General features: G+C 37.5%; 7 protein-coding genes across 8 annotated transcripts in view; 4 read left to right on the top strand and 3 right to left on the bottom strand.

The window, feature by feature from the left end:
* LOC131987965 (G-protein coupled receptor 135) overlaps positions 1-4,355 on the bottom strand; it is an 8,832-nt gene extending 4,477 nt beyond the window's left edge. Inside the window, exons 1-2 of the mRNA XM_059352917.1 lie at positions 3,737-4,355; positions 2,139-2,387 (exon numbers count right to left, since the gene is read on the bottom strand). Of these exons, the coding sequence (XP_059208900.1) occupies positions 2,139-2,254 (116 nt within the window). The 5' untranslated portion in view covers positions 2,255-2,387; positions 3,737-4,355. The remainder of the gene's footprint in view (positions 1-2,138; positions 2,388-3,736) is intronic.
* A 3,766-nt stretch (positions 4,356-8,121) lies between these two features.
* Positions 8,122-16,919, top strand: jkamp (jnk1/mapk8 associated membrane protein). Its single transcript, XM_059352927.1, has 7 exons — positions 8,122-8,220; positions 9,863-9,942; positions 12,020-12,174; positions 13,064-13,270; positions 14,897-15,078; positions 15,213-15,289; positions 16,277-16,919. The coding sequence occupies exons 1-7, from the start codon at positions 8,217-8,219 to the stop codon at positions 16,493-16,495; spliced, it is 924 nt and encodes a 307-aa protein (XP_059208910.1). The 5' UTR covers positions 8,122-8,216; the 3' UTR covers positions 16,496-16,919.
* A 7,102-nt stretch (positions 16,920-24,021) lies between these two features.
* Positions 24,022-35,542, bottom strand: fam241a (family with sequence similarity 241 member A). The gene is made up of 2 exons (XM_059352933.1): positions 35,205-35,542; positions 24,022-28,191 (listed from the first exon to the last, which is right to left on the bottom strand). Exons 1-2 carry the CDS (start codon positions 35,352-35,354, stop codon positions 27,898-27,900), a joined length of 444 nt encoding a protein of 147 aa, XP_059208916.1. The 5' UTR covers positions 35,355-35,542; the 3' UTR covers positions 24,022-27,897.
* A 20,400-nt stretch (positions 35,543-55,942) lies between these two features.
* Positions 55,943-87,955, top strand: enpep (glutamyl aminopeptidase). Its single transcript, XM_059352911.1, has 20 exons — positions 55,943-56,665; positions 60,804-60,945; positions 62,396-62,530; positions 62,651-62,771; positions 64,916-65,070; positions 67,956-68,069; positions 68,161-68,295; positions 69,782-69,847; positions 69,942-70,007; positions 70,730-70,890; positions 73,688-73,770; positions 73,950-74,086; positions 75,313-75,368; positions 75,457-75,604; positions 76,805-76,878; positions 77,234-77,338; positions 78,499-78,672; positions 81,356-81,496; positions 83,661-83,742; positions 86,052-87,955. Exons 1-20 carry the CDS (start codon positions 56,025-56,027, stop codon positions 86,202-86,204), a joined length of 2,889 nt encoding a protein of 962 aa, XP_059208894.1. The 5' UTR covers positions 55,943-56,024; the 3' UTR covers positions 86,205-87,955.
* A 2,342-nt stretch (positions 87,956-90,297) lies between these two features.
* rrh (retinal pigment epithelium-derived rhodopsin homolog) lies at positions 90,298-105,921 on the bottom strand. The gene is made up of 7 exons (XM_059352936.1): positions 105,662-105,921; positions 103,787-103,977; positions 98,277-98,376; positions 96,678-96,831; positions 94,909-95,077; positions 91,492-91,670; positions 90,298-90,593 (listed from the first exon to the last, which is right to left on the bottom strand). Exons 1-7 carry the CDS (start codon positions 105,771-105,773, stop codon positions 90,488-90,490), a joined length of 1,011 nt encoding a protein of 336 aa, XP_059208919.1. The 5' UTR covers positions 105,774-105,921; the 3' UTR covers positions 90,298-90,487.
* Positions 105,922-110,827: 4,906 nt separating this feature from the next.
* On the top strand, positions 110,828-114,873 carry LOC131987979 (cytochrome c oxidase subunit 8A, mitochondrial-like). Its single transcript, XM_059352935.1, has 2 exons — positions 110,828-111,007; positions 114,547-114,873. The coding sequence occupies exons 1-2, from the start codon at positions 110,891-110,893 to the stop codon at positions 114,640-114,642; spliced, it is 213 nt and encodes a 70-aa protein (XP_059208918.1). The 5' UTR covers positions 110,828-110,890; the 3' UTR covers positions 114,643-114,873.
* A 1,438-nt stretch (positions 114,874-116,311) lies between these two features.
* Positions 116,312-130,293, top strand: LOC131987974 (glucosamine-6-phosphate isomerase 2). Of its 2 annotated transcripts, none has more exons than XM_059352929.1 (7): positions 116,312-116,401; positions 116,819-116,951; positions 117,786-117,887; positions 120,464-120,646; positions 122,156-122,340; positions 125,285-125,459; positions 128,066-130,293. In XM_059352929.1, exons 2-7 carry the CDS (start codon positions 116,828-116,830, stop codon positions 128,122-128,124), a joined length of 828 nt encoding a protein of 275 aa, XP_059208912.1. In that variant the 5' UTR covers positions 116,312-116,401; positions 116,819-116,827; the 3' UTR covers positions 128,125-130,293. The 2 variants fall into 2 exon arrangements, with proteins under 2 accessions (XP_059208912.1, XP_059208911.1); XM_059352928.1 differs by lacking the exon at positions 116,312-116,401 and adding an exon at positions 116,466-116,629.
* Positions 130,294-144,179: the final 13,886 nt, after the last annotated feature.

The raw sequence follows: 144,179 nt of genomic DNA, 5'->3' as shown, positions 1-144,179 counted from the left end.
TTCATGTTGTGAAGTTCAGGGGTGTACCAGGTGGCAAAGTCTTTAAAGGAGACTGTTTTGGATTTGATGGAGGCCAGTTGGTCAAGACAGGAGGAAAGAGTGTCATTATAGTAATTGACAAGGTCAGCAGGTTATTGGACAGTGGGGGAGGGGAGGCAGACAGTTTATGGCTGAGAGTGTTAAGGGGGAGATGGATTTAAGATTTCTGAAGCTTCTATCCAAAGCGCTTTACACTACAGACTGCGCTCATTCACCTGTTCACAAACACATACTGGTGGCTGAGGCCACCAGGTCACACTGCTGCCACCTGCCACCATTGGGAATTCATTCATACACTGATGCAGCGTCGGAAGCCATTTGGGGTTCAGTATCTTGCCCAAGGATACTTCGACATGTAGGCTGCCACAGCCAGGGGATTGAACCTCTAACCTTCCGGTCAGTGGGCAATTGATCTACCAACTGAGCCACAGACGAAAGATATAGTGCTTTGTGTTTTGGGGTAGGAGTGGGGATGTCGATGTCCATAGTTATAGCCAGGTGATCTGAGATATGTAGGTTGAGGCTGGATAGGTCGTGGATGGTGAGACCAGTCGAGATGATTCTATTCTATTGTCTCCTAAGTACATGTATAAATTTATTAATGAAATGAATTAGTTCCTTAGGTCCAGTGTGTGACCACGGCTGTGTGTGGGGAAGTTGATGTGTTGTGTGAAGTTGAAACATTGCAATAGCTCCAGAAAGTCAGTGGCAGATTTGCAGTGGTTGTTGTCGATGTGGATGTTGAAATCACCCAGGAGGAGAACGGCTGGTGATATGGCACATATTTGGGTTAAAAATACAGATATGTCTGAGAGAAATGAGGGGTTTGAGGACCAGAAAGTTTGAAGGCAAGGTGTTCAAATGAGTTTGCCGTGGGGATTGAAATTGTGGTTGCTTTGATGTCCTGTAAACAGCAGCAACCCCGTGGTTTGTTTTTTGCCAAGAAAGACAGAGTAAAAACAGTTTATTGTCCAATATAAACTCGTTCAGAATGAAGCTTTTATTTTTTAGGGAGCGGTAGTTGAGAAGAGCCAGTTTCATTTGATGGTGCTGTGTAGAATGAGGAAGTGGACGGAGATTGGACAGATTTGTGTGCTGTTTGTTGTGATAACGTAGTGATGAAGTGTGACAGGACCAGATGGACGGGATGGAGTTAGGAAACAAGGAGTGATGGAAAAACTTACAGCCGGAGCCTCTGTGTGTCAGATTCACTGGCACCTCCCTCACCTGGCTCAACTCATATCTGTCTGGTTTGTTCAACTCAAAACATTCAGATCACAGCTCTCCCTAGTCACTACCTGCATTCCTCAGGGCTCTGTCTTGGGTCCTCACCTTTTCATTATCTACCTCCTACCGCTCGGTCACATCTTCAAGACATTTGGTATTCACTTGCACTGCTACGCAGATGACACCCAGCTCTATCTCTCCTCCTTCCACCCTCATCCCTCTCCGACTGTCTCCTTGAAGTTAAATCCTGGTTCTCTCATAACTCTCTCAACCTCAATATGAAATTGAAGTTCTCCTCATTGGCTCCCAATCTACTCTGGCCATGTCTGAAAACGTTTCAATAAAATTTGAAAGCCAGCAGCCAGAGCCAGAACATGCTGAAGAAAAACGCTGCAGAAGCAGAATTTAGCATTTTCGTCTCAAAGTAGAGATGGGCTAGTCAGGCTGTGTAAACATCAATTTCTGTCGCTCTACATACGTCATCTGGTATAACTGATACGATTGGCTAAGAGCTACCTACAGACGCTTTTGATAGACATTCGTTGCGCCTAATATATGGCTCTGGAGGGTCGTAAACCACGCCTCCTCTACGGAGAAATGAATGGCTGGTTTCCAGACTAATCTCATTTGTGATTAGTCTGGTGTTAGCCAAGCTAGTTGACTGTGTTGTTTTTTTTTTAATTTATAAATGTGAAATCAATTTGTCTTGCTAATTGTATTTCTGATCACATCAACTAGTTTCTCTGTTTTGACACTTAGCAATATGTTTGTGTCAGCTATGAGTCAATGTAGCTTCAGTAAAGGATGTATGAACAGGGCTGATGCCCCATTCTGCCTGTTAGCTTGAGTGGAATGTGGACAGAGTGAATTACCTTGGTACCACAGGTGAGGTAGTGCCCAGCTGGCTGGTGAAGCTTGGACCTGAGGTGTCAGCTGTGTAGTTGCTGCCACTGCTGCCCCGGAGGGCTGTGCTAAAAGGTGAATCCATTGACGAAGCACCAAAAAGTCATCCCTTGTCTCAGACACGTCTATTGAGATGACAGTCAGCATGTGTTGGTTTCATGGGTTCATTTGTTGCAGCTGATAACTCCTCCTCATCCATTTGCACTTTCCTATTTTTACTTTATCGAAATTCATCAACAGGAGAAAAGACAGGCGAGTCAAAAAACTGTCACGGTGCAGTATCTAGGTCTTGTGTAAGTTTATAATGGCATTAAGTCAAAAGTGTTTAGGATCATAAAATAAAGCGTAATGCCTGAAATTTTTTTGTTTACATGGTGGATTTATACATAGCTGTGAGAAATTACATAAATGATCGTTATTGTAACAACTACTGGCCATGCATTTATCCCATGAAGCTCACCAGGAACCTTCTTGTACTGAAGCCCATTCTCAAGATTAATATTGGATCCACAGGGGCCCAATCATAAAAAAAAAATAAAGTGTCAAGAGTGATTATTTAACTATCTCAACTTTAAAACTCTGGTAAGATTTAGGTTTTATTTCAGTTCAGTTTTATTTTTATTTTAATTCTCTGGATGGAAATATAATTGTAATGCCATATCATATACACTTTCCAAAAATTATGATGTAACAGTTTTGTTTAGAGCTGCAACAATTTATTCGATTAATCGAACAATAATCGATTATTAAATTAATCGTCAGCTATTTTGATAATCAAATAATTGGTTTGAGCAGTTTTTTAAAGACAATAAGTCCAAATTCGTGATTTCAGCTTCTTCAATGTGAATATTTCTGGTTTCTTTGTTCCTTTATGACAATAAACTGAATATCTCTTTGGTTTGTGGACAAAACAAGAGATTTGAGGATGTCATCTTGTGGTTTGGGAAACATTGATTTGTATTTTTCACTATTTTATTGACCAAATCACTAATTGATTAATCGTTTAAATAATTGACAGATTAATCGATAATGAAAATAATCGTTAGTTGCAGCCCTAGTTTTGTTTACAAATAACATTAATTGTAATATGTTGCCATATTACATTATGTTCCGGAATGCGCTTCATGTAGGAGCAGCATTGCTTTGGTAGCTCTCTGATTTTGCACAAATTTGATTTGATTGATTCACCTGTATTTAGGATACTACCTGGTGTTATGGTCGAGTTATTTGAAAATGACACAGCTTCTACTATAGTCTGACATCTTGAAATGAAAACAGCATACACTGCAAAAAAAGGTGTGTCTAAAATCAAGATAAAAACAGTAAATCTGAGGGAAATGATCTTGCTGCATGGACAGATAATTTCACTTGACAAGATTTCTTAAATTAAGATGATTAAATCTAGAAATAAGCATGTTGAACGCTTAAAATAAGAAAATAAGTCTAATTATCTAACACTTCTAAATCTAAATTATTATTTTTTTTAGAAACAAATAATTTGCAGTGTACTTCTTCTGCTATATAAAACTAATTGGCAGTCGCAGCACAACAAGCCCCAAAAACTCACTTTGTCTTTGAAAGATCAGTTCAATAACTCAGCCGGAAGTTATTTGTTTACATTCCGTGGGAAAAAAAAGGTCAGGTTATAAAATTTTTGTTAAAGCTCGTTTGCTAATCTTGCATAAAAGGTGTGAAACGTGGTTCATTTCTCCCCTCTTCCTCTTTGTTGTGACCTCCACAGCACCGAGCTGCTCCTCTCCATCAGCCGCTTCTTGTCCTCTTGTCTCGGCTGCTTCCTCCGTCTGAGCCGGAGCACACAGCAGGCTCTGGCTGGTCCAGTCCCTCTGCTGTAGGCTGCATGTGTTGTTCAGATGTTGGCCTTTAAAATCCTTTCACAGGGAGAGGAGGAGAAAGTCCACTGTGTCCATCAGCTGCTTCTCCGCCACTGGAAGAGGAAAGAAAAGACCGTCGGAGACAGAGACAGAGAGCAGGGCCACCCTGTTGATTTGAGAGGAACAATAACAGCAAACATCTCCATTAACAGCACACAGCACCAGCGTCACAAATCCCAGGTGAGAGCGCGATTCTGCACGAGCTCATCAACTCACATCTCTCTCTCTCTCTCTCTCTCTCTCTCTCTCTCTCTCTCTCTCTCTCTCTGCCTACAATCCCTTGCTCTTGCTCCCTCTTTGAAACCACGCCTTCCATATGAACGTGCTCATAGCTTCATGTGACGTTTAATACAGTTGCCATGGTAACTGGTGATAGATTTTGCATCTGTGTCCATATAAAATGACATTATGAGGTGTTGTGGTGCGAGTGATCCAGTGATGAGGCTCCAGGTTTGTTCCAGTCTTTGTGCTGACCCTGACTGGACTCATGTAGTAGACTAGAGACCACTAGAGACCAGATAACGTGCTGAACTGGTCAGCAGCCATTATGGTCACACCATTAGCTGCATAAACTGCTCATTCTGACATTAACCCATAACAACCCAGTCCCAGTTATCCTTAACTCTATGGAGTCTTGGACCATTTTGTCCATTTTTGAATCCTGTTCATGTCTTTTTGTGTCTTTTTTGTGTCTCTTTTGTGTCTCTTTTTTTTGTACATTTTGTGTCTGTTGTTGTGTCTTTTTTTTATTTATTTTTTTATTTTTTGGTCATTTTGTGTCTTTTTTGGTCATTTTGTGTCTGTTGTTGTGTCTTTTTTTATTTATTTAGTGTCTTTTTTGGTCATTTTGTGTCTTTTTTGTTTGTTTGTTTTTTTGGTCATTTTGCGTCTGTTGTGTCTCTTTTTAGTTATTTTGTGTCTTTTTTTGTCATTTTGTGTCTTTTTTTGTGTGTCTTTTTTGATCATTTTGTGTCTGTTGTTGTATCTCTTTTTGGTCATTTTGTGTCTGTTGTGTCTTTTTTTAGTTATTTTGTGTCTTTTTTTGTCATTTTGTGTCTTTTTTGGTCATTTTGTGCCTGTTGTGTGTTTTTTGGTCATTTTGCGTCTGTTGTTGTGTCTCTTTTTATTTATTTAGTGTCTTTTTTGGTCATTTTGTGTCTTTTTTGTTTGTTTGTTTTTTTGGTCATTTTGCGTCTGTTGTGTCTCTTTTTAGTTATTTTGTGTCTTTTTTTGTCATTTTGTGTCTTTTTTTGTGTGTCTTTTTTGATCATTTTGTGTCTGTTGTTGTATCTCTTTTTGGTCATTTTGTGTCTGTTGTGTCTTTTTTTAGTTATTTTGTGTCTTTTTTTGTCATTTTGTGTCTTTTTTGGTCATTTTGTGCCTGTTGTGTGTTTTTTGGTCATTTTGCGTCTGTTGTTGTGTCTCTTTTTAGTTATTTTGTGTCTTTTTCAGTCATTTTGTCTTTTTTGTGTGTCTTTTATGTATATATATATATATATATATATATATATATATATATATATATATATATGTATATGTATAAATATATATATATATATGTATATATATATATATTATCATGCTCTATTTCTTAATTATTTATTTATTGTTTTATCTTTTTCATCTAGCTTTTAAAATGTTTTATTGTTAGCATTGTTATTTACTTTTATTTTTTATTTTATCTTACCTTACTATATTTTTATTTATTTATTTTATCTAATTAATTTATAAGCTGCCTCCAGTGTTTCCTCTCTGCTCCATGTTGAGATGGAGCTTCCTCAGTTTCAGCTTTGTTTTTAATGGGATGGTGGATGGAGGGTCAGGGTGGAGGGTGTTTGCTTGCTTCTATGTTTTGTTATTATTATTATTATTATTATTATTATTAATAATAATAATAATGATAATTATAATAATAAATATTATTATTATTATTATTACTTTCTCCTTTTTTATGATAAGCACTTTGTGTTGCATCTCTCTTGTATGAAAAGTGCTATACAAATAAAGTCTGATTGATTGATTGATTGATTGATTGATTGATTGATTGATTGATTGATTGATTGATTGATTGATTGATTTTTCTTCAATTCTTGACCCTGGGATTATTGCAGCTGAAGTGACAATTAGCTGTCGTTGTTGCTGTCACATTATTACAAAACTACAGCAACTCCAGCAACTGTGGTCCTATCACCATTAGTGCAGTTTAACATGTGGCTGTAGCATTTGTCTGATCTGTCTGACCCTTATCCACAGCTCTGTGTCAGTGCAGAAGAAAGTGTAAGGAATGTATTCTATAGAGGGTGGAGGGCTAACTTTAGGAACACATACTGCATGTGTGATAAAATATTTAAAACTCAAGATGAATTTACTGTCATTTTCCTGGGATTTTGACTGTATTTCAGTTTTCTTCAGGGAATAGAGAGGGGGAGATTTTAATCATAATTCAGGTTAAAGGGGCCTTTACTCCTTGATGTCCAAAGTGCCCTTTTATCGAGGCTTATTTATTTAATCATTGTTTGTTTTTGTGAAAGACTGGCTGTGGCTCTTATCAAGAACATTTAAAGGCAAAGGACATAAAAGGAAACATTTATAGTGACCTTATTGAATCTCACCCCCAACAAATACCCCATTAAAAAACTAAACTAAAACTAAGCATTTTCCAAAAAATAAATATGAATTAAAACTAGCAAACTCACTCTAAAAACGAAAACAAAAATTCACAACAAAATTTAAACTAAAACTAATGGAAAATTCTAACTATTATAACTTTGAACTGGGTGCACCTCATTAAAAAATACAAAAGAATGAATGAATAAATATTCTTCTGTGAGGACACAGAGGATGTTGTTTCCTCAAACGATGTTGACCACACGGTGGCACTAAAATGCACAAAACTCTTTTTGGTTTAATGTTAAATTTTTTGTTTATTTGTTTGTTTTGTTTCATCATCTTCAGACATCTTTTTTGAAGATTTACAAGATATTTCCTTTTAACCCTCTGGAGTCCAGGAAAGCACCAGAGCAATACTTCTTCATGACGTCACAACGTAGAAACAAAGCAGCATGGAGCCCTGCTGTCAGCTCAACTCTAAAGTTTTGGCTTTTCCACAAGTTTCCATGTCCAATTTAATGCATCAACTCTTTTTCAGCAAAAGTTAAAACCACCATGACCAAGTGCAACATGATTTTACTGAAGTTTGCTGAGGTTTTTCACATTTTACAGTGTACATTCAGCATTTTAATGCAAATGTTTTTTATGATTTTTATGTATTTTTTAACATTTTTTTATGTGTAATTCTAATATAATATATATAAAAATATTTTTTTGTGTGTTTTGGGTTAAAAAATATTTGTGTGTTTTTTTGTGTTCAAAATGTTGATCCAGTAAGTCAAAATGAAAAAAATAATGATCAGGTCATATAGGTGAGGTTGTGCTGAAAACACTGAAAACAACATGGCATGGTGAACATTTTTTATGTGATAAATACAGGCAGAATGAAAAAGAGTCAAAAACCAACAAAATAGCCACAGACTCCAAACGGTTAATTACAATTACAATATCTAGATATATACTTAAACCTAAACATTATTACTATTGACATAAAATGTTACAGCAGATGAAATAACGAGGCTAAAAGTAGCGCTGCACTCCCAGGCTTACATGTTACAGACTCAGCTAGCACAGGTCCACACTCTGTGACTGCAAAGAGAAAAATGTGGTTGTGAAAAAGCAGCTTCCATAGTAGAAATATAAATTTAACAAATATAAATACAAAAATGTTTTTTTTTTTTTTTTTTTAAAAGTCCACCTAGAATTACTAAAATGAGTCACTCGTCCTGCAAGGAACATGTGGCTGAGAAGGTAGATGGCTCTAGGACCATTATTTTTTAAAATTTTATTTTAGTATTATCAGTTTGATTATTTTCTTTCCTTATTGTCCTGTCAATATACTGCTCCACACTACAGTCAGTAGGTGGCGGCAATGCACCTGTATATTGGTCTGGCAACCGCCAATAAAACTCAAAAGAAGAAGAAGAAGAACCGTTTCCTGTTTGTGTTACCTCAATTTGGTCCGCATCCGGTTGGAGCCCCAGCTACTAAATGAAAACACGGTAGCACTGAGAAAGCTCGTCTTTAATCTTCATTGGGTACACAATGGGTAAGTTAAAGTTGGATTCAGTGTTCACTTCGCATCGGATGATAATTAGCTTAATATAGCTCATAACTAGAACATCGTAACGTTGCATCCTAGTGTGGTTTTGCTAACGCTAACTGGAACTAGCTGTGGACCAGCTAACAACAGCCCACTGTTTAATAACAGCCCACATCATTCACTTGGTAATATTAGTGATTGATTAGTTATTGACTCACTAGGTAAAACATTCACCATTACTATAATGCGTATTTATATACTATTTATTATACTTTTTGGAGATAGGGTTTGTTTGGATCAGTATGAAATCCACCATTAAACACAATATGCAAGGAGTTTATACAGTACAGGAGTTTGAAAATAAGGGCTGCGGTTTTATAGTCCAACAAATTGCTTAACCAAGTCATAAGATGTATATGATGTAGGACAGATGTGAAGCAGGACTTTAGGAAAGACAACCATGATACAATAGAATCAACTGTTGGAAACAGGCACCAGCTGATCGATGACGTGTTGAAACTACAATGTTCAGAAGAGGGACATCTTTTCTCATGGCGTTGTTTTATACAGCTATATGAACAGCTCGTTGAGTGACAGGCTGCTTCACCTGCGCTGTTTTTAAGGAGAGATGCCACAGCTCCTCATTCATCCTACTGCTGTCACACTTCAAATCAGCACTGCGCCCACCACTGACAAACCATTCAGATCAAATCAAAATTACTTTATTTATCCCAGAGGGTAAATTCAGTTAGTCTGGTAGAATCTCTGTTAGAATGAGACAGCCTGATGGCTGTAGGAGAGAAGGATCTTTTGTATCTCTCCGTCCTGCAACGGAGAGAGAAGAGCCGTCCACTGCTGTTGTTTTGGTCCATAAAGGTTTTGTGGCTGCTCCTCTCTGTCTCTCTCTATCCTCCCTCTCTCTCCCCCTTCAACCTCTATCTACTCTATTCTACTCTGTTGATCCTGTACAACGACATCTATTGCACGTCTGTCCGTCCTGTGAGATGGATCCTCCTCTGTCTCTCTCCCTGAGGTTTCTTCTTCTTTTTTCCCTGTTAAAAGGGTTTTTTGAGGAGTTTTTCCCTGGCCGCTGTGAGGGTAGTGATTTTGCGGATGATCTGATATTTCAGGATGGCCTCCAACATGTTGACAGGTCATCTCTCCACCACCTCCTCCAGTGTGTCCAACCTGGCTCCAACCACAGAACCAGCTCTTTAGACCAGTCTGATCATCTCTGTGTGTGATGCTGCCTCCCCAGCAGACTGCAGCATAAAACAACACACTACCAACAGACTGATAAAACATCTGCAGCATCGCACTACACATGGGGTTCAGTATCTTGCTCAAGGATACTTTGACATGTAGGCTGCAATGGTCAGGGATTGAACCACCAACCCTCCGATCGGCGGATAACCCGCTCTACCAACTGAGCCACAGCTGCCCAAATCCGATAATAATTTTTAGGATTGATTAGTATCTGACTATCGATTTTGTTCGACAACCTATCTTACCCTAACCTTTTCCAGTCTCGCTCCTCATGTCGTGACTTTCTTAACCAACCCAGACGAAAAACACTGCACACCACGTTTTAGATATTGAGTGCTGTGTTGAGTTAACTGTTTTATTGAGTGTTTTCATGTCGTTGCAGCTGTGGCCATGAGCTCAACCTGTCCTGGCATGTACTGTGGCAGGATGATGGTCAATGGATCAGTGGAGGGAGAGTGTGGTGTAAGTATTCAGTGTCAGATTTGTGTCTGATGGCTGGTGGCTAACGTCATGTGTAGGCCTGTGTGGCATTACCTGTCATCCATCTGACATTATGCTGGAAAAGGGAGCTAGGATTGTTCTAATTTGGTTCAGCATAGGGCTGGGCGATATGGACCAAAAGTCATATCCCAATATATTTAGGCTGAATATAGATATACGATATATATCCTGATATTTTTATCTCAAAGTGAGAGCAAATGTTCAGTCAAAGTCAAATATGACATGTCACAAGTAGTTTTATTGAAACCGTTTGTTTAAGTGAACATAAATACTGTATAACAACAGAAGAACCTTTTTTTTTTTTTTTTTTTTTTTTTTTTTTTTTAATCAAAGCTCAATAAAGTGCACAAATAAAAAATATCTTAAATAAAAATAAATTTGGCTCTGGTTTCACTTAAACACACTCATAAAACAAAGTGCTTTCCAAAATCAAGCTTTAGAAATATTCTACATTAATATTATTTATCGTTATATAGTTTACTTTTTTTTAATCAACACCAGTCCTTACATAACTACCAAATATTATGGTTTGATTTTCTGAATTTTAATCCTGTAAGTGATTTTATGCATTGTTATTTTTGTATAATTTATAAATGATGACTCTACTGTATGTACATTTACTCATCTGTCATTCTTGTTGTTGTTCTTAGTATTTACGCTATTTTTTAATGCTACTTCATATTTCTACTGCCTGGAGCAAGGATCACCACGCAAATTTGAACTATATCGATATATGCGAAAAAGTCTAATTCCATATCACATTTAAAGATATATCGATATATTTTTTATATCGATATATTGCCCAGCCCTAGTTCAGCTTTCAGGTTGTTCCCCAGTCTATTGCAGAAGCGCTTCAGTTGCTGGGAAATTATGTTGCTCAATGTAGACAGTGGAAAATATCTATAAACGCTGTAAGAGCAATGTTTTTGCAGTTACAGAAGAAATGTTAGAAATATTGTTACAGACTTAATTAGGTGCACCTGTAAAATGTAATTCAGCAACTCTGCCATAAATTCTACATATACAAAGCATATGCATCTTCAGTTTTTGTCACTGTCAAAAAGTAGATAATTCTCCTTTTTATGTATTCTATAGTTTGTAGTTAGTCGTGGTGTTCATCTAGAGTGCATTATATTTAAAGGTGTTTCGAATATTTCCCCCCCTTGTGTATGTAAATGAAATGACAAAATATAGACAGAAGTTATTCATTAAATGTAGATGTGATTGTGCAGTATAATAGTCATATTATTAAGTACTGCATTATCTAAAATGCATAGTTCTATTTTTGCTGACACAACATATCAATTTACTTTATTAGTGTAGTATACTGCCCTACAAAGCCTAACTGCAATAACTACATTTTGGTCAAAATTGAGTTATAACTAAAAATGAACTCCTTGATAATAATGACATAAAAAACACAAAATTCTAACTCAAAACCAAGCAGTAATTTCACTTACCACGGTCTGCTTTGGATATATATACTAATTTAAACATAAAAATAATAGAAATTATAATTTTAGTTGAACGGGAAATTATTATCTAGATAGTGATGAAGTAAAAAAGTGAGATAAAAATATATTAAGACTAAAATATAACATTACTTTATAAGTCTAATAAGTCTAAAATAGTATAAAAGACTGCTACATGGCTTCAATTCATGCAATGTGATGGTACTACATGTTTGTTTATTTCCTGTACTGGAGCATGGATGTGATGTAAACGTGTACGTGACGTGTGCAGATCAGATCAGAGTTTTGTGTCTTGTCAGTGTAGACGACACGCTACGGAGGAGAGGATCTAAGTTTTACACTCTGGTGGGTGGTTTCAGATTTTTGCGTTTTTAAGCCCCAAAAACGGCGTCACCGTCTAAACGAAAGGCACTTCCGATAAAATATTTTGTCGTTTTTACCCGCAAAGCGTCCTGGTGTAAACGGGGCCTTAGATTAGGGAGAGAAAACCAGTGTATGAGGGAAAAGAGAAAATAAAATGCAGCGTGACTTTTGGGCTTGCACTGATTTTGTGTGTGTCCTGCCAGGTTTGTCCTCGTGGACAGCGGGCCAACCTCCAGAATGTGTGTGAACTGTGCACTGGATCCCCAGAGCTCTATGACTGGCTCTATCTGGGCTTCATGGCCATGTTACCACTAGTGCTGCACTGGTTCTTCATCGAGTGGTACTCTGGAAAGAAGAGGTGAGGTCACACACACACACACACACACACACACACACACTATTGTACTTCTATCTTTGTGAGGGCCCTCATTGTAATAGGGAATTCCCTTGCAAGGTTATAATAGTTTTCGATTTTTCATTAGTTTTAGTTTTAATTTTGTTGTGAATTTTTGTTTTCAAATTCAGTTAGTTTTAGAGTTTTTAGAGCTGACTGGACATCCCACAGAGTTCAGTTAAACCATCATTAAGAAATGGAAGCAGTATGACTCTTGTTTAAATCTGCTTAGAGCTGGCCGTCCTCGCAATCTGAGCACAATCAGCCATTGAAGTCCCCTTCAGTAAATCAGGAAACATTGATTCATTAACCGTCTGGAGTCGCAGATCACGCCCGTGTTTTTTTTCAAATCACACGACTTCTTCATGACGTCAAAATGTAAAAACAGAGCTGCGTCGAGCCCTGCCGCCAGCTTCCTTCTGAAGTTCTGGCTTGTATATATGTGTGTTGACATTTGCAACATTTAAATTCTTTATTTAGCATGACTGCGTTTTCAAAAGTAAAAAAAAAAAACAAAATCAATCAAAATCAATCAATCATTGCTTTTTCAAAATGTTGATCAGTAAAACAAAGTGAAAACAATATTCTCAAGTCACATAGGTGAGGTTGTGATGAAAGAAAGATACCAACATGGCATGGTAAACATTTTCTAAGTGGCAGAATGAAAAGTAGTCAAAAACGGAAAAAACAGCCCAAGACTCCAAAGGGAGGTTTAAGCTGAGTACCTGATGAAATGAAAGAGAAATAATAGATTTGATGCCTGCAGCCTCAGCGAATGTGGCATTTTTTAATCATTTGTTTTATTAAACTGTAACAAAATAAAATGTAAAGACCTGATGCTCTGTCTGTTCAGTTCCAGTGCCCTGTTGCAGCACATCACAGCCATGTTGGAGTGCAGCGTGTCAGCTGTGGTCACCCTGCTGGTCACAGAGCCGGTGGGAAACCTCACTATCCACTCCTGTCGGGTCCAGATGCTGTCAGACTGGTACACCATGTTGTACAACCCCAGTCCAGACTACATCAACACGTTACACTGCACCCAGGAGGCTGTCTACCCGCTGTGAGTAATGACAAAATCTTACCAGAGTTTATTCAAAAATTGAAGACAAATAATGGGGGGAAAAAAAGATTCGTGGCAGCGCCGAGAAGTTTTAGAAACAGCTTTTAGATCTGGAAAATACAATCTCTGTTAGAGTGAGACAGCCTGATGACTGGAGGAGAGAAGGATCTTTTGTAGAGGAGCCGTCCACTGCTGTTGTTTTGGTCCATAAAGGTTTTGTGTATCAGATGATCTGGTATTTCAGGGTGGACTCCAACATGTTGACAGGTCATCTCTCCACCACCTCCTCCAGTGGCTCCAACCTGGCTCCAACCACAGAACCAGCTCTTCTCAAGTCAAGTCAAGTCAAGTCAAGTATAGGTTATTTGTCCCAACTTGGGCAATTTGGTTGCAGTCTAGGTGTATAAAAGACAATACATTCCAACACTCATACATACAACAGACCATGGCCTCAGTATATCTAAAAACAAAACAAAACCAAACAAAAAACAATAGTGCAACAGAAGGCAATTCCAGGTGAAGTGTCAACCACATATAGGTCACCAGTAACAACATCAACAACACCATCGTCGTCAATATCAAACTCATCGTCATCATCATCATCATCATCATCATCATCATCATCAACATCAACATCAACATCAACATCATTGTTCAACCAGGTTTAGTTCCCTAATGGAAGTGGCGATAAATTAATATCTGTACCTGTTCTTTTTCACCCTAGGGACACATTAGCGCACACAAGATGGTACTAGACAGACTCGGAGCTGAGAGGATGGTACCATCTGAACAGATACTCCTAGCTTTCCTCACTACTTGCCTTTTCAATAAGCAATTCAAATCAACAAACTAGTCTGTTTGACCAGTCTGTCCAACCGCCTTCATCTCTGTGTGTGATGCTGCCTCCCCAGCAGACTGCAGCATAAAACAACACACTACCACCCCACACTGATAAAACATCTGCAGCATCTTACTACACATGTCCAGAGATCTGAGCTTCAAGAAGAAAAAGAGGAGGCTCCGCCCCTTTTTGTAGAGAGCGTCTGTGTTTAGGGACCAGTCCAACTTATTATCCAGGTATACACCTAGATACTTAGAACTTGGCACCACCTCCATGTCCACCCCACAGGTATTCACTGGCTGAAGGGTCAGATCTTCCAATTGGGGGCAAGGCAATTTCCCCAATCTTCTATTGTCCAATTTCGGAGAGCCTGTGCCAGTTAAAGCTTCAGTGAGCTGACAGGTGTGGTATTCAACTGCTGCTGTAGCACTGATTTAAGGTTCATGTGTTAAAAAAAGAGAAGAAAAAGGTTGACTGTGTATAAAGTTACCAAAACTAATGATGACATTTCTAAATTGGCATCACAGCATGATTGTAGGTTGTTTTTTCATCGACCAGAGTGGTATGGTAAAATATGTGATGCACTGACATTTTTTAGCACCGTCTCCATGTCTCCATGTCTTCACTGGGGTGGACATCTAGAAACTATCTTTGTCAACCTCAAATATGCTCATGCTTTCTGATATTTCCGAGTCCATCATGTCTCCTCTGGTTTAGTGTTAATAGTATTATTTGAATATTATCCCTCATAGTCTGTGACTGACTCTTGTTTTCCTCTTCCTCAGCTATACCATCGTGTTGATCTACTATGCTTTCTGCTTGGTGCTGATGATGCTGCTGCGTCCTCTGTTGGTAAAGAAAATAGCATGTGGTCTGGGCAAATCTGACCGCTTCAAGAGCATCTACGCTGCTCTGTACTTCTTCCCCATCCTCACGGTGCTGCAGGCTGTGGGAGGAGGACTGCTCTGTGAGTAAATGAGCTGCAGACCTTTGATAGTTGTTCAGGACTTTTGTCTGACTGACTAAAATACAGATGAACTAACTATAATTAACTGTGCAGGCTGAGCTGTGCAGCTGTGACTGACAGTTTTTATGTTTCAGACTATGCGTTTCCCTACATCATACTGGTCCTGTCTCTCGTCACACTGGCTGTTTACATGTCTGCGTCTGAGATACAGGTAAGAATACTCAGTAAAAGAACAAGAACAAACATTTGCATTTTTACCTTGAAAGTCTGTGAGAAGTTCTCAAATTTGGTGTTGGAATGTGCCTATAGACTAAGTCAGTGTTTAATCAGGATACATATAAATAAATAACATTAATAAATGTAAAAAAAAAAACATCTATTCTATTCTAATTGTGCATTAAGTAGACTGGAAAAAGCATTTACTAGATAGATACACCGACCATTTCATTGTATTTTTGCTCTTATAATATTTCCAGTTTCATGATATTTCAAGAGACAAACACAGACCAAGGTTATAATCAAGGCAGGAAATTCACGCCTCGCAATTTGGCCTCGTGCCCTTAAAAAACACATCTGCCCTGAGGCCACGGTGGCCTTGATGCCCCTCCCACTGCCCCAGTTGGTTTTGCCGTTTCCTAGTCTGCCTCTTTCCTGTCAACACAGCTTTGACACCTGCGACTTTTGAGAAAAAAAGGCGCCTTTCGATGACATTCATCATCAGTGGTGGGTTTGATTCGAGACTGGCATGGACCGCTCTGACGGGCTATAATGACAGTTTGACACAAACCTATCATCGGCCAAGCAAGGAGACTTCATCAGACATCTCTAATCTGTCCCGCTATAGTCCCATTTGCTGCGCTAATAGTCTAGTCGTAATTTCTTGAACCCAGAAATGTTGAGTACCCTAAAGTTTTATTGCAGAAATGTCATCTATAGGCGTAATGGATGGAATTTAACTTGGTTGCTAAAAGTTGCACTTTGGGCAATTTCCATAATTAGCATAATAAGCCAATAAAGTCAAGTCGGGCCCCCCCTGTTGGGAATCACTGCAATAGATAATTGTGTGTTTGAGTATGTTTGTTCTTGGTGTTGGAGGTATTAAATGGCCTGAGCTGGTGCTCCTGCTGTAATGGTTGTGTCTGTTTCTCGTGTATGATTGATGCTTACATTTTTTCCGTGTCCCCCTCCATCACTGCAGTCTTTTAAGAACCTGGTGGCTAAGAAGAAGCGTCTGGTGGTCCTGTTCAGCCACTGGCTGCTCCACGCCTACGGCATCATCTCCATCTCCCGATTGGACAAGCTGGAGCAGGACCTGCCGCTGTTGGCCCTGGTGCCCGGCCCTGCCCTCTTCTACATCGCCACCGCCAAGTTCACAGAGCCCAGTCGCATCTTGTCTGAGGGCGGCAACGGACACTGACACATCCCACAGAGATCAAGTTTCCAAGAGCTTCAGTCCCATGACTGACTGATCCAGAGGTGTGAACGGCTCAGTTTCTGTTTTAATGTCATCAAACGTGCTCAATGAATCAATGGCCAGATAGTGATGACATCATGAAGTGTTGCATAGCAACCTTGATGATCAAGATCAAATCCAAATGGTGAGCAAGTATAATAACAGTCACATAGTTACTACTCTGTCTTTTTAACCCTTCGATGCACAACATGGGTCAAAATGATCTGCATTCATTTCTCATGTTATTTAATGCTGCTGTGTGTATCTTTTGAAATCAATTTATATTATGATTGATTAGTCCTAGTATTCTTTGAATATTGTTTTTCATTCCAACCGATCATTATATCCATTTTTCCTTTCATACTTTATGAAGAAAAATAGTTTTTGTATTCTTTTTTGTATTCTAATTTTACACACATGGGTCAAAAATGACTCATTCATCCAAATTTGATTTAGAATTAAAGACCTAACACTATAATAATAGTCATTTGTTTCAAATACTTTAGCAGTAAGACACTCATATATTTAATATATTCAACATGTTTATGTATCATTTGTCACACATACAGTGGATCTGGAAGGTTTTCACAGCGCTTCACTCATTAATTTTTCCTTAAAATTATACTCACAATACCCCATAATGACATTTTTGACCCATGTTGTGCATTAGAAGCAGTAGTAGTGATACCAAAAGGGTTTTTATTCAAAAAGTAAGAATTGAAAACAAAGTTGTCAAAAACAAGTTGATGAGGAAAACCTGCAATATATATATTTTTTTAACTTTGTTTATTACGTTTTTTTCACAATAAAACACAGACATACAGGAACATTCAGAACAGAATCCCCACCCCAAAATGTCAAAATAAATAAATATATAGATAGATAAATAATAATAATAATAATGATCAATAGATGGATTAATCTAAAACAATATAAATTAAGTATGTTGTAAAAGAGGAAAACCTGCAATACTGAATGATGATTAATTTATTAAATTAATCAATATAATAAGGAAATTATACCATTATCAACATCATTGTCATTTTCCGTAAAGCTTATCGGTCTAACTTTTTAAAATCAATTCCCTTATTGATTCCTGATCCTGTTTTCTGTGAGTAAGTACAGACAGCTAGACACCAGTTGGCCGTCAGAAAAAACTAAATGCTTGTCGTTGAGATTGAGAGCTCCCAGCGGAGAAGCTGTTCAACATTTTCACTTGATAATGAGCTAAACAATTTTGTTTCTACATTTTACATATTTCATCCTGCCCAGTTCAAATCCTGTTTATTTAAAATGAATGAAGTGTGTTGAAATTTATGATTATTATTTTTTTAATGTTGCCCATCCTGTATATGCTCTTGTAAATACAGTAAATGTTGTGAATGATTATTAATGTTGTCCCGGTTGCTCAGACCAGCCCAGATTGTGGCCTCGTGTATTCTGCCCTACAAAGTCTAACTGCAGTAACTACAGTTTGGTCGACAAAAAATGAACTCCTTGATGTCTGTTTTATCTTGTGACAAAGTTTTAGATTTCAATTTTATTTTATTTCAGAGAAAGAATAATGTAAATATTGCAGTAACTAAAAATCCAACTCAAAACCAAGCAGTAATTGCAGTTACCACGGTCTGCTTTGGATATATATACTAATTTAAACATGAAAATAATAGAAATTATAAGTTTATTTGAAAGGTAAATTATTATCTAGATAGTGATGAAGTAAGACAGAGAAGACAACAACATTGCAGTTACTGCACTCTGATTTTGCATTACTATTGGGACTTTTTTAGCAATGCAGTAACTACGTTTTTGGGGTCAAAGGTCAAATAAATCATGATTTTTGAGCGTAAAAATGACATCAGTACATGTAGAAATAAGTGTCATATCACTTATCTACATATAACCCATTTGGCTGGCCAGTTCAAAAACGCTAAAAAAAATGTAAAACTGTTTTTGTCAGTTTAACCTTTTGTGTAGTTCCTGCAGTTAGACTTTGTAGGACAGAATACAGCAACGTGCAATAGAAGAGAGCAGCCAGGTGCCACTCATGTTTTATTTCTGCAGTGAGTCCCAGAGCCAAGCATCTGTTTTTTGGAAATAGAAATATCTGGCAATCTTACAGTAATCCACTTCTGAAGGCTCTTCAAGACAACTGGGTTGCCAGATATTTATCCTTCCCGCTAACACATAATGAAAACACATGAGAGGCACAAACTGAGGTTAGGTGAGGAGACACAAATAAAGATACATAACTCTACTCTGCCCTACAAAGTCTAACTGCAGTAACTACATTTTTGGTCAAAATTTAGTTTTAACTAAAAAATTAACTCCTTGATGTCTGTTTTATCATGTGAAAAAGTTTTAGATTTCAAGATAATTATATAAAAACCACAAAATCCAACTCAAAACCAAGCAGTAATTGCACTTACCACAGTCTGCTTTGGATATATATACTAATTTAAACATAAAAATAATAGAAATTATAAGTTTATTTGAAAGGGAAATTATTATCTAGATAGTGATGAAGTAAAGTGAGATAAAATGATATTTAGACTAAAATATAACATTACTTTATAATATTAAGTCTAAAATAGGCACATATCTGAATAGAGTTGTTAAACACTTTTAAATACACTGATAACAAAATCAATTTGAAAACGTTTATTCACTGAAAACAAAATATAAAAATTGAAAGAAGACAACAACATTATAGTTACTGCACTCATGTTACACACACATTTTTGGGGTCAAAGGTCAAATAAATCAAGATTTTCGAGCATAAAAATGACATCAATACATGTAGAAATAAGTGTCATATCACCTATAACCCATTTAGCTGGCCAGTTAAAACACGTTAAACTTTAAAGCAGTTTTTCTCAGTTTTACCTGTTGCATAGTTCCTGCAGTTAGACTTTGTAGGGCCGTGTTGCATTTGTACAAAAGATGAAACAGTGAAATACACATGAAGAACGTGGCTCTGAAGCTCTGTGATGCTGATAGTTTTGTCCTGAACCCAGCTGTAACCCTTCAGTGGAAGCTGATAATGTACTTTATATGTATTATTGTAAATATATTTATGCTTGTAAATATCGGTGTTCAGTTGGATTTGCTAAATGCAGACAAGCTCAAATTACAAATCGATGTTTCACAACATTGAGTAAAAAATCTGTGTATCATTCGTTCTTTCCATTTTCAACTGGCAATCAAAAATCAAATAATGAAAAATTCACTGGTTATTTTGTTATTTGTTTTTATTATAACACAAAATAATTCAATATTAGGCTCAGATCAAAAATGCAAAACGGAAAATCAGGCACCAGGAAATTTGATTTTTATATTTAATTGGTCGGGTTTATGTGACCTGGAAATTAGACGGCGACACACCACGTGAAATAATCAAATTGCGTTCCAAAAATATATTTGCTGTGTCGACGTGCGGTTTTTCAGTTTTCAGAATTAAGTGTTACACAACCAGGCCCAAAGACCAGATAGATATGGAAATAAGATTATCATGATATTCACAGAACAGTTCACTGTGGATTTAAAAAATAAAATAAAACGCCTTTGGATATAGACTGTATGGTAAAATATTACATTATATTAAAAGTAATAATAAAATGCACTTGAATATAATTAAAAAAATATATTTCACATGGTGTGTTCATGTAAAGTGAATATTTCATCTCCTCTCTGCTGGTAAGAGTTTTATACTGAAAAAAGTGATAAAGAATGACAGTAAAGTGTTTATCTTTCATGATACTTGGATTGAGTAAGCATTGTTTTTACCAGTGTCAGTTATGACTCATTGTTATGAATGTCTTACAGCTTTTTTCCAACTGCTATGACCCGTTGTTCAATACTTTTACCGCTTTTTCAAAACTCTTCACACATTTACCACAACATCAGCCTGTGTGGGCGATACAATTAACACAATTCTTCTTCTTTTGACAGAAAATACACACATTTTACACGTTTAAAATTAGTTTTAACTCCTTTTACACACAAGCTCAATCAAAACCAAAACAGTAGATGTTAACTGGTGAGTTTTCAAAATGCTTTCACACAGTTTGTCAAAACAGAAAACCTCATGTTCAAAACTAATGGATTGAAGATTACATTGATCAGCTTCTGCTCCTTTCTCTTTTGGTCTATTTGACAATACAGTAATGAATGACAGCTAAATGCTGATTTTTTCCTGTTTACTGTAAGTCATTTTCATTTGCAATACAGTAAAGTGTTTACTGCAAATCCCCATTTACTGTCTTTTTCTTGATAAACATTCTGCAAAGCTGCTCTGACATGGCTCGCTCACTTTCTGTACTGAGTGTTGTACAAAAAAGGGACAAAATTCATGCCCAACAAATGAAAAATGAAGAACATCATCACAAACATTATCTCTATGGAGTCTTGGGCTATTTTGTCCATTTTTTAAATCATTTTCATGTCTTTCCGTGTCTTTGTAAGTCATTTTGTGTCTTTTTCGGTCATTTTGTGTCTTCTTTAACCCTTTAGTCCGACATAAAATGTGATTTTGAATCTGTTTTTTTACTTTCAAAACACTATCATGCTCAATAAAGAATTTTAAATGTTGTAAATATGAACAAAGGTGTCAAATCTAACATATAAGAGGGTTCCATCCAGTTCTATCATTTTATACTAAATATATTTGAGCTTGTCTCCAGTTTTACTTGGTATATCATCATCAAACTGAAACTGGCCTCATGGAGTTTCAGCCAGAACTTTAGAGGTAAATTTACAGTAGGGCTCCATGCTGCTTTGTTTTCTAATCTGGATGATGAAGAAGTCTGGAATTGGAGCTTTTGGAGACTCCAGAGGGTTAATTTACATGTATGATCAATACAATAATCTGTTGATTGTAAAAGAAAAAGGAAAAAAGTAGATTTGACACATGCAAAGTGATTTTGAGCATGAAGTTAACTGTTTGGGGAATTGTGTGTTTCAGGTGTGATGTGCATTTACAGTTTTGAAAACGTTTTTATGATTCTGACAAACGGGTCATATCGGTTGTAAAAAACTGTAATTTACATGTATGATCAATACAATAATCTGTTGATTAAAAGGAAAAAAGTCGATTTGACACATGCAAAGTGATTGAGTTTGTGTTCTTCCATCAGTTGTCAGTGTTTCTGTGACTGACTAAATGTTTCTGTTGAAGACAACGTGTGTCAGAGCTTTGGTAGATCTGGTGGACTGTCTTAGTGTATTATTGTATTTTGGAAGTGTGTGTCTGTGTTTAGTTACACAGTTAGATTTCAAGCATGACAAAAACTTTTTCAAAACCGTTTAACGCACATCACACCTGAAACACACAATTCCCCAAACAGTTAATAAGGTTCTGAGAAACGGGTCATAGCGGTTGTAAAATAGGTTGTAAAAAACTGTAAACAGAAAGCTGCTGTCAAAGCCAGTGTGCTCTCCCAATACACTAATTGCCTGCAGTATTTGAGGTAAAGGTCTTGTGGTTTCACTGCATGCAAATTTATAGCAGCTCCATGCAGCACAGTATGCAGAGCATGTATTACCACAGTGTGAGCATGTTCTCATGTGGATCACCAGCTGAGTGAAACCTGAACATCTCTTCCAGTCGGGGCTGATGCAGCAGAGACTCAGTGGATCTGCTTCTTGAAACACTGGATGCTTTTCCTTGTGTGAATTCAATCATCTTGTTTGTTTTCAGCACTTTTTCTCTTCGTAAATAAATGTCAAATGTGAACAAACCGGTTCTCTGTTGCTTCTTCAAAGTGGAGCAACCTTTTCAGTTTGCTATACTGCCCTACAAAGTCTAACTGCAGTAACTACGTAAAAGGTAAAACTGAGAAAAACTGCTTTAAAGTTTTTTAACTGGCCAGCCAAATGGATTACATGTCGATAAAGGATATGACACTTATTTCTACATGTATTGATGATGTAATTTTTATGCTCAAAAATCATGATGATTTATTTGACCTTTGACACCAAAAACGTAGTTACTGCATTGCTGTAAAAGGTTCTAATAGTAATGATAAACAGAGTGCAGTAACTATAATGTCGTCGTCTTCTTTCAGCTTTTATATTTTGTTTTCAGTGAATAAATATTTTCAAATTTGTTGTATTTAAAAGTGTTAAACAACTCTATTCAACGATTTGTGTATTTTAGACTTAATATCATAAAGAAATGTTATATTTTACTCTTAAGTAAAACTCGTAGGGCAGTACAGCCTGACCCTATTTCTTTTCTGTGTAACGTATACTGTAAGACATTTAACATGCTGATTATCAGGCTGTTTTTCAGATGATTTTCCTTCTGAACCTGCCTCCCTATAATTTCCCAACTCTTTTTGGTTTTCTGCCTTTTGTAACCAAAGACAATAAAAAAGGAGTGCCAGAAATGGGCTATGAAACCATGCCATACCAGATCTAAATTGAAGAGTTTTTTTTCTTGCAATAACATACAAAATGGTTTTTAACACATTTTAGATTGTGTATGTGTTCTACATGAAGTGGAAATGACATCAGAAACTATGTTTTTCACAGTTTTCACAGTTCGCTCAGCTAGTCCTTGTTTTGACTCCTTAGTCATGTTTGGATTAAACCTATGCAGTCTATGGTAAACCACACAAAAAAAACAGGGCTCTATTATTGATTACACACACCTGGTAAGTCCCAGAGTCTACCAATCCAATTTCTAAATGGAGAACATTTATGGGCTGAAATATGTGCCACCAGAAACTGAATTAGAATTATTTATATTTGAATTGCTTAACTTGAATAATTGCATTAAAAAAAAGTGAATTTGAATCACATAATTTGAATTTGTATTGTTCAGTTTGAATCATTGCATTGAAAAACTGAATCTGAATTGTAATTTGAAATTGAATATTAGTTTGGAACTAAACATTCAGTTCTCACAATTCAAATTCAGTTCACAAAATTAAATTTCAAATTTCTGTGACGAAGATACACAGAAAGTCTCTTCGGCCAATCAGCTCCTCCGTTTCTTGTAACATTTGTTGCCACCCGGTTGCCAGTCACCATGAAATGGAGGAAGAAGTTAGACTGGCTTGACGATGGATGAGGCTGGAACGGATCGGAAGTGCTGATTGGCTGAAGAGGCGCCATGGCAACCGGGTGGCAACAAATGTTACCAAAAAAAAAACAGAGGTGCTGATTGGCCGAAGAGGCACTTCTCGATCTTTGTTGCAGAAAATTGAAATTTAATATTGCGAATGAATTTGAATTGTGAGAACTGAATGTTCAGTTCCAAACTAACAAATTCAATTTCAATTTACAATTCAGATTTTCAATGCAATGATTCAAATTGAACAATACAAACTTAAATCAGTGATTCAAATTCAGTTTTTTAATGCAATTATTCAAGTTAAACAATTCAAAATAAAATATAAATAATTCAAAATCAGTTTCTGGTGGCACATATTTCAGCCCATAATCAATGGCTACCTGGAAGATGAAGAAACTGCCAAAGAACACGATAGGAGCGCTCACTTTTAATCAATCAATGACCTTGCAACACATTTTGATTCGATGTTTCTTTTGTAAGTATGCATAAAACTCAGCACTAACACTTTATAAACAATAATTTGTTATACATGTTCAAAATAACCAATGACAGTTTTTAAAAACAAGGACAAACAAATCAATGGTAAACATACTGCCCATCACCATGTGTGATCATGTTTGGTACTTAGTAGTAAACTAATAAATCAGTGTTATGCCTACAATTCAGTTCTTTGACAACAGTGTGTGGTCAGGAAATAATAAAAGAAAATACATCCAACTGTAAAAACTACCTGAGACTATCAGAAAAAACCCCCAATCAAATAAAAGTCCACCTTTATATACTCCCATACTCTCAGATATTCAGCTGTGAGATTAGTTGCTATTTGTTTTGTTAATACATTTCCGTCAATTTGCCTGACCCACCATTTCTCATAATCACTCAACGACATTCCAGTTTTACCTGTGTGAAAGTCTTGTTTTTCAATTCAGTGTACAGGAAGTTGGAAAAGCTAGTGCAGTTAATAAATAACACCTAGAGAGAAAAAAATGCTTAAAAAATCCACTCAGAACCAACTATAACCAGTAGATTTGGGGAAAGTCATTAGTTAGTTTTGTTACTCTGCACAATGATTTCACATTCATGTGACTTGGTGCTGTTAAGGAACAGCATTCAAAGGCAAGTATTTTGCTTTAGATCAAATGGTTTTGGGGGACTAACAGTTCTTAATGTCGTTGTCTTAAAAACTAATAATAAATATATATGGTGAACATACAGTGCATTTAGACTTTCAGATGTTGTAATATATAATGTATTTTGTTTGAAGAAAGAAAAAAAAAAAAACGTCTTCTGGCTCTTCTGGATCTTGATTGAAGTCCACTACAATTCATTTTAGGCCCCGTTTACACGAGGACGCTTGCAGGTAAAAACGACAAAATATTTTATGGGAAGTGCCTTTCGTTTAGACGGTGACGGCGTTTTTGGGGCTTAAAAATGCAAAAATGTGAAACCAGCCTCCAGAGTGTAAAACTTAGATCCGCTCCTCCGTAGCGTGTCGTCTACACTGACAAGACACAAAACTCTGATCTGATCTGCTCACGTCACGTACACGTTTACATCACATCCATGCTCCAGTACAGGAAATAAAGAAACATGTGGGATTATTTCCATGGTGGGACCTTCAAGCTGCTCTGGCAGCTCTAATAAACTTACAGGAGTCTTTCCACCAAATGTACAGGATATGTACAGATAGTATTAGTGAACAGAGAAGGATCTGGAATTACCTCCATCACATTTTGGATGCACCAATTGGTGGGAGGAGCCAGACGGCTTTGGAGGAGACCTGGGAGATCTAGTGATGGTGGAGAACTTTGTGGAAGGAGTAGCTGATGAAAATGCGTGGCGTGAAAACTTCCACATGCCCAAAGATGCTCTTATGGCTTTAAGTGATGCCGCCTGGCTGCATACCCAATCACATTCACACACTTTAGATCACCGTATGCAGCAGATTTCCTCCTGCAAACGCTCGTCTAAATGCGGAATAAAAAGTGAAGACGCGACGCCACTTTTGCGTCTTCTGTTCAGACCGTCATCATGTAAATGTAGCCTTAATTGGACATAATTTGGAAAACACACACCTGAGCAAAAACCAAGCCATGAGGTGAAAGGAACAGAGCAGAGCTCAGACAGGCTTGTGGGGCACACTGACATCCAGAGTTGTTAAAGGAAGAAGTTTAGATCAACCAGGACTCTGACCTGACTGGCCTTTGTAATTGCGGTGAGCAGGAACCTGATGGTAACTCTGGCTGAGCTTCAGAGATCCCGTGTGGAGATGGGAGAAACTTCCAGAAGGACAACCAACATTGCAACACTCCACTGATCTGTGTCCAGACAGAAGTTTGTCCTCAGTGAAAGACACAAGAAAGCACCTAAAGGAATCTCACACTTTTCTGCTCTGATGAAACCAAGATCCAACTGTTCAGCCTGAATTCTAAGCATAATGTCTGGAGGAAACTAGGTTCTGCTCATCACCTGCATAATACCACCCCAACAGTGAAGCATGATTGTGGCAGCATCGGGTTTCAGCAGCAGAGACGAGGAGAGTGGTCAGGGAGAATACAGACACATCTCTAAGTTTGTTTAAACAGGGACTGGATAGCTGGTAACAACAAGCCCACAGGACTCCCCAAAGGACATGTTGTTAAGCCTTCTCCAAGTCCAAAAAACATATGTAGACTGGATGGGAAAACTTGTATAACCCCCCCTTTGGATTGTTGACCTTAAAAATTGCGGAGCGGTTAGTAGCCGAGCGTGAATCACATGGGATGAGAGTTGGCACCTCCAGATATCCAAAGAGCTGTTTCTCCTCTGCGTCAAAAGGTGAAAGTGCTCCAGGTACGTGCAACTGTTAGGGGCCCCGGGGCCGACCCACAACATGATGGCTTGGGAAGGAGGAGCTGGTAGCTGCAACCCAGCCATGGATAAGGATTAGAAAATGATGGATGGAAGTTTTCACTTGGTCATTGTGAGGTATTGAGTTTGGATTGGAAATGGTGTCTGTAAATGTAAATAACACACACAAAAAAGATGCATATGTGGGGGATTTATAGGAGACAAGGTTGGCCTCATCTACCTTAGTTTGCAATGTGAACATTCAGCTTTGGGTTCGTGTTTTTATTGTGGACTTATTGCTTATTTAAAAGACTAACAGCACCTGAACCTTGGCTTCCACAACATATATTAACCTCAGGAGAATTTCAGTGTGATCACAAAAAGATTGGATGATAAAGAGATGCATTTTGTATTCATTTCAATCAATTAAAGTGGTCTGATAGGCACAATGCTTTGTGCAGACTACAAATGGAAGGTATTACACAAAATAACCAAAACCGCAAAACAATATCTAGTCCAATACAATAATATTGATATGCTGTTAGTATACTTAGCACATAAATAAACTTTGTGAATGTCAGCTAGTCAGCTGAAGAGTCTGCGCTCTACGACAACACTAATGTTTGTCTTTAACACATTCAGTTTCCAATACAAATAGGAAGTTTTATCCCAATTCAATTGATTATCTTTCCATGGATGTCAGAAATCAAAGGCACCAAGACAGGAGAGAGTAGAGAAAGTTACTAAACTGATATTTAACAGATCCCAACTTATAACAAGTTCTAGGCACCATCCCTCTCCACAGCTACTGCAAAAGCTATATGCATTACCAACTAGATGTAATTACTGATTGTAATTCCATTATTGGAACACTAACAATACTTAGATTTTCTCATATATCAGCCATCTGATCATTAACATTTTCTGCAAAAAGGTTTCACAAAATGTACTGTATGTCAGCATTTCCTTATGATTGATTGATTGATTTTTGGCTTGATAACTGCTGTGCTAGCAGCCCGAAGTAACACACTGGATGTTAACAAAGATGTCTGATCTTTAAGTGAAACACTCCACACATGATGTGTGCAGCCCTGTTTCCTGAGTACTGGGACTCCTGGTATTCACTCTGTGGCCTCTGATTCAAATAGAAACAAACCATTTCCCACAATGTCTTCCTGTTCCTTTAAATCAGCTGATCAGTACCATTACGTCAAGATAACAGCAAATGCAGTAGGGCACAGCACTCCTGTTACTGAGGGAGACAATCCTGAAAAATGGAGCCTGCTAAACCACCATCCCTACAGAGCAGTACAGCCCTCCGCCATGCTGCTGCCTTCCTAAAAGCACAAATCCACCGCAGATTGCAATCCAAACATCCATTAGCATGAAATGAGTCCCACATATGTAAGCATTAACCAAAGAAAACAGCAGTCTCCACTCCACTGATCATCCGCTCTCATTACTTCTGGATATAGATGATGATGATGCACAGAGTTCCCACCAGTCCTAGGGCCTGGATCCCTAGGAACCATAACAGCAGCCAGAAGAATACAATCACTACTGGTTCCACTATCTTGTCCCCAAAGTACATCTGGCTGAAGCCCATCCGCCGCAGACACTTGTTGAGCATCCCAAACAGAGTCCCCATCCGCTCACAGTCGTCCAGCTGGGGTCTGGTGGTGGGGTCGTTTTCCTGGAGCCATCTGCTGCTGGGATCACTGGCAGGTCGAGGTCGAGTCTGGCTGCCATCAACCTGTGAGGACAAAGTTGAGGTTACAGAACATAATCATATCCCACACCATCATTAAAATCGCTCCATAAAATCCCCATCAGTGGATAGTTAGGTTAGGCCAGCAGGGAATACCAGGAACACAAGACCAGTACCAGTCCAAATCTGAAATATTTAAATTGTATGCCAAACTACCAAACGGATGTACCATAACTACCTCACACAAGGACAACATGATCTAGATATATAATTTATTATTTCATGAATCATTACATAACATAATATATAAAAAATAGGGCCGGGACTTTAACGCGTTAATTAAGATTGATTAATTAATTACACAAAAATGACACAAAAAGTTGACGCATTTTAATCGCACTTATTTTTGCACCGCAGAACGTTTCTCACAACAAGGAATTCACATATCACCGCAGCACATCCAGCCTCAAGTATCACCTCAATGCTAAACATATAGCAGCTAGCGGCTAGTGTGCTAGCTAGCGTGGATTGTGTTTTACTTCAAAAACCAAAGTATTCTAGTTTACAGAAGGTTTACCTACCTATAGGCTACCTGAATTTATGAAATGTACTATATTTCTAAATATGCTATTGCTACACTTAATGGCAAAAATTGCACTGGTCTGTTGGACTTGAACAAACATAAACAATATTTTTGTTGCTTAAGCTTATGTATTCAGTCATTATCCAATGGTATACTAAAAGTCCATGTAAAAAAATTACTCAAATCTCTTGTTTTGTCCACAAACCAAAGAGATATTCAGTTTATTGTCATAAAGGAACAAAGAAACCAGAAATATTCACATTGAAGAAGCTGAAATAAGAGAATTTGGACTTGTTGTCTTTAAACCAATTATTCAATTATCAAAATAGTTAACGATTAATTTAATAAATCGATTAAACTTTATCAAATTACAGCTAAACTGTCACTAAAATGTGTTTCTCAAAACGTTTAAGGAGAGAAATAGACAACAATTCATTTTTCACCAGCACTGCCTAGTTTGACAAGTTTGATCTGAGTTTTGTGAGTTGCGCTGGTCATCTTATTATCGCCATACATCAGATAAATGGTTGTCATTGGTGTGTCCAGGGCAGGACATGTGAAAATCTGTCACAATGGGAGAATTACCAGGCATATCTGTCAGAGCAAATACAACCTGAGCTCGAGATTCTGGTCTCCAAGTTAGACAATGCCACTGACTGTACAATCGACTAGGGTTGTCAAAAGTATTGATCCTCAAAAAAGTATCAATACTAAAACGTTGTATCCAGATAAAATACTCATTTTCAAAAGTATCGATGTTCTAATTGTTATTGTTTATTGTATTTATTTATTTTTTGCACCACCTCAGACCTGAAGCTTGTTATCATAGTTGCAGTTTCTTTTTGCACAACTGTTTTTTATTATAAATATTTAACCTGTGGTTCTGTTAATTTTTACATTTACATGTTGCATTTTTCCTGTTAATAAAAATATGTCTGTAAAATTTTGGGGTCTTTGTTTTTATCCTTGTGGTATCGAAAATGGTATCAAGTATCGAATATTTTCCTGAGTATCGGCATCGAGTTGAAAATTTTAGTATCGTGACAATCCTATCATTGACTATGATGGACATCCGTCTCCCACAAGCAGCCAAAACCATATAGCTGTAACCCTGATGACTCTCATGGTCCAGTCTGATTTCAGGTCTGCTTGCTCAGGTTTGGTCATCTCAAACTGGGTTACATTTTTAGAACTCTGGTTACAGTGACAGATCCCAGTTTGTAATTACTGAATTAAAAAAAACCCTATTGAAAATGTAAAGTAAAAATCAAATAGAGGGAAAGTTGTATCACCCTTGGTCCATCTTAAGGCTCTGGTTTAGAGTGAATGTTTTCATCCAGAGGCATCTGAAAAGTTGATATGATCTCTGACTATAATCAACAAAAACCAGTTTAAAACTATGATAACAAATAACTCTGCCTTTCACTGCAACTGATTTTAATGTTTTTGCATGTCTTTTCCCTGTACTCCGTTTTGTGTTTTCTCTGTACTCTCGACATTGTAAATGAGGAGTTGCCCTCAATGATTCCTCGAGAAATAAATAAAACAACCTGTTGCTGACTTGCTCATAGAATTATTGTCATAACTTGAATAATAACATGGTGTCTAAATTATTTGAGTCTACTTCATTTCAAGGTTAAAGAGAAATACAGTAATAGGGTGCATTTCAAGATCAATAAATAATCAATATTCATTACAATGAATACATTAGCAATTATTTATTTTTCATTTATCCTTTATTTATTTCTCGAGGAATCATTGAGGGCAACCCTTCATTTACAATGATGTCAAGAGTACAGAGAAAACATAATGAAGAACAAACAGTACGTTTTTTTGTGTGTGCTTGTTTCTGTCTTGTATGCTTGTTTTACTTGCTGTTCAGCACTTTGTAGCGTTTTGTTTTGAAAAGTGCTCTGCAAATAAAGTTTATTATTATTATTATAATGAAGAGGAACCAATGCATGTCTCTTCTGATTGATAAAGGTGCCCATCCCACCTTGTTGTATAATAGCAATGATGGGTGGAGTAACTGTCACTAGTGATGAATGGGAGTGCAGAGTGATAAACAGAGTCCAGTGAGGTGAGAGTGGAGGCAGAAGCATGTCTATAGATAACATCAGCATAATCCAGAACTGATATAAAGCCTGAATGATCCGTTTCCTACAGAACAGAGGGAAGTTTGTTTTGTTTCTGTACAAGTATCCCATTTTTTGTTTTAATTTACTTGTAAGTATGTCAATATGAAATCTGAATGTGAGTTTTTTTTATCTAACCAGACACCCAGATATTTGTATTGTGAAACCCTTTCAATGCTGTGACCTGTTAAAGTGGTAATATGTTGACCATCTTCTGTAATATGTCTGGCTCTTGAGAATATCATCTCATCAAACAACTACCAATGGCTCTCAAATCTACTACCATAAAGCTTTCAAAAATAATAGAAGCTTAAAGAGCTCCCAGAGGCTATTAAAGTCCGACAACAGTAATTACAGTGACTTCCGTATTAGAGCATTATGTCCCTCAACGATTCCCACAAAGCATTGTAAAAAACACTGTGGCCGTTTCCTGCTATGTTCACTGATTACAAGTAACATCCATACACTTCAGATTTAGGTGGTGAATGTTTAATGGTGAATTAAGACCATATTATTTATTTCTTTAACTGTATTTAGCCTCTGTGAAATGTGAATAATATATTGATGCACTACAAAATGCTTCTACAATTTATTTTCATCTTTCTTAATGTGAACAGACGTGCTGATGATGCTATCACTGCCCCTGTAATGTAACTGAACCAGTAATCTCTTGGCTGCCTGTGATCCCATTCGATCTATAATGATCTACTTCCTTGATGAAATAGAGAGCGTTCTGAGACACACCCCATCATGGCTGCATTGTAAACACCACAGTTGCTCTGATAAAATCAACCTGTTGACTTTCTGAACTGCTCACATAACGAAATCAACACAAGCAGAAAAGCAAATAGAAAAATGGAAAGCAGCTCACCACAGCCTACACACAGACCACAGATACATTGATTTAAATTAAATTACATTACATGTCATTTAGCAGACGCTAAAAATGTTGTTGAATCCTCACAACTAGCAAATGGTTTTGCAATGGCACCATCTGGTAACTACAGGACCATATAAAAGTGAACCAATAAATCCACCAAAACAATCCATTTTTGTCCATAAAACACAAAACATGCACTCTGGCTTCAATGTCTTTTGGTTAGCAATTTGAACTGCCATTGTGTTTACATTGTTGGCATTATGACTCTAAATGGGTGATTCTCATGAACATGGTACAGCTCATAGCAAATATCCAAGAGCATTGAATACATATTTTCTTTGACCCTTTATAAACACATACAATCTAAAATCACTGTTTTATATTAATTTATAATCTATTTTAAAAAATTGAAGGTATTTTCTGACATGTTTAGAGACACTGGGCCTCATTCATGAAACGTGAGCAGAACGAATTTGTGTGTAAACCGTTCGCAGACGGAAATTTACGTGCATCTCCGCATTCATCAATATTTTAGTAGCTCCGATCTTTTCGTAGCTACTAACAAAATCTACACATGCTGCTGACCACACGTAGTGCTTGTGTAAATTTAAGAATGCATATAAATAATGCTCGTCACTGTTGGAAATTACAATTTTAATTCATAATGCGTTCTGTTATGTACACAATACGCAGATGCCTTTGAAACATGTGATATAAACATGGCAAACGATTAAAAATATAACATATTTAGTTAAATTAGTTGCCAATTGGCGGGATTAAGATTCAGATTAAACTCATAATTGTGAATTATCTATGTAAATTGACGCATCCTGCCTGCAGTTCTCAGAGGTATCATTAAATTAATGCCAGAGTATATCCAATTTCCATATGGCGCACAACGGCAGACAGAAGTAATGCAGGGGTTCAGTGCAGTTGCAAACATGCCAGGTGTTATCGGTGCCATAGACTGCACACACGTACGCATCAAGGCTCCATCCGGTGATGCATTTGCTTACATTAACCGGAAAAACTTTCATTCCGTGAATGTGCAACTGATCTGTGACGCAAAGTGTGTGTTGTTAAACGTTGTGGCACGGTGGCCCGGTGGGACGCATGACGCATTCATCCTGCGTAATTGCGCAGTTGGCACGCGTTTGGAGGATGGAGCTGTGAGAGACGGCTGGCTCATTGGTAAGAATATAGCCTGCATAATCACATGTGTGTGTTATATATGGACTTACCCTTCTATATCCATAAGGGATAGGGGTTACCCACTGACGCCGTGGCTTATGACCCCACTGGCCAGCCCGCAGACACCACAGGAGCATACAATGAGGCGCACGCGGCTACTCGGGCCGTTGTAGAGCGCACCAACGGGGTATTTGGACTCTGAGCGTCCTCCTCCTGTGGCAGATGTACTTTTTTTGTGTGCGCTAATGCGTTTCTTTGCAGCAAGTTTAATGTCAAACCATTTACGTTTAACCTCGGACGTAGTTCTTTGCACTACAGAAACCACATTTACTGCGTCCGTCACCTCCCTCCGCGCTTTCGCTTTGCCTGTCCCTGTCACACCACTACTAACAGATGAAAATAAAAAATTTTTTTTGGACTCCACTTCTCCCAAAATAACTTCAATCTCCGCTTCGGAAAAATTATTTTTTCTTTCTCGTTCTTTTTTTCTTTGTGCCATGACTGACAGGTTGACAGGATGCCTCTACACACCTCCTTATATGGTGGTCATTAGCAATTCATGGGCGGGGTTCATGCTAATTGCTGATTATCGGGAGCGCGCTGCCACCTTACGATGGATTGGCATTCATGATCATACACACGTGATTACGATCAGATCTGAGTTTCCCGCAGCGTTCATGAATCCGGAGTAGGTTTTTAGTAGCGTAGGCTTTTATGTGCAAATCTACGCACAAATCTACTAACGTTTCATGAATGAGGCCCACTGTGAGCAAAATTCATCACCGTAACACATTTTTAAATGAAAAAAAACAATGAAAGGGTTTTTTTTTTCTTTGGCAAGTACTTACATATGCTCAAGGGTAGCTGGTATTACTAAAATGTATTTTATTAAAATATACACATATTGTAATGCAAACAATTCTATCATTACCATAACATTTAACCATTTTTTCTCATCAATTTTCATTCAGATTTTGTTCTTTATATATTGGTAAAAATCATGATGTTTGAATATGTTCTGTTAAACTGTACATTTTTAAACAAATGTATATTCATCTTTATAAAGTTTATTAAATATTTATTGTATATAAGTGTGGGGAAACCATGACATTTTTATCTGGACGCATTACAGTAATGAATTTGTGAAAATGTGAAAAATATGTTTAAAAATAGACACTATTTTAACAAAAAACAATGAGTTGTGCCTCATTATGGCTATATTGTTCATTTATATAAAAGTGACATATATTTAGTTTAATAAAGTATGTCCTTATAATCTTCACAGACAGAACTTAAGACAGGCTTCATGAGAATCACCCAAATAGTAGTTAAAGGCTGTTCCTGTTAGTGGGCTGTCAATACGACTCCAGTGAACACAATCAATGTAATAATAAAGAATCATAAAACAGCTAACTTCCTGTTTGTTCAACTGATAAATGATTAGTGAACTCCAAATAAGGCCATCACATGATTTGTGATGTATCTCGTGAAGCGAAAATGCAACCAAACGACTTTGAAAATGCGTTTCATTTAAAGTTCCTGTGCTTCATGTACTCACATTTAATATAAATACATAAACAGACAGCTAGTAGGACATGACTTGAGGAGCTTAAATGACTAAAAACCCTTCAATTCTGCATGTCAAATTAATAATAATAATAATAATAATACATTCAATTTTTATAGCGCTTTTAAATGTACTCAAAATCGTTTAACATAACAGAAATTAGATACACAAACACAAAAGACAGAACTAAACAGAGATGAGGGATTCGAGTTCAGGTCTTGTAAGCTATTATGAAAAGGTGGGTTTTGAGTTGATTTTTGAAGGCGTCATGCTCACGTGTTAGCGTTATATTTAATGTATTACACCATAAAGCCACTTATTCACGTGTTCTATATCAGGACTTCAGTACTTGGTCCGGTTCCTTGACAATATTAACTTGTCGTGTATTACCGCCTGTGTTTCTTTCGCCTTTGGCTAGAAACTTGAAATATCATATTTTTGAACTAGAGTTTGGCTCACGCGCTGTTGTTGTTCGGGCTTGTCACACACAATAATTACTGTTAATCCGACTGAAAAGTGTTACAGTGAGGTCGTAGTGAGTTAACCTGACACTGACTAACTTGTCTCAGGACACACTGACTAGAGCTCCGACAACCCAGTCCCGAGTCTCCCGGGTCCGTGAGTGTCCTGTCCGGGGCTCCAGCGTTAGCTTGAGTCTGATACCTGCTAGCTCCAGCTAGCTAGTTACGGTACTTTCTTTACCTGGGGTCTCTGCTGGTGGAGAGCGGTCCGCCTCGCTCCGGGCTCATGTTGAGGATTATGCCATCTTCTCTGGTTCTCTGACCGCAGCTGCTCGAATTCACGTCGACGGAACACATACTGGTCGTTAGCAGGTTGCGTTACAGTGGACATTTTACAGCTAGTCCACTGACAGTAACTTTGAGGAATCAAAACATGCGAGAGGAGTGATTGATAGCACACAGTCCCAATGTCCGCCCTGCTGAGAGGCGCGCCGCGCGTTCACGATACATTCGCGAGACCTCAACATCATCCAATTGCAGCGCGAGCCCTTAATTCTGTCAACAGGCGCCACCTCGAGGCCAGGAGAGGAATCAACACACACACACACACACACACACACACACACACACACACACACACACACACACACACACACACAAACAAATGTGTTTTTCAGCTATTTACCTCCTAAAAGATTATTCTAAAGAACTTCAAACTCAAATGTTAAAAGTAAACTACATACACCATGGTGTTCATTCCAGGGTTGAATAGTGACAATAAAGATCTATAGTAATCACACATTAACTATTTCTGTTATAATTCCTTACAACACTGGAAACTAACTAAAGAGGATTTATTAATACTACTACTACTACTACTACTACTACTAATAATAATAATAATAATAAAAATGATGATTATAACAATAATAATGATAATAATTATAATTATAATAAAAATATTGATAATAATGATAATATTAATAACTTATTAATAACACATTTCAAAAATGTTACAAGGTGTTTGACAATAACCAAAATTCAATTAAACCCATATTTTAAAAAAGTAAATAAAAGAAAAAGGAGGTCAATAAAATGCAATACAATAAAAATGACTTTTAGAAAGACATTTAAAAGATGACACTGAGTTTGCCTCCTGCCTGAGATCTCCAGGCAGGGAGGTCCAGAGCCTGGGGGCCCAAACAGCAAAGGCTCAGCCCCCTTTGTGACAAGTCTGGATTTAGGAACCCCCAGCAGGGCCCTGCTGGAGGATCTTAGCCAGAGATCAGGCTCATTGCGAGTAAGCAAATCACTAAAGTAAGCAGGAGCCTGATTGCTATTCAATTGGTTCTACGACCAAACAGAGAGACATGGGGACCCAGTTAGATATCCACTGAAGTTACCAAAGATAGTTCTTCGCCCAATAAAGGGTTAAATTGGGGCACCGCTACTTTAATTTAAGTTATTTATGCACTCTTCCATCCCTGTACTTTAACACATGATTATTTGCATTGCATTTCTAATGTTAACATTCATAATAACTTTCATCTTGAAATGATGTTAAACAACACTGTGACAATATTTAACACAAGGTTTATGCACTGATGATGTGTAATCTCAATATAAAATACTCCACAGGGTGGGGTGGTGAGATTAAATGTTCCTCAATGCCCAAATAAGCTTGGGTCTGCCCTGATGTTGTGATTTGTTACTCTGACAGTGAGGCGTGGGATTACATGCCGCTTGTAAGCAGAGTAATCCCAGCTAATCTGGGATTCCGTTTCACTTTGCACTGTGGACACAAGTTGAGGCTGGAGGACTGGGAATATGGAGCTACAAAGTGCCTGTCTGACTATGTGGTTCGCCTGATGAAGGATGTATCTGCTGCTCCTCATTCATACCTTGCATTCTCTTGTGTTGGCGGCCCAATCCTGTCCAGATTCATGTGCCTGCACATATGGGAACAGTGGAAGAACAGAGCTCAGGTTGAGTGATGTTGACTTCATTATTACCTCTGTGTATTTGTGTGTGCAAGTGATTTGTTTCTGCTGGAACTCAACTCATTGTAGATTATCATGTTTTAACTCTATGGGGCTATTTTGTCCATTTTTTAATCCTTTTCATGTCTTTTCATGTTTTAGTAAGTCATTCTGTGTCTTTTTGTGTTTTTTGTTTGTCTTTTTTGGTAATTTTGTGTCTGTTGTTTTGTCTTTTTTAGCTATTTTGTGTCTTTTTCTGTCATTTTGTGTCTTTTTTGGTCATTTTATGTCTGTTGTTATGTCTTTTTTTTAGTTATTTTGTATCTTTTTTTGGTCATTTTGTGTCTTTTTTGTCATTTTGTGTCTTTTTTTGGTCATTTTGTGTCTTTTTGTGTCTTTTTTTGGTCTGCTTTGTTTTTACGTCTGGATGTGATGAAGAAGCCATGCTTTGGAGCTTTTGGAGACTCCAGAGGGTTAATATTTATAATTTCATTGTAGCTCTATGGAACCAACACAGGAATGCAACAAACATTATAGATTAGGATTTATCCTTTGTTATTGTTCTGATGTCCTGCCGGCAGAATGATATGCCGCATTTTTTTTATTGGAGGGCGTAGCAGGCTCATTTTTAGGAGTATACTGAAGATAGTGATATCATATGAAACTAGAAGATCTAATCCATAGAGCCCAAGCATGTCAGGATACCATGTTGGGAAGTTGTTGAAAAAACGCTGCAAAGTTAGTCTATTTTGGCAATTTTCAAAGAGGTCATGTGACCTCTGACATCATGCTATCTGAATGAAAATAGTCTCTCTGTGTTCCCACAAGTCTTCTCTTTACATAAATACTACGACTTTATGCAGATAACATGCAGTTTTTCTCATGTAGTAAATTTGCCATTTCCGCCTACTGTATTTGAACATTTGTGCTCACTGAGGTCCCTAAACATGCTTTGTATGACATGAACTGGGTATCAATGGGAAGCTGAGACTCTTGTGGATTCAATGAGTCCAGTTCTCTTCATGTGGGATGATGTTAGTCATCAGTAGTAGCCAGTTCATTGCAGTGAGAGCATTTCTTGAGTCTGTTCCTCAGTGTATAAAATGAACTGCTGTGACCTCGAGGATAATCACAGCCTCATGAAACTTTACAACCATAAACTAGAGACCTGGAGCATTCAGAGGATGAGCAGCTTTCCTACGTATATAGACAATAAAGGAACAGAACAGAACAGAACAGAACAGAACAGAAGTGCTTGTCATCCAATCGCTGAAATACAGAAATCTCCAAAATGACTGAAGTTTTTGAACTCAAATCTCAGCATGGTTTCTTTTATGTTGTTCCAAAGGTCTTGGCATATTGATGTGTTATTCTGGAGTTTTTTTCTGACCACTTGTATCCATTCTCGAGATGAATAAAATGATATCAACCCAAAAATTGCTGCAACAACTTCTGGGACACAGTTGAACATGGACCGGACTTTAGAAAGCGTCCACTAATGTTATTACCCTTTATTCGCCATAATAGGTTTCAAATAATAAATAATTTATTCATTAAGCCATTTTAATTAGATATTTTTGACCAGAACAACTTGACACTGCATCTTAAATTAATCTTCAAGTTCACAGCTTTCAGATGATGTCACCACTTTTATTGTTGACCTGCTATCTCCCCATAAACATCCACTGCCCACAACCATCTAAAGGCCTTTGAACAATGAGAAGTTAATCCCACAATGGGGAAATTCAACCTCTGCATTTAACCCATCTGTTATTACACACATGTGAACACACCACACGAGGAGCAGTGGGCTGCACATTACTGCGCCCAGGGAGCTGTGTGGGGGAGTTAGGTGCCTTGCTCAAGGGTACTTTAGTCCTTGATTTTGCAACCCTCCGGTTACAAGCCAGATTCCTCACCTGGAGGCCACGGACTGCCATACTTGGTGATGTCATTGTTTGACAAATTTGAATATAAGTAAATATTTGGTCTCTGACTATTATCACATATGGCAAATGAAAGATGGAATCATATAGTCTGCCCCATGCATATCTGTTTACATAGTTTATTATTTTTTAGAACATGCAACAAACTTACAGCAACCAATATGGCTAACAGAACAATGCATCATTCTGACAATGGAAAATGTTATTATAAAACATTATATGCTGTTCATTTTGAAAAGTTGGAATCCAGAAATACTGTTCAACATACCTTTTGGGGACTGACTGTAATCAATGAATATGTTAAAAAAAAAAAAAAGTGATGAAGTGATTTGTGACTTCAAAAAAATTCTAACTGTTAATGTCTTTTAAGAATTGTGTCCAAATCATAGACTTTAGATACATTAATTAATTGTTAAAAGAAGAAAACAATTCCTAATTTGATTGTAATAATTCATAATGAATAAATGAATAAATTTAAATAAGTAACTCATACTTTTCACAACTGGCATAAAAATGCAAATCACTTAACTAATTAATCATTATTTTTGTTTTTGAGTGTTAGAGTCAAGACTAAGACTGTATAAAAATAGTGGACATGGACACTGTGATGTTACCAATTGGTTTATGGATCAATTCTGTGGCTAATTGATATTACAAGACAGCACCTCACAAGACCTTTGTAAATTTATTTCCAGATACAAAAATGCACTCAGCATGTTTGCATGGCCTACACAGACATACATTTAAAAAAAAAAGAAAAAATAGATCTATGTTTGTTTGCTAAAAATGCCCCCATAGTAACTATATTTACTGTATTATTTATTTATTATTTATTTATTACTATATTTCTATAGCACCTTTCAAAACCAGGGTTACAAGGTGCTTTACAAGGTACATTATCATGGAGGCAATACAACAGTTAAAACAAAAATAACATCATCAAAAACAGTGAAAAAGTAAAAATAATAGGATACAAAATTAAAATATGTGTAAGAATGTTAGAAATCATTGCACAAATGCCAGTCTGTACAAGTTTTTAAAAGTTTTTTTTAAAATGATACACTGACTCAGCTGCTCTGATACTGAGGGGGAGCTTGTTCCACAGCGTTGGAGCTAAGACAGTAAAGGCGTGATCTCCCTTTGTCTTGAGCCTAGACCGTGGGACGCTTAACAGTATGTGATTTTGAGATCTGAGGGATCTCGGTGCAGAGTAGGGGGTTAAGAGTTCTTAAATATAAAGTGGAGCTAGACCATGGAGAGATTTATAGGTAATAAAGAGGAACTGAACTGAACTGAATTAAACTGAATTCTGTAACGGATGGGGAGCCAATGTAATGCTGCGAGGACTGGAGTGATGTGTTCTCTGCGTCGGGTGTTTGTGAGAAGTCTTTACTGTATTATATCTTTTGTGACTGACAAAAAGTCAAGCAAAATGGTGTTTGTGTATTAACACTATAGTCTTTGCATAATTTGTCATCTTTTTATTATTTAAAGCTAGAACATGATAAATAGTGTGCATGAGCACCTGTAAATGCATGTCTGTGTCAGTCCAGACTTACAGGTTTGTGTTTCACATTGCAGGTTAGTGCAGTGCAGTGACCCTGGAATCTCAGCTGTTCCCATTAATCTCCCAGCTGATACAGTCAAACTGCGTCTTGAGAAGACCGTGATCTCCAGAGTGCCCCGGGCAGCCTTCTACAACCTGTCTGAGCTGCGTTTTTTGTGGCTGACCTATAACTCCATCACATCCATTCACCCCAGCAGCTTTGTCAACCTGAAGGCCCTGCGAGAGCTGCGTCTGGATGGAAACCTCCTCACCTCGTTTCCCTGGGAGGGGCTCAGGGACATGCCCCGCCTCCAGACTCTGGGTCTCCATAACAACCGTCTGTCCAGCCTTCCTGCCCACGCTGCTCTCTTCTTTCCCAACATCACCTACCTTGACTTGTCAAGCAACAGGTGTGTCCACATACTACAGAACCATGTAGCCTACCCAGTAAAAAGCTATTCTGCCCTACAAAGCCTAACTGCAGTAACTACATTTTTGGTAAAAAAAAAAAAAAAAGTAGTTATAACTAAAAATGAACTCCTTGATGTCTGTTTTATCTTGTGACAAAGTAGACTTCAATTCTGCTTTATTTCAGAGAAATAATTATATAAAAAACACAAAATGCAACTCAAAACCAAGCAGTAATTGCACTTACCACAGTCTGCTTTGGATATATATACTAATTTAAACATAAAAATAATATAAATTATACGTTTATTTGAAAGAGAAATTATAATCTAGATAGTGATGAAGTAAAAAAGTGAGATAAAATTATATTAAGACTAAAATATACAAATATTTGAATAGAGTTTTTAAAGACATTTAAATACGTTTATAACAAAATCAATTTGAAAATGTTTATTCACTGAAAACAAAATATAAAAGCTGAAAGAAGACAACAACATTGTCTATCATTACTATTAGAACCTTTTACAGCAAAAACCAGAGTTCAGTAACTACATTTCTGGGGTCAAAGGTCAAATAAATCATCATGACTTTTCATCAATACATGTAGAAATAAGTGTCATATCACTTATCTACCTATAATCCATTTGGCTGGCCAGTTAAAAAACATTAATATAATTCAAAGCAGTTTTTCTCAGTTTTACACTTTGCGTAGTTACTGCAGTTAGACTTTGTAGGGCAGTATAAATCTGTCAGTAGTATTCAACTCTCCTCTCTCCTCCTCTTCTCCTCCCTTTAGGCTGACTATATTACCTGCTGAGCTGCTGGACCTTTGGTTTCCTCTTCCAGGACAGGAAGGACCAGTTCAAAGAAGAATTTTAGGTACAGTATGTTTTTAAGCAATAGAGACAAAATGGCCCTAATTTACGAAATGAACATATGGCAGAAAAGTGGGCATAGGCTCCGTTGGTAAAGAGATGGTTTAAAGGTTGGAAGGTGGTGGTTTGATCCCTGACCATAGCAGCTACATATCAAAGTATCCTTGAGCAAGATACTGAACCCCAAATGTCTCCTGATGCTGCGTTCATCACTGTTTTGTTTATTGTATTTGTTTTTTGTATCCTTTGGATCCACATTAGTCTTCATAGAGATGAAGACTATTCTTCCTGGGGTCCACATTAAATCAAATAATTATTACACAATTACATCATTACAGCATTTACACAGATAACATGAAATCATTCATCCTAACATGATTATAATGTATATTAACATGATTATAATATATATTAAGTGTGTGCCAATGGTGGCAGGTGGCACCGTTTAGGGTAGCCTCTGCCACCAGTATGAATGTTGAAGTTTGTGAAGTTGTCATGACAAAGACGTCTTCTGGTAATGTCACTTTGATTAATGTCAAGTTGTTATAATCAAGACAACCCAAACAATGTCAACTTGTCATGACAAAAACCGAATGACACTCATTGACAGCAGTCATAAAAGTTTATGACATTGGCATAAAGTTTATGACACGTTCATGACTGTGTCATGTCACAGTTATGACAGTATCATGTCACTATTATGACAATACCTTCAAGTAAAGGTTTATCATGCAGTCTGTAGTGTAAAGCGCTTAAAAATAATTGCAGGTCCATTTACTAGCCGAGGCTATTAAATGTTTACCATCGTCTTCCTCGCCCCGAGAGTTTATGACATCGAAGGGCACAACAAGGTCAAAAAGAGGATTACATGTCGAAGTATCCTTGAGCAAGATACCGAACCCCAAATTGCTCCCGATGCTGCGTTCATCAGTGTGAGAATGAATTCCCAATGGTGGCAGGTGGCACCGTTTATTTGTTCTTAAGAACGGTTCGTGAATGAGGCCCAATATTTTTCCATCCAAGTTACGACACCTAAACATGACTACTATGTAAATAAGTCATATTGTCCTGAATACCCAGGTCTCCATGACAACCCCTGGTTATGTGACTGCCAGATCTCCATGGTGATGTCCTTGTCCATGTCCCTGGCGAGTCCTGTAGTTCTCATGGACCAGCTGCTGGTGTGCCGCAGGTCTCTGGGTCAGTCAGGGATGCTGATGACTCAAGCAGAGCTGTCCCGCTGTATGAGGCCTTCAGTCCAGCCTGCAGCCACCAGAGTCATCTCTCCACTGGGCAGCAATGTCATCCTCCGCTGCGACGCCACAGGCTACCCAACACCAACCCTGACCTGGATCAAAACCTCAGCCTACACTGGTAAGCAATCCAGAGTCACTTTAAGGTGATGAAGTGATGTTACGACCTGACCTAAGCACCAGCTAAGTCATGTTGTCATTCATTTATCTGTGCAGATTGTTGCCAACAAGACATCTTTAAGAACTCTGACCAGCTGCCCAGGAATTTGGAGAGTTGTAAGTGGTGCTATCTTGATCCATTTCATAGCATACAGCGCTTACATTCTTTGATCAGTGATTTTCTTGTTTATTTAACAGGGAGTGTAGAACCTGATAATGTAATAAATTCCAGATAATGTAATAACCCCGACAATGTAATAAAAATCTGCACTTAAGTCCATTGAAAATGTAATAAAACCTGATAATGTAATAACTTCCCAATAATGTAATAAAGTGCATCAGGCAAAGGGCCTGATATTCAACCATGTGGTACACCCAAATTGCATATTTGAAACCAAAGGCTTTTTTAATTTCTAAAAATACTGTCCCCAACATGTTTAATTGTTTCTTTAAAATTACATTATGTTGTTCTTGTAGATTACTTTGGTCAAAATCATTGGATTTAGTAAGGTATTGTTCCTGAAGACTGTCTGTGTAAAACTAAGCTATACTGAGGGGAAAGGCTGGCATAGTGTACTGAGAGCTAAGATTGTGCAAATTTTCATATTCCAGTTATGCAGGAATCTCCTCGAGTGGGAGTTCGATGGTCGATAATCAGCCTGAACGGGTTATCGTACAAGGATGCTGGTGAATATCGCTGCCAGGCACGGAACATGGCAGGAATATCTGAAGCCCCAATCAAGCTGAAGGTGGTAGGAGTCACAAGACTATCCAGGCTTCCAAAAAAGAAGTCCCTGAAGACCCCACCCAAATCATCATCCAAATACAGGAAGCCAAACCAGAATCCAGCTCCTACCAACAGCCCCTCAGTGAAAGAGAATCAGAAACTACAATACAGTCCTCCACCTTCCATCAACCAGACCCAGAGAGCTCCTAGTCCTCTGCCCAAAATGTTTCCCATAGACAAATACATTAAAAGGCGCAAAATCAACTTTACGGATATAAAGGCCCCGAAATCCATCAAGTCTACACTTGAGCCCACAGAAAACTCCACAGCTGCTGGATGGTCACAGACAAGTGTATGACATCCACTGAGGTCTGGCTCAGTTATTTGGCTGATTTCAACAAAGGGGTTGGTTATCAAATAAAGATGAAATGTTTGTGGGTTAACATTTTGTTTGTTGATGCCCAATCATGTAAATCTTACTTATTTGTAAAAATAAAATATGTGACACATTAAGTCTGTGATGTCTATAGTTTGGGGTTACTGGCAAGGCTTCAAATCCAGCCCGCAGTATAATATATATATATATATATATATATATATATGTGTGTGTGTGTGTGTGTGTGTGTGTGTGTGTGTGTGTGTGTGTGTGTGTGTGTGTGTGTGTTAAGACTTAACATTTAAAAAATTAACATTTAAGCTAGGTCCACCAGCTCTCTGAATTAAGGGCCGTCTAAACACCAAGAAGGATAACTATTATGTGTAGTGTGATCATGAGATGATGAAGGAATAAGTCTTAAATTATTGGATAAAACTTCTGCTACGTTTACATGACGACGGTCTGAACAGAAGACGCAAAAGTGGCGTCTCGTCTCCACTTTTTATTCCGCATTTAGACGAGTGTTTTCAGGAGGAAATCTGCTGCATACGGTGATCTAAAGTGTGTGAATGTGATTGGGTATGCAGCCAGGCGGCATCACTTAAAGCCATAAGAGCATCTTTGGGCATGTGGAAGTTTTCACGCCACGCATTTTCATCAGCTACTCCTTCCACAAAGTTCTCCACCATCACTAGATCTCCCAGGTCTCCTCCAAAGCCGTCTGGCTCCTCCCACCAATCGGTGCATCCAGAATGTGATGGAGGTAATTCCAGATCCTTCTCTGTTCACTAATACTATCTGTACATATCCTGTACATTTGGTGGAAAGACTCCTGTAAGTTTATTAGAGCTGCCAGAGCAGCTTGAAGGTCCCACCATGGAAATAATCCCACATGTTTCTTTATTTCCTGTACTGGAGCATGGATGTGAGGCAAACACATGGTGACGTGAGCAGATCAGATCAGAGTTTTGTGTCTTGTCAGTGTAGACGACACGCTACGGAGGAGAGGATTACAGTTTTACACTCTGGAGGGTGGTTTCACATTTTTGCGTTTTTAAACCCCAAAAACGCCGTCACCGTCTAAACGAAAGGCACTTCCCATAAAATATTTAGTCGTTTTTACCTGCAAGAGTCCTGGTGTAAACGGGACTTTAATCACAACTCTCTTCAGGTTAAAGGCCCCTGACCTCTGGTTTGATCAAGAAGACACAAAGGAGATGCTCAGAACTCACAAGAACAGAACAAAACTAAGTTTGCAGTTAAAATGTCTATAAATCAATATATCATGTTTAACTAGCCATCTGAAAATGAGAAAGTTTGCTTCAACATGTTGATTTTCATGCACAAACTACGTCTGTGTGTTTCTCACCCTCTCCTCCACACAAATCTCTCAAAGACACACACACACACACACACACACACACACACACCTGTGTCTGTTCCTGTCGAAGAGGATCGACCCTCCCTCTTTTCCTCTGCCTGAAACAACTTGCACTGATGTGTTTAGTCCATGTTGACCACTAATTTACTTTGCATATAGGTCATAGACTGTATATAAATATATATAGGTACACATATCTACAGATACATGCCAGCTGTAATGTCTCCAGAACCTTCCGTTTCATAATAATTTAATAGAGTGCCATCTTAGTTCAGTTCATCTTCATCTAATTGATTTTGATTTGATTTTGATCAAAGTTTATTTCGAATATGAAAACAAGATTAAGGTAAGACAAAACATTTAACATGAGATATAGAATACATATTCGAAAAGGAGTGAGAAGAAGTAAACTTATAAACTCCCACCCCCTCTCCTTAAATATGAATAGTTAAAATCCTTGTCTAAACATGTCTTGTATTACAAAAACATAAATATAATTTACCTATACACTAAAAAAACATAAATATAATTTACCTCTACACTAAAAAAACCTAAATATAATTTACCTATACACTAAAAAACATAAATATAATCTACCTATACACTATACATTCATCAGGGACCACATGTAGATTTTGTAAGTATGTAAGTTTTACAATAATAATTTTACACAGATCCTGTTGGACTCATGCACTTAAAATATATAGTGATAGGTATTTTCTATATATGTTTATTAGAAGAAAAGTACTTTATTTAGCTTATATCTACTATTATTTTTAATAAGAGGTAAGAAATGTTTAATAAGAAAGAGAGAAAGATGCTGTTAACTTGAATATGTACACTTCATTACACTTTATGCAATATAGAGTTTGAATGTGACCTGTTATAAATTTGGATTGGCTTTCAGAGTTTCCTTCACTATTACCAACAGAAGGTTCCACTCCTGAACCAGGCCTGGCATCCACATGCATTTTCACACTATGGTCCTAATGTTAACACCTTGGCTCCCTCATTTCACAAGGACATGACCATCTACATCAGGGATGGGCAACTGGAGGCCCGGGGGCCGCATACGGCCCACACCCTCACTTGAAGTGGCCCTCAGTACAACTACATGCATTTGAGCATGACATCTTAAAAGTGCAGTGTAAAAATGCACAAAATTACTTCTTGCAATTAATGTTGGTCTGCTGTTTTTGCACTGAAAAAAAAAAGAAATCACAGTCAGTGGTTATTTTTTATTTGCTTCAAACCTTTTGTATTCCTATTTATACTGTTAAACATGCATTTGAGCATGAAATATGTTAAGTTACTGCACTGTGAACATATTTAAAATTGCAGTTTGTGATGCTCCTATATGTGGACCTGTGGTAGCGAACATGAAACATTGTGGCCCACTGCAGCATTTAGGTTGCCCATCCCTGATCTACATATTCACAGCCAGAGACAGAGAGAGAAACTATGTTGTCTACCAGTTTAGTTTCCTAGCAGTGTGAGAAAATAGATTAAGGAGAAAGCTGCTGTCCTTAAGCACTATGGCCTCAATAGCAATAAACATAGAGGGGAATAGTAGGTGCACTGCAAAAAAGGTGTTTAGTCTAAAAACAAGATAAAAACAGTAAATCTGAGGGAAATGATCTTGCTGCATGGACAGATAATTTACCTTGACAAGATTTATTAAATGAAGATTGTTAAATCTAGAAATAAGCATGTTGAACACTTAAAATAAGAAATTAACTCTTAAAACAATAATAATAATAATAATAATAATAATAATAATAATAATAATAATAATGATAAATAATAAATTATCTAACACTTCTAAATCTAAAGCAAGATCATTTCACTCAGATTTACTGTTTTTATCTTGTTTTTAGACACACCTTTTTTGCAGTGTGGAGCAGAAAGGAGAGGTAAAGGTGAGTTGGTCAGTCTTGGAGTGGTTTACTGCTTCACATTATTAGCAGCATTACTTAAGACAGGACGTGTGTTTTACAGATATATATATATATCTGTTTTGTCATATTCTCTCTGAATCTACATCATGTGGACTAATGTGTGATGAATACAGGAGATTTCCTTTAATTTTTAATTTTTTATAAATCTATTTCTTGAAACACATCACATCATGTTACATGCCCTTTACAAATAAATGTGTGATTTTTTTTTCTTCAAATAAACAAACATACAAACAAACAACCAAGTAGAAAACATACAATATATTATCCCACCCCCCACCCCAGTTGGTCTTCCCTTTTCAAACAGAATATCTCATCAACCACCTTACATTTGTACATTCATATTGATGTAAGAGCAGAGCTGGACAAAATAAATCAATAAATAAATAAAATGTAAAATGTAAAAAAAAATGTTGTTCATTCCTAGACCGTAGAAGTTGTAGCTTCATTATCAAAATATGAAATAAGAGGCTGCCATGTAGTGTAGAATTTAGATTTCCTTTAATTTGACATGGTTTCTAGCTGAATGTAACATGACCAGTAGGTGGCACCACTGGATCAAATATATGAACTCACTCAATAGTCACTGGGCATACAAGCATACTCAATGTATCCTATACTATATACATATTTATAGTTCAAATGTGTCTTTCTTAGTAATATACAGTAAAGTATACATTTACTGAGAAAGTCAGTTTTTTTTTTTTTCGAGTTTTTTTTAGGTTGCAGATTGAATCTACAACTCCAAGTGGCCTCTGGGTGCAAACTATTTTGTCAAGGTTCATCGATGTCTTTAATTCAGAGGGAGGTTATGCGCAGCAACAACTATAATAGTATTAACAACTATAATGATGTCTGAGACGGTTAATTTAATAAAATCAAAATAGTAATCAGGGTGAATTGTTCAGCCGCTTAGAGCTGTCTTTTACTTTCTGGACTTTAAAGAAGTTTTGTTAAATTAATTCTGCTAATTTAAACCTGACAATTAGAAGTTACTTTGTGTGCTGTTAAATCACAATTCATATTAATATGTTTGGAAGTGTGTGTTTGAGATTTTATCTATCTATTATCGATTTTATTTATTAATAAAGTTTTGAGAAGATACACACTTTATCTGTCATGAATAAATCACGTCACAATCATTTGATGGAAAGAAGTAAAAAATATTTTATTCCAACTTTTGGGGCGACTATGTAAATAAAAATGGTGTGTGTGTGTGTGTGTGTGTGTGCGTGTGTGTGTGTGTGTGTGTGTGTGCTTGTATAAAGGAAGCGTGGGGTGACAGTGACAGGTAGTGCAGGTTTTATGAACACTTTATTTCCAGACTGAAACAAAGAATAAATGAAATTGCCATCTGGTTCCCTCATCCAGGTTTTACTTCTTCAGGGGCGAATTTACACAGAATGGAGTGTAGCAGCTGATCTCCCCTTCACTATCATGACTAGTGTATTATTTACAACTGCTATCTGCCCTGTCTTAACAAACTATTCACAAAATACCTTGAGCTAATTATATCACAGTGCAAACACGCTCTTTAAGTTTTGAAGCTGAGTGCAATTTGCCTCCTTATTACACATGATTGCACTTATCCAAGTGGCAGAGTATAAATGTGCCAGAGGTTAGAGTGTGGCCCCCTGAATAATTCCCAGTCTGACACCTACTTCAGCTGGGCTGTTTTTTTTTGGTGTTTTTTTTTAAAAAGGTCGGTCAGGACCTAATATTAACTAATACTCTGTGTTGGACACTTCCAAAATATAACACACAAAGAAACACACACACACACACACACACACACACACACACACACACACACACACACACATCCTTGTACTTCTATCTTTGTGAGGGCCCTCATTGGAATAGTGAATTCCCTAGCCCCTTACCCTAACCCAGTAGTTCTCAACCTTTTTGAGTGGCGACCCCCAATTTAACATGCATGTTGTCGGAGACTCCCGCTCACTGAACACAATCTCCACGCACAGTTCAGATCATACAAACTCAGTTGATACGACGTATTTTGGACAAATAATGAAGCAGACAACAACTAAAAACAGTCAGCTTCAAGCCAGAGACTCCTTGTAAAGTAATAACTTGCTACTTTGGCATTTGTCAGAAAAGACACAAAATTACCCAAAAAAGAATCAAATTGAACACAAAATGATACAAAATGAAACCGTTTCTTTAAGTGAACATAAATAAAGCTGGTCCACGCCTTCATCTCCTCCAGACTGGATGACTGCAATGCACTTCTCATCGGGATCCCTAGCAAAAGTCTGCAGAGGCTTCAATACATCCAGAACTCTGCAGCTAGGATCCTGATGAGAGTGCGGAAATATGATCATATCACCCCCATTCTCCACTCACTTCATTGGCTCCCTGTTTCCACCCGGATTGAATATAAAGTTTCCCTCCTCACTCTTCAATGCATCTACGGAAATGCCCCCTCATATCTCAAAGAACTACTCACCCCACAAAACACAACATGCTCCCTCCGCTCCACCCACTCAAACCGCCTCCACACACCAAGAACCAGACTCAGCACGATGGGAGACAGGGCTTTCTGTGCTGCTGCCCCACGGCTGTGGAACGCCCTTCCTGACACCCTGAGGGCACCACAGTCCATAGACACTTTTAAAAAAGGACTAAAAACATTCCTTTTTAGCAAAACCTTTGGTTCCTCCCATCTAGATGGTTTTTAGATTATGTATGTATGTTTTCTGTTTTTAGCTGTTTTTTTTAAATCCTTTTTATAATTAGAATGTTATGCTTTTAACCTGTAGCACTTTGAGATTTCCTGTAATGTAAAGTGCATTACAAATAAAATGTATTATTATTATTATTATTATTATTATTATTATTATTATTATTATTAATAAATACTGTATAACAGGACTACCTTTAAAAAAAAAAAAATCAAATCTCCATTAAGTGCACATTAAAATAAAATAAATATATATATATTTATATATATAAAAAAGAATAATTATCATTACAAAATAACTAAATTTGACAAACCCTAGTAAGGGCAGTATTTACATATAAAGAAATCATTTTTTTTAATATATCGATATATACGATATATGGTCTAATTTCATATCACATTTAAAAATATATCGTTATATCGAGTTATATCGGGTTTCTCTGGCACTAAGGGTAAGTGCTGCGTCTTCCTTATGCATTGTGCTTTCGTTTTCAAACTACAACCATGCACATTTGTTTCCGATTGTTCCAAATTGGCCTTTATTACTGGTCTCCCACACGGTGGTAGCTCTGACCAGAAGGCTAGTACAACTGATCATCAAATCAAAAGACGTAAAAAAGGTTCACGTTAGTGTATGCCTACCAGATGGTCCAAGTGAAATCTGATTGGTTAATTCAATAGTTTCATTGCAATTTATTTTAGGCTACAGGGGCCCACACTGTTAATTCTCAAGTCCTTGGGGCAGATTTATTTTACCCTGGTGACACATGATATGGCTGAAATATGATTGGATAAAGGCTCTAACATAAACATGAAAAGCAGCAAAGCAAAAAAAAACTGATATGGAATGAAGAGAAAAAACAATTGTGAATAATTTAATACATTACGTGTAATACAATATTTTTTAAATGTAAGCCAGTTGGTTAAGACATATTACATTCACTGGGTTTTATGTCTGTTTTAGGCAAGCGCTAATGGTTGTAAAATGTTTTAAGTAAATTGTTCTTGTTCCCCGTGTTTTCCCTCTATTTCTTGGAGGAGTAGTGCTAATTTACAAGGAAGTAATCCTTGTTTAGTTAGCAGTGTTTCAGAATGGAGTTATTAATTATCTTCTAATCTATGCCTCTTATTTGTGACACCTGATAAAGTAGTCATAATTCTTTGAGTGACTGTACAAAGACCTTCAAGAACAAAGTGACAACTAAAGATAGGCTACTGTATATTGGTGAAATATCTCCCTGCCTGTTCACACAATGTGGCAGAACCCCTGAGTGACCAACACATGGCATTGTAGTTCAATATAATTAATTCATGATACGCTGAACATTTTTGTTGTTTTGTGTAATCTACATGGTGAATGGATTGTGATAAATATGCAAATGTGTCCATCATGGTAATACATTTTAAAATCCTCTTTGATGACTTTTTTAAACAACACATTATTAACTTAATGTATTTATTTTATTTTATTTGCTCTACCAAGTGGTGTGGGTTAGGAGTGAAGTGTTCCTCAAGTGAAGGAGTTCACATATCTTTTGTCAAGGATGAAGGAGTCGTAACATTTATGAGCCTCTTATCTCTATGAAACTTGTAAAAACAATAAAGGTGCAATATGAAGGATACACTCAATGTGTGAATGCTTGCATAAGCGTATTGCTATTACCCTTTAGCTTCAATAGAAACAACCAAATATTTAAAAACCTGCTGAACCTGAATGAATGAGTGAAGCAACATAAGGATCCCTTACAATATTGTACATATATGAAAGGACCACAGCCCCAACTTTCATTAGTCACAAGGACCTCTGGCACAACAGGGGGTCTCCACGTTTAAAAAGCCAAGACTCCCACTTAATTGTTCAAGTTCAAGTGATTGTTCCCTCTCTTATTCAGCCTCTCTTCCTCTCCGGGGACTTCAGAGAACTCTCTTGACCTCCTACCCAGACTGCTCTCATGATTCCTTTACATGTTACAGAGTTTGATTAGTTAACACAGTTAACAATAGCAACAAGTTAGTCCCAGAGACCACAACACTTTAAAGACAACAGGACCCAACAGAGTAAATTTGCACAGAACAGCTTACCCTGGATGACAACAGTGACCAGTCTGCAACTTACCCAGTAAAGGCCTGGGCCGAACAAGGATTCAACTTCTACAATCTACAGTCTACAACTTTCCAACCTTTCCCTGCTTTTCTCAACCAAAAGTTTCCAATCCTCCGCCCTTCATGAACTTGTAGCTATGTAACTGGGCATCGTGTTAACATAGCAACAGGCCGAGGCTAAGTACATGATTTGAACTGTAATCAGTGATTTGGTTGTATATGTTCCATTAATGCTGTGAGCTCTGTTAAGGTTATTGGTAGTAGATTTTTTCAAAACGTGTTGAATGCAGAACATAGATCACATTTGTTTTAGCCTCCTTTGAAGCTATGTGGTCATGTTGAGAACACATGCGTGTAACCCCTTGGCTACTGAGGTCTACATCTGTAGTGAGGGTTTGTTCAACTGGTTGGCATGTAGTAGCCACTGTGGGGCATCGGCAAGAATGCAAGAAAATTTGTCAACGTATATTTATTATTCCATACAGTGAAAAATAACGACTGGATGAAGAACAATCCTCAAAATGTCACATGGATACACCTCCAGCTCCAATAAATCTGTCAGACACACCCATATGCTCTCCTCAGAACAGGAGGCAGGGCTCTGATTGGTCGATTCTAGCTGTCAGCATTTAAAGGGGACACGCTACTAAACAATGCCTGAACTATAGAAACATAGACCAACCCCAAGTCCTTTGTCACAAAATCAATGACTCTCTGGCTGCAGGAATCATCATTCTACCTCACCTGCAGGAGCATGCTTCTTCTTTGAGGATAAGAAGGATAAACCCTTCAGACCCTGCATCGATTATTATGGACTGAACTACATCACCATCACTCATCTCTTCCACTTTTGAGATACTCCAGGGAGCCACTATCTTTACCAAGCTGGACCTTCGCAATGCCTTCCATCTGGTCCGCATTAGAGAGGGGAATGAGTGGAAGATGGCCTCCAACACACCATCTGGTCTTTCCAATGTCCCTGCTGTCTTCCAAGGTCAATAATGTACTCTGGGATATGCTGAACCGCGTCTCCTTGAGAAGTCCCTGTACGTCAAGGCTTCCATGCCTAGTCTGTCTCATTTCTCGGGTACATCATGCCAATGGGAACATCCAGATGGACTCTTCTAAGGTCTCAGCTGTCACCTTCTGGTCTGTTCCTGACCCCTGGAAACAGCTCCAACACTTCTTGGGGTACGCAAACTTCTACCACCGATTCATCCGGACATACAGTTAGGTGGCCACTCCTCTCATAGCCCTCACAAGTTCACAGGTGCCCTTTATTTGGAACCCTGCTGCAGACAAGCCCTTCCAGACCCCCAAGTCCATGGTTCACCTCTGCCCCCTTCCTCCAAGTTCCAGATCCTGATCGCCAGTTCATGTTCGAAGTGAACGCTTCAGATGAGGGGGGGGCCTTTTTCTCTCTGGGCCTGCCTACAGCTGAGAGAAATTATGACACTGGCAACCGAGAGCTGCTGGCAGTTAAGTTGGCCTTGGAGGAGTGGCGACACTGGCTGGAGGGCATCAAGGAGTCATTCTTGGTTTAGACGGACCACAAGAACCTGGAATATCTTTGCACCACCAAGAGACCTAACTCCCGCCAAGCTCGTTGGTCCCTTTTCTTTACACGGTTCCATTTCACCCTCTCCTACCGCCCAGGTTCTCGCAATGCCAGGTCGGATGCCCTGTCTCGGCAGTTCCAGAAGGGGGAAGACTCCACCGAAGGGACTGCCACCATTCTTTCCCCATCTTGCTTTGTCACCATGCTGACAGGGGGACATTCTCTAGCTCCAGATTACCAAGTTGGCCAGAAAGTGTGGCTCTTTGCCCAGGATCTGCCTCTCCAGGTCGAATCCTAAAAGTTGGCTCCCAGGTTCATTGGTCCATTCCCCATCCAGCGGATGCCGACGCCTAATTCGGTCTTGTCATCATGGAAGGGGTGTACAGTACCTATCCTGGGAGGGCTACGGTCCCAAGGACAGGTCCTGGGTTCCTGCCTCGTTGTCACCCAGACCAGCCCTTTTATCACCCCTTCACAAACGTGTTAATACTGGTGGCCAAGGCTATATCCTTCATGGTACCATCTGCCACCATCAGGTATTCATTCACAATGAACATAGCATCAGGAGCAATTTGTTTCTACCATCTGAGCCACAGCTGCCGCTATGTGTACTTTACTTGAATATTTCCATTTTATGTAACTTTATACATCTACTCCACACAACTATATTTAGCAGCCAGCTTTAGTTACTTTTGAGGTCAAGATTTAACATAAAAACATGATCAATTTAAAATAATTAGACTTTTTCCCCCCAATAATTAAACTTCATAACAGTAACTTAAGTTGTTAAAATGAGCCTTATCAAAATAAAAAATTTAAATGCGGCTAAAATAAATGCATCAAAAATAATTAAACAATAATATATTTTGAATATGTAAAACAATCTGAGTGGGGCCATTCTGCATAATGAGTACTATTACTTTTAATACTAAGTACATTTTCATGCAGATACTTTTGTACTTTAACTTAAGTAAGTTTTGAAGTAGTGGAGTTATTTCAGTGTGGTATTAGTACTTTTACTTGAGTAAAGGATCTGAATACTTTTTCTACCACTGTTCTTTTTCTCCGTTTTACAGGGACACATTCTGTGTTCCATATTGTTTGATAATATCCTCACTGTTACTGAACATAGAATTATTGTAACTTCTTGAAAAACAACCCTGTAGCTTGATATTATCAAGTTAATTACTTTGACATTGTTTCTGAGTAATCATGTATTTTTTATGTGTAAACATGCTTGACAATAAAAGTGATATTGGTTGTGACAGGTGAAAGGTCAGGGGACAACAAAGTAATTTGGAATAATCCTCTGTTGAAAATGAATATTCATCTTGCCAGCAGTTGTTATAGTTTGTTACTTTGGACCAACATGTTGGACAAACAACTGTTCATCTTTATGACCAGCATCATCATCCTGTTGCAACGGGAAAAAAAAAAATTTTGCATGGTTAATCCTACTACTGTGGTGCAGAACAATACAGACATTGTTTTTCTGTTTCCGCGTCAAACTGTTGCAATAAGAATTATGTTGACCAAAGACCAAATGCAATAGCAAGTGTGGTCATGTCCAAAAAATAGACCCTTCCCCCTCTCCCTCCCACTGTCAGCAGGACAGATCACACTGCATCCAACTCATTTAACAATGAAATCGCCCAGATCAGGATTGAAGGCACACACAAACATAGGTTCAGTTATTTTAAGCTGGTTAAAGTCACTGACTTCATGTTCTATTTACATGCTTATACACAGAGAACAACATGTAGCATTTCTGAAACACATCACACATTAAGTTGGACTTTGGCTGTTGATTTACAGGCAGATTGTAGATGTTTAACAGGAAGAGGCGTTTTAATGGCCCTGAGGACCGAATAAATCTCTTGCTCAACATTTGAGATTCTCTTCACTATCTGACAGATTTCCTTTCCTCACTTCTCCTCCTCTTTCTTCTCTCCACCCCTCAACACCACAGGGGCAAGCTTTGGATCAGCTCACTCAGCTAATCTAAATACTGTAAGAGCCAAATACTGCAGCTCTGACTTCAGGTCAGCTTTAGAAGCTGGAGAAAGACGTGTTGTAGAGTTGTAAGTGACCATGGTTGACAGCATGGACATGGAGAGGGAGCAGAAGCGTTACTGCATCCGCAGTAAGCACGTGGTCATTATCTGTGTGACGGTGGTGGTGTGCTCTCTGGCGGTGGGCCTCGGGGTGGGCCTCTCCAGGCCAGGCACCACCACCATTATTGCCACCACCACTCCCAGACCCTCCACACCAGCCCCCACAGAGCCCCCCCTGCCTGCCAGAGGGCCCTGTTTGCCTTCCACTAACTCCAACGGGGATTGGAAGGATTTCCGTCTGCCCAGCTACGTGAACCCGGTCCACTATGACCTCCACCTGGAACCAGACCTGGATGACGACACCTACACAGGCACAGTGGACATCCACTTGGAGGTCACCAAGCCAACGCGCCATTTGTGGCTCCACATTCGGGAGACGTTTGTCAGCAACATGCCCAGGCTGAGGATGAGGAACAGCCAGGGGGGGTACACAGAAGTGGCAGTGAGCAGCTGCTTTGAATACAAAGATCAGCAGTATGTGGTGGTGGAGGCCACAGAGGATCTCCCCGCTACCGCTCCAGATGAGATATATGTGCTCAGCCTGGACTTCCAGGGCTGGCTCAACGGCTCTGTGGTGGGCTTCTACAGGGTCATCTACACAGAGAACGGGGAGACCAAGTAAGATATTTGATTAGATTCTGTTATACGGAATATATAAATATACATAACAAAAATGATTTGCAAAAAAAGAAAGAAAAAGTGCTTTGCTCAACAAAACAACATTTAAGTCTTTAAGGAAATGCTGGAAGCACTAATTTTGACTCACTGCATTCAGCAGTTATAACAGATGTTTATAACACTAAAATGTGGTAGCAAGCAGATTACATTAAAACATAGTAATAATATATAATAATAGGTCTCCATGTGTTTTGAACACAGTTTTATACTGATTAAAACGTGTGTTTAAACCTAATAAACAAAGAACGTTAATGACTTTTAGGGATTATATACAAAGTACAAGCAGAGAAAATTCTAATTGAAAGGAGCAAATTGCCCTAACTATATATATATATATATATATATATATATATATATATATATATATATATATATATATATATATATTAGGGCTGGGACTCGATTAAAAATAATCTAATTAATTAGAGGCTTTGTAATTAATTAATCGAAATTAACCGCATATAAATATTTGACCTGAGAACAGTGAGAAGTACCGGTAATTTTTTTCACATGGATTTTTAGTATACCATTGAATAATGACTGAATACATAAGCTTAAGCAACAAAAATATTGTTTATTTTTGTTCAAGTCCAACAGACCAGTGCAATTTTTGCCATTAAGTGTAGCAATAGCATATTTAGAAATATAGTACATTTCATAAATTCAGGTAGCCTATAGGTAGGTAAACCTTCTGTAAACTAGAATACTTTGGTTTTTGAAGTAAAACGCAATCCACGCTAGCTAGCACACTAGCCGCTAGCTGCTATATGTTTAGCATTGAGGTGATACTTGAGGCTGGATGTGCTGCAGTGATATGTGAATTCCTTGTTGCATAGCAACACAACCATGCTCTTATGGAGTTTCCATCCGTTGGTTTTTAGTAACTAAATGTCCCATCATCCATGGGGCCAACCAAAGCGTCTCATCAGCTTCTTCCTTCATGTTCACTGTGGTTTGTTGTTGTCTCAACTCATCAACGCTAGTTGGTGCTCCAGTATAATCGGTCCGCCTGAAACTCATCCAGTGAGAAACGTTCTGCGGTGCAAAAATAAGTGCGATTAAAATGCGTCAATTTTTTTAACTCGTTAATTTTCGTGTAATTAATTAATCTTAATTAATGCGTTAAAGTCCCGGCCCTAATATATATATATATATATATATATATATATATATATATATATATATATATATATATATATAGTAGTGGCTTTTCTGAGGATCTTGAGAGACCAGAGGGTTAACTAACCAGAAGAATAAGCAGGCTTTATCAAACTTTGTAAAACAGGAATGCAATTCCAAAAGTCATAGGCAACCAGTCTGGCGACAGCATCATATACTCGCTGCAGCCAAGGGAGTAAATGAAAGAGCAGTCATCAAGTCTGCAAGAAATCAATGCATGAATCAAGTTATTTGACAATGTTCAAGGAGCAAGTAATGTTTAAGTCAGATGCTCCAGGGAACAGGCTGTAATAATTTCATGTATAGTGATCACATTTCACCTAATGATGACGTCTGCTGTGCGTCAAATGAATAGAAAACATCGGCAGAGTTTATGTGACTGTTTATTGAGGTGTTCTCCAAGTATCCAAGGGTCAAACCCCACTCCCTCCAAAGTTTTCTCTCTTTCTTTGATCTCTCTCTCTCTCTAGGATAAGGGATTGAAGTAAGAATAAAACAAAACATCAGCAAACTATTATCAAAAGCCAAAGTCAGGATAAAGTTTGGAATGTTTGGAAGCCAGCTGATAATCCTGGCAGGGCGCCTAGTCCTGGTCCAGTCCTGCTGCATATAAAGACTGTAAAACTGAGTGTAAAGAGTGTAAGTCTTTTGCTGAAAAAGACAGCTGTGCTTAAAGACAAACTCATTCTGTTACACAAAAGATTTACATTTGTCTAGAGTTGTATATTCTTAGTCCCAGCACCCATTGGTTTTAAGATGGAGGGTTCATCCGTGACCTCGGAAATAGTCATTTCCCAGCTAAAGGTCCATTTAATGGCTTTTTTTCTGTTGTCTTGGAGATGCTGTTGATGTGCTGTGGATGAAATTCTAACAGATGATCCATCTCCATGAACAAACTCCATCTACTGATAAAGACTGTGCAATTTGGCACAAAGCTTTGTTTATTAAACCTCTAGTTGGCATTGTTTTGTTTATCAAATACATTTTTGTTGAAGTGATGCCATCCAGAATCTATCTTTTGAGAAAGGAACTCTTTATAGCTGTTGGTGGCTGGACATTTGTGTTTTGCTCCTTCATGGAGAGCAGCTGGGCTCGGCTTGGATTCATATCAGTTACAATGAATTCCAATGGTGACACATGTTTACATTGCAGAAGAAAAAAAATCTGTCCATAGAAACCCTTCAAACCACCTCCACAACATCATCCATTTTAAGTCCTTTCTGCTCAGTGTGTTTGGAACAGTCAATGGATTTTATTGATTATTAATGGCTCCTCATCAAAATGTTTAACCTATTATTAACCAGGCTGTGGTCCAACCATAGGCTGTATATAAATAATGGACGTAGTCACCGTGACGTCACCCATTGGTTTGTGGCCCGTTGGAAGCATCGAGTTCAGCGTTAAACTCGTCGCCATCTTACGTCTCCATCTTGTTTCTGATACGGGGAGCAGACCATATCTGGACTGTGGAGGAGGAGAGGGATCTGATCACTGACTACAGCCTCTCTACACCTCAACCTGACTGAGAGAAGCTACTGCTAATTCATGTTAGCATTAACTGGAGCATTAACTGGATGTTAGTTTTGGCTAGCAAAAAAACAAAAACAAAATGTTTGTTACTGACCTTAGAAAACTGAGCAGCGACTCCTTGGAGCGTCTGTTAGTCCAACCAAACACTGAACAAGACATTTTTTCTGAACAAAACGTTCAAATAAACTGTCATTAAGTGAAAATACAGTGAAAGGGTCAAAGTTATGAGACCAAATCGGTAAACGTCCTTTTTTATATCTATATAACGTTATATATCACTTTATTGACACGTTGCCGTGGATACGCATTGTTCTGCTTCTCTCCTGATGACGGCTCGCCTTGTTAGTGACCTGTCAATCAAAGGTAGCCACGCCCCAAATCATCCGATTCTTTATCTTCTATTTTCTTCTAAATGGGGCCATTATTAGAACTATTGACATCAAATTGTCTTGAAGAAGATTTTTTACTAGCGATAGTGTTGTCCTAAAAAAAAATTCTGAGGTAATAAATCAAGTGAGAAGTTTTCTCATTTAGAACTGAAATGAATGGACAGATGGATTTTTTTGCAGCCAAACTTAGCGCCCCCTGCTGGAATTTTCAGTAGAATGCAGCTTATGCAGCAGACACGGAGGTTGCCACCTGGGTCCAACTTCTTTTAAAGATCTCTGAACTCAACAGGCTAAAACTTCTGTTTTTATCAAATGTTTGAAAAGAAGTGGTTCCAATGCAACTTTTAGCTTTTATGCGGCATAATAACATGGTAAATGGTAACATGGTAAATATTATTGGGTTCAATTTGAGGTTCAGTATCTTGCCCAAGGATTCTTCAACATGTTCTTCAGACTCCTGACATCACATCACCCCAATCACTGGCTATCTGTTTAATTTAGAAATTTGATTTTAAGATTTAACCGATCACTCTTACGGTTTGTCTGGATCTGCCTTAAAAACACATAGTGGAAGTATTGACTTAACTACATAACTTAACTGACATACATTCAAGCCACATATTCAGGGGATGAATGCAAAATGAGTGTTGTGATAAAGGTCCTTACTTTAACATTAAAGACGGCCCTGGCTGAGTCTATGATGTCCACACTGTTTATCACCTAATGACAATTTTTTTTCAAAAGTAAAGCCTTACCCTCAGGGGTAAGGCTTGGTTTAGGGGAAGTAAATGATGCAAAATGCCAAAGGTAGTCTCAGTCAGAGAGACACAATTGCATTTCAAGTTTTACTTTGTTGTATTTTGTATTAAATCATTTTAATTTAAACAATTTTGGGCGCTAACAGCTATACAAAAATAAAGATATGAAGGCACACGGTCAAAAACACATTTGCAATGATCTGTCCTTTATTTGATCACCAGAAAGATTGCTGCGACTGATCATGAGCCAACAGATGCTCGCAAGTCATTCCCCTGCTTTGATGAGCCCAACAAGAAGGCAACCTACAACATCTCCATCACCCACGATGCTCAGTATGGAGCTCTGTCCAACATGCCGCTTGAGGTAGGAATTAACTCAGCAGTGCCTAAACTTTATAATTTTATATACAAAGATGTTGAACAAAAAAAAAGCTATATATCCAAAAACCTCTTACCAAAGTCCTTTTTTTGAGAATTGGTGGTTGTGGGCAGTGGATGTTAAGGGGGAGATAGCAGGTCAACAATAAATGCCACATGTGAACCTAAAGATTAATTTGAGTATGTGTCAAGTTGTTCTGGTCAAAAATATCTAATAAAAATTACTAAATGATTTATTTATTTAAACCTATTAAGGTGTATATAACATTAATATATGCCCCTTTGAAGTCTATTTCCATGATCAACTACAATGGCTTGAAAAAGTTTTCATCCCCCTTGGATGTTTCACCCTTTTGTTGCTTTTACACATGAAATCATGGTCAATATAATTTGGCCTTTTAAAAAATATATAAGTGAAAACAGATTTTTACAAAATAGTATCAATTAATCAAAAATATATAAGAGTAAGTAAAATAAATGATTCATCACCTTTAAAGTAACTGACCTAATTCAACAGAGTTCCAGCTAGTTGAAGAAGTGTCACACTGTATGTCCCATAAGTTGTTGCAGTACTTTTTGAGTTTATATCATTTGTTACACACATTTGGTGTTGAATTAGGCAATTTTATTCATATCCAGAATGGATAAAAATGGTCAAAAAACCATCCAGAATATAACATCAATATATCAAGACTTTTGGAACAACATAGAAAAATCCATGCTGTGATTTATTGTCAATACACGTAGGAAAGCTGCACATCCTCTGAATGCTCCAGGTCTCTAGTTTCTGGTTGTAAAGTTTCATGAGGCTGTGACTAACATCATCCTACATGAAGAAAACTGGACTCATTGAATCCACAAGAGTCTCAGCTTTCCACTGATACCCAGTTAATATCATTCAAAGCCTGTTTAGGGACCTCAGTGAGCACAAATATTCAAATACATTAGGCGGAAATAGCAAATTTGTACTACATGAGAAAAACAATGTGTTTTTTGCCTTAAACTACATGTTATCAGCATAAAGTCATAAAGCCATGTATGTAAAGAGGAGGCTTGTGGGAACACAGAGAGCCTATTTTCATTGAGATTTCATGACATCAGAGGTCACATGACCGCTCTGAAAATCACCATGAAACGTAAAAAAATAGCTCTGTTTCTTGGGAATGCACTTTACTTTCCTCATAACACTGTTTCCCATCCTGTTGACTGGAAAATAGTTGCTGTAGGTGGAAGGAGCCACATGATTACTCAAACTTTCCCATGGTCTAGAGGGGAAACACAATGAATGAGAAAGCCAGTCTTTGAGTGAACACTTTGAATACTAAAAGCAGAGGAATCAATCTTGTGCCTGTGTTTTTGGGGCAGGGGATCCACCCAGCTCCACAGTCTGAGTAACATCCACATTAACCCATTAGCCTTTCCCTCTGCTTTCCCAGGGCAAGCCTCAAGACCTGCCTGGCAACAAAAAGAAGACCTCCTTCCAGAAATCCATTCCAATGAGTACCTACTTGGTTTGTTTTGCTGTGCACCGGTTTACCTTCGTGGAAAGATTTTCAGCCCGAGGAATTCCTGTGAGTTTACTATTATGTGTCCAAATTCACAACAAGTATTGTTGAAAAGATTTGAAATCAACTTATTCTGTCAGATGTATATGATCAGGTTGTGTGTCTTGTCTTCTTCTACCTATATAGTTGAGAATCTACGCCCAGCCAAGTCAGATAGCAACTGCTGAGTATGCAGCCAACACAACCAAGATCATCTTTGACCACTTTGAGGATTATTTCAACATGCCATACTCCATCCCAAAACTGGGTATGCTTACACAACATATATACTCTATGAATAAATGAAGAAATATATAAAATCAAAGGTGTCAATTAATGAAGTACAATTACTTCATTACCTTACTTAAGTAGAAATTTTACGGTATCTATACTTTACTGCAGTAATTATTTTTCGGCTTACTTTTTAATTCTACTCCTTATAATTTCAAGCAGTTATCTGTACTTTCTATTTCTTACATTTTAAAAATAGCCTTGTTACTCCCATTTCATTTGCCTTGTTTTCATTACAGATTTTCATCGTTCAAAAAACACACACACACAAAAACCCCCACCCAGATGAATGGCTCCATTCAGATAGAGTGATTGTGGTTGGATGAAAAGTATAAACAGACCGTATTTCCTCAGTTTAAAGCCGGGCCCTATTAATGAGCGGCCTCATTTAGTAACCGGGTGTAAAAACAGTTTTTAGTAAATAAAAGCCGGCCTCTTTTATAAGCCGGGTGTCTTAGCGGTGTTAAAGTCTGTTCCCCGTCGATATGTGTCCCCCTTACCTTAACCTGCACCAACCTGACCCCTGACCCCAACCAGTCCTCCTTTAAGCTGTTAACATGAGCCCAAGTTTACCTGAACCCCAAACAGTTCTCTCTACAAGGCCTAACCTTAAACTGAAATCCTAACTCCAACCAGGAGGTGATGCTACCCTGAACACCATTCAGGAAACATCATTTGACGGTAACAGATTTCTGTATTTAGAAGTTTGGCCCCACGAGTTAGTACTGTAGGTAAATATGGTTGTTTCTCCTGCTGTCCTAGTCATTCTCTGTAAAGTCCAGCCGTTTACACACGTTCTTCTGGGCTTTTTACTAGTTTAGACATTTTAAATCCTGCTTCAAATGAACATTCAGCGTGCTGTTCATTGTTTGTTTACATCCCAGTACTTCCAATATGGCTGACATCCGGGTAACTGGCTACAATGCGCTGTGTAAAACACTCTAAAAGGTGCCGGTCAGAGCTGCTCTGATTTTCTTTTTTTAATAAAAAAGCTCCTTCAAATAATAGCCTGCCCCTATTATTAGCCCTGTCCCAAACTGATTTTTTATTAATAGAAGCCCCGGCTACTATTTGAGGAAATACGGTATACCAATATATACCGGCACCCTGTTGGTTGGTACGCCATCCATCGTACCTGCTGTTCATGATGTTCATGGCTCCGTAGTGTCACCACTGAGCATGACAGTCACTGATTTCGGTCTTTTGTCAAACACTCCCGCCACACGTTGTTTTTCTCACGCATGACAATGTATGGTGTGACGTCCACTAAGTAACACCGTTATTTATGCAGTGGAACGTGTAGCAAGATGCTCTGATTATCGTATAACTTAACGGGAGCATAACATGCCCCGATCAATAAGATCAACGAGCCATCAGCCAATCCAAAAATAACACACACATGATCCAATTAGAAAATTGGTAAATATAAAAATAAAAAATATAAAAATATGTTAATTTTCAATGGGCATAAATGGAGCTGAAACAGGTGCATCCCAAATGTTTCAACATTAATATTTTAATATAACATAATAGTCATTATGGCTTTTCTTGGGGCGGTAGAGTAGTGCTCTATAGGCCCCTGTGGCCCCGGGGCCAAAGCTTTTGCCCTTAATGACATTTTCCCCCCTTACATTACTTTTACTTTTATAGTTTAAGTAGTTTTAAAACCAGTACTTTTATACTTTTACTTGAGTAAAAAGCTTGAGTTGATACTTCTACTTCTTCATAAGTCTTTTTAAATCCTAGTATCTATACTTCTACTGAAGTAGTGAATGTGAATACTCGACACCTCTGTATAAAATAAATAGACAAATAGATCAATAATAAACGTGTAGAGAGAGATTGTGTTAAGCATGTCTGATTTACTGTACTTACATTTCATTTATGTTTCACCCCAGTGCCACACATATCGTGTTTTAGGGTTTTTCAAAAAACAAAAACAAATCTTAAAGTCCTTGCCATTGGCTGCGGTTCTGTTCCACTGGGCACATATTCATGAAGTATATCCATTCAATCTTTGAATTTCCAGCAGTTGTAAAGATACAATGTCAAAGTCTCATTTATTAGTCAGGTCGCAATGCAATAAAACACACGATAAGCGGACTCTCTGTTTTGATCCAGATAAGATAGCCATCCCTGACTTTGGTACTGGAGCCATGGAGAACTGGGGCCTGATCACCTACCGGGAGACCAACCTGCTGTATGATGAGAACCAGTCCTCGTCCTACAACAAGCAGCGAGTGGCCAGTGTTATCGCCCACGAGCTGGTTCACCAGGTAACACTATCTACTTACTGTTTACTTACCCTAAAGCAGTAGTTCTCAACCTTTTTGAGTGGCGACCCCCAATTTAACATGCATGTTGTCTGCGACCCCCCCTCACTGAACACAATCTCACAGTTCAGATCAGACAAACTCAGTTGATACGACAAATTTTGGACAAATAATGAAGCAGACAACAACTAAAACATATCTCTGTCTGTACATTTATATATTTTTTATATTGTATTGTTACTTTTAATCTAAGTCCTTTGCTATCAGTTTAAAGGTCCATTCTGACCTCCTGAGTGTGTGACAGTCAGCTTTAAGCCAGAGACTCCTTGGAAAGTAACAACTTGATACTTTGGGATTTGTCAGAAAAGACACAGAATTACCCAAAAAAGAATCAAATTGAACACAAAATGACACAAACTGACCAAAAAAGACACAAAGTGACCCCCCCAAAAAAATACAAAATGGCCCAAAGAAGAAACAAAATGACCAAAAAAGACACAAATTGACCACAAAATGATCTAAGAAAGACACAAAATGACCAGAAAAGACACAAAATGACCAAAAAAGACACAAAATGAAACAAAAAACTAAACAAAATGACCAACAAAAGACACAAAATGACTAAAAAAAGATACAAAAAGACACAAAATGACAAAAAAAGACACAAAATGAAACAAAAAAGAAACAAAATGACCAACAAAAGACACAAAATGACCAAAAAAAGGAAACAAAATGACCAAAAAAAAAAAGACATAAAATGACCAAAAAAAGACACAAAATGACTAAAAAAAAGACACAAAATGACCAAAAAAGACACAAAATTACTTACAGAGACACAAAAGGACTAAAAAATACACAACAAACAAGACACAAATAAAATAGAGTCCCACTAGAATAAAAAGCAGAGTTGGATGACAGGATCACACACAATCACAAGATCACATTTATGTTGGTTTTTCTTTGGTTCAAAATGTTGATCCAGTAAGTCAGAATAAAAAAATCAAATATTATTAGGTCATATAGGTGAGGTTGTGCTGAAAAAAAATATACCAACATGGCATTTAAACATTTTTTAAGTGGTGTATACAGGCAGGATGAAAAGGACTCAAAAATGGACTAAATAACCCAAGACTCCATAGAGTTAAGCAATGGTCTGATGAGTTTAATCTATACACGGAAGGAAAGATCTGTCACGAGAAGGAAGGAAAAAAAGAGTTCAGAGTTCAGAATTGTAAATGTTGAAAATGCTTTATGTGCCATTGTTTAAGCTTTTTATGATGCACAGCTAATCTTTCCATCATATCAGCTGTTTTACACTCTGATGGCAGATAAGAGGCCTTGAGGCAGTCCATAAAGTTTAACGAACTCTTTAAAGTCACAGGAATGACTGCTTATCTAAATATGATGATGTACAAATACTCTTCCAGGATTCATGCTGTAATCAGGCCCTCTCACATGTACTGAAGATTAAACCTCAAACCTCAGACGCAGGACAGACACACTTAAAGACAAAAGGCTATAAAACTCCTGAATCTGAGCTGAGAACTTAACAAAGACGCTCCAAAGCAGGAAAAACACTGAAACCTATCTACACTAATAAACTACTTGGTAAATCCTAATCTAAGAACAGGGAATAATATCTAAACTCTCAAGGGAAAAACTAAGAATAAAAAACTCCAACAAACTAAAGGCGCTCCTAAAGGGAGGAACCAAACCTAGTAGGGAAAATAAGGAAATCTACAAAACACTAAGATAAAACTAGAAAAGGACTAAAGGGGGAAAATAAAAATGAACACAAAATCAGACAATCAGACAGATGACACACAGGGAAGGGCAAGTGACCTGAAACGAGAGGAGAGCTACTAAAATAAAACAGGAAATAACAAGACCAGAACACAAAATAAAACACAACCTCACCGCGGTGTGACACACGTAGCCAGAACAGTGTCTGTTAACTTGCTGCTCTTAACTTGCAGGATAGCAATCAAATCAAATCAATCAAAATTACTTTATTCATCCCCGAGGGTAAATTCAGTTAGTCTGGTAGAATCTCTGTTAGAATGAGACAGCCTGATGGCTGTAGGAGAGAAGGATCTTTTGAATCTCTCCATCCTGCAGCAGAGAGAGAGGAGCCGTCCACTGCTGTTGTTTTGCTCCATAAAGGTTTTTTGTATCAGATGATCTGGTATTTAAAGATGGCCTCCAACATGTTGACAGGTCATCTCTCCACCACCTCCTCCAGTGTGTCCAACCTGGTCCAACCACAGAACCAGCTCTTTAGACCAGTCTGATCATCTGTGTGTGATGCTGCCTCCCCAGCAGACTGCAGCATAAAACAACACACTACCACCACAGACTGATAAAACATCTGCAGCATCGCACTACACATGTCCTGAGATCTGAGCTTCAAGAAGAAAAAGAGGCGGCTCTGCCCCTTTTTGTAGAGAGCGTCTGTGTTTAGAGACCAGTCCAACTTATTATCCAGGTATACACCTAGATACTTAGAACTTGGCACCACCTCCACGTCCACCCCACAGGTATTCACTGGCTGAAGGGGGGCTTGAACCTGTGGAAATCTATGATCATTTCCTTAGTCTTTGAGGTGTTCAGTAGGAGATAGTTCTTATGACTCCAGTCACTGAAGGCTTTTATCAGATCCCTATATTCAGATTCAGATCATAGATATCATAGAATCTACAATTCTAAAAAAAACAAAAAAAAAACACAGTTATGGCATAACTGGTTAATCCTGATAGCCCTACAGTTTATCAAGATAAACATGGAGGAAGTCTTGGGTTTGCATCAATAACTGTTGATAATTAAATAATTCCACATAAAACTTCCTGTGTTTGCACCCTCGAAACTCATGTCAACTGAATTTTTTTCAGTGGTTTGGAAACATTGTGACAATGGACTGGTGGGATGACCTCTGGCTGAATGAGGGCTTTGCCAGTTTCTTTGAGTACATTGGTGTGGAGGAAGCTGAGCCAACCTGGGGCATGGTGAGTTCTCCTCTACAGAATGATTCCAGACCAGTCAATTTGAGAACCTCAGTTGTCTGACACCTGCCTTGTGTCCTCCTCTGGTATACAGCGAGACATTATGATTATCAGTGATGTGCTTCCTGTCATGGTGGACGACGCCCTCCTCTCCTCTCACCCCATCATTGTGGATGTGTCGAACCCAGATGAGATCACCTCTGTGTTTGATGCCATCTCATATAGCAAGGTACGACTACTTTATAACCACACACTCAAGGTTTCCACCTTAGGTTCAGGTAATCTTCCTTCCTTTGGGAACAATGACACATCAGAAACATAATCAACAATATACACTCGGGGTGTGACGAGATCTCGTGCCACGAGATTAAACTCAATGATATTTCTTGTCTCGTCAATCAGTCTCGTGAGATTTGTGAGTTATCCAAGTTCTTTTTTTTTTTTTAAGATTTTTTTTGGGGCATTTTACTGCTTTATTAGATAGAGACAGATAGAAAAGGGGAGACAGAGGGGAAGACATGCAGCAAAGGGACCTCAGGCCAGATTTGAACCCGGGTCCGCTGCAGCAAGCACACGGCCCTCATGGTAAGCGCTCTACCAGTGTGAGCCACTGGGACGCCGAGTTATCCAAGCTTCTATTTGTGACCTGTGGGGTCAGTAAAAGGAAAAGAAGAAGACGAGGAGAAGGAGGGGAAGCAGCAGGCAGCCAGAATGATGTCACAGGAGCCGATGGCTTGTTAAGAAGAGTGAGAACGAATCGAAGCGGCAGAGTCCTCCTGCAGCAGTCTCTCCAGCTGCAGAGCCGGAGTCTGCAAATTGCTAATAGGCTAACAGTTAGCTCTGTAGCAGTACAGTGTGTATGTGCTGCTGCTGCAGGAGGTGTTCACTTAGTGATCTCTGTTCGTTTACAACAAGCACCAGACACTCTGTGCACAGTTAGTGATGCTGTTAATTCACAATCACTATGTTAATGATCAGCAGAGACTCTTTGCATAATTAGCCATGCTGCTTTCATCTGCTGACGTTGTGCACAGTTAGCGACGGTGAAAACCAAACGTCACCTCCAGAGTCTCTAAATCCCTCTGGGGGCTAACTTGTTGTGGAGACGTGCAGAATGAGAGGACTTTAGAGAGGGTGTGGCCTGAGAATTTAACACTGCACAGTTAGTGATGCTGTTAATTCACAATCACTATGTTAATGATAATTAGCCATGCTGCTATGTTTTGATCAGCTGCTGATGTTGTGCAGTTAGCGATGGCGGCCACAGTTGAGTCTCCCGTGTTTAATCCGTCGTGTATGTGATCACGGTCGAAACTGTCGCTAAGCGATTAAGCAACGATATAAAACCATACGTCACCTCCAGAGTCTCATTAATCCCTCTGTGGGATTTTATTTTTTTATTTATCTTATTTTAACTTTTAGAAATTTTAGTTTTAGCTTCAATTTGTGGTAGAAGAAGTTTATTAAAAGCTCATGCTTAAATCATGCATGTAAAGAGTTATAATAAATCATTTCAAATTCCATGTGCAACTGGGTTAATAAAAAGTCAAATAAAAGTCTGTTGGTCCAGTCACATATTTTGTCATTGTAGTTTTCTGAAAATCTTGTCTCGTCTCGTTCTCGTGAGCTGAGAGTATCGTCACACCCCTAATATACACACAATACATAATGCAACAAAATCTTATTTGTAAAGAAAATGATCCAACTCTATCCAGGGAGCGTCCATTCTCAGGATGTTGGAGGATTGGATGGGGAAAGAAAAATTCAGAGACGGCTGTCGAGTAAGTGAGACACTGTTGCAGCTTCATGATAGATATTAATAAGCAATCCCATAGCTGATTGATGAATGGCTGTTTTTCTTTTCATTTTCACCAGAAATATTTGAAAGACTACTACTTCCTGAACGCCAAAACAGCCAACTTCTGGGCATCTCTCGCCAGTGTATGTTTGAACTTCATCAGTTTAAAACCTTAATTACTGTACAAGCTCAGATCATTAACCAATCATTAACCATCAAAGGAAATATTTGATATTTTCAGATGAAATTCTTAGTTGCTTTCTTTATTTAAGTGAGATGACAAGATAGATAGTATGTATCATGTCTTGATATGTTCAGAGCTGGGATCAGGAAGTGGTTAGCCTAGCTTGGCACGAAGAAAAGCAACGGATAGCCTGGCTTGGTCCAAACTTCAAAACAAGCTAACTGTTTAGCATGTTTCAGATTGGTTGAATATTTCACAAGCAGAGATATGAAAAAGACCATTTGTGGTTTTAGTAGCAGTTATGAGCTGTAGATATGATCAGTGAGCACGCCATATGACCATACCTTCAGGTTAGGTCTCTGTACATGCACAACGCTATCAAACCTAGCAACCAGGACAGGATTTTTTTTTTTCACAGAATAAAATTGACTCAGATAAAGTGTGTTAATGTTAAATATATATATTTTTTTAACTTTGGGCAGAGCCAGGCTAACTGATTTCCCCTGTTTCCAATTCTTCCAGCAAAACTAGGCTAATCCCTTAATTAACTCAGAAACATGATATCCATACTGATATGAACATCTCACAAAGACGCATGGTCCTCAAAATGCTGGAATATTGCTTTATGTTTTCTCTGTGAATATCTGTGAGCAGTAGTCAACCTCTGATCTCTGTGACCAGGTTAGTGGGTTGCCAGTTGCAGATGTAATGGATACATGGACCAAACAAATGGGTTATCCTGTGGTGGACCTATCTGTCTCAGAGACTAATGCCACACTGAGCCAAAAGCGCTTCCTACTGGATCCTAAAGCTGATGCCAACGAGCCTCCTTCACCTTTTGGGTCAGTGATACTAAGAAGAAGAAGAAAATACCTCCCACTCCTTAAATCCTCTACTAAACTTTCTAATTGAAATTAGGATGATATCATTATCCTTTAAACCAGTGATTCCCAACCGGGGGGGCCCGACCCCCCTAGGGGGGCGCCAAAGATCCATGGGGGGTCGCGAAGCCCTCTTGATTTTAAGGGATGTAATAAATCTAATGTGTTAAATATATACATCTATACCTGTGAATTTGAAAAAAGCCAATCTACAAACTCACAACACATGACAAGGCTTCATGCAAGTGTGAATGTCTTGCTTTTTTCAAAAGTAAGTAATTTAGCATATAAGTGTAAATTTAACCTCTTAAAACCAAAATTATTACATATTACTGTGTGTCACATCACTGTGTGGCGAAAACTCGGCGAGCTAGCCCCCAAGAGGGGGGTCGCCAAAGTTTACAATGGTAAAAATGTGGGTCCCTCAAGAAAAAGGTTGGGAACCACTGCTTTAAACAATACAAAAAGTCCAGAGGCTACCAGATAGATACTATTTTATGTCGACATATTTGAGTCATAAGTTGCCGAGCGATAACACATCTTCGTGGCAGTTGAAATTTAAGTTGTAAATTATTTTGCGCCACGCGCACAGATTTCAACTGCAGCGTGCACTTGTTTGATCTTCGCACAAATATTCAGCAACCGAGTGAAGCAGAGGCAGGCGCGAGCGAGTAAAAAACAACGGCAACATGCACAACACTGTGCAGCTACTTTGTGCGCGCTGGCTCGCTCCAGCTCTCGCTCGCGGTGGAGTTCTGCTTGCTCGAAGCGAGGACTTTTGACACATTGGGGGCGGAGACCAAGGCTGACGCCGGGCCTCTTATGATTGGTCATTTTCCAGCCCTCCACGTCGGTGCCTTTTCAACAACAACGGTTGTTTCATGGCGACCACAACTCTCCGCTTCATCACTGGTAATAAAAAGGTTAAAAAGTGCTATTTCCTGTTTCTATATGCCTATGTTTTATATGCCTTTTACAATGGACATCATACAAATGATCATACAGTAATCCCATTACATATGTGTGTTTACACGGCATGTGTTGTCTGATATGAACTTCTGTCTTTTTTATACATATAAAATATACGACAATTTACACCAATAGAAACAAGAAACAGCACTTTTTAACCTTTTTATTACCAGTGATGAAGCGGAGAGTTGTGGTCGTGAACGCCATGAAACAACCGTTGTTGAAAAGGCGCCCACATGAAGGGCTGGAAAGTGACCAATCATAAGAGAGCCGGGGTCAGCCTTGGTCTCCGCCCCCAATGTGTCAAAAGTCCTCGCTTCGAGCGAGCAGAACTCCACCGCGAGCGAGCATGGGGGAGAGAGAGAGCGAGAGCTGGAGTGAGCCAGCGCGCGCAAATTAGCTGCACAGTGTTGTTGTGCGTGTTGCTGTTGTTTTTTACTCGCTCGCGCCTGCCTCTGCTTCACTCAGTTGCTGAATATGTGCGCGCAGTAGTTGAAATCTGCGCGCGTGACACGAAAGATGTGTGATGACTCAGTATGACGCCATACTACTTATACAGATACTTATTTCCAATTAAGAACTTACCAGCTGATATCTAGTGCTGATGATCAGAAATATTATGTTTCAAGAGGGACCAAAGAGGGTACAGGATACAGACACAGGAAGTACAGGGAGAGATTTCAACAGTTTATGGATAACTTGCAGCTGGGGACTGAAGGGGAATCCAGGAGGAGAAAGGCTGAGGCAGTGAGGCGAAGCAGGCAGGATGTGAGATTGCAGCTCCTGTGACAGAGATGAGAGGGTTCAGCCCATAGAGGAGGTGACGGTGATACACTGAGGTGGAAACTAAAGCTCAAAGCCCAGGACATAAGACAGAAGGGTCATATCAGGATAGGGCCCACTTGCTTTTGGATTTTTGCTCGGTTGGCTTTCAGCCACTTGAATGGACCATGAAAAACTGAATGAAGTCTGTGGAGTTATTATGACATATAAGTCTCATTTCATATTTTTTTGTAGTGTAAGAATTGAATTGTTTGTTACCTGATAAACTGATGAAAAAACAAAACTATTATAACCTTGGATGAATGCAGGTTTCCAGCTCTCTTTCTGTCTTTTAGTAAACGGATGAAAGACATGACTCACATAGTTAAAAAAAATAAAATTATAACTGCTTATGTTTGATGTTAATTCACTTTTACAAGGATGGGGTAGAGGGCCAGTGTGACAGGGAGAATCTGTGATTGAAATTCTTTTTATTTAACATTTTTGAGGGAAAAATATACACATGTAATCTCAGTCACCCAAAGTAATTGTAACATACCATTTACCTTGTTCTCAAAACAATGGTATAACGTCTTTTTCTCAGAATATTATGACTTATTCTCATGACATTTTTTTTTACTTATAAAATTAAGATTTTATTTTTGTAAGTTTTAGGCTTTTAAAATGATGATGTTTTTTTCCTCAAGATATTCCAACGTCATTCCTAAATTCATTTTAGAGCCATATTTTTGATATCATGCTTTTCACCTCTGACGCCAACTTCTTGGCATGATGTGAGAAAATGGAGAACCAGAGCAAAAAATGACCTTTTATGATACATAAATGCTACAATTCTCAAACAACTCACTCTGACTGTTATGTAAAACTTTTTTTTAAACGTATTTTGTTTGTTCAGGATAACAGGCTTAACATTTAGAGATAAATGTGCAGCTTTAAAGGATCAAATGTAAATGTATTTTATAATATAATTGGTTGCCAGCACACTAATAATTTGTTTTTGATACAGGTACAAGTGGACAATTCCAGTCAAATGGCACTCTGTGAACAGTGACAAAAATATTTCGTTTATATTTGACAAGAACATTAAAGGTAATATGCTCTGCTGTAGCTTAGTGTTATTATCTTTAAAACATTCAATATGATCAAATAAATACTGTATAATCAGAACTCTGTCTTTAATCCAGAGAGAGCCATCAGAGTTAGTCTATTTTCTCACTATGATGTATAAAAAATAAATAAGGTCTATTTTTCCTCCTGATTAAACCCAGATCATTTCATCGCGGACTATACACCCTCAGTGGACGGGCTGCTGAAGGTTAACAACGATCACATTGGCTTTTACAGAGTCAACCATGATGACCTCATGTGGGACGCTATCAGTCAACAGCTTCAAGACAAGCACTTGGTAAGACTGTCCTCAGAGGTCTACAAAGTCTAACTGCAGTAACTACATTTTTGGTCAAAATTGAGAAAAGGAAATTATTATCTAGATAGTGATTAAGTAAAAAAAGTGAGATAAAATTATATTTAGACTAAAATACAACATCTTAAACAACAAATCTTTGAATAGAGCTGTTAAACACTTTTAATCCATAAGAACCCATAGTGACACCCTTGTAACAAACACTTTAAATCTCCTAGAATCTACCATATTCCCATATATGAAAGACATGACTCACATAGTTAAAAAAATAAAAGTATAACTTCTTTTGTTTGATGCTAATTTACTTTCACAAGGATGGGGTAGAGGGCCAGTGTGACAGGGAAAATCTTTGATTGAAATTCTTTTATTTAACATTTTTGAGGGAAAAACATACACATGTAATCTCAGTCACCCAAAGTAATTGTAACATACCATTTACCTTGTTCACAAAACAATGGTGTAACGTCTTTTTCTCAGAATATTACACAAGAGAGTCTGGCTGCAGACTTAAAAAGATAAAAAAATATAATAATAATATAATATTTCCAGTTCAATTGGATAAGGTGAAAAAACACAAGAAAATATCAAGCTACTTGTACTGTGAGGTCCGGAAGTTGATTTGAAACATTTCAAAATTAAAAGCAAGTCTACCCGAAGCACATATTTTTCATTGCCCGTGTTTGTTTCTTGGGTCTTGGGTATACATTTTATGTGTAAATATGTTTATGTGTAATTAAAAAAAAGTCCAAAACCTGATTCTTTCAAATTAATATAACTTTACAGGGCAATATAGTGAGCAACGTAACGTTCTAGTGATTAAGACTGTTTCTGTTTCTTCGTATGAAAAAAAGCTGTTGTCACTTGCCTTTACATCTCTTGGTGGTCTCTACACTTCACACGGGGAACGAAAAATACGTGCTTCCGGTAGACTCGCTTTTATTTTGAAAGGCTTCAAATCACCTCCCGGACCTCACAGTGCAGGTCTGCAGCCAAACCCCTCCCGAATATTATGACATTTTTCTAAAGACTTATAAAATTAAGATTTTATTTTTGTAAGTTTTAGGCTTGATGCAGAAGAGTGAGAACATGGAGAACCAGAGCATAAAATGACACTTTATGATACATAAATGCTACAATTACCAAACAACTCACTCTGACTGTAATGTAAAACTTGTACAGTATTTGACTGTGTTTTCTTTCTTCAACAGGAGTTTGATGCAGCTGACCGCACAAGCTACATTGATGATGTTTTTGCTTTTGCAAGGTAAGATTTCACCTTTAGAGGTAGGCTACTGTACAAACATTTACAGCATCATATGCAGAGACTGCAACTCTTTGATTTCACTGTTCAGGGCAGATATTATAGATTATGGTAATGCCTTCAATCTTACCAAGTACCTGACCAATGAGACGGACTACATAGTGTGGAACCGAGTGGCCTCCTCTATCGCCTATGTTCGGGACATGCTGGCAGGCAGCGATGTCTACCCGAGGTTTCAGGTAAGGGAGCTGCTTATCCTTCCAGTGTTCACGAGTCTTTCCAACCTAAAAACTCTATCCATGATCTGGAATTTCAACAAACTCTTTTTCCGTTTTACTTAAAACTAGGGCCGATGTCGTGACTCGATTAAAAAAATTAATCTATTTAATTAGAGGCTTTATAATTAATTAATCGAAATTAATCACATTTTAATACATAAGCTTAAGCAACAAAAATATTGTTTATTTTTGTTCAAGTCCAGCAGACCAGTGCAATTTTTGCCATTAAGTGTAGCAATAGCATATTTAGAAATATAGTACATTTCATAAATCCAGGTAGCCTATAGGTAGGTAGACCTTCTGTAAACTAGAATACTTTGGTTATTGAAGTAAAACACATTCCACGCTAGCTAGCACACTAGCCGCTAGCTGCTATATGTTTAGCATTGAGGTGATACTTGAGGCTGGATGTGCTGCGGTGATATGTGAATTCCTTGTTGCATAGCAACACAACCATGCTCTTATGGACGCTTCCATCCGTTGGTTTTTAGTAACTAAATGTCCCATCATCCACGGGGCCAACCAAAGCGTCTCATCAGCTTCTTCCTTCATGTTCACTGTGGTTTGTTGTTGTCTCAACTCATCAACGCTAGTTGGTGCTCCAGTATAATCGGTCCGCCTGAAACTCATCCAGTGAGAAACGTTCCGCTGTGCAAAAATAAGTGAGATTAAAATGCGTCAATTTTTTTAACGCGTTCATTTTTGTGTAATTAATTAATCTTAATTAACGCGTTAAGGTCCCGGCCCTACTTAAAACATAAATCAAGTCAATGATGTAATGATTGAGTTGTTCAACAGCCTCAGTGAATTACAAGATGGGTAACACCATCTAAGTGATGTTTATAGATGGTTTCAACCAATTTCTTAAAGGTATTTGAATCATTTTATAAGCATTAATATACTTAATATGGTGTTAATTATCTGTTTACTATTTATAAATGATAAATTATTGTAAAGTGTTACCACAAGATGTATTGATTTAGGATAGAGAAGGAGAAAACATTCAAATAATAAGGTAGAACATTCTATAAAACATTTCTGTTGTACGCTCGTTTGATAAATGAGGGCCTCTGTGTATTGTTGCGTAATGGTGTAGTAGAAAACTGACTGTAAAGCATCTTTGTGTTAATGAAGAACTATGTTTTTGTTCGTTTTCACTAGAAACTGTTTGGTGGCCATGTTAAAGCAATCACAGCACAACTTGGATGGAATGATATTGGAACACAGACAGAGAGGTACAGTAGGAACCAGTGAACTCAGACTGTTAGAAGGGTAGGGAGAAAAGTAAAATGCATCTATTTTGTGCACTTTGAGAGCTAAATGAGAGCAAACATCTCACATAACATTATTCACAGTTGGGTGATACCGTATTGAATCTCTAGAGGGCACATCATCATAATTTATTGTATGAAGGGGAACCTTAGAGGGCAATCAATAAGTTTTTTCATGTGTAAAGGGCAGCCAATGAGGCACTTCCTCTCGTTTTCACCACTCTAGAGGGCACTTTCGCACTCTTTTTTCAACCATGGAGGCATGAGGGGGGGGCTGTTAACACTGATGGTGTCATGTGACTGTTGGTGTGATTGGCAGGTTACTGAGGGAGACTGTGCTCAGCATCGCTTGTCAGATGGAAGATAAGGGGGCTCTGGATGAAGCTTCGCGCATTTTTGACCAGTGGATTGATGGAAGTCTCAGGTATCCGCTCTCTTTTCAAGCTTTACATGTCTGTGGCTGATTTGTGGTCAGACATCCTCACAGACTGATAATAAAGTATTCTAAAGGGACAGGCCTACGTCCTTTATATACTGTATCTTTTCAATCATGTGCATGACCAGCAGAATGAACATCAAGACTGTGCAACATTAAGATATAGATAGTTAGATAGTTAGAAAGCTTTGTTCTTTGATTCTGACACCCAAACCTGCAATATGATGACACAGTGTCACCCTGTAAACATTGAAAAAGTTACTATGAGAAAAGAAAAGTAACACCACAAACAACATATTCATAATGCAGCTATACTGCTCTACAAAGTCTAACTGCAGTAACTACGCAAAGAGTAAAACTGAGAAAAACTGCTTTAAAGTTTTTTAACGTTTTTTAACTGACCAGCCAAATGGGTTATAGGTAGGTCATTTATTTCTACATGTAGTGATGATGTACATTTTTATGCTCAAAACTCATGATGAATTATTTGACCTTTGACCCCCAAAATGTAGTTACTGCACTCTGGTTTTGCACTAAAAGGTTCTAATAGTAATGATAAAGAGAGAGCAGTAACTACAATGTTGTCGTCTTCTTTCAGTGTTCGTCTTGTTTTCAGTGAATAAACATTTTCAAATTGATTTTGTTGTGTAGTGTATGTAGTGAAGTATATTTAAAAGTGTTTAACAACTCTATTCAAAGATTTGTGTATTTTAGACATATAAAGTAATGTTACATTTTTTGTCTTAATACAATTTTATCTCACTTTTTTACTATATAATAATATTCCTATCAAATAAACTTAAACAGGATAAGTGAACTTACTGCGGTCTGCTTTGTTTTTATGTTTAAATAAGTATATCCAAAGCAGAAGGTGATAAGTACAATTACTGCGGTCTGCTTTGGTTTTGAGTTGGATTTTGTAGTTACTGCAATCTTTACACAACAATTTCTCTATCTAATAAAGCAAAATTGAAATTTAAAACTTTGTCACAAGATAAAACAGACATCAAGGAGTTAATTTTTAGTCATAACCCAATTTCGACCAAAAAGTAGTTACTGCAGTTAGACTTTGTAGGGCAGTATCATTCTGGTAAATTGTTCAACTCTTGTAAGCTGACATTAAAGTTTCTTGAACTTCTGACCTGCAGCAGTGTGGCAGTGAACCTGAGACTGCTGGTGTATCGATATGGCATGAAGAACTCAGGCACCGAGGAAAAGTGGAACACAATGTTCCAGAGATACAAAGATACTTCACTGGCTCAGGAGAAGGACAAGCTGCTCTACGGACTGGCCTCTGTGGACAACGTGAAACTCCTCTACAAGTAATTCAAACAGTATGGTTGACATGATAACTGAAGAAAACTTTTATAAGTTCACTTTGGCTGTGAGGAGAGCCCATATTTGGTAAGGCATGCACCTGGGTTCGAGAGCCATGGTGGTGTTTTTCTCCTGTAATAATGATATAGTAATAATAATTTTATTTATAGAGCACTTTTCAAAACACATGTTACAAAGTGCTTTACAAAGACAAGTTGTAGAACCTGATAATGTAATAAATTCCCGATAACGTAATAACCCCGATAATGTAATAAAATTCTGCACTTGAGTCCATTGAAAATGTAATAAAACCTGATAATGTAATAACTTCCAGATAATGTATTACAGTGCATTTCCCAATAATGTAATACACTGTTTTTTAACCAATAATGTAATTAAGTATAACATTAATGGGAGGTTATTACATTATCAGGTTAGCCTTTATTTCACAAGTCCTGATAATGTAATAATTCCCCAATATTGTAATAATTTAACAGCAGACCACCCATTACTTGGGTTCAAGTGGTGATACTGTGTAGGCAACTCTAGCTCAAGAGCTCTAGCGCCACCAACAGGTCAAAGTTGAATGTTTATTCACTTTTGACCCGTTCATCCGTTTTTCACCAACGAGGTATCCATGACACACGAATGATTCAACAGCTTCTTGAAATCTAAAGGTGCTTGGTGTTATACTCTATTACATTATTGGTAAAAAGTGTATTACATTATTGGGAAATGCACTTTATTACATTATCAGGAAGTTATTACATTATCAGGTTTTATTACATTTTCAATGGACTCAAGTGCAGATTTTTATTACAGGGTTCTACAAGCAGGTTCTACAGGTTCTACACAAGTTAAAAACAGACATGAAACAACAGATAAAAATAATGTTAGAGAATGACATAGTTCTGTGCAATAAAAGACAGATCAAGGGAAGGTAAAGTTCAGGTAAAATCAGAAAAGGCGCTCCAATAAAAGTATGTTTTAAGAAGAGATTTAAAAGAGATCACTGACTCAGCCGACCTGATTTCCTCGGGCAGGTTGTTCCAGAGCCTCGGGGTCCTGACTGCCAACGCTCTGTCCCCCTTAGTCTTCAACCTCTGGAACAGTCAGGAGACCTCTGCCTGAGGATCTCATAGTATGGACTGGTGTGTAGGGTGTTAACCCTCTGGAGTCTCCAAAAGCGCCAAAGCATGGCTTCTTCATCACATCCAGACGTAAAAACAAAGCAGACCAACAAAAACCCACAGAAGACCTGAAAATGACAAAAAAAGACACAAAATAACTGAAAAAGACACAACAACAGACACAAAGTGACCAAAAAAGACACAAAAGAACTAAAAAAGACACAACAAAAGACACAAAAAGACATGAAAAGGATTCAAAGATGGACAAAATAGCCCAGTAAGACTCCATAGAGTTAAGAGGTCAGAGATGTAGCAGGGGGTGAAGCCATGATGGGCCTGAAAAGTAATCAGTAAAATCTTAAAACCAATTCTAAAGCATACTGGGAGCCAGTGTTAGGACGTTAAAACAGGAGTGATGTCATCATGTTTCTTGGTTCTGGTTGAAAGTCTGGCAGCTGAATTCTGGACAATCTGGAGTCTATGAATGGATTTTTGGTTCAGGCAGGTAACTACACATCAATGTGTGTGAAGCCTGCCATCTCCTGGCTGGGACATTTCTAACCTGCCATTGGCTGCATTGAATGTATTGTGATGACTTTGTCTTACTGGAGGTTATCTGGTACCAGAACAGTAGACAGACACTTGTGAAGTTAAGAAGAGCAGTCTTTCGCCTAGAACTGAATTTGTGATCATCTTATCCTAAATGTCAGCCAAATACTTTGCAGAACTGTTGTCATCAACCTGGATTTGTTTTGACTTTAATAACCCTCTGGAGTCCATGAAATCACCCGTACATGACTTCTTCATGACATGAAGACATAAAAATGAAGCAACATTGAGCCTTGCCATCAGCTTCCCTCTAAAGTTCTGGCTGTAAACTCCATACCATATTTTTTTGGATGATATTCAGCTAAGTAAAACTGGAGATAATGTCAAATATATTCAGTATAACATATAGAACTAGAAACTATCCTAATTTGACCTGTTATATGTTATATTTGCAACCTGTGTTCATATTTGCAACATGTAATTTTCTGTGTGTGAAACATATAATTTTCAAGATCAGATTTTATGTTTTCTTTTGTTTCTTTTGGGTTCAAAATTTTGATCAAGTAAGCCAAAGTTAAAAATTAATTATCAGGACATATAGGTGAGGTTGGGCTGAAAAAACTGATACCAACATGGCATGGAAAAAGATTTTTTAACGGACATAATAGCCGAAGATTTCAGAGGGTTAACACCTGTGCAACAGCTTAGAAATGACTGTTGCTTAACAGGTAGAATTTATGAAACACAATTAAATCACTATTTCATACTCATTCAGTTATACCATATCAGAAACAGAAAAGGGTTAAATGAGAACAACCATATCAGGAATTTGTATTTATCACTTTAATTGTCACAAACATAAAACAAGGATTTGATCAGCTGGGTGTTAGAGCCCCACTCTTAGTTTTAGTCTGATATTATGACTGGATTTTACATAAAATATCTCACATTATATGTAAATATGTTAAATCTGTGGAGAGAATAACCTTTGTTTTTTTTTTTCAAACAGGCTCCTGGAAGCTACTAAAGATGAGAGTGTGGTGAGGAGTCAGGACCTGTTCACTGTGGTGCGATACGTGTCCTTGAACCCTCTGGGGCAGGACATGGCCTGGGACTGGACCACCCTCAACTGGGACTACCTGGTCAACAGGTCAGTGCAACAAGTCCATGACTTGGCAAACAGAGGTTGGCCACATGCTGTCCCAAGTTCCTAGGCCAGGGGTCGGCAACCTTTACCAACAATAGGGCCATTTTTGGCCAGAAAAAGAGAAAAAATCTCAGAATGGAGCCACATTTTTTTTTTTTTGCCTTACACGAATATAAAACAGCCTTAATTGAAGCCGAATTAACCTACCAACATTACTAATAGGTCACAATGAGCAGTTTTTAAGATGGTTTTGTCAGATCGAGTGAGGACCCAAGTGAAAATAAGAGGCTAGACTCCTGAGTATAAATTAAATATCTCAGGAAAGCTAGGCTGGTGAGGGAAACTCAAAACTAGACTTGAAATTGTCTAAATTAAAAGGTTAAGGCGTCAGGTCGCAGACTTTCTAAAGCTATGATGCACATTTAAGTTGGCTTAAATGTTTAAAAAATGTTTTACTGCTGTTTATAAACCACATTTTTACAATTGAAGAATACAAATTGATTTGGGCATACATCAATGATAAATTAAAATTAAAATGTAAAAAAAAAACCTTATTATTTTGTATAATTCTGTGGTCATCCTCTAATCCTCTAAATGTTGCTAATTAGGGCCAAGTATGAAGAACTTCGATACAATTTTAAGTTGGACAATTAAACTAAATATTTTAAGTTTTGTTTTTGAGTTTGCTCAACTCTGAATTTCTCTGGCACGGTTGTAAAGCCGCTATGAATGTCAGCTAATGTTGTGACCACAATATTGAGTTAGCATTGATACGCTAATGGCTACTCTTGTAGCTGTAACAAGCAGCGCTGCTAGCATCAGTTAGCCGCTAGCGTCAGTTAGCCGCTAGCTTTCGCTAATGACCGAATTTCACAACAAAGAAATAAGAGTTAGCAGAACTATTGTCCATTGTTTTGAACCCCAACTCAAAGATATAAGTAACAACAACTCACCAACTTGTTTTTGAGCAGACAACTGGCTTCCTTTGTTGTGCTAACTTACATTATTGCCCTAAATGTCAATAATTTATATTTCCAAGTTTTACCAACTTAAATCACTGTTTTAGGCCAAAAAATACAAGTTGGCTTTTTTGCAGTGCAGCTGATGGAAGAGATGCAGATGAGGGGTGGAGAAGGCCAGGCAGCACAGAGAAGTAGGAAGGGTAAAAAGAGGAGAGGTCACCAGGTAAAATGGAGTCATATCATTGGGCTACAACATGTGATTATGGAGGGTTGCAGTACTGCCCTACAAAGTCTAACTGCAGTAAAGACACAAAGGTTAAAACTGAGAAAAACTGCTTTAAAGTTTTTTAACTGGCCAGCCAAATGTGTTACAGGTAGGTAAGTGATATGAAACTTATTTCTACATGTATTGATGATATAATTTTTAGGCTCAAAAATCATGACTATCTATTTGACCTTTGACCCTAAAAATGTAGTTACTGCACTCTGGTTTTGCTTCGCTGTAAAAGGTTCTAATAGTAATGTTGTTGTCTTCTTTCAGCTTTTATATTTTGTTTTCAGTGAATAAACATTTTCAAACTGATTGTTGTTATAAATGAATTTTAAAATTGTTTAACAACTCTATTCAAAGTTTTGTGTATTTTAGACTTAATATTATTATTAAGTAGAGATACAATGAGATACAAGATACAATGAGATACAATGATTATTAAGACTAAAATATAACATATTTTAGTCTTAATAATCATTGTATCTCACTTTTTTTTACTTCATCACTATCTAGATAATAATTTCCCTATTAAATTACCTCATAATTTCTATTATTCTTGTCTTCACTATTCAACACAATGAAGAAATACAAGGCTACACTGTGTCTCAGTCAAAGTGAAGTTATTGCAGTCTGCTTTGGTTTTATGTTTAAATTTGTATTTTGTATTTTATTTATATCAGACCGTGGTAAGTGAACTTATGCAGTCTGCTTTGGTTTTGAGTAGGATTTTGTAGTTACTGCAATTTTTATATGCTTATTTCTCTGAAATAAAGCAAAATTGAAATCTCAAACTTTGTCACAAGATAAAACAGTGTTGTAAGATGCCTCTGCAACACCTCCCCTTAGATGACTTACCTTGCTTAGACTGCTGCCCCCACGGCCCGACCCCAGATAAGAAAATGGATGGATGCTAATTAATTTTCTCTCTTAACAGGTACACCATCAATGACAGGAACCTTGGTCGCCTACTGACTCGAATCAGCACAACCTACAACACAGAGCTGCAGCTGTGGAAGGTTGTGCAACTTTCTTCTACTTTAGTTATTGTTATTCAAAAATACTGGTGTGTTTCTAGCTTATTGATTAGAGCACAGTTGGTTTCAGGCAGTTTTGCCCTATTTATTTTGCCAGACTGGAAAGCAGCTAGCAGCTGTAAATTTGTCTTCACAGTAATAAAGAAATACTCCACAAAAATCCCATAGTGGATTAGAATTTTAGTTGTTCACAAGTATTCACTGCAGGAAAAATGAATCAGAAGGGCTGTTTCCACTACCGGGCAATTCCCGAACTGAGGCGGGTCTCACTCGCCGAAACGCCCCTAATTTGAATACGAGCAGTCCGGAGCCGGCTTTTGTCAGGACTTTTTCTGTCCCTGTAGAAGAGCAGGGTCTTTTTTCTCCCCTGAAAACAGCCTGGTTACTGATTGGATAGATCACTAAGCAGGATGTGACGTAGTCTACACGACAACAACACACGCCATTTGTAAAAGCCAGCAAAGCAGTGTTCCCAACTTAGCAACTTTGTTGAGAAATTCAGCAACTTTTCAGACCCCCTTAAGGACTATTTTTCAAGAAAGCGACTGGAGACAAATCCAGCGACTCCTTCTTACTCTTCTTAACGAGCGCCTTTAGCGCAGTTAGCTACAGTTAGCTCTGTAGCAGTATAGTGTGTATGTGCTGCTGCTACAGGAGGTGTTCACTTAGCGATCTCTGTTTGTTTACAACAAGCACCAGACACTCTGTGCACAGTTAGCGATGCCGTTAATTCACAATCACTATGTTTATGATCAGAGGAGACTGTGCATAATTAGCCATGCTGCTTTCATCTGCTGACGTTGTGCACAGTTAGCGACGGTGAAAACCATACGTCACCTCCAGAGTCTCTAAATCCCTCTGGGGGCTAACTGGTAGTGGAGACACGCAGAGTGAGAGGATTTTTGAGAGGGTGTGGCCTGAGACTTTCCCCCTAGTGGAAACATGGCTATAGATCTATAAGGACCACATCCCTCATGGGCACAAACCTACTTCTTGCTATCCAGATTGACACTGATTGTGACATATGGGTATTTTAATTTTCGCATTGTGAAAAGTTGTTACCATTATAGTCATGAATTAGGGTCTCATAAGGTTTTGGATTAAGTATCACATATTATTGGCTCTAAAGGAGTCTTGTGACATTATGTGAGTGGCAGCAAGTACACTGAAAAAAGTATAACCTTGCTCAAACAAAAAAAAAATGATGTCCAGATATCACATCTAAAATATTTGACTTCATAGAATCTAGATTGAGTAACTTCTTATGACCTGATTATTTTATGTTGATGTAAACAATAATGCTGCACTTGACTCATCCTTAATTCTTTGCCTTGATTAAAATTATTTTCTTAACAGTTTAGTTATTGAACCAAACTAATACATTTAAATTGAACCAACCTAATATATTCACTTTTAACTGAATTAATGTTTGCATTGACACCAGTTAATTTATTTACATATACCCAAAGTACATTTTTCACATTTTATTTGACTTAACTAATTTTTGTTTCTCACCTTATAAACTCTACAAAAAAAGACTTGGCCAACAGATTGCATTAAATGTATTTATTAATCTTTAACATATGAACTATATGCAACATATTACATACACAAGTTTTACAATCAAATCAATAATTTTATCCTCTTTTAAATGGCAATTATTACCGGTAGTTTGAATGAACGACTGCATGTTACACTTTTTTCGGTGTAGACCAGCTATTCTTAACCTTGAGGTCCCGACCCCATTTGGGGTCGCGAGATGATTTCTGGGGGTTGCCAAATCATTTTGGAAGTCAGCTCTGTCTCCACTGTGTTAAAGTGTTCATGTGTTTTCGTCTTTTTTTTTGTCATTTTGTGTCTTTTTTGGTCAATTTGTGTCTTTTTTTTTTGTCATTTTGTGTCTTTTTTTGGTTATTTTGTTTCTTTTTTGGGCCATTTTGTGTCTTTTTGTGGTCATTTTTTGTCATTTTGTGGTCAATTTGAGTCCTTTTTTGCATAATTTTATGTATTTTTTTGGTCATTTTGTGTCTATTCTGACAAATCCCAAAGTAGCACAGACAGAGAGATGTTTTAGTTGTTCTCTCCTTCATTACTTGTCCAAAATTTGTCATATCAACTGAGTTTGTATGATCTGAACTGTGTGCGTGAGATTGTGTTCAGTGAGCGGGGGTCGCGGACAACATGCATGTTAAATTGGGGGTCGTGACTCAAAAAGGTTAAGAACCACTGGTGTATAGGATGACATTTTTTGCAGGCTTCTTAAAATACAATTGTCTGTGTTGGTGTTGTAGATGGAGCATTTCTTCAGTTTAACACCAGACGCAGGTGCTGGGGAGATGGCCAGGAAGCAGGCGCTGGAGACAGCCAGGAACAACATCGAGTGGATCAGGAGTAATGAGAAGGAGATCAGGGACTGGCTGGAGAACAACGTTGAACCACTGTGAAACACTACAGGCATGCTGGACCTGTACAGGAGGCTGATTATCTGAATCAACATCGGAAAATCAAAAATCAAAATTAAGAATGACATTCTTAAGTGTCTACATTCCAATTTCAGTTTATTAAGCAGTGTGTGTTTGGGGGGCTTTTCTTAAGCATCCAGAACATTCACTCCACTGCTGTCACCTGTCCGGTCATTGTCCTCCTAATATGAACTGATCCTGATCATTATTGATACTCATCCTGTGCTGAAGGAAGCATCAGATGCCCATTTTTCTTTCACTCCCTAGTTCTACCGTCAATCATTTTCGCTAAATTTTTAATCTTGTGCTCATCATGAACTTGTATCTCTACAGCCCCTTCTCCTCGCTGTACTGCAAATATTTTTTATTACAAATTCTCCAATATATTTTTTGTAAATTTTTAACTTGTGTGAGTTTTTTTTGTGGCAGCACTCATGATTGTCATATATAACAGGATGATGCATTCTGCCTAATCCAGAAACAATAAATACACACCTCTCTGTGAGTGTTCGCTCATTTGCATTTGTGAGTAATGACAGAAATCGAGGAGTATTTAGTTGTTGGGGAAAAGATGTTTAATTATTAATATTTACTAACTATTACCTTTATTTCATGTGTTTCATTCATAGGAAAGGACTGTAGTATATTAAACTACACAACAGTACTGAAACTCCACCTCACTCATGTACAACATTAAAATGCTACTTACATGTTAATGCATTGATTATAAATATAACATAGGCCTAATATTTAAATACTGACAGAAGGTATCATGTGTGTCTAATTTTTAATGTATTCTGCCCTACAAAGTCTAACTGCAGTAACTACATAAAAGGTAAAAACGTTTTTTAACTGGCCAGCCAAATTGGTTATATGTAGATACGTGATATGACACTTATTTCTACATGTATTGATGATGTCATTTTTATGCTCAAAAATCATGATGATTTATTTGACCTTTGACCCCAAAAAATTAAGTTACTGCACTCTAGTTTTGCTGTAAAAGGTTCTAATAGTAATGATAAACAGAGTGCAGTAACTATAATGTTGTTGTCTTCTTTCAGCTTTTATATTTTGTTTTCAGTGAATAAACATTTTCAAATTGATTTTGTTATCAGTGTATTTAAAAGTGTTTGACAACTATTCAAAGATCTGTGTATTTTAGACTTAGTATCATTTTATCTCACTTTTTTTACTTCATCACTATCTAGATAATAATTTCCCTTTGAAATAAACATATAATTTCTATTATTTTTATGTTTAGATTAGTATATATATCCAAAGCAGACTGTGGTAAGTGCAATTACTGCTTGGTTTTGAGTTGGATTTTGTGTTTTTTATATAATTATTTCTCTGAAATAAAGCAAAATTGAAATTAAAACTTTGTCACAAGATAAAACAGACATCAAGGAGTTCATTTTTAGTTATAACTCAATTTTGACCAAAAATGTAGTTACTGCAGTTAGACTTTGTAGGGCAGTGAAGTACCTTAGTATATTTAGTAAAACATCTATATGTATGTCTGTCTATCTACATATCCATATAGCATATAGCATAATGTTATCTGGGGAAATTTATGTATGCATATTTATGTCCATACTGTAGATGCAGTGAGGAAAGCATTAGTGTGTGCAAAATTAAAGGCTTTTGGTGCAACAAGTCACAAATGTGAAGCCACAAGTGAACAGTTCAAAGCATTTCTGCTTCCAGAGTCTCTTGTATGTTTGATGTAAACAAACAAGAGACTTTATGTCACCCATAAAGTTGGAATAAAATATTTTTTACCTCTTTCCATGAAATGATTGTGACTATGTGATTTATTCTTGACAGATAAAGTATAAAGTATATCTTCTCAAAACATTATTAATCAATCTCTTCCAAACATATCACAATGAAAATGAAACACAATTAAGAGAGGATTGTGTCTGATAACAAAATGATTTTTTTTTTAAACTTTATGGGTGATCATGTATTTGTATCATTTCCATCTACAGTACAGTGAAAGAGCTTCATTATTTTGCTAATTAATGATAATATGAACACATTATAAGGTTCTAACAGGAGATAAATCTGCATTTATCACCAAAATAAAAGTGAAGCTTTAGAGTTTTTCTTTTCTTTTACAATAATACAAACTACAAGAAGCAGAAGGTGAAGGTGGAACTTCTGTGTTAACAGAAGTGACACAGATCAGAATCATGTTTCACCTGTCCAAAAAACTTAATGCAAGCCATGTCAGTGTCACTTCATGTAATCCTGTGGTATCTGATGAAACAGCTTGCACGTCTGTGCCAACATTAAACGTGAAAATCTCTCCGGTCACTTGCTGCTACAGTCAGCCAGCCTCAGCTCACCCCCTCCCCCCCTCTGTCCCTTTTTTGGATGAACCAGGAATAAGTCTATTTTGGCTCTTCAGAAACCGATGGGTGATGTCACAGACTAAAGCTGTATCCCAAAGTCAAGGAAGGATCCTCAAACGGCTGAATTTGAAGGATTCTACGTCATCAACATCCACTGAAGGACTGTCCCAATGTCCAGGATCCTCCAGAGGACAGAGTCCTTCTTTTGCCCAAATTACAAGGATGCATGTGTGTATCCTCCGTGCCCCCCGACTACCCATAATGCCTTGCGCACACCGGTCTACCGGGAGATTTAGAAATGGCGAGCGTAGAAATACTTGTGTTCAAAGTCAAGAAAAAACATATACATAAACAAATTCCAGAATATTTAGCTAAAAGATAATAAACATCATCTTGATACATTGCTGGTTAAGTTAATTAATGTGTCTTATTCGCTAAAGTTATTGTTAATTAATTAATATGCCTCAGATGATGATGTACTATGTGCAAAGTATATGTAGCTATGTCATAAGTTATACATTTGTTTATTGTGTTAACAGGGACCGACAGTCCGCTATAATACTTTATTGTTATTTATAAATAACTGTTATTGTACTGTACTGTAAAATAAAATAAAAATAATAATAACAGAACACATCTCCATGGTGAATTATGCGCTATTGCTTTTATGAAACTAAGTAGCGGCCAAATTCAGGATCAGTGAAATATTCAGTATTTGTGGCTTTTACTTGCTACATCCTACCAAGGGAGGATCCTTGACATTGGGATCAGGCGGCAATCTCCGTGCCTGAGCATGGAGGCAAACCAGGAAGTGCCTTAAGCCTGCAGTCCACCGAATTTGAAAACTTCTCACTTGATTTATTACCTCAGAAAATTTTTCAGGACAACACTATGGTCTCAATCGCTAGTAAAAAATCATCTTCAAGACAATTTGATGTTAATAGTTCTAATAATGGCCCCATTTAGAAGAAAATAGAAGATAAAGAATCGTATGATTTGGGGCGGGGCTACCTTTGATTGACAGGTCACTGACAAGGCGAGCCATCATCAGGAGAGAAGCAGAACAATGTGTATCCACGGCAACGTGTCAATAAAGTTATATATAATGTTATATAGATAGAAAAGAGGACGTTTACCGATTTGCTCTCATAACTTTGACCCTTTCACTGTATTTTCACTTAATGACAGTTTATTTGAACGTTTTGTTCAGTAAAAATGTCTTGTTCAGTGTTTGGTTGGACTAACAGACACTCCAAGGAGTCGCTGCTCAGTTTTCTGAGGTCAGTAACAAACATTTTGTTTTTGTTTTTTGCTAGCCAAAACGAACATCCCAGTTAATGCTCCAGTTAATGCTAACATGAATTAGCAGAAGCTTCTCTCAGTCAGGTTGAGGTGTAGAGAGGCTGTAGTCAGTGATCAGATCCCTCTCCTCCTCCACAGTCCAGATATGGTCTGCTCCCCGTATCAGAAACAAGATGGCGACGAGTATAACGCTGAACTCGATGCTTCTTACGGGCCACAAACCAATGGGTGACGTCACGGTGACTACGTCCAATATTTATATACAGTCTATGATTGGGATACAGCCTCTGTCTGTGGTAAAAACAAAGAGTAAAGCCTCCTCCTATTCTGGCTTTTGCAAACACAGGATATGCAGACCATACTGCATAATGATTTTCAATGACAGTTTGTTAATGAAGTAATGAGAACACAAACCATCCCTACAATGCCAAGCAGAATGTATACAGTAAACACCACAGTGCATTAGATTATTCAACAGAAAAACAGTTGGAATAGAAATAAAAACACTGACAATGATTCATGATATTTCATCATAGCAATCTTCTATATGTGGGTTTAATGCCAGATTAGTTTAATCCAATGTTACACTGACGTAACTTCATCTCACTGGGTCAGGGCTTGTTGGGATGTTGTCATGGGAACCTGGGTACTGATGGTGATTCGTTGCCTGGTCTGACATCGGATCATCCCTATGATGGCTCTTCTGAACCTGCAGGAAAATGTATCACAGTCAAATACAGTAGAGCATTAAAACATTAAAATAACTCACAACAAGGTTATAATAGTTTGGGATTTTTCATTAGTTTTATTTTAATTTTGTTGTGATTTTTTGTTTTCAAATTCAGTTAGTTTTCATTAGTTTTTATAGTGAGTTTGCTAGTTTTAATTAGTTTTTATTTTTTGGAAAATGCTTAGTTTTAGTTTAGTTTTTATTAGTTTTAGTGTTAGTTTTAGTTTTTTTGTAATGGGGTATATGTTGGGTGCCAGATTCAATAAGGTCACAATAAATGTTTCCTTTATTTCCTTTGTCTGATCCATCTCAGCCCCAATTAATTTATTAAGTCATAAAACCAGAGAGATGAAATAGATTTCATATCAACTAAAAAGGTTTACGGATGAAAAAAGTTGACAAAGACGACAACTAAAGACATTTTCACTATAATTTTAGTTAGTTTCAGTTAGTTTTGTAACAACACAATACAGTTTCAGTTAGTTATCTTTTTTAAAAAAAAACTCTCGTTTTTATTTTTATTTCAGTTAACGAAAATGTTTTTTCTTTTTTTTTAAATTACTTTATTGCAGGTTATGAAATTACAAATATTAGCAGCTTCATCACATATTCAATTCATCCGGCCACATTTATGCATTTTTATTTTACAAGAGGCAGTGCCAAAAGAATAAATAAATAAATAAATAAATATCCATGTTTAATTGTTTGCTTATTCAATAAATTATTTCATTGAGGAAAAGAAAGAGAAGGAAAGAGAAAAAAACGAAAATGTTTTTTCAATTCTAGTTTTGGTTATTTAGTTAGTTTTCGTGAACTATAATAACCTTGCTGCACACACAACATATTATCAAAGCATAATGAGGAGAGAAAGACTTACTTTTTGTTGGCAATAACATAAATGCAGGGGTTGTAAAAGGTGGAGGACTTGGCAAAGAGTGGAGCGATGATAGCCATGGAGGCAGGGATGGTCTTGGGGTCACCAAAAGAAGCCCAGAGACACACCAGGGAGTAGGGAGACCAGGCCACCAGGAACATGACAATCATTACTATGGACATCTGTCAACCACACACAAAGCAACACACAGATCTCATACAATGTAGGCAGAACATCATATGTAGTATTAAGCAGAGCATGACATTAACAGGATGGACACTAGCTACAGTGTCCTATAGCAGTGATTCCCAACCACTGTTCCGCCAAACACAAGTGAAAATCGTGGAAATCATCAGGTGTGCCGTGGAAGATTATCCAACTTCACCTGATTGGTACTCTAACAGGGTTTTTCGACCAGAGCCGGATTCCAGTGTGCTAGCCCGCTAGAGTTAGCCCACTAGCCTGTATCAAATAACATTGCAGTTAAACAAATCAAATAAATGAATCATACACATTTTAGTTGGTCTCTCTCAAACAAGTCGGTATTGGTCTTGCTAACGCTAGCACGCTATCGATCGCCGGCTAACGTTAGCAAGATATCGAGTGCTAAGATAGGTAGACATCTGCAAAGTCTTGAGCAGAAGATGTCATGTTCTTTACTTCACTTTCTACTGATTGCCCTGACTGGGTTGAGAACCCAGATAGCTCAACTGCAGTTGGAAGGGACATGACTTTGCAGGAGCAAGAAGAAATAACTGAACTGAGACAAAATCGTGGTCTAAAGCTGAGCTTTGCTGATCTACCTTAGACAGTTTTTGGCTGACTTCTGCCAACGAGTTCCCTATTCTGGGAAACAAAGCAGTTTCAGCTCTTCTCCCTTTCTCCACAACCTATCTATGCGAGCTGGGCTTTTCAAGCATGACTAATATAAAGACTAAGAAAAGAGAGAGACTCAGAGCTGTTGAAGATCTTCGTGTTTGTCTTTCTTAAAATCCTGCAAGAATATCAGCTTTGTGTTCAAGTAAAAAGGCCCAGGTTTCACACAGAGTAAGTAAATTGAGACTAGATTTTCATTTTATTTCATTATAAATACTTTTTGTGACATTTTTGTTTGGTGGTACACCATGTGATCTTTCTCACGTAAAATATGTTCCGTGGCTCAAAAAGGGTTGGGAAACACTCTTCTATAGAACCACATACAGATGCCCTCGGGTACCACATATTTGCAACGTACACAGTCTAATCTTCAACCAATGTAACTCCTTGTGTCACATGGAATTAAATACAATTGATGCCTAAAAATAGATACTGGGTCACAGTTACGAGGTTCCTGTCACACCGCGGTGTGGTCAGGTGTTTCATAGCCCTTTTCTTTCACTCTGTGAGGATTATCTCTGCTGCATTATTTGAATAAAAAAACTTTTAAGTTCACCTGCTCTGCATCTGAGTCCTGACAGTTACAATCTGAGCTGATTCACAGCCTGTCAAGACTATATTGATTAAAATTAAATGCAGATGCATGTAGGACAGGACAGGGAAAAATGCACACATTAACCACTTAATTACAGTTTTTCTCAGTCACTTTGGTGCATTTCTCACATCGCTCTTTACATTTTCACAACAGTTAATGTATTTCTCAAAACAATTAGTACAAACTGCAAAACCTAGTTGATAACCTGCAGAAGCATGTCACTTGTTCTAAATGGATCATAGCTCATTCCTCTACAGCAGTATTCATGTCAATGAAAGTGTCAGTGTCATCAAGATGAAAAGTCCTGACACCATGTTTATGAACAAGATAGTCAAATGTCTCTGTCATGTTTTCATTATGACACTTTACTCTGGAAATGTTTTCAATGCCGACAAGTCAGATCTTGGTGACGCTACCTGAAAATGCTCAAGACAGACTTTATACTATTTACACAGCCATTTGAAAACTACAGTAAAGTTACACATTACTGTATTTAGTGAGGTAACTGAGTACAAGACACTGGATATGTATGTTTCATATATCTACTGCATAAGCTCTTTGCAATTCTAATTTGTTCACATCATCGTGAACAAAAGAAAAAATACACCCTTATTTACAACAAACATAAACTCCCTTTGGGTAGAGCTGTGCACAACTGTAAACAATATTGCAGCACATAACAGAATTGAACATACAACATACATAGTACTGTAAATCATTGATGCACATCCAGACGTTCCTCTCTGTCTGGACACATAGTTTCATCTACATCACAGCCAATATCATCTATTGCAATGCAGCGAGGAAATTATCTGCTTGAGTTACCAATCCACCCTCTGCAGGACTCTGCTGTGATGGGGCGGCTGTGGCTCAGTTGGTAGAGCGGCTGCCTACTGATTGGAAGAGACCTAGACCATGGCAGCCTACATGTCAAAGTATCCTTGGGCAAGATACTGAACCCCAAAACGCCCACCAACGCTGCCTTCATCAGTGTATGAATGAATGTATGAATGAATTCCCAATGGTGGCAGGTGGCACCAGGGTGCCCTGGTAGCCTCCAACACCAGTATGAATGTGTGTGTGAATGGGTGAATGAGTCAGTCTGTAGTGTAAAGCTCTTCCTCCCTGCGCCTTCACCCCTCTTCCACAAGGCTGACCTTCCATTTCTGTGTCACAGTGTTGTAGAAATGGTTCATATATGCTTGTAAAGAGGGTTTATGGGGTTCAGCTCTGAGTAGAATTGGCAACTAATGCTTCACTAATGCTTCATCAGTGAAAGCTGAGGTTCACCTGAGAGAAACTGTTCAATTTAGGAGACATTTTCAGGAGAAAAAAAGGTTTTAAAAAATGTATAAAAATAGCTTGACAGATTTTGACAACTAGTTCAACATTTTTGTATGTAATGACTGAAGCAATGAAATGAGGACTATTAGTTTTATATGGAATGACTATTCAGCATTCACAAGTATAGTTAATTATGACTGACATGACATAAGCAAATGATAATGTTATAAAACAGCAGAGAGTTGTATGAAAGCACTTGATGCATGTCCAAAAGCATTTGTAATGTGTTGAAAGGAGAAACTGCTACTATGATGAGCACAAATATCTAAATGTTGTGGAGGTTCAACTAACTGTTGTAAATGTAAAGAGCGATGTGAGAAATGCACCAAAGCCACTGAGAAAAACTGTAACACACCAAGTGGACACTGGATTTGTTGAGGATCATTATGAATTTAAGAAGACTTCACACCATGTCATAGTTCCAGGGCACACTTCTTGCAGTTACTTGCAGGGGAAAAAACACTGATAGATTATTGATTGAGAGCCAATCGAGATGATGGACAACTTTTTTTAACCACTAAAAAGATGTAAAACACCGTCAGTGTTGCACTTACTCAGCAGAGAGAGACATGAAGGGCAACGGCTCAGTGTGGCTCAGTTTTTACCTTGGTGACATCCATCTGATCGGACCAGTCGATGTTGATGCTCTCCAGGCAGTTGCTGGTTTTGTATCTCTTCACTGTGACCGACACGTTGTAGTAGCAATAAAACATGATGGAGAGAGGCATCACAAAGTTCACAGCAATCACAGCCATAGTGTAAGAGATGAAGGAGCTGTGGAAGACAAGCAGAGTTAGTCATTATGATTTATGATGATTTATCATTAATATCTGGATTATGTTTGACCTGGCTGAGTTATACATCCTAATAATTAAGATTCAATTTAAATTAGCCTAAGTGCTAGTGTAGGTTTAATTTGTCACTAATGATTTAGAGTGTGAGAAAAAAAATAAGATTAACTCAGTCATGTAACAAAATGTTATGCATGTTTTATCAGTCTGTTGTGGCGAGTGCCATTTTCAATGTTCATATGTGTATCCTATGTTTACATTTTCAAGTTCCAAAACAGTTCATTGATCATATTTGTGGTTTTTATTGTAGTAAATAGTCTAATTTTTCAACTTGGATTTCATGATTTTTGGGCTCAATATGTTGATCAAGTAGGTTAAATCGCAAAAATAATTGTCAGATCATATAGGTGAAGGAAAAAACGGATACCAAATATGGGTTTAGTAAACATTTTTTATGTGGTACATGAAGGGCAAAATCAAAATTATTTAAAAACGGCCAAAATAGGCTCAGACTTAAGAATACTTTTTTACCTACTGCAATTGCACTTTATAATGACTCCCCTCTTAGTAAGGACAGAAGAATATTTATTTAAACTTTAGCTTAAGCTGCTTATACTGTATGTACACATCAAACTGTATTTTTGCGCATGTATTATTACCTTACCGTACCGTACCTTACCTTACTGTATCTTATCTTATCTTATCTTATCTTATCTTATCTTATCTTATCTTATCTTGTCTTATCTTATTGATACTGATCAACCCTGAGAAATGTGTGTTGGTGCTCAATCCTCAAACAACAATTGATATCAAAAATAGTCCAGGACAGCACTCCAATCAATTAGATGATATCCAGTTAAACAGTCCTTCCTCAGTGAACAAACAAAGTTTAACAGATTGATTATGGAACATAGTTTTATGTAGAACCTTGAGAACTGAGCTACAGCAGCTGTGACAAATCAATAACATGTTAAAGCAGTATAAGAAGTGACAGCAGTTATATTTGTTATGTTAAACCTCTGAAGTCCAGAAGATTTTGGTTCAAATTTGTTAACTTATGCATTAATTTCTTTCTCTGTTTAGCATCTTTCAATCTGTCCTTACATCACATGCATGGCTCCTTTTTCTACACACAAACTTGGCCATGTAAAAAGCCCCTATGCACTTTATGTGTTTTTTATGCACACTGTTCATTACACCTTATTTGTTTCACTGCACCAACATTTTTATACTGCATAATCATATTTATTCTGCACTGGAATTCTATCTATCTATCTATCTATCTATCTATCTATCTATCTATCTATCTATCTATCTATCTATCTATCTATCTATCTATCTATCTATCTATCTATCTATCTATCTATCTATCTATCTATGATTACACTTTCAACTGGCTTTCTCAGCTTGTCTACCTTTGATATATAAATACAGTTATCACTGTAAATAAAACATGCTCAGTATATTTTCAATAAATAAATGGACTCCAGAGGGTTTATATTAGTGAGCAAAAATTCTCATGAGTTTAGTTTAGTTAGTGCCAGTGCTAATGCTATAACATCTGCAGTGGACTAATAACTCACGCATCATTCTGTCTCCAGTTGATGGTGCATGTAGCTCCAGTGGGGTCGGGGGCGTAACCAGCCCAGCCCACGATGGGCATGGAGGACCAGAACACAGCGTTCAGCCATGCTGACAGGATCAGAAGGTTGTATGATCGCATTGTCATTTTCTGCCCTAGAGAGATGAGAGGGGAGGGGGATTATACTTTTTAGATTATATTTTCCCAATTATAACGAGCTTCTATACAGCAGTCGGTCTGGTTCTACGCTCTAGCATGGAGAAAAGGCATCTGACAAACATGTCAACATTTTTAGCAACGGAACGTCAGATATTTATATAGAGCTATAGAGAAGATACTGATCCAAATGAAACTACACATCTGTGGAATCAATTTGAAACAAACAAGGTTATTATAGTTAACGAAAACTAACGAAATAACAAAAACTAGAATAGAAAAAACTAACTGAAACTGTATTTTGTGGTTACAAAACTAACTAAAACTAACTAAAATTTTAGTGAAAATGTCCAGATGCAAGGCTGGTCTGAAGAGCTGGTTCTGTGGTTGGAGCCAGGTTGGACACACTGGAGGAGGTGGTGGGGTGGACATGGAGGTGGTGCCAAGTTCTAAGTATCTAGGTGTATACCTGGATAATAAGTTGGACTGGTCCCTAAACACAGACGCTCTCTAAAAAGGGGCAGAGCCGCCTCTTTTTCTTCTTGAAGCTCAGATCTCTGGACATGTGTAGTGCGATGCTGCAGATGTTTTATCAGTCTGTGGTGGTAGTGTGTTGTTTTATGCTGCAGTCTACTGGGGAGGCAGCATCACACACAGAGATGATCAGACTGGTCTAAAGAGCTGGTTCTGTGGTTGGAGCCAGGTTGGACACACTGGAGGAGGTGGTGGAGAGATGACCTGTCAACATGTTTGAGGCCACCCTGAAATACCAGATCATCTGATACACAAAACCTTTATGGACCAAAACAACAGCAGTGGACGGCTCCTCTCTCTCTGTTGCAGGACAGAGAGATTCAAAAGATCCTTCTCTCCTATTATTATTATTATTATTATTATTATTATTACTATTATTATTATTATTATTATTATTATTATTATTATTATTATTATTATTATTCTCTCCTACAGCCATCAGGCTGTCTCATTCCAGACTAACTGAATTTAGACAAGACAAGTGTGTTTTGGGGAGGAAAAAATAAGAGCATCTTTGGGCATGTGGAAGTTTTCACGCCATACTACTCCTTCCACAAAGTTCTCCACCATCACTAGATCTCCCAGGTCTCCTCCAAAGCCGCCTGGCTCGCCTCCGACCAATTGGTGCATCCAAAATGTGATGGAGGTAATTCCAGATCCTTCTCTGTTCACTAATACTATCTGTACATATTTGTGGCTCAGTTGGTAGAGCGGGTTGCCCCCCAACCAGAGGGTTGGTGGTTTGATCCCTGACCATGGCAGCCTACATGTCGAAGTATCCTTGAGCAAGATACTGAACCCCAGATTGCTCCCGATGCTGCGTTCATCGGTGTGAGAATGAATTCCCAATGGTGGCAGGTGGCACCGTTTAGGGTAGCCTCTGCCACCAGTATGAATGATGCATAGATACCTATGTCTGGTCTGCAGATGGTTAGGTAGCGGTCGATGGCCACCACAGTCAGTAGGCCGATACTGGCCATGCCAAAAAAGATGTTGAGAGCTGCATAGATCTAGAGGAAAAAACACAACAGAAATGTTTACTGTTGTTATCATAGGCCCCTGGAATGTCCTGGAGGTTTAAAGGTTGCATAAGTGTGACACAAAGAGTTATTGGATTGTCTTCAGTTCAGTGTTCTTACTTATTAATCTTCCAATTAATTCAGATTAATCAAGTACATACTTGGCCGAAAAACTTTTTGAAATCTCAAATAGTAAAAAAGCCTATTTAAATCTTCCAGGGCCCAAAGTGACATTTTCATTTTTTCCTATTGACAGTAAAAAACACAAAGATAGTACATTTATGATGCTTTATTACAAATAAAACAGAAAGTCAGAAAGTTAGAACCAATGAATGTTTAATCCTTGATTGTGTTTCAAGCTAAATTGTTCATCAATTATATAAATAGTTGCTTGTTTATGTTTTTGTCACTGGAGCAAGTGTTTCTAATCGTTCAGCTCTGATTTGAACAATGGTATAACCAAGAAACTTGTAGAGAATCAAAGCTCATTCAAAACTTGCTGATTATTATCTATCAAATTTACCATGTTTGCTCCAGTTACGTCTGAGTTCATTCAAATAGAAATTCACAACAGTTTGACAGATTTTCTATGCACCACACAATAATACATATTAATCTGTAACATTCAGGGCAGGTTAATAAGTTAACTGGTTTACTGTATGCCTATGGCTAGCAGTACTCTACATTTTACCTGAATTCCAGAGGACGACACTAGTCGAGAGGAAAGAAATGCAGAGTTTTCAGGCTTTAAGGGAGAAATTTGATTTGGAGGCAAACTAACTTTTTCGTTATTTTAAGATGAGAGATTATTATTTAAAGGAAATAAAGTAAAAAGAACCCAAAGAACAGAACATGATTATTAAAATAATGATAAATGTATATGAAGGGAGAACATGTAGAGTAATCTCAGCTGTGGGGGTAATTCAACTGTCTATATTAAAGGAAAATGAGAAAAAGAGCTTGGAATAAAAATAACAGAAAACGACTGGTATAATGTGTGCAAGTTCAACACTCAGCCACTGGCTCTAGGGCAGGGGTCTCAAACTCGCGGCCCTCATGACGATATTTTGTGGCCCCCACCTTGATATGGAAATTTAATGTGAGTTTTATATGAATGGCACTTGTGTGTGGAAGGTCCCTTTAATTACTTTTTTTGTGGTAATTTTGTGTCTTTTTTTAACAATTGTGTGTCTTTTTTAACAATTGTGTGTCTTTTTTAATAATTTTGTGTCTTTTTTTAATAATTGTGTCTTTTTTAAAAATTTTGTGTCTTTTTTTTAAATAATTGTGTGTCTTTTTTAATAATTTTGTGTCTTTTTTAAATAATTGTGTGTCTTTATTTTAGTAATTTTGTGTCTTTTTTGGTCATTTTGTTTATTTTTTAAGTGATTTAGTTTTTTTCTGTCATTTTGTTTCTCTTTTGGTCATTTTGTGTCTTTTTTAGTAATTTTGTGTCTTTTTTTGGTCAATTTGATACTGCCTCCAGCAGCCCCCGGATAATTTGAGTTTGAGACCCCTGCTCTAGGGTATGGCAAGAATTTGGGTGGAAGAACGTTATAAGGTTTTTCATAGTACCAAAGATTAAGGGGAGATACACACCAGATCAGAAATCATGTTGGAGGTTGTGTGGTCAAGCGGAGGCAGACCATACACATGTGTTTTAGAAATGTCAAAAGATGGAGAGATATTGGGAGGGAGTCTGGAGTGTGCTGAGGGAGATACTGGGATATGAGATACCAAAGACTAGTCTGGTATTATATCTGGGGAACCTCAACAAGAGGAGGTACAAGGAGATAAATACCTGGTGAAAGTATTATTGCACTGCAAAAAGTTGGGTGAACTCAAAATTTCAAGGCAACAAACAAATAAAATTTTAAGTTAGACAATTAAACTAAATATTTTAAGTTTTGTTTTTGTGTTTGCTCAACTCTGAATTTCTCTGGCACGATTAACGCCGCTATGAATGTCAGCTAATGTTGTGACCACAATTTTGATTTAGCATTGATACGCTAATGGCTACTCTTGTAGCTGTAACAAGCAGCGCCGCTGGCATCAGTTAGCTGCTAGCATCAGTTAGCCGCTAGCTTTCGCTAATGACCGAATTTCACAACAAAGAAATAAGAGTTAGCAGAACTATTGTCCCTTGTTGTGAACCCCAACTTAAAGATATAAGTAACAACAACTCACAAACTTGTTTTTGAGCAGACAACTGGCTTCCTTTGTTGTGCTAACTTACATTATTGCCCTAAATGTCAATAATTTATATTTCCAAGTTTTACCAAATCACTGTTTTAGGTGAAAAAAAAACAAGTTGGCTTTTTTGCAGTGTGGTGGCTCGCAGGAAGGCAATTACAAGGGCCTGGTATAAGGTGGATCCCCCTATTACAAGGGCGTGGTATAAGGTGGATCCCCTATTACAAGGGCCTGGTATAAGGTGGATCCCCCTATTACAAGGGCCTGGTATAAGGTGGATCCCCCTATTACAAGGGCGTGGTATAAGGTGGATCCCCCTATTACAAGGGCGTGGTATAAGGTGGATCCCCTATTACAAGGGCCTGGTATAAGGTGGATCCCCCTATTACAAGGGCGTGGTATAAGGTGGATCCCCCTATTACAAGGGCCTGGTATAAGGTGGATCCCCCTTTTACAAGGGCCTGGTATAAGGTGGATCCCCCTATTACAGGGGCCTGGTATAAGGTGGATCCCCCTATTACAAGGGTGTGGTATAAGGTGGATCCCCCTATTACAAGGGTGTGGTATAAGGTGGATCCCCCTATTACAAGGGTGTGGTATAAGGTGGATCCCCCTATTACAAGGGCCTGGTATAAGGTGGATCCCCCTACTAGAGAACAGTGGCTGAGTGTTGTGGAGGAGATTTATGATATGGAGAGGTTAACACACACCTTGAGAATGTGGGAGGAACAGTTTGAAGGGAAATGGGAGAAATGGAATTAGAAAGGGTGAGGGTGATAGCACTAGTTATTATAGTAATGATAACTGAATAGGACAGAATTTGCATTGTGACTGAATGGAAGGAGCAATAAGCTGCTAAAGGAAGTGTTTTTGTTTCTTTTTTGTGCATTGTATTGAAATGAAAAAAACTCAAATAAAAATTAAAGTTAAAAAAAAAAAGAATTCCAGTGGACGGATAGTTTAGAGACAACTATGATGTCATGTGTACACTTTGAGAATTCAGTTGCAGCAAAGGTACACAGCAGGTACTTTTCAGGTGAAATACTTGACTCTGGTTCTTACTGTAGGCTAGTAAAGTATGGCTCAACATTTCTGTACAACAACAAGGATTGAGAAAAATCATAATCTGCCAAAAGAATCACGCGGCCTGCTGCACCAGCTGAAGTAAATGAGCTTCAGCCTCACGAGCTGATTCTAATGGCTCAGATATAAGCTAATAACTCTGCTTGGTGAAATCAATACATTTTAAAAGAATAAGTAGAAGTATGTATATGAATACATTCTCCTGCCCAGCAAGTACTTTGGTGGTCGTGAGAAAAGTAGAGGTTCATTAATGCAGGAACGCCTTCAGGGAATTTTTAATTTTTAATTTGATTTGATGGTCAAAGGTCAAAGGTCAGGAGGAGGGGTCAACTTTAAATGCTGTGTTTTCAAACAGCAACCAACAAATCCTGCATTTAAATTCCTTTACTGTATACCTATATACACTGTAAAAAAAAACCCGGTAAAAACCAGCAGCTGTGGTTGCCAGAACTTTACCGTAATAAATACTGTAGAACCTTTTTTTAAAAATATTACGGTAAAATGATATTAGCACTGTTAATTTCAAGTTTAAGATTGCCATTTAATTCCATATTTTACTCTATAAATAAAATGTTTTTTCCATCAAAAGAAACACTGTGTTGCCATATAATTGACAAGAAAATAAATGAAATATTTTACCATTAAATATTACAGAATATTTCTGTTAGAGATATGGTGTTTAGTACATTTAACAGTGAGAAAAAATATTTTTTACAAAAGATAAATGCAAAAATCACAGTGATGATTGTATATATATATCACATTAAATACATATTTCAGTGTATTTTACAGTGGAGTAATGTATTTCTTAAAAAACAAAACTGTAAAAAATATTGTTTTGTCTGATATATACATTTACAGTGTTTCATTGTTACTGAAACTGAATTAACTCATTTATCATTTTACGATCTTTTACTGTCATGGTTTAGCAGTTTTTCACCGTAAAATCTACAGACATTTTTTACAGTGTATCAAGTCTGGACAAGAGCTGTGATTTAGGCACATCATTATTCATTCTACTTCCAATTCAGGGGGCAACATTGTGACTTTAAAACAATTATTGATTCATCTTGATTGAAATCTGATTTCTTTACATAGGAGTTGTGTTAAGTTGCTGCTGATGAAAAACCAACATTTTCCTGCTTCTTTTAAATAACAAAGTATTGGGGGACTTTTCCAAAATCTTTCACAAAATAATCACAATTGATTTAATAATGAACATTTTTTACTAGCTCTTGTCTGGACAGACATGGCTGTGAACTGCCATTTAACAGTTATGCAGTAATTCCCATTTGGATATGAGATGGAACAAAACATAAGTGGTTCTTATTTAATGGATTAATTTAGAACATCTTGATATTCCCTTTGTAATATTGCTGAAGTAGTTGTGTTGGGTGGGCCATAGAACCTGCCAACAAGTTTACACAATAAACCAGTCTGCAAAACCAGCCATATAGAATGGGACCTTGAAGATAGAAAAAACATGCACCGCCCTAATATTAACATTTCATTTTCCGCCATCTACATGAGTTATCAATATTGATGTGTGTTGCAAGGTTATGTCATTATGTCATTAAGGTTAATGAAAACTAACAAAATAATGAAAACTAGAATTGAAAAAACATTTCTGTTAACTGAAATAAAAATAAAAACAACTTTAAAAAAAAAGATAACTAACTGAAACTGTATTTTGTGGTTACAAAACTAATTAAAACTAACTAAAATTATAGTGAAAATGTCCTTTGTTTTCGTCTTTGTCAACTTTTTTCATACATAAACCTTTTTGGTTGATATGAAATCTATTTCATCTATCTGGTTTTATGACTTAATAAACTTATTGGGGCTGAGATGAATCAGACAAAGGAAATAAAGGAACATTTATTGTGACCTTACTGAATCTGGCACCCAACAAATACCCCATTACAAAAAAACTAAAACTAAACTAAAACTAAGCATTTTCCAAAAAAATAAAACAATTAAAACTAGCAAACTCACTCTAAAAACTCATTACAACTAACTGAATTTGAAAACAAAAATCACAACAAAATTAAAACTAATGAAAAATCAAAATCTATTATAACCTTGCTATGTTGTTCGGTGAACTAATGTACATGATTCCACCCACCTGACAACCAGTGTAGCCAAATTTCCAGCTGCCGTGGATGTCTGAGGCAGCTGACATGGGGTAGCCGATACCTGCCACTCCAACGTCAGTCAAAGCCAGGTTGATGATGATAAAGTTGGTGGCAGTGCGCAGCTCCTTGAACTTCACAAACATTAGCAGCACCACAATGTTGCTTGCTAAACTTATGACACCTGACAAGAGAAAACATGTAAAAAGTGTCACACAACTGTATTTAATACAAGTCAATAACTCCCATCCACAACAAGTGAAAGTCTCAATAAGAAACTAAAAAAATAAGAAAAATACACAGACACACACACACATATATATATATATATATATATATATATATATATATATATATATATATATGCCCTACAAAGTCTAACTGCAGTAACTACACAATGGGTGAAACTGAGAAAAACTGCTTTAGAGTATTTTAACATTTTTTAACTGGCCAGCTTAAAAATCCTGACGATTTATTCGACCTTTGACCCCAAAGTAGTAGTAGTAATAGTAGTTAGTGCACTCTGATTTTGCTGTAAAAGGTTCTAATAGTAATACAGAAACAGAGTGCAGTAACTATAATGTTGTTGTCTTTTTTCAGCTTTTATATTTTGTTTTCAGTGAATAAACATTTTCAAATAGATTTTTTTATCAGTGTATTTAAAAGTGTTCAACTCTATCCAAATATGTGTGTATTTTAGACTTAATATTATAAAGAATTGTTATATTTACGTCTTAATATAATTTTATCTCACTTTTTTACTTCATCACTATCTAGATAATAATTTCCATATCAGATAAACGTATAATTTCTATTATTTTTATGTTTAAATTAGTATATATATCCAAAGCAGACCGTGGTAAGTGCAATTACTGCTTGGTTTTGAGTTGGATTTTTTTTGCTTTTTATATAATTATTTCTCTGAATTAAAGCAAAATTGAAATCTAAAACTTTGACACAAGATAAAACAGACATCAAGGAGTTCATTTTTAGTTATAACTCAATTTTGACCAAAAATGTAGTTACTGCTGTTAGACTTTGTAGGGCGGTATAAAGCTCATATGATTTGCTGGCAGTAGCTGATCACATGTGTTACATAAGAATTATTGCTGGACCAAGGCTGTCCTCAGTAGTTTCATTTGTGCTGACAAGTCAAATGTCTGCTGTGAAGAAATTCTGAGTGCAGTTACCTTCAGATACTGTAAACAAGCAAGAGTGTTGTGTTGTGAGCAAGGCTATAAAATTTAGGTTAATTTTTTTCTTTTTACAGAGAAGACAAAAATAAATCAATGTCATTAACGAAAATGTCAATCAAATTCAAAATCTGAAGAAGCAGATCTTGTTTCCAGTTAAATTGTTTTGGTTTCCAAAGGGGTTCATGAAGAAATGAGAGAAAATAGTTTTGGTTTGAAGACTCAGACTGTGTCAGAGTTCTACGGTTGACTTGTGCTTCATGAAGTTGCCATTGGAGAAGTGCAAAATAAAGAATTCTGAAACAAAAAAACCTCCCACATGCAATGCAGTGCCAACACCTGGAGAAGTTACATAATGCCATCTCAACAGTTTTTTAGAGGATAGCAATGGACTAACTTCCTTTTACCCATCGTGGCCCAAGTACCCAAGTTTTTTTAATCTGTTTTGCAGATCAACTCTTCATATATGTAATTAAAACTCAATTGTGAGATGTACTGAGCGTATTTCCTCCTTTAAAAAGCCATTGACTCCTGAGAGTTACATAATCTGACTGTATCAGGTTCTACTGAAGAACATCAAGCAGATGAATCACACTGCAACAACACAATATTCACATTAGTTATCATGCATCATCTATCATCTATCTATGGTCCCATTAGTCTTTTCTTTGTTACCTGCAGTAATAAGATATCCAGCCACTATGTTGTGCTCCAGCTGGGTAAAGGCACTTTCTCCTCCATAAGGTGCTTCGTGATCTGAAATATTGATTTCAGAGCCAATCCCCATTTTCTGAGGTGTTAACAAAAGCAAAAGTATCCTTAATTAAAGTCAGTCTTCCCACTAACAGTCATGGAAGTAAACTCACACAGAGATTAAATAAAAAATACAAAAACTGACAAAAAGAAATGTAGAGAGTCACTGTTGCAAAATTCTTGGTCGAACTCAAATCTGGAGGGTATTGTTGTGGAGAGGTGGGGGGGAGTAAATGTGGAGGGATTATCACATACCACTGCTCCCCCGTTAGCTACAGGCTGCACCACAGGATTACTGCAGCTCACGTGGAGTTGTTTGCGGGTTGGGCTCTGGCCAGCAGCTTGGAAAAGTAATGCCTGGAACTTAGATTGAAGACTTTCCACTTCACTGAGGTAGCCTATCTAAATTACCTTTACATAGCGCAAAGCTGCATTGTCATTTACATTTCAAGGGATATAGGATATATATACATATGACAATAACATGACTAACTAGAAAATTTCCTCTGGGGAAATTCTGAAAGGGCCACGGGGGCTACTGCCGGTGGGTGTACACTATGATGAGATTCTTCAGAGATTTATAACAATTAATATGCTAGTAATGTTATAATACTATATAATATACAAGGAGCACACCTACAACAAGCATTCAAGTATTTATTACAACCCTTATGCGCGCAATTGTGTGTGTGTGTGTGAAGAAAATTGCATAAAGTTACCTGTGTGTGTGTGTGTGTGTGTGTGTGTGTGTGTGTGTGTGTGTGTGTAATTAAAATCACATAAATTTACCTGTGTGTGTGTGTGTGTTTGAAGCATGTGTACCTGGAGGAGTGTGCGCGCTTACGCGCATGTTTGTGTGCGTGTATCTGTAACTGTACTCACATCAAAGGATCAAAGGCAATCAGAGCAGAGCAATCAACAGAATTAACTGCCACCAACTGCCAATGTCCCGTAACAGTGACAGCAGCCAGAGGTGGACAGACTGGAATTTCTGGCCTCGAACAGAAAGCATTTTTGGCAAAACCATAATACCTATCATTGATCCGACTTCACTTTGAGCATCCTGAAATTCCGTTCAAAAATTCGTATTCCGTAGAGGAAAGTAATAGCACACCAATCCCGATCAAACCGCACGTTTTGATACATAATTTATCAGTAGCAGGACGAAATTGCGTCCGGAAGAGGAAGAAGAAAAAATCCACAGTATAACAGTAGTGCTCGGGGTTTTGCAGTATGTGACCAGTGCTCCGTGCGATTGCCCCGTGGCCCTAATAACAGTCCACATATGGAGCAAGTTGGAGTGCATGGATGGTTAAAAAAAAAAAACATGCATGAGGCCGCTGTTGATATCCAGTGTCAAACCAGAAGTGACTTGTTTTAACTTACATAAGTGTTACGTGCCAGAGGACTGTTTGTGTGTGTGTTTCTGCCTCCCCCCTATGAAGGTATTATTGGTGCAAAAGATTTGAGCACCTCAAACTAGTGGTCGACTGATACAGGTTTTTTAGGGCCGATGCGGATACAGATTATTTTGACATCAGTCTCAACTGATCCCCGATATGAGCTGCCGATTTTTTTGGGCCAATTCTTGAAGCCAATATTGCCTTTTCTCCCTCCATTTACATGATAAAAATGACACAATGATAACAAATGTTACACAAGTCTCAATTTAACCCATTTAAGCCGGGAAAGCATTACCGCATTTCTACCATTAAAACCGGGGGCGCTCTTGCATTATTCTTCCATTAAAGACGGGAAAGCGGATACGTCGTTTTGTAGTATTTGTAGTTTTTTCCACCTATTTTCGGTCTCTTGGCCAGTTAAATGCATCAGAATACATGTGGGAGTGTCGCAATGCATCATGGGACTTTTCCATAACTGAAATCATGGTGGAAGACGACTATAGCGGAGGGAGCTCAGATATAACAGCTATAAGCTCTCAAATACTTTTTGAATTTCATTTCTATCTGCTACAGAGGCTGAAAAATACATTATTTAGTAGGAAGCGTTGACACTTCTGTTGAATTTACAGAAAAACTTCAGGTTTTAGGGGATTATTTTAAAATTGCCCAGAGGTTTTACAGGCATTATTTTCCAGGCGTTTTAGGCCTAAATGGGTTAAACGAAAAAAGAAACATTTATTAACAAAACATATTAACAGTTGGATATCAAACAATGTGTATGTTGTTCTAGGCCTGGAGGTGGTGGCGCCTCAGATGATCCACATATTTGATGTGTTTTTCTTTTTTCTGGTATCAGCAGCAGCTCACCAGAGAATGGAGATGTTGCACCGAGCCTCGCCTGCTGTTGGTCAGTGAAATGGAATAATTGATCGGTGGATGCACGCACGTATCGGCCGATGCCGATACAAGTAAAAAACCCAAATATCGGCCGATATATCGGTCTATCTCTACTTCTAACAGTGGAATTTGTAGTTGTGTACAGTGATTGTGTATGCATATCAGTAAATTTGAAGTCACATACTCTATGAGTTGTGTACGTGTCGATTTTTTTTCTACACAAATACAACACAACACTAACACATTCACAAATTCTTAATTACAGGTGCACAAATCCTATTTTACAAGTTTACAAAAACTGACACGCTCACATTTTGGTCCTATTATTGTCGTATATTTGGTGCAAAACATATTTGTGTCCCTGTATCAAACAATGTGAAGTTGTGGACAAAATTTGAATATGTGCAAATCTGAATGTGAAGGCCCTCTCCTCTGATTGGCTGTGGGATCAGTCGATCTCAGATCAGCACCCGCCTTTTGCTCCATAGACTGAATGCACAGATCGTTCTGCACCACAGACCTCAGTGGAGAGGCGCAATTTGTGATTTGTAGTTGAAGGAAACAGAATCTATTACTCGTGGAGAAGATTCGAGCAGTTGTTCTTATTAATTTGTGTTTGTGTTTTAAAAGAACACAAATATTTTTGTGAGAAATTATGTCACATACATTGAACATTTATTGCACCGGCCCAGGTCGGAGACGGAGCAGGTCAAAGCCCCCGTGCCGCTCAGTAGTGGGAGTGTGCCTTGTCCTGGAGCGCCTCCTCCTGGAGGAGAGCAGCAATGACCATCTCTTTACAGCAGTGAGCTAACAGGCTTCTCTTTCACTCATTCAGTCAATCTGATGGAGAAGAAAAATTCCTTCAGGACATTTACAACATCAGGACTGTAAACAGTTAACACTCTGTCTTTTCTCCGTTTATTTAAAAAGACAATTACCCAATTATACATTCTTCCTTCAACATGCATTCTCCTTTGTTTAACCCTCTGGAGTCCATCTATCTATTGGAAATATACATGTTTTATTTACAGTAATAATTGTATTTATATATGATATGTAGACAAGCTGAGAAAGCCAGTTGAAAGTGCATCATAGGAGCTTTCACAGTGTGACATTTATGTTTCTAGACCATTTTTAAGTTGTGAATTTTCTTTCTACAATGAAAACTATTACTATCAATGTTGAAAACATAATTTACATAAAGAAAACAATTGTGTGAAAGAATTCGGTCAACCTCTATTAACAAAAATGGGGTTTAGCAAATAGCAAGGGAGTTGGTATAAAGTAAAGTATTCTCAAGGAAAGTATGGGTACTTTAACGTTGTAAGTACAAACAGTATCTTTAGTACAACCATAGACTGCATAGGGTTCAACTAAATCTACCTCCCACCACCGAGGAAGACCTTACATCAATCCATAGACTGTATGTGTGAAGGGGTCAGTTTTTAGTGTGTTTTTAGTGTTGTTTGTTGTTGTTTTTTTTCCTCTGTATGTCTCCCTGGGCCCTCCCATGAAACAGACGGTCACTCTGACACCCAGAGATGGGAGGGAGCAGAGACACCTGGGGTTGATTAGCATGGAGGGACTCCTGTGAAGGGATAAAGGAGTGTTGAAAGACTGCTCACAAGGAGCAGGCAGCCATGGAGAGCCAGAGAGCAGCTTTTGGACACAAGCAGTGGGCAGCAGCAACCAACATAGTGGAGGAACCACTGTTAGCGTGTCGACTTTAGCCTTGGCTTCTTCCGAGGGGACCTGCGACGTGGATGAGTGACGACCCCTGGCCAAGACGCTGCTGCTGCGACGAGGAAGGGGGAAGACGACAGCGGATGGCAGAGGGGTGTAGTCTCCATCACCCCCTCTCTGAGATCAGAACCGCTCCCCCACTGGCCCTCCTGTGTTTACCTGCGAGCACACAATAGCCCATTTAGTCCGCCATTTTTACTGACTATAGTTTTTAGTATTTGATTGAACTGTTGTCTTGGTCCATAGCGCCATTTTATATTTATTAAGCTGCCACACCTATATGATTGGGCTAGGTCTCAAAGTCCTGTTTATAGCTGGGGGAATAATCCACAGGCCCCCTATGAGTCCTCTTTTTGAGTGTGAATTGCAGGGCAAACTCTTTTGACCTTTGGGTCCCGATTTCTGGACCGTTTGAGTAATATTTTGTTTGCTGTGCAGAATCGTGTGCTGGGACGCCGTCTGGTGTGCCGCTATTGCATCCCTTCGGAAAGGACTTTGAACTGCCTAAGTGGACTAGAGACTGGCCAATGGTCCTGGGGTTTGGGCTGGGATAACTTTTAACATACAGTTTTTATATAAAGTTTTATACCCTTGCAATTGCCCTCTGTCTTATTCTCTGCTCAGTAACAACCTGATAACCAAATAACCTGTATTTATTTTATGTAGTGGAGTGCTAGGCTCCTTTAAAACCTCTAGCTGGCGTTGTCGGCAACATACTGTAAAAACTTCTAGGAGTAAATCCAACCTCGCCACATATGCACCGATCATTTCATTTATCCTTTATTTTCTCAAGGAATCATTGAGGGCAACCCCTCATTTACAATGATGTCGAGAGTACAGAGAAAACACGAAACAGCACAGACAAAAAAACGCATGCAAAAACATTACAATTGAGAATTTTGTAGTTTGTCGAAGGCTCGCTGGAGAGTTTCAATGGATTTACCTTCATGACAGTGACACCGCGTGGCCTGTGGTGGCGCTGTGTGAGTCTCTGTTCCGCGGTTGGCAGGCGAAGAAGAGGAAAGACGATTGCACATCCACTTCCGGTTCATCACCATCGCAGCAGCTTGTTCGGTTGAAAAGACTTCGTTTACCGCAGCAGATCAACATGTCGGGGCTCCTGAGGACCATCGCTAGCCGTGCCGCTCCTGTCCTGCGGGGACACACCGTCATCCAGAGGGCCAGCCTCTACTCCAACCCTCCCAAAGGAAAAGTGGGCCCAATGGTAAGTCTTTTGTTATCGTAGGTAGAGACCTTTGGGCTCATGCTAGCTGTAGAGTTAGCTTAGCTTAGCTGTCCTTGACTGACGAGGTCAACATATGTGTGTAAAGTCCTCGGGACGTGGACCTGTGTGTTTTGTAATAAAGATCGACGTGTCTACTAAGGACTATAACTGAAAATAGATCGCTGCATGTCCGATCAAGGCTTTTGAAGTCACCGATCAATATTAGTGCATCACCGAGTCACAGTCAGACCAACATAACGCCTCTAATGCTGCCTTCACTGCCCTACAAAGTTACTACAGTTTTGGTCAAAATTGAATTATAACTTAAAATGAACACCTTGGTGTCTGTTTTATCTCATGACAAAGATTTTGATTTCAATTTTGCTTTATTTCAGAGAAATAATGACATAAAAAACACAATCCAACTCAAAACCAAGCAGTAATTGCACTTATCACGGTCTGCTTTGGATATATATACTAATTTAAACATAAAAATAATAGAAATTATAAGTTTATTTGAAAGGGAAATTATCTACATACTGATTAAATAAAAAAAGTGAGATAAAATTATATTAAAACTAAAGTATAACATTTCTTTATAATAAGTCTAAAATACACAAATCTTTGAATAGAGTTGTTAAACACACTTATAACAAATTCTATTTGTTATAAAAATGACATCATCAATACATGTAGAAATAAGTGTCATATCACTGACCTACCTATCACTAATTTGGCTGGCCAGTTAAAAAACATTAATAAACTTTAAAGCAGTTTTTCTCAGTTTTACCTTTTACGTAATTACTGCATATAGACTTTGTACGGCAGAATACACCAGAAGACTTTGACAAGATTTGGAAAAGACTCCTGGAAAACTACCAGCTCACACCTGCTCACATCTAAAGACAAGAGTTTAGAGTTTTTAGTCTCACATTGAGATTTTAGACAGACTGTGATCTTGCAGGGTCACTATTTACAAGACTACAACTAGATTCTTTTAGCAGTTTTTTCCCATCATGCTCTAAGTAAAAACTTACAGAATGGAGGAGAAGCAGCTTTTGGCTCCAGCTGCTCTAGTGTGTGACTCAGTGGTTTGTGTTGGGGAGGAAAAAAAAAAGAGAAGCCACAAAATGCCCCTAACAAAGCTGAAAAAGGGTTTCCGTTTTTATCAAATGAAACTTTGACTATTTTACAGTAAAAATAGATCTAAGGAAGAATAAAGGAAAGGAACATGAAACAAGAAACATCTAAATATATGAAATCACTGTATTTTTATTTAGGACTGAGCTTACTAGCATTATTGTGATGTTCCTTTTTCCTGTGGAAGTGGTTTTACTGGCCGGTCTGGAACCGGGGACCTTTCCCCCACTCATCTATTGGTTGGTGATTGTGTTCCGTCACTGAGACTGATGATGATATCAAACATGTTTGATATGATCCAAACCCAAGACTAGGAAAAGACTGATATGAAACAGAGCAGATTACTACCTTAAACTGAACCATGGGGATGACAGGAGCGCCGTGACTCCAGTAAAACTTAGATTTACTAAAGACTTTCAGCTTTTAGTCTTGGACTGGGGACATCTCTTGGTGTAAACCAGCATAACCCCGACATCGCTAAACGCTCTGATCACTGAAAGTAAAAGCTGTAATTACAGTTTCTGTGACGTCAGCTAGCAAGAGTAAAATCCGTAAAACATCCCTGGTATGTTTCCATGGATTGTGCAACCTTTGAAATAGGAGTCTGACAGTCACATTGTTGGTGTGCATTGTGTGATTGTGAACAGCTGATCAGACTGTTGTTTCCTGCTCTTTTCGCAGCTTAATCTTCTGAACAACCTGAAGTCTGATGTTTATATTATTGATGCTGTGTGTTCCTTGCGGTCTTCGCTTTTTTTCTGCTTCCTTTTGCTCTTCCATTATTTGTCTGTGTTGGCTGATGAAACTGTAGCGTGAGCAAATTGTTTTGTTTAAAATGGCTATCAGAATTGGCAATACATGTGTTGATTGATGAATTCACATATTTCAGCCATACTGTGTATTTAAAGTACATTAATATTCCAAATACAAAACAATAAATAGTAACTGAAGACAGATTTATTTCATTTTCCAAAAAAGCAAATAGTTATTGGAGAGGGATTTAATTTTTTTCAGGATATTATAAAAAACTGGATGGTAGGTAAAATCCTCAGTTTCCAGCCTACACATGCAGCATATTCACTACTAACTACTCATCTATGTAGGCAGATAAACATGCACAACTGTCCTCTGTTATGAGGGGAAAGACTGATGGGACTTCAAACATGACTGAAAGACACCATGCCATAAACCAGTGGTTCTCAACCTTTTTTCAGCCAAGTACCCCCTAATATAACCAGGGCAAAGCATTTTTGGTTGGAAAAAAAACACACTTAAAAACAGAGCGCTGTGCCATCAGTGTCTGATTTATTACACTTTGGAACTGATAAACGCATACAAAATTTAAAAAATGGGGGGGGGGACTATTTCAAACATTTGAAATGTTAATAATCAATGACTAAATTTATTGCAAATATTTCTCATCACTAAAATGTAGTGATTCACCAATGTAGTAAAAACCGTGAGCATATAAGCATTTAAAAATAGAACTGCTACGCTTCAACCACGACTCCATCTTTGACTTTTCAGGTGATTGACAGGTTGGGTCCAACCATCCTGGTATGGGGGAATCTCTGGGTTTTTAGGAGAATGATATTGAATAGCCTACTGAATATAAAATTCATTTTATGAACTTATACTTATATTTTCCTAAAATATTTATTCAATACATTTTTTTAAGGGATTTTTGCACAGATGCTATTTTTTAAATGTATATTTTAAAATCTCACATACCCCCTAGAGTACACTTAGCCCCATTTGAGAACCACTGCCATAGAGTAGAGGTCTCAAACTGAAATTACCTTGGGGCAGCTGGAGGCAGTATCAATGACCAAAAAAAGACACAAAATGACCAAAAAAGACACAAAATAACAAAAAAGACACAAAATGACACAATTATTTAAAAAAGACACAAAGTGACCCAAAAAACACAAAATGACCAAAAAACTAAATTACTAAAAAAGACACAAAATGACAGAAAAAAACAAAATTACTTAAAAAAGACACAAAATGACCAAAAAATGACACAAAATGACAAATAAAATACAGAGAATTACCAAAAAGACACAATTATTTAAAAAAGACACAATTATTTAAAAAAAGACACAAAATGACCAAAAAACGACACAAAATGACAGAAAATAACTAAATTACTTAAACAAAATGACCAAAAAAAGACACAGAATTACTACAAAAGTAATTAAAGCGACCTTCCACACACAACACGGTAAAGTGCCAAAACTCACATTAAACTGTGATATCGAGGTGGGGGCCTGCCCTAGAGCATTTAAAATGGAAGCAACAGGTTAAATGCAGCTTTTGATTCACTTGACATGTTGTGATGAATTGATTTGTTTTATGTATCAGTGAAGATTATGACTAAATATTCCCTCTCTGTTTAGGAAACTGTCATTGGACTCTCCATGTTTTCCTTGGCCATCCTGGGACCATCTGGATGGATCCTGGCCCACTTGGAGGAATACAAGAAGAAAGAATAAAGTGGACATTTTCAGGCTCATACCTCGTCTTGTCTCAGTGACGACCTGGGACCATCACGTTATGTTCCTCTGCAGAGAACAACTCTTACTTTTACTCCTCTACCTCTCTGACAGGTCCACTCCACATCCAGACAACCAGCTGTTTAACACTTGACTCTAATACATGAAAAGTGTATTGCTAATTTTCCCTTTTTAAAACCGTATGTTACAAGAATAAATTTTAAACAACTATGTTGCTTGTGTATATTTTGTGTATATAAGGCTTTATTCAGTCATTGCAGGTATTTTTCAAAGGTGTGCTTACCAAGGTTGTTATAGTGAACAAAAACTAACGAAATAATGAACTAGAATTGAAAAAACATTTTTGTTAACTGAAATAAAAATAACGTGTTTTTAAAAAAAAAAAGATAACTAACAAAATATTTTGTGGTTTCAAAACTAACTAAAATTATAGTGAAAATGTCTTTAGTTTTCATCTTTGTCAACTTTTTTCATCCGTAAACCTTTTTGTTTGATATGAAATCTATTTCATCTATCTGGTTTTATGACTTAAACTTATTATAAATGAGATGGGTCAGACAAAGGAAATAAAGGAAACATTTATTGTGAGCTTATTGAATCTGACACCCAACAAATACCCCATTACAAAACAACTAAAACTAAAAAAAACTAAACTAAAACTAAGCATTTTCCAAAAAACTAATTAAAACTAACAAACTCTAAAAACGAATTAAAACTAGCTGAATTTGAAAACAAAAAATCGCAACGAAATTAAAACTAAAACAAATGCAAAATCTAAAACTATTATAACCTTGGCCTGAATTATAAAATGTATAAGTGGTAAAATGAAGAGCGGCTCTTCTTGGTGAACTGAGCCAAATGATCTGGATCACTACAAAGAGCCCATATCCCCATCACTAATTTGCACTAAAACAGTGGTTCCCAAACTTGGGGGCGTGACCCCTAGGGGGGGCCCAGGGTTACAAAAGGGTGGGCGTGGCAAGGCTAAATTGAAATAATTTAATTGTTCTCCAATGCTGCACTGTAAAAAATCTGTTTAATTTATCGTAAAATACCGGCAGCTGTGGTTGCCAGAACTTCACCATAAAAATTACAGTGAGAGGAGTTTCTACTGTAAATTTAAATGTAAATATCAGCAAAAACTGTAACAAGACTGAATATTCCTGTTATTTTAAGGGTAATTGTGTCATTCATTCACACATCATGGTATTTCTCCATTAATTTTACATGAAAATGCTATATTTTTACAGCAAAACTGTGTGTTTACTACAGTTTATTACAGAAAACAGTACAAGTTTTGTGCTATTCTGTGATTTATGGTAATTAAAAGTACATATACGTATACAAATGTTCATTTCACACCCTATTCCTGATGTATTTGACAGTGTTTTACTGTTATTTCTACAAACATTTTTTACAGTTTGGTAAAAGCTAAATCAGATCAAGACTCTACTCGAAATATTACAAATACAAAAAACAAGGATGAAAAAATAAGACAAGACCATTGTTGCTTGTTGTGTGGAGGCCGCCGGGGTTTGGGGCTTGAAAGTATGTTTTACATAGAAAAGGGGGGCCGGTAGAAAAACTCTGGGAACCACAGAACTAAAATCACTATTTATTTTGGCCCACGTGGGTTTCCATACATTCCACAGTGAGGTCACCTGACTAGTCGTTTGTCACGTGACTGAACCAGCCGTCTGCGACAGCTGACTTGTCTGACTATCAACAGATTTAACAGGTAAAGATCATTGTTGAAGTGTGTATTTGATGTGAAACAGCGAGCTGGTAGTTAGAGCAGAGCTGGAACTGTTCATTCACATAAACTAGAGACAGAAAGCTGCTCTGTTCTTCTGTTGCTGTTTGCCTCTCTGCTAATATTAACATTAGCCATAACTGGCTCTAGTTTAATGTTTTAACGGCGACCTGTCTGTGTCTCAGTAACAGATCAGAGCCAGCCTTTATTGAGGTTAACATATATTTGACAATTTATTTAAAATGAGTGACACATTGTAATGTGACTACTGTGATAATCAGCTAGCACAAAGCACCAGCAGCTGTTTCCTCATACTGCTGTTCTGTCTCCATTACATTGTCATGGTGCCAGTTTAACATGTGGTCCTGGTCATTGTTTTAACTTCTAATGTTGTTCTTCTAGGTCAATACAATGAGGCTGGTCATTCTGGACGACTATGAGCTGGCCAGCGAGTGGGCAGCAAAATACATCCGCAACAGAATCATCCAGTTCAAACCCTGCGCTGACAGATACTTCACTCTGGGTCTGCCTACAGGTCAGTTAATGGACAAACCACTGCTGTAACTTTAGTGACTGAACAACACTAAACTTGGACACTAGACTGAAGAACACTAAATCTAAACCTCCTACCTACCTGAACCTGGTTCAGTGCTACCTCACCACCGATGAGCTCTTCCAATGAACGGTTCTGGCTCTGCCCCCCGTTGGTCCAAGACAATCCAGACTCTTTGCATTTCTTGTTCCCCGCTTGTGGAACCACTACCAGTTCCTACCAGAGCAGGGGCGTCCCTCTCTACCTTTAAAACCTCCTGAAGACCTTCAGAGAGCATCTTCTCTCCTAGACCACACCACAACTCTACCCCTTAAAGAATTGAGGCCTAAAACACCTGTAAAACCTCTGGCCGATTTTAAAATCAGCCCCTAAAACCTGAAGTTTTTCTGGAAATTCATCAGAAGTGTCAACGCTTCTACTAAATAATAGATTTTTCAGCCTCTGTAGCAGATAGAAATGACATTCAAAAAGTATTTGAGAGCTTATACAAATACTACAAAACGACGTATCCGCTTTCCAGGCTTCAATGGGTTAAAGAATTGTCACTAGCACTTATTGATGCACTAATAGCTCTTATTGCACGATACCTTGATTGTTTGTTTTTATTCTTCCTGTAAGTCGCTTTGGATGAAAGCGTCTGCTGAATGACTAAATGTAAATGTAAATATGGTTGAGCCGGAGATGATGGGAAAACTTTGAGTGCTGTGTTTACAAACCACAACAGACTGATTGTACGCATTGTGCCTTCAAGCTTAATGTATATGAATATATATATATTAATACTTAATGTATATGAATGTGTGTGATTTGTTTCAGGAAGCACTCCCTATGGCTGTTACCAGAAGCTGATTGAATACTACAGAAGTGGAGATATTTCATTCAAATATGTGAAGACCTTCAACATGGATGAATATGTAGGTGAGTTAAAGGCTGACTCATCAAACTCCCAACTATTTTCTTACTTTAATACCATTTAACAGAATTAAGCAATGTTTGCTTTGAAGTGCTATAAGGATATGTCAGCAGTCTGCTCTAGGGAGAAAGTGCTGTGGCTTTCTCTAGAGGCAGACTATCACCTCACACTGTCAGTCTGGTGTTGTGTTTACCACTAATGTATGGAGTGAGTCATAGGATGTTAATTTCAAAGTCCTCAGGAGCAGCACTTGGCTGCATTTAGGGCTGGGCAATATGGACCAAAAGTCATATCCCGATATATTTAGGCTGAATATCAATATACAATATATATCCCAATATTTTTAACACAAAGTGAGAGCAAATGTTCAGTCAAAGACAAAGTCAAATATGACATGTCACAAGTAGTTTTATTGAAACAGTTATTTAAGTGAACATAAATACTGTATAACAACAGGAATACCTTTTTAAAAACCAATGCTCCATAAAGTGCACATTTAAATGAAAAACAAAGTTAAATAAAGGCCGCCGGGGTTTATTAGCCTATGAAATAAAATAGGCCAATCTTTTTCTGAAATAAATAAATATTTATATGAGAAAAGAATAAGCCCTATTTGCAGTCACTGGAGGCCTCTGTTCACCTTATTTTTGAACGTGGAAGTAAACAGTTGTCTAACTTCCTGTTTAATGTGCCACAACTCAGTTTGATCGCTTCCCTCAATTAATCTACAGAGCCTCGTTGTGGAAGCACTTAAAAAAATGTGGCTTAAAATAATGTTCAAGGATATTGTGTAGCTACTTTTGTTGTGTTGACCTGTGTTGTCTCTGAGTGAATGCCCTATGATGCACAACTACTCTTACAAAAGAGACTTATCGATAGCTCTACAGTGGAAATGATGGCATGTATTAATGTACGATGTATTAATGCATTAATACACAACACTGAGGACCTGGTATGTGTGACTGCTGATGTCCAGCTTTGTGTCTAGGGATGGAAGAACAACCTGAATGAGTGGCCTCAACATTACACCATTGCAAACCGTACTTTAACCAGTAAGTCCTGCAAGTAAGTGCAGCAAGGTAAAATCAGTGTTTTCTGCAATGGAGTCTGGTATGTTTGAAGAGAGTATAAATAACGGCTTCAGTTCCCCGTTGGATGATGGCAAGGAGATATTGTACGGATAGTGTCAAACTGGTATGAATTTTTTTCACACAAGCCTTTATTTAGATGACTGAAATACATTTTGCAACTGTGTAATGTTGGCAACAGAGTCAATTATTAGCAAAATATGTTTGTGTATGATATCTGAGGTCACTAATCCAGGTCTTCATTCCATCCCTGGATGCCAGGCTGGACATCAGCCATCATAAATACCACTTCCTCAATATTCTATGTTAATACATTGCCAACTTCCCACTGTGGAGGGAGCCATAAGCCTATTTTGTAAGATCATTTCTACAAGCCTCGGCATTTATCAATATGGACATCGGAGGGTACGATCAGATCTCAGTCTGCTCTCAGCTCGTTACGCAGGTTTGAGTCAACGTGAAGTCCACACGTCTGAGTCTGAGAACTGATCTGAGTATCGATGCCTGGAGCTGATAAAACTCTGTGGTGTTTTGTTTTTTAATGGTGATAAACCAAATCATGTTTAGGCTACATTATTTATCACTAAAAATCTGATTCAAAATAAACACACCCTGCGACTGTGAATCAGAACACTAGCCGAGGATATTAAATGTTGTTGTCTTCTCCTGTTTACCGTTATTATTATTCTTATTATTATTATCCTGCTGGACACCGGAGCGCCATCGTCTCCTTCACCACCAGTGGTGCCAGGATAGAAACTTTTCCATTCATGGATTGGAAATGTAAAATATTCACCAAACTTGTTTGAGTATATAACTATAAGTACTTTTATTACATAAACCTCCATCGCAGCATATTTCTGTAATATGTCTATTTCGCTCCTGTTAATTGTAACGGTGCTCTTTGCTAATGAAGCTGACTTTAGGGTGAAAAAATCCTCTTTTTGGGCTATAATTTCATAAGGCCGTAAACTCTGGTGGCGAGCCACCTGAATCGGGTATATATTATATAAATATTATATATATTAGGGCGTGGTGTTTAAACGACGATTGTTTCGAGCTGCCACATTTATCAACAGCCGATCATTCTCACGATGTGATTAGAGATTGTTTGGTAAATCACACGTGAACCCTGTCGTAAGAGGAAATATACACTCAGATCTGCTCTGGTTTCTACGCTCCTTTGATAAATGAGGGCCATTCACCCCAAGAGGCAACACAAAGTAGTCAAAAATGTCCTCGTATGTTCTAAGCAAGAAGATCGATCAAAATGGAAGTGCTGCCCATAAGACTGGAAGTTCGACAACTTTTTACTTCTGCATTATAAAATAAGGTGAAATATCTTCATGGCGCCAAAGGTCTGCAGCAATTAGTTTTGTTCTACCGTATATCTGGTTCTAAAGATAGAACAGAAGTCCTACTTTCTTTCCTGGAGGCTTGATTCATGGAACTGCATTTCTTAAGTTAAAATAAGTGACGCTCCTCTTCTCTAGGTCTACCTCGCGCTCATCCAGAGAGCTACCACTCCTACATGTGGAACAATTTCTTTAAACACATTGACATTGATCCAGCCAACGCTCACATCCTCAATGGAAACGCAGAGGACCTGGAGGCCGAGTGTCAGGCCTACGAGCAGAAGATCTCAGAGGCTGGAGGAATCCAGTTGTTCGTAGGAGGTAAGGCAACCCCCATTCCAAAAAAAGTTGTGATACTTCCAAAAATCTAAGTAAACAGATTGCGGTCATTTGCTAAATCATTTTTTTCCATGTATTTTATACATGTATTTAATGTTTCCTTTGAAGCCATGCTGTTGTAACTAATCCAGATTGTGGCTTGGTATTGTCTTGCTGAAATAATCCGGGGCATCGCTTGAAAATAAATTGTCTGGATGGCAGCATATGTTACACAATGCTTAGCAGACTGCTGGGACAGACTTCCTCTCCAATGCATTCTATTAACTTTACCGGTTGTGCTGATTAAAATTGAGTTCTCTATAGGTCTAGCATTTTACAGCATGTCCACCTGTTGTTTTTACTGAATCTAAGGCCCCGTTTACACAAGGACGCTTGCGGGTAAAAACGACAAAATATTTAAGCGGAAGTGCCTTTTTGGGGCTTAAAAACGCAAAAATCTGAAACCACCCTCCAGAGTGTAAAACTGTAATCCTCTCCTCAGTAGCGTGTCGTCTACACTGACAAGACACAAAACTCTGATCTGATCTGCTCACGTCACGTACGCCTTTACGTCACATCCATGCTCCAGTACAGGAAATAAACAAACATGAGGGATTATTTCCATGTGTCGGACCTTCAAGCTGCTCTGGCAGCTCTAATAAACTTACAGGAGTCTTTCCACCAAATGTACAGGATATGTACAGATAGTATTAGTGAACAGAGAAGGATCTGGAATTACCTCCATCACATTCTGGATGCACCGATTGGTGGGAGGAGCCAGACGGCTTTGGAGGAGACCTGGGAGATCTAGTGATGGTGGAGAACTTTGTGGAAGGAGTAGCTGATGAAAATGTGTGGCGTGAAAACTTCCACATGCCCAAAGATGCTCTTATGGCTTTAAGTGATGCCGCCTGGCTGCATACTCAATCACATTCACACACTTTAGATCACCGTATGCAGCAGATTTCCTCCTGGAAACACTTGTCTAAAGGCGGAATAGTGAAGTGAAGACGAGACGCCACTTTAGGTCTTCTGTTCATTACTCTAGAACCTTTCAGTCCATTTTTGATTTCCAAGAGGCGTTATCAATGGATGTAGAAAGAAATGCCTGTGAATAGTCCGACAACCAATCATAGCAAAGAAACGTGAATCTAAACTGATCGGAAACATGAAACATGGGCCTACATCAATCAGAGCAACAAAATGTGGCCCTAAACCGATCAGAACAACAAAACGTGGCCCTAAACTGATCAGAGCAACAAAATGTGGCCCTAAACCGATCAGAACAACAAAACGTGGCCCTATTAATTTACAAAAATCCATGAAACTGACAAGGTTTAACATTTGATATATTGTCCTTTCACTTGAATATACGTCAAAAAGTATTCATACTTTATTGTGTTCGGTTTTATTTCCGTTTACACTGTGTGAACATGGTTTTCTCTGCTGTATCAGTCAAAGAGCCAGTTGTAGATGTGTGTCTGTCTGCTTCCTTCTCATGATCCTCTGTAGGTATTGGCCCTGATGGTCACATAGCGTTCAATGAGCCAGGGTCCAGCCTCGTTTCCAGGACCAGAGTGAAAACCCTCGCCAAGGACACCATTGTGGCCAACGCTCGTTTCTTTGGTAACGACCTCTCCAAGGTTCCCACCATGGCTCTCACTGTGGGCGTAGGAACTGTCATGGACGCCAAGGAGGTCAGATTAAAGGCTATTAATTTATTCCTCCATTGTCCTGCAGTAACATAATTTTAATTATATGAGGATGTTAACCCATAAGAACCAATGGTGACACCCGTGTTACAAAACATTAACTCATTAAATCCCTAAGAGACGTACAGTTGAAACCAGAAGTTTACATACGCTATCTAAAAAGACACATATGCTTTTTTTCTCAATGTCTGACATGAAATCAGACAATCACTTTTCCTGTTTTAGGTCCGTTAGGATTACCAAAATTATTTCTATTTGCTAAATGCCAGAATAATGAGAGATGGATTTTTTTAGACAATTTTGTATTACTTTCTTCAAAGTCAGAAGTTTACATACACTAACATTATTATGCCTTGAAACCATTTGGGAAAGCCCGGATGATGCTGTCATGTCTTTGGAAGCTTCTGATTGGTTTATTGACAACATTTGAGTTAATTCGAGACACACCTGTGGATGTATTTTAAGGCACACCTGAAACACACTGCTTCTTTGTGTAACATCATGGGAAAGTCAAAAGAAATCAACAAAAATATCAGGAAGAGAATTGTGGACTTGCACAAGTCTGGTTCATCCTTGGGTGCAATTTCCAGATGCCTGAAGGTTCCACATTCACCTGTTCAAATAATTATACCCAAGTATAAACACCATGGGAATGTCCAGCCATCATACCGCTCAGGAAGGAGACGGGTTCTGTGTCCCAGAGATGAACGTGGTTTGGTCCAAAATGTGCATATCAACCCAAGAACAAAAGCAAAAGACCTTGTGAAGATGCTGGCTGAAGCTGGTAAGAGTGTGTCATTATCCAGAGTGAAACGAGTACTGTACCAACATGGGCTGAAAGGCCACTCTGCCAGGAAGAAGCCATTACTCCAAAAGAAACATAAAAAAGACAGATTACAGTTTTGTCAGACCAAAAATTAAGGTCTTTTGTCCCTGTGTGCATTTGCAAACTGTAATATGTCGTTTTTATGTTTCTTTTGGAGTAATGGCTTCTTCCTGGCAGAGTGGCCTTTCAGCCCATGTTGGTACAGTACTCGTTTCACTCTGGATAATGACACACTCTTACCAGCTTCAGCCAGCATCTTCACAAGGTCTTTTGCTTTTGTTCTTGGGTTGATGTGCACATTTTGGACCAAAGCATGTTCATCTCTGGGACACAGAGCCCGTCTCCTTCCTGAGCGCTATGATGGCTGGACATTCCCATGGTGTTTATACTTGGGTATAATTATTTGAACAGATGAATGTGGCACCTTCAGGCATCTGGAAATTGCACCAAAGGATGAACCAGACTTGTGCAAGTCCACAATTCTCTTCCTGATATTTTGGTTAATTTCTTTTGACTTTCCCATGATGTCACACAAAGAAGCAGTGTGTTTCAGGTGTGCCATAAAATACATCCACAGGTGTGTCTCGAATTAACTCTAATGTTGTCAATAAACCAATCAGAAGCTTCCAAAGACATGACAGCATCATCTGGGCTTTCCCAAATTGTTTCAAGGCATAATAATGTTAGTGTATGTAAACTTCTGACTTTGAAGAAAGTAATACAAAATTGTCTAAAAAAATCCTTCTCTCATTATTCTGGCATTTAGTAAATAGAAATAATTTTGGTAATCCTAACGGACCTAAAACAGGAAAAGTGATTGTCTGATTTCATGTCAGACAGTGAGGAAAAAAAAGCATATGTGTCTTTTTATATAGTGTATGTAAACTTCTGGTTTCAACTGTATACTCAACACCCTGGTGTGGTGGTCATGTGACTGTAGTAAGAAGTGACTTCTCCAAAATATGTGTTTGACTGTAAACAGAAATGTGAAAAAGTAACTAATTTTAAAAAGCGTATTTTTTGTTACGAGACTAAGTTTACCCATTTAACAATTCTAATCCGTTAATATGGTGTCCTGTATTGCATTTAATGTGTTCTGACCATATTTCCTGAACAAATTTTGATATATATTATGGAGATGGCAACAAAAAGGCAAATGGTTATTTGTTTTTATTTATTATTTTGATACTTGAAAAAATGATCTAAAAAATAATTATTTGTTAAACAGCACTATTAATGTCACAATTTGATAAATGTTGTGGAGATGCAAAGAAAAAGGCTGTATTTATAAAAAACATGTAACATAAATACAATAAACACCCAATGTATCATATATGTCACATCACAGATCTTTGATATTTAGGGGTAGTATTTTTTTTTTTTAAAACATCAGAAATGTGTTTTATGTGGTTCACTTATAGAACACATCCTTTAAGGATAACTGGCTCTGGGTTCTTATGGGTTAAGATATTTTCTCCAATATGTGCTATTTGTACATACTTTACAAGCTCTGGAATTTTAAATAACACCATATAATTAACCTTCTGGAGTCCATCTATTTATTGAAAATACACATGTTTTATTTATATATGATATGTAGACAAGCTGAGAAAGCCAGTTAAAGTTCAATCATAGGAGCTTTCACAGTGTGCCATTTATGTTTCTAGATCATTTTTAAAATGTGAATTTTCTTTCTACAATGAAAACTATTACTATTTTTAATTTACATGCAAATAGACTGTTTTGTAGTTTTATTATTTATTATTTTTTCTGCTGTTTTTGTGTGTATAAATGGTAAAAAAAAAAAAAAAAAAAAGATACATTTCCATAGACACCTGTTTTTTGTTTGTATTTTGGGTTCCTGGCAGCTTTATACTTTGTTAATTAAAATAAAATGAAAAAATCTGACTGATAGCCAAGTTTGTGTGGAGAAAAAGGAGCCATGCATGTGATGTAAGGACAGACTGAAATATGCTAACAGAGACAGAAATGAATACAAAGGAAGTTATAGTAAGTTATATAGGAATATATATTGTCTAACCTTTTTAATGATCCTACTTTCCTGGATCCATAATATAACTATTGTTGTCTTCCCCTGGTCAGGTGATGATTCTGATCACAGGAGCACACAAAGCCTTTGCTCTGTATAAAGCCATAGAGGAGGGAGTGAACCACATGTGGACGGTGTCAGCGTTCCAGCAGCACCCGCGCACCATCTTCGTCTGTGATGAAGACGCCACGCTGGAGCTACGAGTCAAAACAGTCAAATACTTCCAAGGTAGCAACAACCCCAGCGCTATCTGTATTCTGCTGAATGAAGTGAAAAATTAGCAACAACAGTCCAACAGCAGCAAACCTTAACAATAACAAACCTCACAGTTTCAACAAAAACTGAACAATAGAACCGCCGTGGAGGCACACTGCAAAAAAAGAAAAGTTGGGTGAACTCAAAATTTCAAGGCAAAAAACTTCGATAAAATTTTAAGTTGGACAATTAAACTAAATATTTTAAGTTTTGTTTTTGAGTTTGCTCAACTCTGAATTCAGATTTTTGTCAACTCAACTGTAAGTTGTACTAATTTATAATTTTACATTGTAATAACTTCTAATCCTTACTTCTGCTAACTTCTGCAATGTGCTGAATTGGCACGATTGTAACGCTGCTATGAAATGTCAGCTAATGTTGTGACCACAATTTTGAGTTAGCATTGATACGCTAATGGCTACTCTTGTAGCTGTAACAAGCAGCGCCGCTAGCATCAGTTAGCCGCTAGCATCAGTTAGCCGTTAGCTTTCACAAATGATCGAATTTCACCGCTTTCCCGCATTTCACAACAAAGAAATAAGAGTTAGCAGAACTATTGTCCCTTGTTTTGAACCCCAACTTCAAGATATAAGTAACAACAACTCACCAACTTGTTTTTGAGCAGACAACTGACTTCCTTACATTACAACTTACATTATTGCCCTTCATGTCAATAATTTATATTTCCAAGTTTTACCAACTTAAATCACTGTTTTAGGCCAAAAAACACAAGTTGGCTTTTTTTTACAGTGTAGCATTCATTCCAGCACTGTGGATTCGACTGCATTAGTTTTTACTGGCTAGTGTTGAGAAATGCATTGAGGAAACCTTTCAAATTAAATGATCTGACTCCAACACAAAATCCTCACCTATTTCTCTGCACCGATCGTTTGATGGGGAATGATGAGCAGGAGACGTCCCTGTTCTCAGTTTAACTTCATTTAATTACAATACGTCAAGAAATGTGCAGGTACAGAGTCTCTGGGTTCAATCTACACATCCCTGACATCACATTAGGCTGGTCAGTTCATGAGGCTGAACCCAGTGTAATTTCCCTAAAACCTAGTTTCATAGCCTGACAAAACTTTTCTAAGAATTGTGGTGTAAATTTACCACCTCTCTGAGTGAGAAAAGTGGATTTAAAACCAAGTTGAAATTCCTTTTAGTTTCCTTTATTATCAATCAATCGGAACACTGCCTAAATACAGCGGAGACAGAACTTTGTCAATTTCGAGGCTTCTGAATGAAAGGTGTCCCGAGTCCAATGGAGCCCTCAGTTCTCTCTGGCTCTTCTGTCTGTGTGTAAGATCATTTAATTCAAATGTTCCAGCCCATACACGATGCATGTGTACGTTTTCCCGGGGACAAGCACACTGCTAAGCTTAAAATGATGCAATTTATACTTGTTTATATTCAAATTCCAATGCCTTTACTGTCTGACAACTCCCAGATATTAATGTTCATTATTCTGGTTGGAACCAGTTGTTACCTGGAGACTCTGGCTGTTACATGATCTAGAGGTCATACTGAGGCCTTTTAACAAAGCAGAACTTTTTATATTAGAGTAATATAAATCTGTAGCATAAAATGTACTACAGAATGTAGATAGATCTCTCCAGAAGGTTCCTCCTCTCCATCCGCTGATTTGTTTAATCAATACATGGACACGTCACCAAGCAGAGAAGACAGTTCTCTTTCTGCTCAGCACATCATGTCTGTGACCTGACCTGTTAACAAAACTTTCAAAACACAAACTCCTGCCTTGGTATGACCTGCAGAGATATTATTGGAGACACAAATTTTGCAACAAACAAAATCCACATAAAATATATATTTTTGTGATAATAGAATCTCGATCTAAATAGGGCAGAGAAAGTTTAAGCAGATGGAGTAAATGTATTTAGAGTAAATGTATTTAGTTTACCAATAGTTTAACAACAATATTAGCACATGAGCATTATAGCAAAGCAGCTTGCATGATTAATCTATAAATGCACTGAGAGAGGTTACATACACAGATAGTGAACCATAGATAGTGTCGTACGTCAACAGAGACAGAATAACAGATTATTCTAACAATCCCCCTTTTGACCTCGTATACATGAGGTCAGAACCCCGTCTGGGATCCCTCATCAAGAGAAACAAAGGTGAGCACAAACCTTTTTAATAAAAATTGTGCAAATTGGCCTAATTCCAAAAAATAAGTTGTTGTCAATGGAAAGCAGATGCCATAGTTAGACCTGATATACTGCCAGTTAAGTGAACGCTAACCGGTTGGTTCATGCCTGTGTGGGTTGGTGTGAAAGCTGGTGCAAACCAAACAACTGGTTTAAAACCAACTGAAAACATGTTGGCTCCTTTATGATGATTGATGAGGATTGGTAGAATGTAATGTCAATCATTACTCTACAAAGTGGCTCACTGGTAACACAAACTTTTTTGTTTCTAGAATTTAGCAATCATGTGAATCACTAAACTAATATTTAGTTGTATGACCACAGTTTTTTATAACAGCTGAACAAACACACACTAATGTAACTAACATGTTTTTATCATCCTTTTTGTTTTTCTTATTGTAGGTTTAATGCATGTTCATAACAAGCTGGTGGACCCAGTGCTCAGCATAAAGGAGCAGTGAGACAAAGGAAGAGCTGAAGATGAGATGGTCAAATATCCAACAGAACGCTGGAACTGTTGTGTAGCTGAAGAACTGCTGAGCCGGAGCTCATCAGGGCTGACTGTCCGGACCTCTACATATTGGTCATGCATACACTTTGCCTTGGATAATATTACAGATAATTGATGAGGGGTAAATAATATAAGGAGATATTCCTTCTGAGGTTCTTTTTTCGCTGTTTGACTTTGACGGCTAGCTTTAAAGTCACAACAGGCGTTCGTTTTGTTAGGTGTAGGTATCTATGAATGAAATGTTACATTATATATTTGATATTGTGTCTTTGTTACCTCTGTTTTTTCATCAAGGTTTCATCCCCCAGTTAGTGACTGAGGAAGCAAATACTGCGTATATACATTTATAATGAGATGTTTTCAAAAGTGACCTTTGACTCTTGTCGGACCGTTGCTCTTATATAGTTTTTGCGTTTATGTATCCAGGGAATGTAAACTGTGAGCTTCTGTCAGCAGCTCCTTGTTTCTCCGTCATTGACAGTCACATGAGTAGCTGTCCAGCACAACCAACAGTCCTCCACCGCTCCACCAGTCACACCCCGAAATGTTACTTCAGACTTCAAAATCCTACACCTGTCAACTCTCCATCCACTTATTAGCTTTTCAGGGCTTTTAAATGAATGAATGGTGTTTACTCACATTACGTGAAGTATGAAACTCCACTGAATCCTGGTCCATGACCTTTGACCTCCTCCAGTGGATGCACAAAAAATGCAAAAAAGGTGTGTTTAAAAACAGTAAATCTGAGGGAAATGATCTTGCTGCATGGACAGATAATTTCACTTGACAAGATTTCTTAAATTAAGATTATTAAATCTAGATATAAGCATGTTGAACACTGAGCCTATTTGCCCTTTTTATACCACATAATATTTACTATACCCATGTTTGGTATTTGGTATTTTCTCAGCACAACTTCAACATGATCTGACTATTATTCTTTCACTTTAACCCACTTTATTAACACATTGAGCCCAAAAATTCACAAAAAATCATGAAATCTGTAATATAATTATACTATTTATGACAATAAAAACCACAAATATGCTCAATGAACTGTTTAAAACCTGAAAAATGTAAGCATAGGTTAAAAAAAAAAAAGAAAAAAAGAAATTCAAATATAATAAAACTAAACTGTACTATCAAATGAAATCGATCATACCTTTGGTTTTAAGTGACCTCGGAACGTCAAACAAAAAACTGGAGAAAGTTTCAAGTCTGAACTTTGGAGTGAAGTGGACAGCAGCGCTCCACATGACCTCATTTTTTTGTTACGTTATCATAGACCCCAGAGGATTAAATAAGAAATTAACTCTTAAAACCAGATAAATGATCTAACATTTCTAAATCTAAAGTTTTTTTTATCTTGGTAAGAAACAAATAATCATCAGGTCACTCTGCTCGGGCCAGTTCATCACTGCTGGCAGCTTTCATTTATCTTGTTTTAAGAGTTAATTTCTTACTTTAAGCATTCAACATGCTTATTTCTAGATTTAATAATCTTAATTTAAGAAATCTTGTCAAGTGAAATTATCTGTCCATGCAGCAAGATCATTTCCCTCAGATTTACTGTTTTTAATCTTGTTTTTAGACTAAACACCTTTTTTTCTGGTTTATTTGAGTTTCTGTTCTGGAAATGATTTTGTCAAATACTGATCCCACCATCGCAAATGACATTTAATGCTCAAAACACCCTGTTTAGTTTTCCTGCATTGTGTTGATTTGCAATCATCACAAGGTTTTTATAACTTTTATTGTGTATATTTTCTTTTCCCCAAAAGGAATCAAAGGAATGGTGGTTCCAGCAGGAGATGACAGTGAATGGTTAACTACTGTCAGTACTGTTGTATATCACAGTGTAATGTAGGCTTTGATCCATGATGCATCAATTCACTTCACTTAGAGTAGAGCGAGTGTCATTTTGCAGGCTTTTTATATTTCCAGTGCAGTGCCATGATTAATTTCTCTCCTCAGTGTTTGTTTTCAACATTCTTTGTGGTTCTCTTCTACTGTAAAGTCACTCCTCCTGTTCATCAGGCTGGTAGTGATAGGACTTCTCTGTGCACATAGATTGTTTTAAACTCTTTATTTTCTGATGTCAATAAAAACTTTGCTAAGATGTTTTTGCTTTTTTAAAAATACATTTTTATTAGGAGGTAAGGCACATTAGAACAGGAACCAATATTATAATTACATCGAGTATCACATCACAATTAAAAAACAGTGGCGGTTCTAGACCAGTGTTACTGTGGGGGCCAAGCAGGGGCCAGTGTTTAATCAGAGGGACATTACAAAACGCCAAAGATGATATTTAAGCATTCAAATCCTTTATTTAAAAATCTAATTTAAGTATATTTGGAAGACACAAATACATTGATTTGAAACAGTGAGACTTACCAACAATAACAATTATTTTTGTACTAAAATGACAATTCTCATTTTTGTGCACAATTGCTTTTTTTAATTTTGAAAATGCAGTACAGTGCGAATTATCTTTTTTTATATTTACAAAAAGCTTTTATTGCACAATTCAACTATTTTACAATGTATACATTCTGGTTCATTTTGTGTACAATGAGATATTGTTTGAACAAAAAATAGGTAAGAATTGTTCCGTCATTCATTGTTATAAATTGATCATTTTATTATTAATTTGACAAAGGGGCCACAGCAGGGGCCAAGGGCTTCTTCACAGGGGCAGTGGCCCCTGGAGGCCCCTGTGTAGAACCGACACTGATTGAAAATGTAAACATATCGATACAATAGAAATAATGTGCATCCTGATGAATGAAGAGCAAGACATACAGTCTGCCTCCTAGGATGTTTTCTTATTTATATTTGTGGCCCAATAGGTACATAATAGGACGACAAACAAACAACGTGCAATTAAAAAATAAATAAAAAATAATAAGTAACTGAAGATTATTGTATGTAATAAGTGAATAAGTGTTTTATGTACAGGGTGTAAACATACACTGCAAAAACTGAAATCTAAGTAAGATGAAATATCACAGATCAAGGGGATATACACTGCAAAAAAAGAAAAGTTCGGTGAACTCAAAATTTCAAGGCAACAAACTTCGCAAAACACAAGTTTTGTTTTTGGGCTGCTTAACTCTGAATTCAGATTTTTGTCAACTCAACTGTAAATCGTACTAACTTATAATTTTACATTGTAATAACTTTTAATCCTTACTTCTGCTAACTTCTGCAATGTGCTGAATTGGCACGATTGTAACGCCGCTATGAAATGTCAGCTAATGTTGTGACCACAATTTTGAGTTAGCATTGATACACTAACGGCTACTCTTGTAGCTGTAACAAGCAGCGCCGCTAGCATCAGTTAGCCGCTAGCATCAGTTAGCCGCTAGCTTTCGCTAATGACAGAATTTCACCGATTTCCCGCATTTCACAACAAAGGAATAAGAGTTAGCAGAACTATTGTCCCTTGTTGTGAACCCCAACTTAAAGATATAAGTACAACAACTCACAAACTTGTTTTTGAGCAGACAACTGGCTTCCTTTATTGTGCTAACTTACATTATTGCCCTAAATGTCAATAATTCATATTTCCAAGTTTTACCAACTTAAATCACTGTTTTAGGCCAACAAATACAAGTTGGCTTTTTTGCAGTGTAGACACAGTTCTTGTTCCCAAACTTTGGTCAATCATATCCCCTTCACCTTGAAATGTTTATTTATAAAAGTATTTAGCAAAAAAAAAATCTATCAGTCAAGATTTTTTTGCTAAATACTTTTATGAATAAACATTTCATGGTGATATGATTTCATTTTTCTGAAAGTAACAGTTTCAGTCATGATATCACACTGTTGCAAATTGCTTTTATGCTTCTATGTGGAGATGCACTTCCACTGTTTTCCACAGTGTGCCACTCATTACTAAGATTTGAAACCAATGTCAACTCACACATACACTCATGACATGCACTGCAATGGAAACCTGTGGTCAAACATGGAACCATGGAAGCAGCTTAGTTATATCTGTTGGTCTATCTGCATTTTTTATGCAAACAACAGAAGACCACATCAACATTACAATCAGCTGTGGATCTGACTCAGATCTCAGAACAGCTATTCTGCCCTACAAAGTCTAACTGCAGTATCTACATTTTTGGTCGAAATTGAGTTATAACTAAAATTAACTCCTTGATGTCTGTTTTTTTTATCACGTGACGATTTAGATTTCAATTTTGCTTTATTTCAGAGAAATAATGATTAAAAAATTGCAGTAACTACAAAATCCAACTCAAAACCAAAGCAGACCAAACTTACTGCGGTCTGCTTTGACTGTGATCCAGTGTAGCCTTGTATTTCTTCATTGTGTTGAATAGTGAATACAAGAATAACATAAATTATAAGTTATTTGATAGGAGAATTATTATCTAGATAGTGATTAAGTAAAAAAATAGTGGGTTAGAATTATATTAAGACTAAAATATAGTGTTACTTTATAATATTAAGTCTATAATACGCAAATCTTTGAATAGAGTTGTTTAACACTTTTTAAATACATTTATAACAAAATCAATTTGACAATGTTTATTCACTGAAAACAAAATATAAAAGCTGAAAGAAGACAACAACATTGTAGTTACTGCATTCTGTTTATCATTACTATTAGAACCTTTTACAGCAAAACCAGAGTGCAGTAACTACATTTTTAGGGTCAAAGGTCAAATAAATCATGATTTTTGAGCATAAAAATTCCATCATCAATACATGTAGGAATAAGTGTCATATCACTTATCTACCTATAATCCATTTGGCTGGCCAGTTAAAAAAAACTTTAAAGCAGTTTTTCTCAGTTTTACTCTTTGTGTAGTTACTGCAGTTAGACTTTGTAGGGCAGAATAGTGTAAGATGTGACAGACTTTATTCACTGCACGCCTGGCTCAGTGTCACAGCACGGCTCCAGGATGAACTATTGGAAGAAGGAAGCTGACAGAGGCAGTGTGCAGACGAAGTACAGCCCTTCTTGGAAACACTATTCCTTAACCCTTTATAGGGCACTCCTGGAAATTGAAAATGTCAACCATGAAGTTTTATTGGAGGATATTACAGGACTTTTTGCAAAATGTTTCATTCAACTGAGGCTAGCGGCTAACTGATGCTAGCGGCTAACTTATGCTATCAGCGCTGCTTGTTACAGCTACAAGAGTAGCCATTAGCGTATCAATGCTAACTCAAAATTGTGGTCGCAACATTAGCTGACATTTCATCGTTACAATCGTGCCAATTCAGCACATTGCAGAAGTTAGCAGAAAGGATTAGAAGTTATTACAATGTAAAATTATAAGTAAGTACAACTTACAGTTGAGTTGACAAAAATCTGAATTCAGAGTTGAGCAAACTCAAAAACAAAACTTAAAATATTTAGTTTAATTGTCCAACTTAAAATTGTATGGACGTTTGTTGCCTTGAAATTTTGAGTTCACCAAACTTTTCTTTTTTTGCAGTGTACCCAGTATCATGGGGCTTTATTCACAGATACCTTTGATGCCTACACAGCATGAAACTGCTCACCTGCTGCTCCACAGTAACTTTTCCATAAAAATCAGATGGCTCTGTGTTCTTTTTAAAGGCTGTGTAATCCAGCAGTACACAGTAGGTAGATGCAACACACACATGCTGACCTCACCTCCCACACACTGCCCTGTCCTGCTGCTGGAATTAGGCAAATTGCCCAAAATGTCAAAGGAGTCCTTTAATAGGAGACAGGCATGGTGGTACAGTGTGGATAGTTGTGTGTGAAGTGTGCATCATGCTGGAACCTGCTTTGATCTTCTCATGTATAAAGTTTAAAGCTTCATTTTTTATTTATTTAACCTTTATTTAACCAGGTCGGTCCCACTGAGACACAAAGACCTCTTTTTCAGGGGAAGCCTGGCCAAGATAGCAGCAGGGTTAAAAGTTACAGCAATTCAATTCAATTCATTTCAAATTCAAAGAACTTTATTTTTCCGTTAGGAACTTCACATGTGGAGGAGCAGCAACAATACAACAATACATACAATAAACAAACACACATACACATACACACGCACACACACACGCACGCACACACACACACACACACACACACACACACACACATACACACACACACACCATCAGCCCACACTAGACATATGGCAGATAATAATAATAACAACAATAAGACAGACAGTGCATCATGACAGAACAGACAATAAAACATGGACGTACAGTAAAATACAAGCAAGCCAGACAACACAGTAAGATAGGCATGGACAGTACAAGATCATGACATCATAAAAAACAAGTGCAAAGGCGATACGAGTCTGTTTCCAGATCTCTCAAGAGTTCTAGGATGAGAGAGCCCGATACATAAAAGCCTGTTTACTGAGTACGGTGCAGACTTTGGGAACAGTCAACCGGTATGTATCGTTGGAACGAAGACTGTAGGTGCTGTGGGTCCTGATAATGTAGTCACACAGGTATGTGGGGAGTAAACCCAGAATGGCCGTATAAATGAACCAATGCCAGTGAGTTAACCTGCGAGCAGCTAAGGACGGCCACTCAACCATCTAAAGTGAAGAAATTACAACTGAAACTAGTAATCCTGTAATCAGTGGCAAGGTTATTTTAGTTATTGAAACTAACGAAATAACGAAAACTGGAATTGAAAAAAACATTTTCCTTAACTGAAATAAAAATAAAATAAAAGAGTTTTTAAAAAAATGATAACTAACTGAAACTATATTGTGTGGTTACAAAACTAACTAAAATTATAGTGAAAATGTCCTTCGTTTTCATCTTTGTCAACTTTTTTTTAATGAATAATCCAGTGTTTCTATTAGAAAGAGGATTCTGTTAGTGAATATGCAGGAACACATGGTAAACGTGTTTACTGAGACTGGGATGTCTACACTCCAACCAGAATTCAAAACACCTGGAACTGCAAGAGTTAATAAACTTATTGGGGCTGAGATGGATAAACCAAAGGAAATAAAGTCAAAATCTATTATGACCTCTTTGAATCTGGCACCCAACACATAGCCCATTACAAAAAAACTAAAACTAACACTAAAACTAAGCATTTTCAAAAAATAAAAACTAAACTAAAACGAGCAAACTCACTCTAAAAACGAATTGAAACTAACTGAATTTGAAAACAAAAATTCACAACAAAATTAAAACTAAAACTAATGAAAAATCTAAAACTATCATAACCTTGGTCTCAACTAGTGTATACAAGTTTAAGTCATTGTGGACCACTGGATCCCTATTGTGATTCATCTGAAACATAAAAAAAGTGGTTTATATAAAAATGATTTATCATTAAAACATCTTAAAAAATAAATAAACCCTGCAACTGTGATATTCTTTAAACAGGCTACTAGCCAGGGCTATTAAATGTTTACCATTGTCTTCTGCTATTAAATGTTTACCGTGATGAGAAAACTAAAGAAAACTAGAATTAAAAAACATTTTTGTTTGAACTGAAATAAAATAAAAAATAATAATAATAAAAAAAAGATAACTAACTATATTAACTACTGTATTGAGTGGTTACAAAACTAAAATTATAGTGAAAATGTCCTTCGTTTTTTCATACATAATCCAGTGTTTCTATTAGAAAGAGGATTCTGTTAGTGAACATACAGGAACACATGGTAAATATGTTTACTGAGACTGGGATGTCTACACTCCAACCAGAATTCAAAACACCTGGAGCTGTAAGAGTTAATAACCTTATTGGGGCTGAGATGGATAAGACAAAAGAAATAAATTACAAAAAAACTAAAACTAACACTAAAACTAATCAAAACTAAACTAAAACTAAGCATTTTCAAAAAATAAAAACTTAATTAAAACTAGCAAACTCGGTCTACACTGTAAAACCAACTTGTTGTTTCAACTAAAATATTTGATTGTCCATGCTGCGAAAGAATTTTATGTCAAGACAACGAAGACAATGGAGTTAACTCAAATTAATCTTGCTATTTGACTCAATATATTAAGTTAAAATGACTTTTTGCACAAATCTTTGTTGTATTGAAAAGGAAAAATGAGTTATAATAACAAACAAGCAACATTGGGTTTTACAGTGTGAAAACTAATTAAAACTAACTGAATTTGAAAACAAAAATTCACAACGAAATTAAAACCGAGACTGATAAAAAATCCCAAACTATTATAACCTTGGTATCAGGGGACTAAAACCTTAATGAGAATCTCAGTGCAGACTAAAATTTGTTAAGAGACAGACAACACACTGAGTAGTTTCCAGGTTTCTTTTCCACACAGTTGTTTTTCCTCCGAGTCAAAACAGCATGAGGATGTAAATTAGTACTGAAAATGCAGTATGCCCCTAGCATTAATATGTGCTGGGAAAAGTGTGCACATACACATCAGTGTGAGATTTCATTGACTGTTACATTTAACAACACACATCTGTTGCAATCATAACCACCAGATGGTACCAGTGTAACATCACACCATGCTGTTATTATCTCTGACTCTGTTTCATGCATGTAATGGAAACAGCCAATTTCTGGCTATATACTCAATGTGATCCACACTGCAAAAAAAGAAAAGTTAGGTGAACTCAAAATTTCAAGGCAACAAACTTCCATAAAATTTTAAGTTGGACAATTAAACTAAATATTTTAAGTTTTGTTTTTGAGTTTGCTCAACTCTGAATTCAGATTTTTGTCAACTCAACTGTAAGTTGTACTAACTTATAATTTTACATTGTAATAACTTTTAATCCTTACTTCCGCTAACTTCTGCAATGTGCTGAATTGGCACGATTGTAACGCCGCTATGAAATGTCAGCTAATGTTGCGACCACAATTTTGAGTTAGCATTGATACGCTAATGGCTACTCTTGTAGCTGTAACAAGCAGCGCCGCTAGCATCAGTTAGCCGCTAGCATCAGTTAGCCGCTAGCTTTCGCTAATGACAGAATTTCATCGCTTTCCCGCATTTCACAACAAAGAAATAAGAGTTATCAGAACTATTGTCCCTTGTTGTGAACCCCAACTTAAAGATATAAGTAACAACAACTCACCAACTTGTTTTTGAGCAGACAACTGGCTTCCTTTGTTGCACTAACTTACATTATTGCCCTAAATGTCAATAATTTATATTTTATATTTTATTTTAATATTAAGTTTTACCAACTTAAATCACTGTTTTAGGCCAAAAAATACAAGTTGGCTTTTTTTTCAGTGCATGCAAAATCCAAAAATGTTCCATTGATCATAACCATTATTATTATCAGTCTTTGAAGTGATGAAAACATCACTTTACCTCTGGGTTTTTATTTCCAGGACACACAAACAGCAGCACATCCTTTGTCATGCTGCCTGGTTTAATCAGGTTCATGAGTTCAGTGTGGTTCACAGGAACGCTCTGACACAGTAAACAGTGCTGCGTTTGCATTTCAGCACATCTGAAATTCATGCTGCTGATTAAATATGACAAATATATTACTGAGTAATTACTTTATTGTGATGCTGTGAGGCCTGATTAAACAGGCAGCAGTGTGACATCAGCTTGTCCCCCTCTGTGTTTTATTTTATTCTAACAGTTACGTTTTGCTTCTCTAATTTCAATGTGTAATGAAGCAAATACAATACAGGAGCTTGTTGTAAAACAATGGCCTAAAACCAGGGAGTTTGTCAAAATGTCACAAAATGTTGCCATAATAGCCCAAATTTTGTGGCTTCTTGCATATGCCACTAATCCATATACACTGATGTTAATCATTGCATATTTTAATGAGTTTACCTAACTGATTGTACACATGTAGGGAATTATAAAGGAGAATAAGGGTTCTTGTATATTTTATTTAAGGCATCATATTTTGACAGTCTTGTAAATTCTGTGGTGGATTCTGTTAACACTTCATTGTGCTCTTATTTTGAAAGTGTGTTTCTTGACAGAAAATAATTCATACGGATACACTCCTTGTAAACTCCTTGCTATTAATATCTGTTGCATGAATCCCCAACACAACCAATTCAACATCAATTTAATTCATAAAGACCTATTTCAGTGGCATCAGACTGAGGGAACAAGTGGTTATTTTCAGAAAATAAGATTTCTTACTAAAGTATATACTGGCTGGATGAGATACACGCTAAATGAGTTAGTTCACCGTCTGTTGTGTGTGTGTATTTGTGGAGATTTTTCTTCAGTTAACAACCCGTTCTACCACTTCCTGTTGAGGCTGCAGATGCACAGACGGCATGAAAAAATTTAGCATCCCAAGTTACAAGCTAAACACATGTATTACTGTACAGAGTTTAGCTTTTTGGGATTAACACATCACTTTAATTGTAATCTAATGTTACCTCGCAGCCACCGAACGGCGTATGCAACTATCAGTCAGACTACAATTAAAGTAATGTTATAACAGCATCGTTAACTTTATAATAAATCAATTTTTAAGACCTGTCACAATTGTATTTAAGACTTTTTGACACTTTTTAAGACTCTATTAAGGCCTAAAATGCAGGTGATTGGATAGACTTTCTAAGACCCAGTGGAACCCTGAGAAGTCCATAAATGCCTGTGTGCCTTACCGTTACATCGTATACATTGCTCACACATACAAGTGAATGATGTCACTAGACTTTAAAACTCTCCCAGGTGCACAAACACTTTAAACTGTAATCACCAGCTACCATGATGGAGTCATTTTGATTTAAAACCTTTACTTATTTTGTCTTTGAAGGTGTAAATCTATTTCGTCCATACACTTGCGCCAGTAGCCAACTTGTGAAAAAACCCATGGAAAGAACAAAAATATAAAGATAATATAAATAAATTAAAATAACTCAATACTTTCCCCACCAAACCCACTGGTTAATCCTCAAGACAATCTGTAAAAAAAGAGAGAGAAAAAAGTTTATAGTATATACAGTACAGAAAAAGTATGTACCCTTTGAAATTACCTAGTTTTCTGCATTCATTTGTCAGAAAATGTGATCTGATCTGCATCAAGTCCCAAATACAGACTAACACAATGTGCTTAACCTAATACCACACAAACAATTATAATATTTCATGGTTTTATTGAACACTTCCATTAAATATTCAAAGTGATGGTGGAAAAAGTAAGTGAACCCTTGATTCGATAGTCAAGCCTCCTTTGGCAGCAATAACTTCATCAATAACTTACTTTTTCCATCATCACTAAGAATTTTTAATGGATGTGTTCAATAAAGACATAAAATATTATAATTGTTTGTGTGGTACCAGGTTAAGCAAGTTGTGTTTGTCTATACTTGGGACTTTGATGCAAATAAGATCATGTTTAATAACAAATTAATGCAGAAAACTAGGTAATTTCAAAGGGTTCACATACTTTTTCTTGCCACTGTAGTTGTTGGGTTTTTTTTAGCTTGGTGGTCACATTACTCAGATAGGAGCAAATAGTGCATTTATTGGGAACTCTGTTCAGCAATAGATGAATCCACATTTGGTGCTCTAGTGAGTGTTTGTGGAAGCAGGAGGGTGTCAGTGGGATTCAGTCAGGTTTTGTGATTGATTATTGCTTCACCTGGTGGATTCTGGAAACAGTTGTGGTTTCATTCTTTTTAAACAATTTGACAGTAGTATAAAACAAATTGTGCCAAGGCTTGATCAGTAAAATAAATGTATCAGCCAATATGGCTGATTCAAATCACGAACTTAAGTGTCTTTGACATTTCTGGCTGATCAGCATTGACAGTATCATGCGCGCCACAGGTAATTAACCTCTAATAGCACAGACTATTCACCATTAGGTTCTACATTTACTGATAGTGTTAGCCTCCACAATGTCCTGCACAGCATGAACCAGCTCACTTGCAGCTCCGACACAGCTCTTCCAGAGACATCATATGGGTCCATGTTCTATTGAAAGACTTGACACACAGTGAGCACCACATGCTCAGCAAACCCCCATCTTACTTATGTACTCGCTGTATGGAATCGATTGTCAGACAAACTTTTTCAAGATTAGGAACAAAATACATTCTTTAATTGTGTTGTCACATTTAATTAATAACTCTAAGTCACCTCTGGATGGGACACCACTCTGTAAAATAGAGAAAAGATTAGCCAATTTAACTGAATCAGTCTCAAGTTGCTAAACTATGAATTTTGAACTCTGACTTAATAATTATAACCAAATTAGCATGTAAATATTTAGCAAAGGTTAAAGGAGTTTGGAGTTCTTGTCATAAAAGAGGTGGCATCAGTCATTCATGTACAACATTAAATGGACAGCATGTGTATTCAAAAAAATAATTCATTCATAAAAAAAGCAAAGTAAAGGGTGCAGAACAAAGGCAAGATGGCCGTCTGACTTATCAAAATTGCTTCAACAAAGATGGAGGCCAGAACGCAGGACAATGTGCCATGAACTTTGAATTCCTCTTCAAAGGTGCCTGTCTGTTTCGTGGTGCCAGGTTTATAATGAAAATGTTAAGTAGCAGGCAAGACCACATGCACAGGTATCACAACAATATTACTTTGAAATATTGTGCTTAGCCTTATGCTTGTTGCTATGTTAATGCTATGCACAGTTACAGTACATTACCACCAAGTCCATGAAGGGGAGAATTGGAATTTGTTGGTTGAGAAAAGCAGGAAAAAGGTTGAAAAGTTGGTTGTTGGGTACAGTCTGTTGCTGGGTGTGGCTCCTGTTGCTTCCAAAGTTAGCTGACACACCTTGTGTCGTGGTCTCTGGGGCTAACTTGTTGTCATAGGTAACTGTGTGTTAACTGGTCAAAATCCCAACAAAGGCTTTTGTCTAGCTACTGTTCCGAGAAGGCCACATGCATCGAAATCAATAGAGCAGTATGGGTCCAGGTCCAGAAAAGGGTAGGTAGCAGTGTGGCTGCAGGCCCTCTTCTCTGAATGGATGAGGGACTGTGTCCCAGGAGAGAGGCTGAAGAAAAGAAAGTGAAAAAGGTAAATCCTGGGGTTTTATACGCTGTTGTGACAGATGTCCTTCCAACCAACAATGTTATCACACCAAGATACAATAAATGCAAGGGATCCTCTAGGAACAACTTTTTGCGGTAGTGTACTTTGTAAGAGAACAAAGACATTCAGCTGCCATTTTAAGAGTCTGAAAATGAGAAATGCTTTTGCATTCTCCATTCAAATCAGTCCAATATGCACAAATGATTAAATCCATCTGTGGTATACCTTTGGTCCCAACAACTGTCAGAAAAGGTGCCTGGTGTGCTCCAAAATTACCTTGAGATGACATAATTTCCTCTTTTTCACCATTATTTACAACAAAACACATATTCCTTACTTTTTCACAAAGAACAACTTCAGCTTTTACTGTACAATTTAGCAAGCACAAAGGACAGGAAAACAAGGAGCAAACATGAGACGTTATAGTGGTGTTATGATTAGAAACTGGGGAAGTGTTGCACTTATATATCGCTTTTATCCAAAGCGCTTTACACTACACACTACGCTCATTCACCCATACATTCATACTGGTGGCAGAGGCTACCAGGGCACACTGGTGCCACCTGCCACCATTGGGAATTCACTCACACACCGATGAATGCAGCATCGGGAGACATTTGGGGTTCAGTATCTTGATCAAGGATACTTTGACATGTATGAGGTTGATCCACCGACCTTCTGATCGGAGAGTGACCGCTCTACCAACTGAGCCACCGCCGCCCCGTTGCTGCTGCATACTTGCTGTTATGGAAGTTGTGTGTTTGAGTTAAACAGAGCTGTTTGTTTGATTCGGGTCCCTGCCTCATAGTTTCATACAATCCTGTGGGAACAATTAACCATTTAACACCGCTGCTGAAAAAAATCCTACAGGAAACACTGCACTTGATTATTATTGTTTAAATATGAATAAATATGCTAAAAAAAAATAAACCGTAATTGCCCCAGTTTCTTCATTTCATCTTGATAACATTTAATTCTTTTTTAATCCCGAGCTGGAAATGTCCCCGCAATTCATTTCAGAAATCTGGTCACCTGACTCTGTGGTAACTCATTCACATGGACAGTAACTACAGATAACTTTAGTTTGTTGAAGCTGACCTTGCAGTTCAAAATACTTTATTGTTTCCTGCTGACAGGTGGTTGTTTCTGCTCGCTTTCCACAATGTAACTGCTGCATCGCTTCCCAAACTACAGGGTCATACTCACAGAATGTTAATCGGAGGAATTTGCGTCAACACGTTATTATCACGTGAACTTTGACGGCGTTAATTTTGAGTGCCTTAGTACTTTTGGAGTATTATGGAAGGCCCTCGAGGTGAGGGCATTTTTTTTATGCTTTTGTCAAATTGCTGTGTTGATTCTATAACCTCTTTCTTGTTTTTCTGATACAACATGCAACAAATTATATCATCAGAAATCATGCAATATTTAAATACCTAAAACTATGTTGATAAAATTAATTATGAATATACCTGTAACACTTATGGCTATGGATTTTATTTATAGCTAGTTCATCTTCATTATAAAATATCACCACAGGCATTCTAATAGATCTCGGTCAGACCAAAAAACATGTTTACATTTCTTCAGATCTGGTATTGTTATGTATCCTATAGTATGTGACAGATCCAATTTCCCATATTGGCCAAGTAAATACTATGATAATGTGATGGATCAGATATCCTGTATTTGCCATGTAAACACTGTGGAAATGTAACATATTAAGATATTGGATATTTCAGTATAGCCCACAGTATCATATTATACTTTATTCCATGTATGCAACTTTGCTTTAAACAAATTTTCATATATATCTATAAGACCTCTGCTACACTGTAAAAAAAACAAAAAAAACAAAACCTGTTGTTTTTACAGTAAAAAACCAGCAGCTGTGGTTGTCAGAACTTTACCGTAATAAATACCATAGAACTTTTTTTAATATTACGGAAAAAAGATATTGGCACTGTTGATTTCACATTTAAGATTGCCATTTTATTCCATTTTTTACTGTATAAATAAAAAGTTTTTCCATCAAAAGAAATGCTAAGATGACTGCTGGATGACAAGAAAATACTTTATAAATGCTGCATGAATTAAATATTTTACCATTAAATATTACCGTTTATTTTGTTAGAGATATGGTGTTTAGTAAATTTAACAGTGAGAAAAAGTTTTTTTTTTTACAAAAGATAAATTACAGTGGTGGCTTGTTTATATATTACATTAAATACATATTACAGTGTGTTTTAAAGTGGAGAAATTTTTTTTTCTAAAAACAAAACTGTAAAAAATACTGTTTTGGCTGATATATATACATTTACAGTGTTTCATTGTTACTGAAACTGAATTAACTAATTTATCATTTTACGGTCTTTTACTGTCATGGTTTAGCAGGTTTTCACTGTAAAATCTACAGACATTTTTACAGTGTATGCTTGATTGTAACTGCTTGAACATGTGATTTTACAGTTACATTTTGCATAATTGGATTAATTTTGGTTGTGCTACAACAGATTAGCAGATGCTGGGTGTCAAGGAACATCAAAGTGTGATCAGATGTGTCTAATATTAATAAATGAAGCAGTAAAGAGAGAGAGCCATTAGCACCATCTTATTTTCACCTATTCACCTTCTCCCTGTGCTGAGTCTTCCATTCCTTCCTGATCAAGCCTCCCTCCTCCTTCCTCTCTCTGTATTCAGTCAGTGATGGGGGTGATTAGGATTCCCTTTGGCTGGGGGGTTGGACATCCCCTTGGCAGAGTGTGGGCACTGTCACCATGGCAACTGGCGGTGCAGTGGTTTCCCTCGGGTCTGTGAAATCCCTCTGTGCTGCAGCACAACATGTCATGTCAGCTGGAGAATTCTGTAATACTGGTAACTACCAATTATAATACAGATCTGTGACAGAATACTAACACAGCCAAGCACCACATTAGAATGTACTCGGTTTACAGCAGAGTCTGTTTTTTGCATTAAAAATCCCCAAAAGACTAAGGTGCATGTGTGAGGTGCAAGTGTTTTCAATCAAACTGTTTTATT

Source organism: Centropristis striata, chromosome 16 (assembly GCF_030273125.1).
Source record: "Centropristis striata isolate RG_2023a ecotype Rhode Island chromosome 16, C.striata_1.0, whole genome shotgun sequence".
NCBI classification, from domain to species: domain Eukaryota; kingdom Metazoa; phylum Chordata; class Actinopteri; order Perciformes; family Serranidae; genus Centropristis; species Centropristis striata.
The sequence above is the reverse complement of the archived record's forward strand: the minus strand, read 5'-3'. Positions and strand labels throughout refer to the sequence as shown.

What these genes read in the sequence shown, in the direction of transcription:
- jkamp (XM_059352927.1), top strand. An exon ending in CAGTGGAGGGAGAGTGTGGT is followed by an intron (nt 9,943 to 12,019) that starts GTAAGTATTCAG and finishes GTGTCCTGCCAG; the next exon opens with GTTTGTCCTCGTGGACAGCG. An exon ending in TGTGGGAGGAGGACTGCTCT is followed by an intron (nt 15,079 to 15,212) that starts GTGAGTAAATGA and finishes TTTATGTTTCAG; the next exon opens with ACTATGCGTTTCCCTACATC.
- fam241a (XM_059352933.1), bottom strand. Translation starts at nt 35,354, where the DNA reads ATGTCCACTGTAACGCAACCTGCTAACGACCAGTATGTGTTCCGTCGA. An exon ending in TCCACCAGCAGAGACCCCAG is followed by an intron (nt 28,192 to 35,204) that starts GTAAAGAAAGTA and finishes TTGTCCTCACAG; the next exon opens with GTTGATGGCAGCCAGACTCG.
- enpep (XM_059352911.1), top strand. Translation starts at nt 56,025, where the DNA reads ATGGTTGACAGCATGGACATGGAGAGGGAGCAGAAGCGTTACTGCATC. An exon ending in TGGGACTACCTGGTCAACAG is followed by an intron (nt 81,497 to 83,660) that starts GTCAGTGCAACA and finishes CTCTCTTAACAG; the next exon opens with GTACACCATCAATGACAGGA. An exon ending in CAGAGCTGCAGCTGTGGAAG is followed by an intron (nt 83,743 to 86,051) that starts GTTGTGCAACTT and finishes TTGGTGTTGTAG; the next exon opens with ATGGAGCATTTCTTCAGTTT.
- rrh (XM_059352936.1), bottom strand. Translation starts at nt 105,773, where the DNA reads ATGGGGATTGGCTCTGAAATCAATATTTCAGATCACGAAGCACCTTAT. An exon ending in TTGGCTACACTGGTTGTCAG is followed by an intron (nt 98,377 to 103,786) that starts GTGGGTGGAATC and finishes TTTTTCCTCTAG; the next exon opens with ATCTATGCAGCTCTCAACAT. An exon ending in AACTGGAGACAGAATGATGC is followed by an intron (nt 95,078 to 96,677) that starts GTGAGTTATTAG and finishes TGTCTTCCACAG; the next exon opens with CTCCTTCATCTCTTACACTA.
- LOC131987979 (XM_059352935.1), top strand. Translation starts at nt 110,891, where the DNA reads ATGTCGGGGCTCCTGAGGACCATCGCTAGCCGTGCCGCTCCTGTCCTG. An exon ending in AAGGAAAAGTGGGCCCAATG is followed by an intron (nt 111,008 to 114,546) that starts GTAAGTCTTTTG and finishes CTCTCTGTTTAG; the next exon opens with GAAACTGTCATTGGACTCTC.
- LOC131987974 (XM_059352929.1), top strand. Translation starts at nt 116,828, where the DNA reads ATGAGGCTGGTCATTCTGGACGACTATGAGCTGGCCAGCGAGTGGGCA. An exon ending in CACTCTGGGTCTGCCTACAG is followed by an intron (nt 116,952 to 117,785) that starts GTCAGTTAATGG and finishes GATTTGTTTCAG; the next exon opens with GAAGCACTCCCTATGGCTGT. An exon ending in AACAGTCAAATACTTCCAAG is followed by an intron (nt 125,460 to 128,065) that starts GTAGCAACAACC and finishes TTCTTATTGTAG; the next exon opens with GTTTAATGCATGTTCATAAC.